Source organism: Nicotiana tabacum, chromosome 15 (genome assembly GCF_000715075.1).
Source record: "Nicotiana tabacum cultivar K326 chromosome 15, ASM71507v2, whole genome shotgun sequence".
Taxonomy (NCBI): Eukaryota; Viridiplantae; Streptophyta; class Magnoliopsida; order Solanales; family Solanaceae; genus Nicotiana; species Nicotiana tabacum.
Window position 1 is genome coordinate 15034830 of NC_134094.1, and position 144179 is coordinate 15179008.

Here is a 144179-nt window from a genome sequence, read left to right on the forward strand (position 1 = left end):
TTTCAATCAATCATCTCACTTCATTCTTCTTTCACATCTTTTCAATTCATTGGCATGGGTGGCCCCAATTAGAAAGTCATTCTTGGCACTTGGCCGTATTTCATAATTCCAGTTTCCCCTTTCCACATTCAAACATCATTATCATCATCAACAACAACAACAATAAGGCCTACCATTTAAGGCATTAGAACACATATGAGCAATTTGGGAATCCTAAGCACATAGAGGCTTTTCATACAATTTGGTATAACAACCTTTATTCGATCTTGACATGAAGTCTTAACATTTCTAACACATATTCCACATTTTCAACACATCCTCCAATGGAATGATGACATGATGAAGAATTTAGAATAAACATTGAACATACATCCTTCAACACTAACACATTAGGAATAGCCAATTCTATAATGATCAATTTGGGACTTACACCAATTACATGAACACTGTGGGGTTCGATTCTAAGAAGAAGGGGTTTAGCCAACATACCTCAATTGAGCTTCCTTAAACTTTTAAAACGTTCCGGAATTCTTAGCACTTCGATGTATTTTAGAAATATAACAAGTTGGACCAAAATTAGGTAGATAATCACGATTCTAGCTCATTTGAGCACATTATCAAACACTAGATATAAATAAGTCTTTTAAGGCCCTTTTTGGAAATATTCTATCATTCCTTAATCCATTGTCTATCATTTTTAGCTCACAACCTTCCTACATTATTTGATAACACGTGCATGCAATGTAACAACTCCCACACCCAAAATTTGCCTTTCTAAATATCTCCTTTTTAGTAGATTATTGAAATTAAGATCTAGGGCATAGATTCTTACCTTTAAGATGAGGACTTTCTTGATAATCTTCAAGGATTGAGCAAGAATTGTTGGATATTAGGTTGAAGGTTTCTTCCCCACTCTAAGAACTCTTTCTCACTCTAAAAATATCAAAAATATGCTCAAAAATGTACGATAGCATATGTTTTAACGAAATACGGTTGGTTTTAAAAACCCCAAAAATGAAGCTCCGGAACAAGGTATGCGGTTGCATATGCGATCGCAAAATGAATATGCGGTCCGCATATTGGCCGCATAATTTGGTGCCAAAAACTGGAAAACATCTGTCGGGTCTACGATTATTATGCGGCCTGCAGACCTGTTTTGCGGTCGCATAATGTGCCGCAGAACCTCCCTCCGCATAAATTCTAAGGTTGATTGTGCGACAAAAGTACGGCCCGCGATATGGTTGTGCGGTCGCATAACTGGCCGCAAAATTGACATTAAAATGGCCCAAGTAGCTGCTCCAATTTGCGGCCCTCAGAGTGATTATGCGGCTACAGAAGTGCCTATTTCTGCCAAATATTTTCTGTCAACTTCCCATCGCACTGTTCAACTACCTCGGCATCACAGAAACCCGGTTTTTAGGAAATATTTCACGGGGCCTTACAACATGAATAGGGAAACTCTTCAGATTACAAGTTTTGTAATTACAACTTCAGGGTAAGCCCATAAAAGAATATGAATTTTCATCAATGATTAAACACTCCACCAAATCTCTAAGTATGAAGCTTGATTTAACATACTCTTTAACAAAATTTTACTTATTAATTAAAGCAATTAAATTAGCAAATTATAGTTCAAATAGTGCAAGTAATAGCATAATAAAGGCCTAAGTCTACCCAGACATAACATGAAGTTTAGCTACACACGACTGTCGACACTTTGTGCGTACGTAGCACCCACAGATAGTAGCAAATAACAAATTTAAATACCTATGGGGTTAATTCCCTCATACAAGGCTAGAAACGAGACTTACCTCGTCCCAAATCCACTTTTGCAGTCTACAAATCACTCTAAGAGTCTCAAGTCGGTGCTAGCCAAAGGTTGTATATACTAATCAATAATTTCTCAAAAGTTCATAATTTAACTATTAGAGTAATTACCCAACCCAAATTGGAAGATTCCTAAAATTCACCCCCGGGCCCACATGCCCGGATTTTAAAACTTTTTGTAAATAATTATTACCCATAACCTCACGAACACAAACATATAATTTATACTCAATTTCATAATCATTTTCATGGGCAAATCACATTATAAAAAAATCTATGTTTTACAACAAACTCCTAAAATTTCCACATTTTTCATGTTAAAATCTACCTATAATCTATGTATTTAGCTTACATCGTATACAAATCACTTACCTCCAATAGTTAGGTGAAACCCCCTCTCCAAAGGCTCTAAAATCGACCAAGAAATGAATAAAATGAGAAAAATAGACCAAAGTCCCGTTTTTAATGAAGTCCACTACCCAGGCCCCAGAAAAATGTACATCACGAATGTGTAGAAAGCCCCGCGATCGCGAAGGCGTGCCTGACCAAAGCTTCGCGAACGCGGCCCTACCTTCGCGAATGCGAAGGGAAACTGGTCAGTGAACCCCAGACCCAACTTCTTCTACGCGAACGCGACTAGGCCATCACGAATGTGAAGGCCACAGGTCATTCGCGAACACGGCCTCCTCTTCGCGAACGCGAAGTGCAAAAGCACCTAATCCCCAAATGCTTCATCGCGAATGCGGGGGTCCTTCCGCGTTCGTGAAGAAGGAGATCAGAACCAATACACCAGTAGTTTTGGACTTAGCTCTGGGCAGTTCGAAACGCACTCGAGCCCCCCGGGACCCCGTCCAAATGCACCAAAAAGTCCATAACCATAATACGGACTTGTTTGATCTCTCAAAACACGTAAAACAACAACGAAACTAAGAATCACACCTCAAAACCAAATTGAATCAACATATGAACTTCAAACTTCTCAACTAGCTCCGAACGCACTGAATCATACTTAGACTACTCGGAATGACACCAAATTTTGCGTACAAGTCATAAATCACCATACGGAATTATTACCTAACTCGAAATTCCAAATGGACCTTGATAGCACCAAAGTTTACTCCAAACCAAATTTAAAGAACTAGAAAACCTTCAATGAACCAAATTTTAACATTAAGTGCGGAAACGCTCCCGGATCACCCGAAACCTGATTTGAACACACGCCCAAGTTCAAAATCACCATACAAACCTATTGGAACCATCAAATATCAGTTCCGAGGTCATTTACTAAAAATGTTGACTCAAGTAAAACTTGGCCATCATATGCTACTATTAAGGAACTAAGTGTTTCGATTTTAACATGAACCCTTCCAAACCTAAACCAACCATCCCCGCAAGTCATAAAATAGTAAAAACACAGGCGATAAGTATTAATTAGGGGAACATATATCTATAAAGAAAAATGGCCGATCGGGTCATTACATTCTCCACCTCTTAAACAAACGTTCGTCCTCAAATGGGTCTAGAATCATACCTGGAGTGCCGAATAAATGCAGACATTTCACATGTCCTCCTCGGTCTCCCAAGTCGCTTCCTTGACTGGTTGACCCCTCAACTGGACCTTTACCGCAAAAATCTTCTTGGACCTCAACTAGCAAACCTGCCTGTCAACAATAGTAACTGGCTATTATTCATAACCCAAACTCTCATCTAGCTGAACCGTGCTGTAATCTAATACATGCGACCTATCGGCTTGGTACTTCCAGAGCATAGACACATGAAAGACCGGATGAACTCCCGATAGACTGGGAGGCAAAGAAAGCTCATAAGCAACCTCCCAAACCTGCCTCAACACCTCAAATGGGCCAATAAACCTTGGGCTCAACTTGCGCTTCTTCCCGAACCTCATGATACCCTTCATCGGTGAGACTTTCAAGAGAACCTTCTCGCCCACCATAAATGATAAATCGTGCGCCTTCTGATTCGCGTATTTCTCATGTCTAGAATGTGTTGTGCGAAGTTGCTCATGAATCAACTTTACCTTTTCCAAGGCATCCTTCACCAAATCAGTGCCATATAGATTAGCCTCTCCGGGCTCAAACCATCCGATGGGAGAATGACATCGCCGACCATATAAAGCCTCAAATGGAGCCATCTCGATGCTGGACTGATAACTGTTGTTATACGCAAACTTGGCCAAAGTCAAGAATAGATCCCACTGCCTTCTAAAGTCAATCATACACGCTCTGAGCACATCCTTCAGAATCTAAACTGTCCGCTCCGACTGCCCGTCGATCTGCGGATGAAAGGTTATGCTGAGCTCTATCCAGGTGCCCAGCTCGCTTTGTACTGCTCTCCAGAAATGCAAAGTGAATTGGGGGACTCTATCTAAAATGATGAATACAGGCACACCATGCAACCAGACAATCTCCTGAATGTAAATTTGGGCCATTCTCTCTGAAGAGTACGTAGTCACAACTAGAATAAAGTGGCTGACTTGGTCAGCCTGTCGATAATGACCCATAGTAATCCGCTCCCATTTCCACTCTGGTATAACCATCTGCTGAAGTAGGCCGCATGGCCTCTGATGCTCATACTTAACCTGCTGGCAATTTAGATACCTCGCTACATACTCAACTATGTCCTTCTTCATTCACCGCCACCAATAATGCTGCCTCGGTTCGCGATACATCTTTGTAGCACCTGGAAAAATAGAATACCAAGAGGTGTGTTCCTCCTCTAGAATCATATCCCTCAAACCATCAATATTAGGAACACATAGGCAACCCTAGAGTCACATGACGCCATCCTTGCCGACAGTAACCTCCTTGGAACCACTCTATAGTACCCTCTCTCTACGAAGCAGAAGGTGCAGATCATCGTACTGATGAGCCTTAATCCGCTCAAATAATGAAGACTGAGCCATAACACATTCAAGAACTCGACTGGGCTCTGAAATACCCAGCCTCACAAGTATGTTAGCTAAGTACTTAATGTCCAAATCCAATGGCATCTCCTCTGCTGAAATAAATGCAAAACTATCCATACTCTGGGCCTTTCTGCTCAAGGCATCCACTACCATATTCGCGTTGCCCGGATGGTAAAATATGGTGAAATCACAGTCCTTCAGTAACTCAAGCCACCTGCGCTGCCTCAAATTAATATCCCTCCACTTGAACAAATGATGCAAGCTATGATGATAGGTGTAAATTTCACACGACAACGCATAAAGATAATGCTTCTAGATATTGAGAGCATGAACTATCGTGGCCACCTCAAAATCATGTACGGGGTAATTCTTCTCGTGGAGCATTAGCTGACGTGAAGCATATGTAATAACTCGACCCTCCAGCATCAATACACAACCCAGGCCAATGCGTGAAGCATTGCAATACACAATATACATCTCTATACTGGAAGGGAAAACTAACACTGGTATTGTAGTCAATGCTGTCTTGAGCTTCTGAAATCTTGCCTCGCAATCATCGGACAATCAGAACGGAGCACCCTTCTGAGTAAATCTAGTCAAAGGTGCTGCAATAGATGAGAAGCCCTCCACAAATCGACAATAATAACCTGCTAACCCCAAGAAACTCCTGATCTCGGTCGATCTGGTAGGACGAGGCCAACTTTGGACTGCCTCGAACTTCTTGGGGTCTACCTTAATACCCTCACCTGATAGAACATGCCCCAAGAATGCCACAGAATCTAACCGAAACTCACACTTGGAGAACATAGCATATAGCTTCTATTCCCACATGGTCTGAAGCACAACTCTCAAATGCTGGTCATGCTGCTCCATACTACGCGAGTAGATCAATATGTCATCAATGAAGACAATGACGGATAAGTCAAGATATGACCTGAACACCCGATTCATCAAATCCGTAAATACTGCTAGGGCATTGGTCAAGCCGAAATACATCACTAGAAACTCATAGTGGCCATACCTATTCCGGAAAGTCATCTTCAGAACATCCGAAGCACGAACCTTCAGCTGATGATACCCAGATCTCATGTCGATCTTAGAGAACACCCTGGCACCCTACAACTAGTCAAACAAATCATCAATACACGACATCGGGTACTTGTTCTTAATGGTAACTTTATTCAACTAAAGGTAATCAATGCACATCAGCATGCTCCTATACTTTATTTTCACAAATAACATCGGTGCACCCCAAGGCGACCTCAGTCTGAAGAACCCCTTCACTAGCAACTCCTCAAGATGTTCCTTCAACTCTTTCAAATCTTTTAGATCTATGTGGCATGGTGTAATAGAGATAGGATGGGTACTTGGTGACAAATCAATACCGAAATCGTTATCACAATCTAGTAGCATGCCTGGTAAATCAGAAAGAAACACATCGGAGGACTCCCTCACCATGGGCACTAAATCAATCGTAGGAGTCTCTGCAGCAGTATCCTGAACGTAAGACAAATATGCCAAGCAACCCTTCTCGGCCATGTGTCGATCCGTCAAGGAAGTGATAACCCGACTAGATAGATAGATAGATGAATCCCTCCACTCAAATTTAGGAAATTCTGGCATCTCCAAGGTAACAGTCTTAACAAGGAAATCATGAATGGCATGATACAGAGACAACCAGTCCATGCCTAGGATGACCTCAAAGTCACTCACGCCGAGCAATAGAAGATCTGCTATGGTCTCATAACTACAGAAGGTCACAATACATGACCGGTAAACCCGATCCACAACAACAGAATCGCCCACTGGCGTGGAGACATATATAGGAGCACCCAAGGACTCACGAGATACATCTTGATAATGAGCAAATAGAGAAGTAACATATGAATATGTAGACCCTGGATCAAGCAGTACTGAAGAATCCCTACCATAGACAAAACTAATACCTGTGATCATGACATCTGAGGCTACTACATCTGGTTTGGGTGGAAAGGCATAGGACCTAGCTGGAGTGCCACCTGACTAGCCTCCACCTCTAGGACGACCCCTACCTACCTGCCCTCCGCCTCTAGCAGACCGGACGACCGGGTGATGTTTGGCAAAAATTCTATGTTTTTGCATGTAATTTGCTTTGTATTATGCCTTGGTCTTGTTAACTTTGGTGTGAATATTTATAACTCGAGCTTAATAGTGTTATTTTTATGTGAAGCAGTCAATTGGAAGTGATTTGGAGAGTTGGCATGCAAATTGATGTCAAAAAGGGAAGAATTTGGAGGAAGTATACGTTGGTGCCCAGGAATGCTTGGACATGAATTGGAGAAACGTTGCACGGAATGGTACCTTAAAGCGACAAAATGGAACAATAAAAGAAGACGTGCAAGGCAATGAAAAGTCATGGCCATAGACAGTGCAAGGCATTGTTCAGGGCATTGTGATTTGCGCCCCAAACAGTGCCTCGCGTAGAAACAATGGCGCCATAGATAGTATTATCTCGGGGAACGATTTTGCATAGATTCCTATCTGAACCCGTGGCTCGAGGAACGATTTTGCGGTTAGGATAGGAATATACCTAACAGTCTTGCTTAGTTAAAAACCGTATTCTATTCGTTCATGATAGACTCAATACCGTAGGAACATAGGATTGATATATTGTGGATAGGTGAGTAGTATTGCGGGAATATACTACTCATATAAACGATTCAGTCAATTAGCAGTCATTGATAATCTGGATTAACAAGTGTGGTTATTGAACTCAATAGGATTGATAAACCGACCACAACCCTGGAATCTTCATCTCCTATGAGCAAAATCCAAAACACACGTTTGCATCCCTGATAAATTAGCTAATTATTTGTTCAATATTTGCAAAAGTAGTTTAGTAGATAAACAACATTTTGATTATCTTGGACAGTTAATTGGTTTTAGTTTGCTTAGTTAACGATTAATCTAAGTCTCTGTGGGTTCGACATCCGACTTTCGAGTCACTTTATTACTTGACGGCCACGCATACTTGCGTGTATATACTTGGGGAACCAATAAGTTTTTGGTGCCGTTGTGAGCGACTTAGTTATTGATTGTTTATATAAGTTAAGCTTTTAATTGATTTTTGTTCAAGTTTGTAATTTTTTTATTTAGTTAGTATTATAATTTCCTTTACATGGCATCTTGGAATGAAAATTATTTGAATAATGGTTATTCTTACTTTGATGATCCTTGTCCATATTGTGGAGGACCCCACTGGTGAAAAACTTGTCGACATATTCTCGGGCGCGAGTTCGGTACACAATCTCTATCCTTTGAGTGGAATATTTGTAATATGTGTGGTGGTCAAGGTGGCCATTGGGATGGCTATCCTAACTCTTTTTATCATTCTTCGAGCCCTTATTATGATATTTCTGATAATTTGTGAGTTTGATAGGAACAAATTGAAGAATGTGGAATATGATGCTCAGATTATGGACCTGTTGAGGTAATTAGTGGATCAAACTGTTGAACACTAAAAAGATTTTGAAAATCTCAAGGCAACAATCAAGAGAATGGAGGCTAAGGTGAGTGAAATGTATGGTCCTTGTACAGTCCAACAGTCAATTGTAGAGGATAGTGGTCACGAGTTTTGTGAAGTTGAAGAAGAATTTGAGAGACGATCTGTTGTGCAAGAAGTAGAATTCCAATAAGTATAGGACATCGAAAATGATGCATGTATTAAGGATATATTGAATCCAGTAGCAGGGAAACAGGATGAGCTCAAGGAAGCTATGAAAAAATTAGTACATTAATCACCAGAATAAAGGCCAATTCAAAAGACGTTGCTGAAGAGAATGAGTTTCATCAAGAGGAAAATTTTGAAGAAGTGGAGATTTTGAGCCAAACTTGGCCAATGGAACAAACTGAACGATTAGAAATATATGAGGCTCAATGTGAGAAAATTACTAATGGGATGAAACACTTCATAGAAGAAAGATCTGAACTAGGAAAAGAGATCGAACAATTTAGCACAGCTATGCACGACTTGGGAGCTCAATTGAGTGCAAAGGTTGATGCGTTCAACGCCCAACAATTTAATGATGAGTTGTGTGAAACTGAAAAAACCTCCATTCCAAATCCTTCCCGATACCTCCCAATGAAAATCCAGAATTTGGATCCCAAATTGACGGGTTAGTGTGAGCTTAGCCATGCGCTCTATCCCGATCATGATTTTTCTACCCCTAGAGGGAAAGGTACTTCCCTTTTGGGCCGGTTATGGGTGAGGAGGGATTCGAAACCCAGGTAACCATTCCCCTATGTGCCAATCGCTAGCGCATCCAGGGCCATGACGTCCAGCTCAGCTAGAGAGGCCTAGCCTGATCTAAGAAGTGCTAATTCAGTTGTCTCTCTTCCTGCCATTTTGTCATTCAAGTTGGAATACTTGAATGGTCGATTCTTATGACTTCTATGAAGTTTCTTTCTTTGCTACATCTGATAAAAATCGTTGTTTTAGACGATGCTTATGAGAAAGCCTATTTGGTTCTAGTAGTTACTTTACTAGATTTGTTTCTCTATAAGCGTGTCATCAAGTTAGGTTAGACCAACCTCGGAACTAGATGTGGTCACCTTTCTGATCTAACACCACAGGTGATGGCCAGGGATCATCCTCTCAATAGGACAAAAAGAAGGAATCTTCCTAGGAAGAACCTAGATGGTTTCTGGAAGCATCCATTACTTTGTTGTTCACAGTAGCAGCTTGCCTTCTAAACCAAATTGAGGAGCTAAAACAAGAATACCAAGCATTAGACCATATTTTTCTTGAGGATCCCAATGTTAAGAAGAGTGTTCTAGAGTCATGTGAGGAAGTAGATAATATTATATTTGAAGACTCTAGTATGGGTACATATGAGGATGTAAATAGTGACGCAGTTCTAGAGTCGGAATGCATTGGTCCTCATTGCATGAATTTTTTGACATTGTGTTTGGATGATGATATGAAAATTGAGTCATTCGAGCCTTTGGAGGAGCCAACAGACGAGGAACAAGGTTCTTATATTCTGGAATTTATCGTGCGAGAGAGACATAATTACATACCTCATATGAAGGCCAAGAAGTGTAGAATGCGAAATTGGTTACTTGGCCCACTTACATTTGTCCCACCATCCCGCAAGCATAGTAGTTGGACTTAGCTTATTCTTTTTGTTTTTGTAGTTGTGTAGTATTTTAGTAGCTCCTAATTTGTTTTTTAATGTGGAAAATAAGAAAAATAAAAAAAGAGGTAGAAAAATTGGACTTTTCCCGACGATGGATCTCCTAGACAGGTTTCTTGAGGGATTAAAGTCTAAACAAAAATCTAAAAAAATTCTTTTAGACTCGGTTCTTCTTCTTTGTGCCCGTGATTTTTCTTTGTGCCTCGGTTCTTTTCCATGGGATGTATTGAACCGGATAGTAGTTTTTTATTTTATTTTATTATTTTAGAGTAGGGCTTAGGAAAAAAATGGAGGAAGAAAGAATGATGAACCAGGCGCCCTTGACTTGTTTGATAGTAGCATATTTAGGCTTTAAAATGTGTAGTATCTTCCCTATATTTTGAAATCGATCACGATGCCTTTATAAATTGGATGGCATGTCTCGTGATGCCTATGTCTCGTATTCTTGACTTATGTTCATTTTGTGCTTAATGCTTAATATCTTGTGGCTCCGTGAATACTTGCATTAGTTTGAGAGTCAGAATGAGACCGTACTTAGTGAGTCATGTGCCATGTGTGAAGTGAGATTTTTATGTAGTCCATGTCATTGTACTTGTGTCTAGAACTTGCCCCATATGTGAGTCTAAGCGAATTTTTAGGTGAGGCTCGGTTTGAAAAATAATTTTAGGCTATCTTTGTTCTTTTTGCGCTTAATGCAGATCACAAATAAACTTTGTCCCTAGTTAATCCTTTTGAGCCTATAGACTTTTATTTGGCACCCGCATTACAAGCCTATTCCAATTTGTTCTTAATTGACATTATTTTGATACTTTTACCTCTTAAAGAACTTTAATTGTGAAATGAGCGCTAAAAGAAGTAAGGAGGGAATTTGGGTGGATTTCGAGTGGAACCAATAAAAGGAAGCAAGGTGCAGTTGTTTTGTAAAAGAATACACCACTACCGAAAATTGTAAAGAAAAACAAATATGAAAAAAAGAGAAGGAAAAATGTAGGTGAATAAATTGACATCTTGTTCTTCCTAGTGGGTATAAATTAATGTAGTACCTAAATAAAGAGGGAACGTTGTTGGGGATGATTTTAGTTGTGAAATTGAAGTTGGGATTGGAGAATATGCGCTTAAAGTTAATTATGTGATGTGTTTAACTGCTTAGGAGGACTAGCCATTATTCCTATATATACCCTACTCGTCCCTTAGCCCACATTACAACCATAAAAAAGTCCTAATTAATTTTAGATCGAGCGAGCCTATATTTGTAGAGATTTACATTAAGGGCAGGCATGTGGTACCAATTGCATGCATGTGACTTCTTTTGTGAGAGTGAGCGATTTTCTTTGATATATATGAGTCCTTATAATATATTTGAGAATTTGATTTGAATGTGTAGTTTCAACTTACTCTTTTGTTCTTATTGTGAGGGCACATGGTTTCATGAAGGATAGGTAACGTTATTAGACTTCTCTAGGATGTTGGGTGTTCAAGCCATGAGTGCATTGTGACACTGAGTCGGTTTTAGAGGCTAGGATTTTTATAAGCATGTCGTCTTTGTTGTGAATATTTTTGAAGAATGGCATAAGAAAAGGGAAGTGTAAGTGATTGCATATGCTACAGTTAAATTGTTGCTATCAACCGTGGTCATTCGTGTAGTGTGCTTCAAATGTGTAAATATAAAGTGCTCAAGAATAGAGTTAGTTGTTGGTTGCTCGAGGACGAGCAAGAGCTAAAGTGTGGGGTGGTGATGTTTGGCTAAAATTCTATGTTTTTGCATGTAATTTACCTTGCATTATGCTTTGATCATGTTAACTTTGGTGTGAATATTTGTGACTCGAGCTTAATAATGGTATTTTTATGTGCAGGAGTCAATTGGAAGTGATTTAGGGAGTTTGCATGCAAATTGACGTCAAAAAGGGAAGAATTTGGAGGTAGTATAAGTTGGTGCCCAGGAATGCTTAGACATGAATTGGAGAAAAGTTGCACGAAATGGTACCTTAGAGCTACAAAATGAAATAATAAAAGAAGATGTGCAAGGCAATGAAAATTCATGGCCATAGACAGTGCAAGGCATTGTCCAGGCCACTGTCATTGGCGCCCCAGACAGTGCCTCGTGCAGAAACAATGGCGCCATAGACAGTGCCTCGCGCAGAAATATTGGCACCAAATTTTAATTCCTCACTAGTTTTGGACATGTAGACATCGGACCCTACCCTATAATTACCTCTTAAAGTTAGTTTTTGAAGGGTTGGACATTTTTTGGAGGCAAGAATATCACGTAGAACAACTTTTAGAGGAGACAATCAGCGAGTTCTTCATTCCTTCATCTTTTCTTTGTAATTTGTTTATGCAAAATACTTGAAAAATTGTTACTACGAACATGAGTGGCTAAGCACTATAGTTATAGGGTTGTGGTTGACATGATTATTAACGTTAATTCATTACATCTTCGTTAATTCAGATTATCATCTTGTGATTGTTTATTTAATTCTAGTTTTAACTTGTGAATTGTTGTAGCTACTAATTTACCCTACTATCTTTGCTATGCTAGGGAAAGCCATGTTTAGATTAGAGTAGAATTAAAGAGAGCTTGTTTCTGAACCCGTGGCTCGGGGAACGATTTCACGATTAGGATAGGAATATTGTCCTGCCCCGACCTCGGGGAGCGCGACCGGTGCTCAACCAAGATAACCCGATCAAGCAAGCCTGGTAGATACTTTCTACCCGACCTCGCACATGAATAGAGTGGAGATGCACTCCATTAATTAAACACTAAAAGGATTTCATAAACAATACCCATTTCATTACCATTAACTTTTTTATTTAAAATTTCCAACATATTACAAGTTTATAGATATAATGAAAAACACATTTGCCTAATACCAACACTTCTAGTTCAATTCCCAACATCAAACACCACCCACAACCTGTCTATGGATCCTCTAAGTACAACAGAAGAATAGTATGGAAGTGCCGGCAAGAAGGCCCCGGCTATACCTCATAACACAACATACAACATCAAATGACATCAGACCCGGAATAGAGTAAGGCTCACCAAAACCTGCTAAATAGGGAGTAACTGTTAACGAGTTCCAAAGATACCCTCTGATGAACCACCTACATCCATTAAAGATGCAGAGCCCCCGACAAAAGGGATGTTAGTACATATGGGATAGTACTAGTATGTAAAGCTAAATATCCTCTTTCAAATTAGAATGCCAGTATAAGAAAGGAAAACCATGGAAATAGCAAGCAACGATGAATGATATCCAAATGCCAAGTTAAAACATAACCGTTTCAAAATACGGAGATAATACTGTGAAGATGATAATAAAAAATGAAGATAATGTTATTTTTGGTTGGGAGATATTTAGTACTGAAATACCACCATGAATTTAGCATGGATTCCGATCACAGCCAGATCGGCTAAGCCATCTCACAAGAGACATACAATCACAATACCATTGTATCTTTAGCACGGAGTCTGTTCTCATCCCGATCGGCTAAGTTGTCTCACCAGAGACATCTAATCACAACAACTTCTACAAAAGTGGCCCTGCCACCTCAACTCAATGTGTGCGGGTGGAGGTATAATCACAATCACAATCACCATCATGTGTGCGGTATGGCATCCGATCGCGACCCAATCGGCTAGGTCATCTCACCACAATGCCGTGTGGATTGACATTACCATTTTGCTAGCAGTCATCTCATCCCAATAAAGGGGAATATTCTTATCACATTAATCACATCCCAAATAAGGGGAATTATTACAATGCACTCCTACACCATCACGTGTAGTTTTGGGGTTAGGTTGTTCCCACCCACCCTTCCTCGGTGACTAACGGTACTCCCAAAAACTTTTTTGATTTTCATACAAGGGAAACATAAATACAATTTCATTTACCTCACAACCTTTCACACCGTATATAGATTCATTAGTACTTTCAACCACTTACAACATCATCATTTCATTGGCTCTATTGGCCATACATATGATTCTTCTTTCATGATACAATGGTTGTATTTCATATTCCACACTTCCATTTCTTTACATTCAAGGATCATCATCATAAACATCAACATATAGAATATTCCGAAAATCACAACTTTAAGTTCATTTGTAATGAAGACTTTAAACACAGTGGATCTCTGTCACGACCCAAACCGATGGGCCGCGACGGGCACCCGGTGCCTTACCTAACCGAGCACCAATGTAACATATCTTTCTTATCATACCATCATGGGTAAATGGGCCAGAAGGGTCGTCATGATATAACTAGAATAAAATATAAGGAAATACTCGACATAGGATGACCCAACATGGAATACAAACTTATACATGTGACATACGGGGCTATAAGGCCGACATGATCATTTGTACACTCAAAACATAGACCTACAAGGCCATACAATAATCTATATATATGACATATGTCTACAAGCCTCTAAAAGTGCATAAACGTCATAAAGGTCGGGACAGGGCCCCACCATACCAATCAATAAATGTCCAAATCATACTGACCAAATAGGCAACTCTGGAGCAAGTGGATTGCACCAACACATTCCGTTGAGCTGATAGCCTACTAGGAAGACTCTCAACCTGTCTATTGGGACCTGCGGGCATGAAGCGCAGCATCCCCAAGAAAAAGGAACGTTAGTACAAATAAAGTACCGAGTATGTAAGGCATAAAATCAATATATAAAAGACATGAAAGAAACATGGAGTAAAGAACTCAACCTGTAAGTCTGAATAGCTTTGTGAATCATGAAACATTTATAATGTCTTGCATATGTGTATAAATGTCACATCATGCAGAGGTATGTGCGTACATAACATCATTAAGCCTCTGAAGGCATCCCATCATCTCATCTCGGCCTCTGTGGGCGAAATCATCATCGTATACTAGCTGACCAGGTGGCGGTGCGTATATAACGCCATAACCTTTCCCCATACCCCATATACATATACTATATGTGTATATAACGCCATCTGGTCATGGGTCAATATACATATATAAATAAATGCAATGCATAATGAAGTAAGTCAATAAGATCTCTCAAAATGTCATGAGACCCATGAATAGACGATATGATAGTAGGACACATAGGGAATCAAGAACATAAGCAACCCTAGTACTTCTAAGAATAGAATCATTTATGAAAGTTGCGTGCTTGCTCGTTTCGTTATATCATATGGATCATGCCAAAAGGAAAGAAGGGATAGACTTAACATACCTCAAGTCATCAATGCAATTCAACAACAAGCTTATGACAACTAGCGCGCCAACCCTATAACATAGAAATACATGTACAACTTAGATGGCGCTAGTATATAACGTATCTCAAATGATAACTCGATTTTAAAATAAAATGGGCAGCATTTTCCCTGATTTTACTGCTCCCTCAAGCCTACTATAAGCGAGATAGAAACACAATACAATCAGCAACTCAAAAATAATCCAACTACAATTCGGGACCTTCAATACAACAAAAATCCCAAATATAGCATAACACACCCAATCAACAAGTTATCAATTAGCCTGAAATTAAAACGACAAGCGACCAGCCTACTATCCTACCACATATGACATTTCTCCACGCCCTTCATCCTTCCAAACTCCATAAATCAGCAGCACAATAGGCCAACACGAGTGGACTACAAAACAGTCCATTAAAAGTGAATAACTCGAACTCACAGCTTTCGATCGACGTCTCGTGAGTTCTAGCTATTAGAAAATGAATTTATCAACATTAATTGATATTTAAAGCTTAAATACAGAAAGTATACATTTTATTAACTATGAATTACCTTCCAAAACTCAAACTATAAAGAAAAATAGAGGCGATATAGCGATACTTACGTCGTAGGGATCGTTCTAATGTTATCGCTTATTGATTTCGTACCCGGGATATTAATCTTCTTTGAAACCCTATAAGAGAGCTTAAGGATATGTTTAAGAGTGTTCTCTGGTCGTGTTCTATGGAAAATTGAAGATAAAGACAACCTAAGACCTATATGTATATATATCAACTTTTAAAAAGTCAAAGAGGTGCTAGCTTGGCACCCTAGCATTGGCCCATCTTCCGACGCTTATACATTTTTATCCGGATGTCGTATGAATAAACGATTAAGAGCATTGGAAACTATATTCTAAGAACTTAAATTTGGTATATAATATGTCCCAAAAAGACCTCATATAACACACGAAATGTATCGCTCAAAAAGCTTCAGTGACACACCTACTTGTAACCTATGCAGTCTCCGCAGTCTCGCGAAACTACAAATATCTCTCTACTTCGATGTCGTATCGACGAACGGTTTAATGCATTAAAAAATAGACTCGTAGACCTTCAATTTTATATGTGGATAATCCCGTAATTCCAAGTTTGTTGGGAGAAATGCTCTGCTACATTTGACCTAAATTTCAGCACATTTATGAATGTAACTTGTGATGACCTTTGCCAAATTTTGTTCCACAACTTGCTTGACTTAAAAACGTAACACACGACTATCATAAGCCTAAAATAAATCATAACATAACATCCTTATCACGTTAAGAACCCTAGTCTCACCCCAAAGTGTATGTTATAACATTCCAAACTTATCAACTTTCGCCGAAACGTATTTTTCGTTTAGCTTCTAAGCTTTTCAACCCTCTTGGTACTTGTTATCCATGATCTTAAAGATTTGTAACCTCCACGGTAACATGATTAACTTAGTTTATAGACTTTTCAAAGATTATTTCATTTCTGAGCTAACATCAATTGACTTACGACGTACTTTTCCATACGAAAACATGGGGTGTAACAATCTATGTCCAAGAAATTGAGTGAAATGATTGGCAATCAAAGTGCAAGTTAAAATCATAAACGAGTAATACACCATTTATTCTTGAAATACTTTTCCCCCAAAAGGTCAATCCACAATTTCAACTCATGAATATGTAAAAGCTTAAAACACATTGGAAATACTTATAAAGTATAGCAGTAGTTAAAACAACCACATTTGGGCATGACTCGAGTACATAAGCTTTTAGGAAAATCTATTTTTTTGTCATTTTGATATATATATATATATATATATATATATATATATATATATATATATATATATATATATATATATATATAAGCTATATTCGATAAGCTATATATACATCTTATATAAGCTATATAAGATGTATATATAGTATAGTATAGTATAGTATTGTGTGTGTGTATATATATATATATATATATATATATATATATATATATATATATATATATAAAAGCTATATTCGATAAGCTATATATACATCTTATATACTATATATAAGATGTATATATAGTATAGTATAGTATATATACTAAATGTATAATATATAAGCTATATATATATATATATATATCGAATATAGCTTATATATTATACACTTAGTAACAATAAAGTAAGCAATATTAGCAATTATAGAAGAAAATGTATATATAGTATAGCATAGTGTGTGTGTGTGTGTATATATATATATATATATTAAATATTGAATATTAAAATTTAGGATGTTAAATAAAATTTAGATCACAATTCTATAATAAAATTTACAAAGTATTGCCTTAGATATTTTTTTAACATCCTTTTGTCTCTAATATCTATTTAATTTTTTTTTTTTTAAAATCTGTTTGGCCCACTTAGCCCATTTAGCCCGCGGGTCGGGATCGTTTAGCCCAGGACCAAACGGTCCCGGTCCCGGACCGGTCCTTACATAAAGACCGTTTGATCCGGGACCGTTTGGCCCGTTTAATTTGGGATCGCGACTGTTTGGACCGACCCACTTAGCCCGTTAGGCCCGGGACCGGCCCACTTGCCAGGTGCACTAACCTGAGTCATATGCAAATAAGTGCCCTAATGCACCTTAAACTGTTAGGTGATGACTCTTCTCTTTCACTACCCATTTAAAAGAGTTGTCACAATGTTGAAGTCCGCTTTCGCGAGAAAACGGGGCGCGACAATCGGCATAACTTCAAAAAGGTAAGTATCTTGCCTAACCTTGAGTGGGAGAATTACCCCTTAGGCATTGAGTTGTATGTGCCATTTATGTAATGTGAAAGCCGTGTACGCGAGATGGAGAGTATGTACTTGGTTTATATGTGCATATATTATTGGCTGAAATTCGTATATGCCTTTATGTATTAAATTGGAAAATTCTTGGAACTTAGTAAATCTTTGAATTGTCATGCCCCATTCCTTGTTTGTCGAATTTGTATTTTATATGATAATTTGGTGTTATTGTCACTTATATTTTTATGTGAATTCCGTGTGTTGTTGATTTGATAACTTTCTTGGAATTAAATTCGTTATAGAAATTTTTATCTGCAAATAATTACAGGCCACTGAGCTGAGAGATTACAGGCCAATCCGTTTGATTGGTAGTGTTTACAAAATTGCCTCCAAACTCTTGGCAGAAAGGTTAAAAAGGTGATAGGAAAATTGATGTCTAGTCATCAAAATGCTTTCATAAAAAATAGGCAGATCACAGATGCAACTCTTATAGCTAATGAGATATTGGATTGGAAGATGAAGTTTGGGCAACCTGGTCTACTTTTCAAACTTGTCATAGAAAAGGCATTTAATTAGCTTAATTGGACCTATTTGATAAATACACTAAGAAGGATGAGATTTGGTAAATGTTGGATTAGATGAATCATATTTTGTATCACTACAGTGAAGTACTCAATCCTGATAAATGGTGAACCAGTTGGATTCTTTTCTCTCCAAAAAGGCGTCAGACAGGGAGATCCTCTATCTCCTTTCTTATTCATCCTTGATATGGAAGGACTTAGCAAAATGTTAGATAAAGCAAATCAGCTTCACTGGCTAGAGGGTTTCCAAGGTGGGAAGTGCAGATGGTAACTCTGTTACAGTCTCCCATCTGCTCTATGCAGATGATACTTTCTTATACCTTAATCTCACACTTATGATCTTTGAAGCTATCTCAGGCCTACACATGAACATGTTGAAGAGAATTATCTATTCAGTCAAATTCAATTCCAAACTTGGAAGAGCTTGCAGAAGTAACGTGTTGTAAGGTGGGTTCTTTCCCTACAACATATTTGGGTCTTCTTTGGGAGCTAGATACAAAGCTCTAGGTATCTGGAATGGAATAATTGAAAATTTTGAAAAAAGGTTGGCTTCCTGGAAAATGCAATATCTTTCTCTGGGTGGTAGAATTACACTCATCAATAGTGTGTTGGATAGCATTACGACCTACTTCTTGTCCCTGTTTCCAATCCCAGCTAAGGTCCAGAGGATACTAGTTTAATTAAGGAGAGATTTTCTATGGGAAGGAAATAGTCAAACTCACAAATTCCATTTGGTTAAATAGCCTAGAGTTATTCTCCTCAAAATGCATGAAGGGCTAGGAATAAAAGATCTCACTTTACACAACAAGAGCTTGTTAATAAAATGGCACTGGCGGTACAACATAGAGAACCCTGGGGTGTGGAAAGTTATAATACAAGCAAATTATGGGGTGGCAAACAACTGGTGTATTAGACAGAGTAGACTGCTACATGGTTCTGGGCCATGAAAATACATTTCAAAGTTATAGGATGACTTTCAACTCAAGTCATCACTCAAGCTTGGGAATGAAACTCATAGTTCTTTTTGGAAAGATAGATAGTTAGGGTCAGAGATCCTGAAAGATGAACACCCAAGTCTATTTCTATTGGCCAGCAACAAGGATTCCACAATTGGGCACTATTGACAAGATAACTCATGGTCACTGTAGTTCAGAAAAGATATCCAAGACTTGGAACTAAATGACCTGCTGAGATTGCTTTCAAAATTATCAGATTTTAAGGTCAACCCTCAGGTGAAGGACAAGCTAGAATGGGGAGATTTCAAAGATAGAATCTATACTGTCAAAAGAGGATATGACAATCTATGCTCTAATAAAGAGTTGATTGACAAATGGCCATGGAAGCTTATATGAAAAATTAAACTCCCTATAAAAGTAATTGGTTTTTTTTGGACAAGCCTGTATAAAGCCTGCCTTACTCAAGACAACCTCAGTAGAAGAAGCATTCCGACAGTGAACACATGTTTTATGTGCCAGGAGGAATCTACATCTATTTCTTCATTGCACAGTAGCAGCTGACATATGGAACATATTTTTATCAATTTTTGAACTTGCCTGGGTCATGCCTTACAATATCAAGGATGCTTATGAGGGCTGGTGCTCATGGAGAGTTGAAAAATCCATCAAAAAACTTGACAAATGATTCTTGCTTCTATTTTTTGGTGTATATAGAATGAGAGAAATTGCAGATGTTTAGATGGGATTTCAACTCCTAATCACTCTCTTAAAGAAACTTGTCTAATCAATTTATTTAGTTGGTTCAACCAGGCCCCTACAACTAGCTTTGAATCTTTTTTGGATTGTGTCTGCTCCTTAGTTATTCAATAAGCTTTTGTATATGAGCAGCCACACTTTTATAGTATATTTTTGCTATGCCTCTTCTTGATGCCATTTAATGAAATTATCTTACTTCATAAAAAATAAATTAACATAAGTTGCTCTCAGGATGTTGACATGCCAATCCTACAAGGTATGGAGATGATTGCAAGCAATAGCAAGCTCTAGTAGTAAAGAGCTATGATGTAGTTTGTGCAAGGGCATAATTTAGTGGTCCAAGGGAATTTTGAGGGATTGGTGAGGCTGCTGGTTGGGAACAGAGTTGGGGCAGGGTATGGAAGAAGGTAGCAAGAGAAATAGATAAGATTGTTAGGGAATTGTTATGGACCTTATGGCGATGTTTCTTCATCCTTGGGGAAGCACTATTAAGCAAAAAGAATATGTAAAATTTTCTATCTTTTATTTTTACTAACTACTAAATTTTTTAAGTCTTAAAAAGTAACTGGACAATCTGAAGTAAATATAGTATCAAGATCTGTCCATGGAGATAATCTTTAAGGATATTCATTGACGTATGAAAAAACTTCACACGATGGAGCTTCAGCTTAGTCTCATCATGTACTTATGATTTTAAAAGGAGGGAGAGGAAGTGCGTAAGGTGGCTATATTGAGTTAAAACACAAACATCTGTCAGGGTTTGGCATGGCCAAGAAAGGATGGTCAATTTGTGCTGTTATCAATTGTTTAAGGGGATCTTCACAAAGTTTTACAAGTAAAGTTTAGTCTTTTGCATCACAAGTCTAAGATTGTGTAACTATCGCACTTTGTAACACTTGCTTTGTGAGTGGCTTTATCCCTTTTACATGTAAAGCAATGTTCTAAATATAATTTATTAAAAAATCAATGTTCTAAATATATTTTATGGCTAATGTTATATCTTTTCTAGCTGATAACATTCTCTCTCCACATTATCATACTGTTGTCAGAAAGATCCAGTTTTGAGTTATCAAGAATATTCATCACAGAAAATTTCTATTTCTTATTGCTGGCTGTGAACAGATTGTTTCCGTAGGCATAAAGTTGTGCACTTAAAGTTGGTACTGTTTTATAACCTTACAAAGACGTCTGAATTAAAAAAATAATTAAAAAGAAAAAGTATATATTGGGAAGTCAAACAAATGACTCGTTAGTGAAGCCTGAATAATACATGTGATGGTGGGAGGATGTAGGTAGTCGGTGGAACAATAGAGGTGTTTGCAAGTTGGCATGAACTTTACCATTATCATTAAAAAGGAGAAAGAAAGTGAATATTGAATAGTATCTTGAATAAGTTTGGTAAATTCAATTGTCTCTACATGAGAAGAAAGGATGGATGATGCTTAATGATATTGTCTTATCTCCAGAAGTCTCCTTTGTAGTTGATTTTGTTCTCACCACGGTTATCAACACTTCATTACCTAACATTTGTTTACTATCTCATTTGTCTTGTCCTTTTTTTCTCTAAAGATTTCATTCAAGTACTTAATCATATCAAAATTAAAAGATATTGAAATTGATATCGACAGTCTCGCCTTGTGTTTCAGTTTTCAATCCTTTTCCTTGTGAGCTTCTGCCTCTGGATGACTTAAATACTACCAACATATGGCCAGTTTTGGATGCCCCTTTGTGTTTTTTTTTCCTAATATCTGGATTTTTTTTTAAACTGTCAAGTGAGTCAAGTCGCTTTGATGCAGTAATTTATTATCTTTTTACCTTACTGTTGACTTGAAATGAACTTCAGGCTCCATCTAGCAGCATGGTCTGGGCATGCCCAGATAGTGGATTATCTCTGCAAGAACAAAGCCGATGTGGGTGCTTCTGCTATGGATGACATGGGTGCAATTCACTTTGCCGCTCAAAAAGGTCATTTGGAGGTTGTTAGGCTTCTGATTAGTTCTGGAGTGTCTGTCAAATCATGCAATCGTAAGGGTATGACTCCCCTTCATTATGCTGCCCAAGGATCTCACCTGGAACTCGTCAAGTATTTGCTGAAGAAAGGTACAAATGTTAATACCAAAAACAAGTCAAGGCTCATTCCATAACATTTGTCACATCATTTCATTTTATTGGCATCATTGGCCACAAGTATAACTTTCATTATTGGCATGGTGGCCACACTTTATATCTTCAACCCACTTCTTTCACTTTCAAGCATCTTTATAGATTATCAACAATAATTCATTTCAAATCAAGACTTTAGGTACACATATGAGCAATTAAGAGTCTTAACCACATCGAGTTTTTCTCACATAATTTGGCATCAAAACTTTCATTTGAAACACTTCTCAAAGCCATAATATTTTAATACACATATCATTCGTGAACACATTCCCGAAGGATATTATAATGTGATAGGAACATTCGGAATATGTTTTGAACACATAACTTTCAACACTTTGTTTACTCGGGATAATTGAATTTATTAAGAACAACTCGGAATATGGGAATTAGGAACTTGAACCAACCATACTTGAAGCTTATGGGGACATTATGGAATTCGATTCTAAGAGAGAAGTTTAGCCAACATACCTTCCTTTGAGCATTCCTTAAATTACAATAATGTTCCGAAAATCCTAGCAATCCCAATCTATTATGAGACATAACAAAATTGAACATAAATTAGGAAGATATTCATGGTTTCAGCTCATTTGAGCATTTTATCAAACATTAGGTGTGCAAATTCAACTACAAGGTTCTTCTACAAAATTTTCTTCACTCCAAAACCATTCAATACCAAGAGTTTACTCATATTAGCTCAATTACCTTTCCACCATCCTTATAGCTACATGCATGCATAGATAACAACTCTCATACCCAAGAATCACATTTCTCATTACCTACTTTCTGTCCAAATTATGAAATTTAGGGCTAGAGAGTAGAACCTTACCTATTAGATAATGATCTTGTGGATTTCTCCCATGAATCTCCAAAGCTTGAGCAAGAATTTGAAGCATGAAGATGTTGGTGCCCTCCCTTATCTCTCTAGAATATCTCTCTCCTCTCTCTAAAATATAAGATATTTCCTTCTAAAATGACCCCCTAAGGCCTTATATCAAAATAGGGTCGGATAAGAAAATTTTTCAAAAATGACCCCCGAAGTCAATTATGTGGTAGCAGAATCGTTATGAGAGTAGCGGAATCATTATATGGGCAACATAATTTTTATACAGCCAGCAGAATTTGTTTTCAAAATTCGCCCATTTTCTATTCCAGTCTGCGATGCTTATGCGGTCCGCTAAAGAGTTCTGCGGTCGCGAAATTGACCGCATAATTGCCTTCTTCTGCCAAAAATTCCCATCAAAACTTCAGTGCATTCTTCAACCCAAAATGTCCATACCGTGGCTCATTTTCTACAATCCTCAAACACATTAGCCTACCTCGGCACTACGAAACCTTAAATTCCTTGGAGAAATTCTACGTGGGCTTACATTCTCCCCTATTTAGGATAATTCATCCTCGAATGAAACGTAGAGTCCACCCAGCACACCCAACATAACTCGTTTCTTCTTTCACACATCTCAAGCTCCCAAATTTTGATTAACTCCAAAAACTTTCAGAAATCTTGGCAGAGTTTTCCCTGTAATTGCACATATCCACTGCCAGAGAATCGTCAAAACCACCCTAACAACACATCTACAACTCGTCAAAGATTTACAAATATATCAATAACACTAATCTCAGTATTACGTGTGTTATATTATCAAAAGTTGTATACAGACATGAACTGCACATATTTGAATCATAAGACATAGAAAGTACCTTTCGAACCACAACCATCTGGCTATATAAACAACTGAGAATACATTCTTTTCACAACACTCTCAGCCTTCGAGGTGACTCCCTTGACTCACAGACTTCGTCATAACACATTAACGGAGGCAATATCAACTCCTGAACCTATCTAACAAGGATGACAATTAGGTACCTCTCATAAGTAAATTACCAATTAACCTTACCTTCAATAGGTTCCACCGGAGTGACTGACAAAGGATTTCCAACTAACTTTTAGAACCTAGATACATGATGCATCGGGTGCATGGAGGACAGAGATGGGGAAATATCATACTCATAGTTTGACCTATTTACTTCAGGGTTCCATAAGGCCTAATGTGACTACACAGACTTTACCTTTATTAGCAATTCACATAATATCTTTATGGAGAAGTTGACCATAAAGTTTCATACCCAAATTAATCCTTTGGCGACCTTCATCAATTATTCTAAGATGTGCTAGCATGAAGATGACCATAAAGTTTCCTACCCAACATGTTTGATCATGGGATGATGCTCCTTCTGTGACATGTTTGAACCTTCAGCCCCCATAGATCTAATACAAGGAGGAACAATGGGGTTCGAGATGGAGCTGGAATTTTTTAAGAATTCATCAATGTGTTGATCACATGCACTTTAGGAAGTTATATCCTAAGAGATGTGAAGGTTACTACCAATAGCGCAGACATCATAATTCATTGTGGTGACATCATTGGTTCAACAAATGAGGCATAGAGTTGCCTAGTAGGCATTGATAATGTATGAGCCATGTACATGACCCTGAGATGTAAAACCAAGTGAGGCATTCTATACATGTGATATATAGGAGGCATGATCAAGAGGATAAGGACATTAGCATCAGTTATTCTTGGAAGACTATGAGTTATGAAAATGGCAATAACAAATGTTTCACTCCGTATGTGCCTTGTATAGCCATAGTAAATAGCCAAGTACGTGACACCAGCCTCCTCCTGGAGCGTAGAGAAAATCATCTTAACTCGAAATGAGAATATTCTAGCACCCTGAATATGATATTGGTTTCAAAATACATGAAGTTTCATTACACTCTTAACACTAACTGACACAAGGAATCTATGCCACAAGCCCATGAGTTTGAAAAAAGAGTTCGATCACATGTTAGATTATTATCATTCTGATAGCTTAACCCTTCTTGATGGTTGATCTTATATGAGAGGACTAGAGATACGTCAAACTTGTCTTTAAAATCAATATTCTTATGAAATGTGTCAAAATCTGGAACATCCACCTAAAGTGGGGAGGGAAAGGTCGCGATAAGTCTACTTAACTTTCAACCACACACGAGTGAAACCATATACCTATGACATTTTAATATTGGGATGAAATCATGCATTCGGTCTTGACGGAGAGCCTATTAAGGATACTTATGTGAAATGAAGTGTTACAACAGCATATGGAAGGATCTAATCTCTCATGGTTATCCAACAAGTGTCGGGAAACTAGCACAATGAATTTAATAACTAAGGAATACAGTTAGAAAACGTTGTAGAGATGTAAACAAAAAATGAACATTTGTAATGAGCTGGACACGTTTCTACTATAATAACTCTCAAGTGGCAATACCAGGCTATAACATGGGCAAATACAATACTAGGAATAAAGTGAGTTACTCACTGGGGCATGATCTAGGTGGGCATGAAAGTTATACTGAGATGGGCGAACAATAGATATTCCTCTTACGAATTTGTGAGGATCCCAAGTTTCAGAGGAACTTTATTCGGAAATGTGACCCCTTTCAATTGACAAGTACACATATGATGGGTGCTATGATATGCTCTCATGCTGCTAGACAGTGAAAATGTTTCATGATAATATCCACAAAGGAGTAAAGCGATTGTTCAAACCATAGGAGCCACATACACCGGAGAGAGAAAGAGTGGCTCAAGAAGGATCTCAGCACTAGGCTGCTTTACATTGGATTCGATGCCATGTAGAAAATATTATGATGGTGTGTGCACAGGTACAAGTGAGCATATGTTATCCATTCTAATCAGAAGGTTCTATAAGAAATTCATTAGATATAGTCCCTTGTTGAGAATATTATGGAAGCAAGTAGGAAGTATTAGCCTAGGGTTATAACTCAATTCAAGGAAATCATTATAGAACTCAATTCCTCAAGATATTGTAAGTAAGAGAATTGTGATAAAGAGACTTCTCGAATAATTCGTCTCATTCAGAAAGTAAGTACATGCAATGTTTTGTGATTCAGCGTCTTGTTAAGACCATGTTTATGAAGGCTCTTCAATATGGGTGTACATATACAATACAACAAGGAAAGGTTATGCGGTGTTCATAATGATATAGCAAGGAGTGACTTACTTGGTGATTTTAGTTTGAAAGGGCAGTACCTTAACTGATGCCCCTCGACTCCACATCCATTACATACATTGGTACCATAGTGACATACCCCCGAATGATATCCCCTACAGTTCATGCAACGGGGATGAGGTTCGTTAAACTGACTCGCCCTACTGACTTGACTTTTACCCTTTTTGCATACTCCATAAGCATCCCCCTATCCTTCCTCCAGGCCTTTACGGCGAGAGTAAAAATCTCTATACCAAGTTGTTGTGTGGGCCTTTGGAATTTCCCAAGCTTTCAACTACTAACACATTCCTGAGCATACTTACAACACGACACCAAATATGCCTTCCCGCATATCGGGCAGACCGAGATGGGTGTACCCAACGTAGGGCATTTGTTCTTCTTATGCCCCCTCTTTCCAAAGCCATAACATATTTCAAGAGTTATCCAACATGTCCCTAATTGGCGCTTCTTACAAATCAAACATTCTGGTTTATTGGTACAAACAACCCTCTTTCGTTTCTTAGGTGCTCTCACCACATGATCTGGTGGCGTCGTGACATTTATAGGAACATGTATACTTCCCCTAGCAATGGGTTCTTTAAATCCCTCCTCGCTGCCTCGACCTCGTGGGCTACTCATCTGGACAATGAGACATGACGAGGAGATTAGCTTCCTATCTTGAGCTCTATCGCATGATCTGGAAAACTGAAAAAGGGTGACATTCCTAAATGCCAATGTAGCCTCCTAATTATATATGTGGTCAACAACACACCAATAAGGACTCTACTAGAAAAGGCTTCGAGACATCCTAGGACACTTTAAAACCTTAGGCTCTGATACCAAGTTTGTCACGCCCCGACATCGGGGAGCGCGACTGGTGCTCAACCAAGGTAACCCGGTCAAGCAAGCCTGCTAGATACTTTCTACCCGACCTTGCCCATGAATAGAGTAGATATGTACTCCATTAACTAAACATTGAAAGGATTTCATAAACAACACCCATTTCATTACCATTCGCAGCTTCATTTAAAATTTCCAAAATATTACAAGTTTGTAGGTATAATGAAAAACATATTTTCCAAATACCAACATTTCTAGTTCAATTTTCAACATCAAACACCACCCACAACCTGTCTACTGAGCCTCTAAGTACAACATAAGAGTAGTATGGAAGTTACGGCAACAAGGCCCCGACTATACCTCATAACACAACGTACAACATCAAATTACATTAGGCTTGGAATAGAGTAGGACTCACCAAAACCTACTAAATATGGAGTAACTGCTAACGAGAACCAAAGATGCCCTCTGATAAACCCCCTGCATCCATTGTAAGATGCAACGCCCCCGGCAAAAAGGACGTTAGTACATATGGAATAGTACTAGTATGTAAAGCTAAATGTCCTCTTTCAAAATAAAATGCCAATATAAGAAAGGAAAACCATGGAAACAATAAGCAACGATCAATGATATCCAAATGCCAAGTTAAAACATAACAGTTTTCAAAATACAAAGATAATACTATGAAGATGATAATCAAAAATGAAGATAATGCTATTTTTGGTTGGGAGATCTTTAGTACTGATATACCATCATGAATTTAGCGCGGAGTCCGATCACGGACCGATCAGCTAAGCCATCTCACAAGAGACATCCAATAAAAATACCACCGTACTTTTAGCGCGGAGTCCGATCTCAATCCGATCGGCTAAGCCGTCTCACCAAAGACATCCAATCACAATAACTTCTACCGAAAGAGGCCCTGCCGCCTCACCCCAATATGTGCGGGTGGAGGTGTAATCACAATTATAATTAGCACCATGTGTGCAACATGGCGATCTCGACTGATGAACGCAAAACACACACTAAAATATGCTCGCTAGTCGAATATAGTAAATTAAAATATCGTATCCACAGGGATTGGAGTTAGACAGTATTATCATAGTTTGTTTCTATATTGCTATCTAAGATGATCAACAATGGAGATTTATGTGATTTAAAATAAAATTAACTAAGAGTCTAAACTATCGAATAATTACAATCAACGCAAGTATTGAGCAAAGGAAGTTATCAATTGGGAGATAATAGGATTGATAGGATAGGTGCCAGACAAATGTTTGGGATTTAAATCTGGATAATTCACTTCTAATGTTCAAGTGAGTCTCTCGAATTCACTTGGTTATTAGTTCAATTTATTAGTAGAAACTCCTCTCTCGATTAAGCCTCAACGTCACAAGATGAACCAACTTTAAGCACGTGAAGATATGCAAGAATTCGTAGTGGATTGGTATTTAGAAGAACCTCTCTCGATTATCCTCCTAACTAAGTTTAATCAACAATTCAACTAGCCTCTTCCGATTACTAAGATGATTTAATGAATTCAACCAACGAAATATAATGCAACAATATCACAAGTTATGCCTCTCTCGATTACACGAACAAGTGAATATAGATATGATAATTAAAACATCCAAAATGATTCAATACATAAAACTAAAGTTAATTATCCACAAAAAAGTATCAATACACCAAATACATCAAACCCTAAATAGAACTACTCCACAAATATGGAGTAATTCATCATAACAATGTTTAAGTTAAAGAAAAACATAAAACAATCCAAACTGTTGTCTTGAATGAGGATTGAATGATGAAATCCTTGAGTGTTTGCTTCTCCACCTCTTCCTTTGCTTAATTAGGTCTAAGATGTGTCAAAAGTCCATAAAATAACATTTTTACATGTATTTATACTAAGTAGGGTCGGGCCCAGATGAAAACACCTTCTCCCAAGCAAAATAGGAAAATAACTCTGTAAAGACTGCATAGGCGAGTCGCATGGGGTGACACGCCATGCGGGGCATTAGTTGGGAAGTTGAGAGAGTTGATTTATGACAGACTTCAGGTAAATGGCCTACCTCGGCACCCCACGCGCCTCAACAGTTGGGGTTTCTCTGAGTATGGATTTTTCTGATATCCAGATGTTGTTCTCAACCCCCGAACGCAATCCCGGCTTAATCCCTTGGTATTGTACTCAGACATCAAAGCTCCAAAACACTCAAATTCATTCCATAACATCTACATAGCTCGGAAACACTCCTACAAAGCATAAAACACACAATCAGTGTAAAACACTAGCATTTAACGCTCAAACTCAATTAAAGTGCAGTAAATTAGAATATAATAATTGACTAAAACATGAGATTATAGCCTACCATCAACCCGATCAGCTAGGTCATCTCACCACAATGTCGTGTGGATTGACATCACCCTTTTGCTAGCAATCATCGCATCCCAATTAAGGGGAATATTCTTATCACATCAATTTCATCTCAAATACGGGGAATAATCACAATGCACTCCTACACCGTCACGTGTAGTTTTGGGGTTAGGTTGTTCCCACCTACCCTTCCTCGGTGACTAACGATACTCCCAAAACTATTTTTGATTTTCATACAAGGTAAACATAAATACAATTGCATCCTCATAACCTTTCACACCATATATAGATTCATTAGTACTTTCAACCACTTACAACATCATCATTTCATTGGCTCTATTGTCCATACATATGATTCTTCTTTCGTGGCACAATTGCCGTATTTCACATTCCACACTTCCATTTCTTTACTTTCAAGGATCATCATCATAAACATTAACATATAGAATATTCCGAAAAACAAACTTTAAGTTTATTTGTAATGAATACTGTCAACATAGTGGATCTCTGTCCAAGAAATTGAGTAAAATGTTTGGCAATCAAAGCGCAAGTTAAAATCATTAACGAGTAACACACCATTTATTCTTGAAATACTTTTCCCCCAAAAGTGCAATGCACAATTTCAACTCATGAATATGTAAGAGCTTAAAACACATTGAAAATACTTACAAAGCATAGCATTAGTAAAAACAACCACATTTGGGCATGACTCGAGTACATAAGCTTTTAGGCAAATCTATTTTCGAAGTCATCTTGAAACAATTGTATCAAGGCTCATTCCATAACGTTTGTCACATCATTTCATTTTATTGGCACCATTGGCCACAAGTAAAACTTTCATTATTGGCACGGTGGCCACACTTTATATCTTCAACCCACTTCTTTCACTTTGAAGCATCTTTATAGATTATCAACAATAATGCATTTCAAATCAAGACTTTAGGTACGTATATGAGCAATTAAGAGTCTTAAGCACATCGAGTTTTTCTCACACAATTTGCATCATAACATTCATTTGAAACACTTCTCAAAGACATAACATTTTAATACAAATATTATTTGTGAACACATTCTCGAAGGATAACATAATGTGATAGGAACATTCGGAACACATTTTGAACCCAACTTTCAACACTTTGTTTACTCGAGATAATTTAAATTATTAGGAACAACTCGGAACATGCGAATTAGGAACTTGAACCAACCATACTTGAAGCTTATGGGGACATTATGGAATTCGATTCTAAGAAAGAATTTTAGCCAGCATACCTTCCTTTGAGCATTCCTTAAATTACTATAATGTTCCAGAAATCCTATCAATCCCAATCTACTTTGAGACATAACAAAATTGAACATAAATTAGGAAGATATTCATGGTATCAACTCATTTGAGCATTTTATCAAACACTAGGTGTGCAAATTCGACTCCAAGGTTCTTCTACAAGATTTCCTTCACTCCACAATGCATTCAATTCCAAGAGTTTACTCATATTAGCTCAATTACCTTCCCACCATCCTTATAGCTACATGTTGTCACGTCCAACCTCAGGAAGTATGATCGATGCTCAACCGAGTGAACCCGGTCGAGCAAGCCTGTTAGATACTTTCTACCCAACTCACCCATGATCAAGAGAAGACATGATTTCATTAATTAGACAGTAGGAAGGTCATATATATAATACTAGATCGTCTCATTGGTTACATCACTTTTAAGTTTCAAGATACACATATTCTTATGATTCGAGTGGAACAAGAGATCAAAACACAACATAATCTGTTTGACTTTTCTAGCACCTATGTACAACCCACATAGTGTCTACGGAGCCTCAAAAGATACAAAAGTGAGTTATCATAGTGCTGGCAACAAGGCCCCGGCTATACCTCAAAACGTGATAATAATATGAACAAAAGATGCAATACATGACACCAGGATGAAGTGGGGCTCACCAAGTCTGTTGGGAAGAGGATGTACCACTATCGCTGATCAACACTGCCTACTATGGAACCACCTGTATCCATTTAAAGATGCAGCGCCCCCGGCAAAAGGGACGTTGATACTATTGAATAGTACTAGTATGTAATACTAAACACCATCTGAATAGAATGAATAATAATACTAGGGGAAACAGTCATGAGTTAAATAAGAGCTTGAAACAATACTAAAACATCAAGTAAGGATCACATAAGTTCTCAAGTCAATTTCCATGTTATTAGGTTGGGTGATCTTTAGAGCCTATATACCATAATTCACAATACCGTCGTATTCTTGCACGGAGTCCGATCATGACCCGATCGGCTAGGTCATCTCATTTGAGACATCGGCCATAACCATAATTTCAATTATCATTTCCAGCACAGTCACCACCATGTGTGCAGCATGGCTTCCGATCACGGCCCGATCATCTAGGCCGTCTCACCCCAGACATTACCTTTTTCAGTCAATCATCTCACATCATATTGTTTCCACATCCTTTCAATTCATTGGCACTAGTGGCCACAATTATAAAGTCATTCTTGGCATTTGGCCGTATTTAATATTTCCAGTTCCCCTTTCCACATTCAAACATCATTATCATTATCAATAACAATAAGGCTTCCCATTCAAGACATTAAATTTACATATGAGCAATTTGGGAATCTTAGGCACATAGATGCTTTTCATACAATTTGTCATAACAACCTTTACTCGATCTTGACATGAATTCTTAACATTTCTAACACATATTCCACATTTTGATTACATCCTCAAATGGCAAGATGACATGATGAAGTATTTAGAATAAATATTGAATATACATCCTTCAACACAAACACATTAGGAATATCCAATTCTATAATGATCAATTTAGGACTTACACCATTTACATGAACACCATGGGATTCGATTCTAATAAGAAGGGGGTTTACCAATATACCTCAATTGAGCTTCCTTAAACTTTAAAAGGTTCCGGAATTCTTAACACTTCGATCTATTTTAGAAATATAACAAGTTGGACCACAATTAGGAAGATGGCCATGACTTTAGCTCATTTGAGCACATTATCAAACACTAGGTGTGTATTAATGTGTTTAAGGCTCTTTTAAGAAAGATTCTATCATTCCTCAGCCCATTATATACCATTTTTAGCTCACAACCTTCCTACATTATTTGATAACACATGCATGCAAGGTAACAACTCCCACACCCAAAACTTGTCTTGCTAATTACTCCCCTTTTAGTAGATTTTTGAAATTAAGACCTAGGGCTTAGACTCTTACCTTTAGGATGAAGACTTTCTTGATAATCTTCAAGGATTGAGCAAGAATTGTTGGATATTAGGTTTAAAGTTACTTCCCCACTCTAAGAACTCTTTCTCACTCTAAAAATATCAGACATATGCTCAAAAATGGACTATGGCATATGTTTTAACGAAATAGGGTCGGGTTAAAAAACCCATAAAAATGAAGCTCCGGAATAGGGTATGCGGTCGCATATGTGATCGTAGAATGGATATGCGGTCCACATATCGGCCGCATAATTTGGTACCAAAAACTAGAAAAAAACCTACCTCAGTCTGCGGTAGTTATGCGGCCCGCAGACCTATTCTGCGATCGTATAATGCACTGCAGAACTTCCCTCTGCAAAAATTCTAAGGCTAATTGTGCGGCAAAAGTGCGGCTCGCAAAATGGTTGTGTGATCGCCTAACTGGCCGCGAAATTGACATAAAAATGGCCCAAGTAGTTGCTCCAATATGTGGCCATTCTGCGACCCGCAGAGTGATTATGCGGCCGCATAATGGGCCATAGAAATTCCTATTTCTGCCAAATATTTTCCTTCAACTCCCCAGCGCACTGTCCAATCCAAAAAGTCTGAACCGCGACATCACGGAACCCCGGTTTTTAGGAAAAAATTCATGGGACCTTAGATCCTCCCCCACTTAAGATCATTCGACCTCAAATGATGGTCGAGGTTCATTATTAGCATCTTCTACAACTTAGTTTTCATACCACACACCAGCAGCCCCAAATTTGACTAACTCCCTAAATTTCCAAAAATTTCGCCAGAGTTTCCCCTGTTACTAGGCCTATCCACCTCTCAGAGAGTCCCAGAAACACATCCTTAAAACATATACATAAACCAATGATGTAACATAACTCATAACAGCACCAATTGTAGCCTCCCATATAATATATTTAGAAAGAAGCACCTTTACATTAACTGAACAAGTGATACAAAAAATATTCATAGGCGACAGTTTTATAAAAAGGTTACATATATTATACAAACAAGTAAGGATACTTATTTTTCATCTCTTCCTCAGCCTCCCAAGTAGCCTTTTCAACCTGCTAGTTTCGCCATAACACCTTCACGGAGGCAATTTCTTTATTCCTTAACTTTCAAACTTTCCAATCAAGAATGGCAACTGGAATTTCTTCGTATGACAGTTCTTCATTAACCTCAATGGTCTCAACCGGCACAATAGCTGACTTATCTCCAACTACCTTCTTCAACATAGACACATGGAATACCGGATGCACTAACGACATATCGGGTGGTAGCTCGAGCTTGTACGCCACCTGACCAATCCTCTGAATGATTTTGTACTGCCCGACATACCTCTGACTCAATTTCCCTTTCCTTCCAAACCTCATTATACCCTTCATGGGGGAAACCTTCAAGAATACCCAATCATCTTCTTTGAACTCTAAGTCTCTGCGACGAACATCCGAATAGGATTTTTGATGACTCTTAGCAGTTTTCAACCGATCCTTAATAATTTTAACCTTTTCCATAGCCTGATGCATGAGGTCTGGTCCTATTAATTTAGCTTTCCCCAATCTCGAACCACCCAATGGGAGATATACATCTCCTACCATATAACGCCTCAAATGGTGCCATCTGAATACTAGCATGGAAGATGTTGTAAGCAAATTCTATGAGTGGCAAATGATCGTCCCAGCTACCCTTGAAGTCAAGAACACAAGCACACAACATATTCTCAAGCATCTGAATAGTCCGCTCTGCCTGCCCATCGGTCTGTGGATGGAAGGTTGTACTAAGATTCACCTGAGTACCCAAACCTTGTTGAAATTTCTACCACAAATTGGTCGTGAACTAAGCCCATCGGTCGAAAATGATAGAAACTGGAGTGCCATGCAGCCTGACTATTTCCTTGATATACAACTGAGTATACTGTTTCGCTATGTCAGTAGATTTAGCTGGCAAGAAATGTGCTGATTTCGTGAGCCGGTCAACAATCACCCAAATTGAATCAAACTTGTGCGGAGTGCATGGTAATCCTACCAAAAATCCATATTAATCATTTCCCACTTCCACATATGGAATTTCTATGTGCCAACCCACTAGGATGTTGGTGTTCGGCCTTCACTTACTGACAATTCGAACATCTTGCCACAAAGTCCGCCACATTCCTTTTCATGTCTTTCTACCAATAGACTTCCTTGAGATCATGATACATATTTGTAGAGCCCGGGTGCACGGAATACCTGGAAGTGTGAGCCTCGATCATGATTCTTTCCCGGAGATCATCTACATTTGAAACACATAGCCGTCGTTGGTACCTTAGTGTACCATCATTCATGCCAAGAGTAAAAGCCATAGTCTTATGTTTTTGAATCCCCTCCTTCAATTGCACCAAAAATTGATCGTTGTATCGTTTCTCTTTGATTTCCACGACCAGAAATGATTCAGCCTTATTTTGTACAATTACCCCTCCTTCAATGGAGTCAGCAAGACGAACTCCCAAGCTAGCTAACTGGTGAACCTCCCTAGCCAACAGCCTTTGACATGCCTCCAAGTGAGCCAAACTACCCATAGATTTACGGCTAAGAGCATCCGCCACCACATTGGCTTTCCCCGGTTGATATAGAATATCGATGTCATAATCCTTGAGTAACTCAAGCCATCTTCTCTGCCTCAGATTCAGCTCCTTCTATTTGAAAATATATTGAATGATCTTGTGGTCCATGAATACATCCACGTGGACCCCATACAAATAATGACGCTAAATCTTTAATGAAACAACCACTGCCGCAAGTTCTAAGTCATGTGTTGGATAGTTCTTTTCATGATACTTGAGTTGCCTAGAAGCATAAGTTATAACCTTGTCGTGTTGCATTAATACACATCCGAGCCTGATCCTTGAAGCATCGCAATATACCACAAACCCATTTGTACCCCCTGGCAGGGTCAACACCGGTGCCGTAGTCAATCTTGATTTCAACTCCTGGAAGCTCCTTTCACAAGCATCAGACCATTGGAACTTAACCGCTTTCTGAGTCAATTTAGTCTACGAAGAGGCAAGAGTAGAGAACCCCTCCACAAACTTCTTGTAATACCCTGCTAGGCCCAAGAAACTGCGAATCTCGGTTGGTGTTGTAGGTCTAGGCTAATTCTTCACCGCTGCAATCTTTTGAGGATCAACCTTAATTCCTTCTCTAGAGATAACATGATTAAAGAATGTGACAGATGCGAACCAAAATTCACATTTTGAAAATTTCGCGTACAATTGTTGTTGATGAAGAGTCTGCAAAACTGCCCTGAGGTGATTGACATGGTTCTCTCAACCTTGTGAATACACAAGAATATCGTCAATGAACAATATCACAAAGGAATCGAGAAAAGGCTTAAAAACCCGATTCATAAGATCCATGAAAGTTGTCGGGGCATTTGTTAGCCCAAAAGACATTATTAGAAATTCAAAGTGCCCATAACGGCTCCTGAAAGCTGTTTTCGGAATATCCTGCTCCCTGATCTTCAATTGGTGGTACCAGGACCATAAATCAATTTTGAAGAAGTACCTAGCACCCTGTAACTAATCAAACAAATCATTTATTCTTGGTAATGGGTACTTGTTTTTTATTGTGACTTTATTGAGCTGCCGGTAGTCAATACACATCCTCAGTGATCCATCTTTCTTCCTCACAAAGAGAACCGGTGCGCCCCATGGTGACACACTCGGTCGGATGAAACCATTCTATAATTCTGCTGGTGACATCCTGTAGGACGGAATAGATATAGGATGCGTTCCTGCCATCACATCAATCCCAAAATCAATCTTCCTGTATGGAGGAATCATAGGGAGCTCATCAAGAAAGACCTCTGGAAATTCATTCACCACTGGCACAGACTAGAGTGTAGGTGCCTTGGCATCGATGTCCGTAACCCAGACCAAATGATAGATACACCCCTTGTTAATCATCTTCGTGCCTTTAAGGTAAGAAATAAACCTACCTTTTGGCATCACATTATCCCCCTTCCATTCAACAACTGGCTCATTTGGAAATTCAAACCTCGCGGTTCTAGTTCAGCAATCGAGCTTGGAAAAACATGAATAAAGCCAATTCATTCCCATAATTACATCAAAATCGACCATCCCTAATTCAATGAGATCGGCCATGGTGTCCTGACTACGTACTAGGACAACACAACCCTTATAAACCTGTGCAGCCACAATAGACTCGCCAACCGGAGTAGATATAGAGAACAGCTCAGGAAGCTATTCTGGTTCTATCCCAAATTTTATAGCAACATAAGGGGTAACATAGGACAAAGTGGAACTAGGATCAATAAGAGCATATACATCATGAGACTGGACAGTCAATATACTTGTAACAACATCTAGAGAAACGGTTGGGTCCTCCTCAACTCTACACACCACCCCTAACTACACCATGCCCTGTCGGTGCTGGAGTGCCTCGAGCTGGAGGGGTGCTAAAGATGTAGCAGTTGCAGAACTTGATGGCTGTATTGTTCCCTTGCCCTCATCCTGGTGGGATGAATGACACTCCCTATGAATATGAACCCTCAATCTGTACCCGTAACATATAGGTAGGTCTATGTAGCATATCCCCAAGTGCATCATCCCACACCAGAGGCATGGGGGCTTCCGCTGCTGCTGGATCTCCCTCCTGATCGGCCCTGCTAGTGGGGTCCCCTGTTGCCCTGATTGGGCCTAAAATGACTCCCCTACTGCTGACTGGGCCCTACTGGCGGTGCGCTGGCTGAAGACTGAGCAAAAGACTGGGATGACGTTGATGACCCTCCCCTAAAAGCTGATCTTCCCCCACCAAATGAATCCCCAAAGTTGCTCGCGGACCGGGCCTTGCTGTTACCCTTTTGCTCCATTCTAATCTTCAACTTGCGGTTCCTTGTAGCTTAATAATATGCTACCATCTTCCCCATAGTTAATATCTAAATTCAAAGCAGCTATAGCGGCCTCATTGATAACCTAGGGGCTAAGGCCCTGCACAAACCAGCGCACTCTAGCCTCCATAGTAGGCAACGTGAGAACGGCATATTTAGACAGACGTGCGAACTCCATGTGATACTCCCACACTCTCTTACTTCCTTGCTTAAGGTTCTCAAACTCTGCGGCACGGGCTGCCCTAGTCTCGTCCGACAAGAAATTGTCCATGAAAGCGTCGGCAAACTCACTCCACCTCCCTGGAGGGATCCCCTCCTCCCGAGAGTCCTCCCACAGCTCAAACCAAGAATAGGCCACCCTTTACAGGCGGTAGGTGACCAACTCCACTCCCTCCATCTCAGTAGCGCGCATAACCCAGAGAGTCTTATGAATCTCGTCAATGAAGTCCTATGGGACCTCCTCGGGATTAGCATCCGTAAACACCGGAGGATCCAACTGAAGAAACATTTTCACCCTGGAACCACTATATTCCCCTTGTTGGCTAGAAGAAGTGGGTCCAACATTTGATCTCTGGGATTGAGAAGCCACTTTCTGTGTCAACATCTGGATAGCTCCCCTAAGATCCCCATCGAAAATACTAGAATCGGAAGTTGGGGATGGAGGTGGGACTGGAATATCAGTTGGAGGAATCGCTACACCCTCAGTAGGTGCAGGAACTAGTGTGGCCTAGTCAGGTGAAGTGGAATCGGGCAGTGTACCAGTCGGCGGAATATCCTCGCCCCTCGGGTATTCACCCGCATCATCAAATAAAGGATCAACTACCACTCTTGAGGCGGCATTGGCTCTTTGGCCAGTCCTTGCTCTCTTCTTAGGTTCCATGTACCGAAAATTAAAGGAATGCACATATTAGAGGAGGAACAGTTTCACAATCAGTTTCATCGCACGATCCAGAATATCAAAGAAGGGTATTATTCCTAAATGTCCAAGTAGCCTCCAACTTATAGATGTGGTCGACAACTCACTGATAAGGAGGACTCTACTAGACACGGCTCCGAGACATCCTAGGACACTTTAAAACCTTAGGCCCTCATACCAAGTTTGTCACGCCCCAACCTCGGGAAGCGCGACCAGCGCTCAATCGAGTGAACCCGGTCGAGCAAGCCTGTTAGATACTTTCTACCCAACTCACCCATGATCAAGAGAAGACATGATTTCATTAATTAGACAGTAGGAAGTTCATATATACAATACTAGATCGTCTCATTGGTTACATCACTTTTAAGTTCAAGATACACACATTCTTATGATTCGAGTGGAACAAGAGATCAAAACACAACATAATCTGTTTGACTTTTCTAGCACACATGTACAACCCACAGAGTGTCTATGGAGCCTCTAAAAGATACAAAAGATAGTTCTGATAGTGTCGGTAACAAGGCCACGGCTATACCTCAAAATGTGATAATAATATGAACAAAAGATACAATACATGATCCCGGGATGAAGTGGGGCTCACCAAGTCTGTTGGGAAGAAGATGTACCACTATCGCTGATCAACACTGCCTACTATGGAACCACCTGTATCCATTTAAAGATGCAGCGCCCCCGGCAAAAGGGACGTTGATACTATCGAATAGTACTAGTATGTAATACTAAACACCATCTGAATAGAATGAATAATAATACTAGGGAAAATAGTCATTGAGTTAAATAAGAGCTTGAAACAATACTAAAACATCAAGTAAGGATCATATAAGTTCTCAAGTCAATTTCCATGTTATTAGGTTGGTTGATCTTTAGAGCCGATATACCATAATTCACAATACCACCGTATTCTTACACAGAGTCCGATCACGACCCGATCGGCTAGGTCGTCTCATTTGAGACATCAACCATAACTACAATATCAATTGTCATTTCCAGCACAGTCACCATCATGTGTGTGGCATGGCGTCCGATCACGGCCCGATCGGCTAGGACGTCTCACCCGAAACATTACCTTTTTCAGTCAATCAACTCACATCATACTTCTTCCAAATCCTTTCATTTCATTGGCACTAGTGGCCACAATTATAAAGTCATTCTTGGCACTTGGCCGTATTTCATATTTCCAATTTCCCTTTCTACATTCAAACATCATTATCATTATCAACAACAATAAGGCTTCCCATTCAAGACATTAAATTCATATATGAGCAATTTCGGAATCTTAGGCACATAGAGGCTTTTTATACAATTTGGCATAACAACCTTTATTCGATCTTGACACGAAGTCTTAACATTTCTAACATATATTCAACATTTTGAACACATCCTCAAATGGAAAGATGTCATGATGAAGAATTTAGAATAAATATTGAACATACATCCTTCAACACAAACACATTAGGAATATCCAATTCTATAATGATCAATTTAGGACTTACACCAATTACATGAACACCATGGGATTCGATTCTAAGAAGAAGGGGGTTTAGCCAACATACCTCAATTGATCTTACTTAAACTTTAAAACGTTCCGTAATTCTTAGCACTTCGATCTATTTTAGAAATATAACAAGTTGGACCAAAATTAGGAAGATGGTCATGATTCTAGTTCATTTGAGCACATTATCAAACATTAGGTGTGCATTAATGTTTTTAAGGCCATTTTAGGAATGATTCTATCATTCCTCAACCCATTCTCTACCATTTTAGCTCACAACCTTCCTACATTATTTGATAACACATGCATGCAAGGTAACGACTCCCACACCGAAAAATTGTCTTACTAATTACTCCATTTTTAGTAGATTTTCGAAATTAAGAGTTAGGGCATAGACTCTTACCTTTAGGATGAAGACTTTCTTGATAATCTTCAAGGATTGAGCAAGAATTGTTGGATATTAGTTTGAAGGTTACTTCCCCACTCTAAGAACTCTTTCTCACTCTAAAAATATCAGAAATATGCTAAAAATGGACTATGGCATATGTTTTAACCAAATAGGGTCGGGTTTAAAAACCCCAAAAATGAAGATTCGGAACAGGGTATGCAATCGCATAATGGATATATGGTCCGCATATCGGCCGCATAATTTGGTGCCAAAAACTGGAAAACAATCTGCTTGGGTCGGCGGTAGTTATGCAGCCCGCAGACCTATTCTACGGTCGCATAATGCGCCGCAGAAACTCCCTCCGCAAAATTTCTAAGGTTGATTGTGTGACAAAAGTGCGACCCTCGTCATCCAACCACTCATCGAGCCACAATTTCTATTAGTAGGGACACTACCGGACTTATAAGCCCAAAAGCTCATGCGCACACATCTGAAATCCATATGCACAAGCTACGGTCAAAACCCGGCCTCAAGCCCTCTAGACTGGCCTATCATCAGCATGCCAAAATTACATCTCGCACCTCATCCATCGAATCACATGTCGTCGATGTACAGCTAATACCGAGCACTCACATTCGTATGAAAATGCGTGAAAGGAATTCAAAGAGTTACGCTTCTAGCTGAATCCGTGTCACACGATAAGGAAACAAAGATGGGAATTTTATTCTAAATGCCATGTAGCCTCTAGAAGATAGGTATGGACGTTATCATACCGATCTGCAAGACTCTACTAGAAACTTGCTCATGACTTGTAGAACTTATGAACCTAGAGCTTTGATACTAACTTGTCACGACCCAAAATCCAACTAGTCGTGATGGCACCTAACCCAACCTATCACGTAAGCTAATTAACAACTATCCAATTTAATGAGATTTATTAAGAAAAGAAATGATAATACAACTTCTTTTATATATGAATTTTCCAAGGACCGGGAGTACAAATCATGAGCTTCTACGATATAGAGTTTACAAAGTTGGTTTAAAATAAAATACACAATCTGTTTGAAATATACATGAACATATCTGAAATACTAAAGCTACCAAGATCAAGGGGTAGCTATGACTAGAATGCAGGTACATATTTAAATCTAGCTCCCTCCGTATGCAGCTACATCAGCATCCAACATCTGCACGCAAGGTGCAGAAGTGTAGTATGAGTACAACCGACCTCATGTACTCAATAAGTAACAAACCTAACCTTAGGTTGAAAGTAGTGACGAGTTGGGACAAGGGTCAGAGTCCAACTTCAATAATCAGCAACAATTCATAACAATATAATAAAAGGGTACATGAAAATAACTCAGAGGTAAGATGCCCAACTCGTTCACAATTACGGAAAAATAGACATGTTTTTCAAGTATAACAGTAAATCCCAAATCTTTCACTGGAAACCCCAAAAGCAGATGAGTAAGTTTGAAAACTGTGATTTCTCCAAAAACCATTCAACAATAAATAAGATGTTTTATTTTCAGATAGCATGAGGAGAATACATCTCTATACCTACATGTCAATATACAAGTGAAATCATGAACGTCACTAAAACCGGGTAGCAGAAGGGAATGCATGTATCTCAAGTACGCATGTCAAACATAATGTATCTCAGTGATGACACACACACACACACACACACACACACACACACACACACACACACACACACACACACACACACACACACACACACACACACACACACACACACACACACACACACACACACACACACACACACACACACACACACACACACACACACACACACACACACACACACACACACACACACACACACACACACACACACACACACACACACACACACACACACACACACACACACACACACACACACACACACACACACACACACACACACACACACACACACACACACACACACACACACACACACACACACACACACACACACACACACACACACACACACACACACACACACACACACACACACACACACACACACACACACACACACACACACACACACACACACACACACACACACACACACACACACACACACACACACACACACACACACACACACAGATATGATATGAAATGATAAATGCGACTGAGTACATAACTGTAATTAAGCAAATAACGCAACAGTGAAGAACGACTATTGTGGGTCCCAATAGTGCCAGCATATAGCCTAAACATGATTTCTAGCATAAATTACTGCTCAATTGCTCTAACACATAGTGTATTGTAAACATATTCCGATAAGATGGCTACACAATTCCATGGAATCAACTAAATCACAACTCACACGGTGCACGCCCACACATCCATCACCTAGCATGCGCGTCACCTCAAAATCAATCACATAACACGTAATTCAGGGTTTCATACCCTCAGCACCAAGTTTAGAAGTGTTACTTACCTCGAGCAAGCCAAATCCAATACCGAGCAAGCCAAGCGATGCTCCAAAAATGTCATCCCATCAATAAAGATCAAACCATTAATCAAAAGCCCAAAATCAACCACAAAGTCCAGCTCGGGCTCGTGCCTCGGAACTCAACGAAACTTATAAAATCTGATAACTCATTCAATTACGAGTCCAACAATACTAGTTTCACTCAATTCTGACTCTGAATTGATGTTCACAAGGACCATGATCGCACCTGCGGAACACCTTCCGCGCTTACGACTCCGCAGAAGCGAACTCCCAGATCACGTCCACTCTCGCAGAAGCGTTCCAGACCCTACAGAAGCACTTGTGCATCTGCACTTATTCTTCCGCAGAAGCGAAACTTAGAAAGACACCTACAATTCGCAGAATCGAGAATTTCATCGCATAAGCGCATCCGCACCTGCGGCCAATTTTGCGCAGGTGCGATGAACCAGCACTAGAACTGCCAATATAACCAAAATAAGCCGAAACTTGTCCGAAACACGCCCGAGCCCCCTCGAGACACCGTCCAAACATGCCAACAAGTCACATAACCTAACACATACCAACTCGAGGCCTCAAATTCCACCTAACAACATCGAAACGACGAATCGCAAACCAAACTTAAATGAACTTTCAACTTCCAAAACTCGCGCTGAAACATATCAAATCAACTCGGAATGAACTCAAATTTTACACACAAGCCCCAAATGAAATAACGAAGCTATTCAAATTCCCGGAACCACAATCCGAGTCTGATACCATCAAAGTCAACTCTCGGTCAAACTTGTGAACTTTCCAAACATTCAAATTTCCCACCGATGCCAATTAGTGTTGAATCCTTCTAGAAATATCCAAATACAAATCCGGGCATACGCTGGAGTCCAAAATCACCATCCGGACCTAATGGAACCATCAAAACTCTATTCCGGGGTTAAATTCATAAAAGTCAAACTTGGTCAGCTCTTCCAACTTAAAGCTTCAACAATGAAATTCATTCTTCCAAATCGATTCCGAATAACCTGAAAACTAAAACCGATGATTCACACAAGTCATAATACATCATACGAGGCTACTCATGCCCTCAAACTGCCAAACGAAGTGCAAATGCTCAAAATGACCGGTCGGGTAGTTACAATAACAATTTAAATAAAGTAAAGTATCAAATGAGATAATAAGTTTATTTTAAGAATCAAATAAAGTAAAGTATTATAACAATTTATTTATTTAAATACGTTATATTACCAACTCAACAGAATATGAGATAATAACTCCACGTAAGTAAATCCTTCTTGGCAACCAATTCATCACGTAACAACGAAGGCACAGATTAGTACAGCAAAACAACGCAGCAAATCACGTAAAATGCATGACACACACAAGAAGTCACAAACCGTTCCAACAAAGTAATACAACAAGAGTCACTTCGATGTACCACAAATCATAATCACATATCATCCTCATAATGAAGTAGTTTTCCTTACTTGCACCATGCGCATAGGTATCTCCTTTATCTCACCGCATGCACATCAATATATACACCACCTTTATGCCGCCGCATGCATATCTCAATCACAACACACTATAAACCGCACACCACGTGCTCATATGCCACAATATTTATCAAACAACAATACTAATTGTTGACGGCAAATTTTGACCCTCCCTTTTAAAATTAAATTATTTATACTTAAGAATTTGTAATAAATGTGTTGAAAATATTTTCTAATCAATAATACTTATTTTTATATAAATATAATATAAATAAGTAATTAATAGTGTTTAATTAATAATTAAATATTTATAAAATATATTACCCTTAGTATTTTGAAATAATTAAAATAACCTTTATAGTTTGTTACACAAGTTTTACAATTAATTTAACGAATTAACCTTTGATTTTTTATTAAGTCACTTATTGCTTAAACTAATCCGAAATTAGTTTCATAATTTAGAAAATAAAGTGTTTAATAAATAATTAGTTAATTACAGTAATCTATAGTGTATTTGATGATTATATTTTCTATCATATTTAATTAAGTTTATTTTAAAGGGATTAAAGATCAAAGGGCTACAATTGCAAATGCACAAATTAAATACAATGTGGCTATTTATCAAATTAATTTTAGCCCAAAACATTGTGCTAAATCCATTTGACCCGGTCCAGGTCCACCCCTCTCCAGTCCATGTTGGAAATCCATCCCACCTTTGCGAACCAACCAAATAATGCCACATCCCCTTCAGATCCAACTCACAAAACAAACACAAACGAGCTAGGCCATCGATCCAAACCATCGACGGTCTACATTTATTCTTATTTGTTTTATTTATACCATCCCATCGGATATTATCACAGCCATTGGATCACACAGATCGAACGGTTAACGTATTTCCTCATAGAAACATTTTTAATATTCTTAATTCCTAATTTATGAGGGTCGTTGATCGAATAATCCAATGGCCCACATCTCCTCCCCCGTTTTTAACTTTAGAGACCAACCTAGTATCCCCTGAACCCTAAATCATCTCCCCCCCCCCCCCCCACCAGCCACCCTCTTTCCTCTTTGCCTCTCTTTTCTCTCAATATATCAAACTTGACCAAGCCAAATTCTTGCACAAATTCATGCAAGATCACTTGACTCGAACTTGAATCATCCATTTTTCCTCCTGAGCCGTGAATCTGTCACGACCCAAAATACTACCACAGGCATCATGATGACACTTAATCTCTAAGACTATGTAAGCCAAGTACAATTACATTTCAAGTCTTTTTTTAATATGAATTAAATAGGTAATCAAAACCAACAGCAGAAACAAAAATGAAAACCTCCCAAGACTAGTAATACTGAGTCACGAACCCTAACTGAATACATGAAATGATATCAAGGATCGAATACTCAATATTGTTTGAATAATAATTAACAGTACAATAAAATGGAAAGACTCCAAGGAACTGCGACGACCAAGCAGCTCTATTTTGAATCCTTGCAATCCCACTTTGACTCTATCCGAGACCGGTATCTCCAATACCTGAATCTGCACAAAAATGTGTAGAAGTGTAGTATGAGTACACCACAGTCGGTACCCAGTAAGTATCAAGACTAACCTCAGTAGAGTAGAGACGAGGTACAGTCAAGACACTCACTAGTCTAATAACATGTGCAATATGATATACAAAATAATAGGAAACAAATAACAATAAGGGCAACACAAATCAACCAGTGATATGCACAGCAGGGCAACAAGAACACCATTAATATCGCTCAACAGATGATAAATACAAGTACACCCAATTAAATCAAGTCCTTCAAATAAATACCTTTCACATATAATTCTTCCAAATAAATCTCTTTCAAATATAATTCCCTCGAATAAATATCTTACAAATATAAGTCATTCAAATAACTCTCTTTCAAATATAATTTCCTCAAGTAAATATCTTTCAAATATAATTCTTTCAATAAATCTCTTTCAAATATAATTTTCTCAAATAAATATCTTTCAAATATAATTCTTTCAATAAATCTCTTTCAAATATAATTTTCTCAAATAAATATCTTTCGAATAAAAGTCACCATGTGACACCTCATTTTAAAAAAATCATAAAATACGGGTCTCAGCCCACTTTCATATTCCCATGGCACTTCATGCCCATAATTAGATCATCATATTTCTCCGGCACCTCGTGCCCACTTTTCATATCATATATGCACGGACAGTTTATGTGCCAATAATAAAACCATCATAATTTCCCCGGCACTTCGTTCCCACGTTTCATATCTCAACTGCACGGACAATTCACGTGCCAATATCATCATTATTTACTCACGGCACCTCGTGCCCACATTTCTTTTCATAATCTGCCTGACAATAGCCACAGGCTCCCAATTTCAACATAAATCAGACTATTATCAATTTACCAACAACAAGACAAATTGCACAAGGTATAAAAATAAACACAAGAAAAATCACAACATCACATAAAAATTACCAACGCAATAACTCCACATCATCACATATCATTCCTGACAATAGTCCCCCTTATCTCTCCTATAGCCGCCCTTATCACTCTTATAATAGCCTCCCTTATCCCTCCGCCCTGACAATATCAATAGCCACCCTTATCGCTCTTATAGCCACCCTTATCGCTCATATAGCCACCATTATCACTTCGCCCAGACAATATCCCAACACACATAACAACAGTGAAATGCCATCCTTATACGCACACAATATCAACAGTGGAATGCCACCCTTATATCCTCAAAATAAAAATTCAAATAACACAACAATTTACATGGAATATTATCACGGCAACATAACAAAATCAATTCATATCACAATTTTTCCAATGGCCACAACCAATTCCAAAGATATAACAACTCAATTAATTTTACAACAAATACCCGAAGGCTCCTCACAATGTGTATAAAACCTCAAAACAATCAAGAGAGATAGAAATTACTTAGCATATGGCAACACCTTCATTAACCCAAATTCTTAATAATTATATAAACACCGCTTCTTAAACTAATTTAATTAATTATTTGCAGATGAAAAATCCATAATGAAATTTAATTCCAAGAAATGCCAAATCATCAAATTCACAGAATCCACATGAATATACAAGTAATAATCACATCAAATTATCATATAAAAACAAATTCAACAAACACGAATTGAGGCATGGCAAATAGATGATTAAATAAATGCCAACAATTCTAATTTACTACACAATATGCCTAAGACTTTAACCCAATATATTTTGCATATAAGCTCGAGTACATACTCATCACCTCGCGTACACGACTTTTCACATTTCACAAATGGCACATAAGACTCAATGCCTAAGGGGTAATTCCCCCACTCAAGGTTTAGGCAAGATATTTACCTATTTGAAGTTATGTCGATATTCCAAAATCGCCTTCTTGCTTGAATTGAGCTCCGGAAAGCTCAAATCTATCCAAATTAATTGTACAACTTCATTACAATTCATCGGAAATAATTCTGGATAATAATACGTCGACTTAAAATTTATTCCAAAAAGTCAACAAAAGTCAACGAGGGGCTCGCCTCTCGGAACCCGACATAATTTTCATAAAATCCGAACACCCATTCCGATACGAGTTCAACCATACTAATTTTATCCAATTCCGATAACAACTCGACCACCAAATCTTAAATTTTCGTGTTTGGAAGATTTTGCAAAAATCTTGATTTCTTCCATTAAATCCGAATTAAACGATGAATATAATCATATATTCATGAAATATAAACACTTTAGGATATAGAACACTTACCCAACCAAGTTAGTGAAAACTCCTTCCAGAATCGCCCAAATTCGAGCTCCAAAAATTTCAATACGAAATGGCAAAAATAACCAAGTTCAATCCTTAAGTTTCTGCCCAGTTTCGCACCTGCGGAGTGCTTCCACGCTTCTGCGTGCTCGCTTTTGCAAGGAAAATCACGCTTCTGTGAAAGTCTACTGCCCATTTGACACTCGCATCTGCGAAAAACTTTCTGCTTCTGCGAGAATCGCATGTGCGAGGCAGTGTTCGCTTCTGCGCGAATGGCCGCTTCTGCAGTTGCCCTTGCGCTTCTGCGCACCATTTTCCGCTTATGCGTCCTTTCTTAGCTCCCCCTTCAGTCGCTTCTGCGAAGGTCGCACTTGCGCCCATAATTCCGCAGGTGCGATTCCAACAGCTGCTACCCTTTTTGAGCAGCTTCCTTCAAGTACAAATTGCTCTGTTAACCTTCCGAAATCCACCCGAGGCCCTCGATACTTTAACCAAATATACCAACATGTCCAAAAATACAATACGGACTTAGTCGAGGCTTCAAACCACGTCAAATAATGCCGAAATTACGAATCGCGCATGGAATCGAATTATGAGTTTTCAAATCTTCCAACTTCTATATTTTTGCGTCAAAACGTATCAAATCAATCTGGAATGACTTCAAATTTTGTACCCAAGTCATAAATGACGTAATGGAGCTATTCAAATTTCCGGAATCGAAATCCGATCTCGTTATCAAAAATTCAACCTTCAGTCGGACTTTCCAAAAATCTTCAATTTTCCAACTTTCACCAAAATGTGTTGAATTGTCCTACGGACTTCCAAATCCGGACATACGCCTAAGTCCAAAATCACCATACGAAGCTATTGACATCATCAAAGTTCCATTCCAGGATCGTTTGCTCAAAAGTCAATTTTCTGGTCAACTTTTTTCATTTATGCTTCTAAATAGGAATTGTTCTTTTAATTTAATTCAGAATCTTCTAAAAATCAAACTCGACCACACGTGCGGGTTATAATACATATTACGAAGCTGTCCGAGACCTTAAGTCACTCAATGGTGCGTTAATTCTTAAAATGACAAGTCGGGTCGTTACATTCTCCCCTTCTTAAACATATGTTCGCCCTCGAACGTGCCAAGAATCTTTCTGATGACATTAAATTACTGAGTGCGTTATTTCACACATAGTCACGGGCGATTCTACATCACCGTAAATTTAACATGGGTCCGACAATATCATCTCAGTGGAGATTATTTCTTTTATTCATACTTATAAGACTTTAAGCCAATTCCTTACACTCCAAATAAATTTCGACTTCCTGACATCAACACACGGTATTAGTCTCAACCGGCTATAGCAGTTCGTGTTTACGCACGCATCATATGTATTCCCATAACCACATCTCTGGTCATAATAGTTGTTCATAATTAATTCTAGCATCCTCAATTAATTTCATATTAACCAAAATCTTATTTCAAACTTTTACAACACCGACAGCAACACGCGAGGCATGAAGACTTCATAATTACTTACTCGGATTAAGGAGTCACATTTAACGCCACCTAGGAACTCACCTCGTAGGCTAAAACTTAATGTTTATAGCACGAATATGGCTAAATATGCACAGAAAAATATATAAGAATTATCAAATAAGCCTAACAGGCATGACTCCCTATTAATACTATAGTACAAATTTAATTTCACAAAGGTATAATTTAAACTCATAAAAATTTTACCACAAGGACCTCGTCCTTATATAACTTCCACTACGGCTTGTAGCCTAGTTTAAATATACACATCATATAAAAATGCGAGGATCTAGTCCTCAACTCCGAATCACAAGTATTTTGCACATTGTGCCAACTGAAATTTTCAATTTCCTTTATTTCTTCTTTTCCATAAATTTCGTAAAACGATTTTCACAACACATAAGGAGCACCCATTCCAATAGGGCATAAAATTCATAAAATTTGAAATCAATTATTCTGAAATCCACCCGAGGCCCTCGAGACTTTAACCAAATATACCAACATGTCCAAAAATACAATACGGACTTAGTCGAGGCTTTAAACCACGTCAAACAACGCCGATATTATGAATCGCGCATCGAATCAAATTATGAGTTTTCAAATCTTCCAACTTCTATATTTTTGCGCCAAAATATATCAAATCAATCCGGAATGACTTCAAATTTTGCACACCATTAATAAATGACGTAATAGAGATATTCAAATTTCTGGAATCGAAATTCGATCTCGTTATCAAAAATTCAACCTTCGGCCGGACTTTCCAAAAATCTTCAATTTTCCAACTTTTGCCAAAATGTGTCGAATTGTCATACGGACTTCCAAATGCAAATCCGGACACACACCTAAGTCCAAAATCACCATACGAAGCTATTGACATCATCAAAGTTCCATTCCGGGTTTGCTCAAAAGTCAACTCTCCGGTCAACTCTTTTCATTTACGCTTCTAAATAGGAATTGTTCTTTTAATTTAATTCCGAATCTTCCGAAAATCAAACTCGACCACACCTGCGGGTCATAATACATATTACGAAGCTGCCCGAGACCTTAAGTCACTAAACGGGGAGTTAATTCTTAAAACGATAAGTCGGGTCATTGCAGAATCCCACCGGTACATTTCTATTATTAGCGATTTAAAGTGAAATTTCAAATCATATGCATCTCCATTGTGATCTTTCAAATCCATGGCATGCATGACCATTTTTTCAGCATCATCATCATTATTCTTTGTCTATAGGTCAAACGTAGTGACCTCTGGACATTGGGATTTTATTCGATGGTTTTCCATCTTCAAAGGTTGTCCTCGTGCCCAGGTAAATCTCTTTGATACTTTTCCCTTTGTTCCTCACTAATATTTACTCCCTCCCCATCGTCATCAACCCTATCGTAATACAAATTCCAATTCGACTAGAACCCTAGGCATTGAATGACACTATAAATAGTGGTTTAATTACTCTCACCTAAAAAGACAACATTTAAGAATCACTTCACACACAGTTGCATAAGAAAAAACTTAAGATTTTTCATTGATTTTGGCTTTCTTTTCTCTTCTCCGGTTCTGAGTTCATCCTCTGATCAAAACTTGAGTCTTTGTTTGGTTTGCTGCTCTGTAGAAGGTCAGTGTATACTGACCCCCTCCTTCTTTGATTGTTTAAATTATAACCATGCTTACTATGATATCTTTGTTTCTTGCCTTTGCTTAATGATGTCTGCTATTAGCTTATGACTGTTATCTTGCCTTAACATTGAGTATTATCCTCATTGTATGAACCAACTGTTTTCCCTGATTCCTGAAACTATTTTGATGTTGGTCGATTCTCTTGTGTGTTTGATAAGTTTTATCGGATAAGTTTTCCTTTAAACTGAACAATCTAAGCGTTGATGAACCTTTATAGTTAATTAAAGGATATAAGGGATTCTCTACCTATGTTTTTGTCAAATTTGTATTGTTATGCTTAAGCTATGATCATAGACTTTTTCAGGATATTCTATTGAGAGTTCATGACTACTGCACCAGTCTTACATTGATTAGAAATACTACATGCTGATCTATACCATACACTTGACTTGTTTGCTTTAATGATATTGGGATCATGTTTGTTGTGTGCACTTAAGGGTCCAATACAAGCTTGTTATAGTTTAAACTCACCAGCTTAGTTTCTTTTGTGTTCAAGTATGTCCCGCAATCTTATAACTCCTTAAAAACCATCATAGTGTATAGGTTTGAAGGTCTTCTATTAATACTCGTATTTATATGACTGCGTAGTTACACATTTGAATTCCACTGTAGAAATGTTCCCTAAAGTGATTGACCTAATGTAAGGCCCCATAAAATTTTGCCAAGGAATTTAAGGTTTCGTGGTACCGAGGTAGGCTTATGTGTTTGAGGATTGTAGAAATTCTTCACGGTGACCAAGCTCGCCACGGTACTGAATTTTTGGTTTGAAGAATGCATTGAGGTGTTGGTGAGAAATTTTTCTTGAAGGGCCAATTATGCGGTCAGCTTCGCGATCGTAGATCCATTCTGTAGGCCGCATACCCGTCGCAGAGTTGAGTAGAAAAATGGTTAAATTTTGAGGGTTGTTTCGTGGTCCATTATGTGATCGCATACCTATTTCGCAGTCCACACTTCTGTCACAGAGTTATCATGAGGAAATTTCATTGGGCGATTCTGCGGTCCACTCTGCGGCCGTATAAGTGGTCTGCGGGCCGTAAACCTATCGCAGACCGGTCCAAACAAGCCCAGTTGTTGGCATCATTTTTTTGGCCCATTTTGCGGGCCGCATATATGTTATGCGGTCCATTCTGCAACAGCAGACTTGAGTTCTGAGGGTCCATTTCTCTATTTTTATAACCCGACCCCATTTTGATAAATAGCCTTAGGGGCTCATTTTGATGCAAATGTCTGATGATTTTAGAGAGAGGTAAGAGTATTTTAGAGAGCGAGAAGGAGGAAACCTAGCATTCTAATCACCCATTCTTGTACCAATCTTCAAGAATCAAGGAAGCCAATCACTATATTAGCATCTATTCGGGTAAGCCCTACTCCTAAGCTTTCATGCAAGAGGTTATGTGTTCAAGTATATTGTGAGGGTTGGAAATAGGCCATGCATGTGATAATAGGTTGTAGTATGTGGGATTAATGAACCATTTTGGTTAGTTTCTTGTTGAAATTGGTTGAGGGAGGAAAGGATTACAATTGTAGAGCTTTATAGTCTATTTTGCAAACTAGGTGTTTGACAAAATTTCCGAGAGAGTTACACAATGAGAATCCTTCTAATTATTATCCGATTTTTGCTATCTTCCTATAGATTATTATTGCTAGAAGTGTTGGGACGTTGTAGTAACTTAAGGAAAGCTCAAACAAGGTATGTTAGCTAAACTACTCTTAGAATTTAATCCTATAATGTTCCCGTAAGTTTCAAGTATGGTTGGCTCAAGTTCCTTATTCACATGTTCCGAGTAAGAAGAGTGTCGAGAATTATGTATTCAAAATATGTTCCAAATGTTCCTATAACCTTATGTTATCCTTCGGGAATGTGTTCAAGAGTGATATGTGTATTAAAATATTATGGCTTTGATTTGTGTTTCAAATGAAAGTCCATTATGCTTAACTTGGAAAGAATACTCCATGCGTCTAAAACTCCAATTGTGTATATGTGTACCTAAAGTCTTGATTTGAAATGCCTTGTTGCTGATAATATATAAGGATGCTTGAAAGTGAAAGAAGTAGGATGGAGATATAAAGTGTGGCCAACGTGCCAAGAGTGAAAGTTACACTTGTGGTCAATGGTGCTGAGGAAATGCAATGATGTGAGAAAGGTTATGAAATAAGCCTTGATTCAACCGTTCCAAACTGACTTCAAAAATAGATTTTCCTAAAAGCTTATGTACCCAAGTCATGCCCAAATGTGGTTGTTTTAACTAATGCTATGCTTTGTTAGTATTTCCAATGTGTTTTGAGTTCTTATATCTTCATGAGTTGAAATTGTGTATTACCCTTTTTGGGGAAAAGTATTTCAAGAACAAATGATGTGTTACACGTTTATGATTTTAACTTGTGCTTCGATTGCCAATCATTTTACTTTATTTCTTGGAAAGAAATCCATTGTGTTTAAAGTAGTCAGTAATAATAAACCTAAAGTTGTGATTTTCAGAATATTCTATTTGTTGATATTTATGATGATGATCCATGAAAGTAAAGAAATGAAAATGTGGAATATGAAATATGGCCAACGTGCCAAGGATGAAGAATCATAAGTATGGCCAAGAGAGCCAAGGAAATAATGATGTTGTGAATGGTTGAAAGTACTAACGAAGCTATATATATAAGGTTTAGAGGTCAATATAAAATATATTTGTACTTTTTTGTTCCTTGTGTGCAAAAACAAAAAGGGTTTTGGGAGTATCATTAGCAAACCGAGGAAGGGTGGCTCGTAAGGCCCACACCTGAAACTAGATGTTTCAGTGTAGGAGTGGATTGTGATTATTCCCCTTATTTGGGATGCGATTGAAATATTAATGTGATTGTGATTATTCCCCTTAATTGGGATGAGATAGTTGATAGCCCTGGATTTAAAGTCAACCCACACGGCATATATGGGAAGGTGGCCTAGCTGATCGGGTGGAGATCGGACGCATGTTGCGCACATGGTGGTACTACTCTTGGTAACACCTGTTTTTGCATCACATGTCAAACCACATTGTTCGTGGGGAGATGACCTAGCCGATCGGGCGTGATCGGACTCTGTGCTAAAAACACGGTGGTATATCGATGCTAATGATCTCCCAACCAAAAATATATATTATTTTCGTATTTTGAAAAGTGTTATGTTTTAACTGGCCATTTGGATATTGTTGATTGTGACTTGCTGTTTTTATGGTTTTCCTCTCTTATATTGGCATTCTATTTTGAAAGAGGACATTTAGCTTTACATACTAGTACTATTTCATATGTACTAACATCCCTTTTTTCGGGGGCACTGCATCTTCAATGGATGCATGCGGTTTTGATCCTCGTTAGCAGTTACTCTCTATTCAGCAGATTTTGGTGAGCCCTACTATGTTCTGGGCTTCATGTTATTTGACATTGTACTTTATGTTTTGAGGTATAGTCGGGGCCTTGTCGCCGACACTTTCATACTACTCTTTAGTTGTACTTAGAGGCTCCGTAGACAGGTTGTGGGTGGTGTTTGATGTTGGGAATTAAACTAATAAGTGTTGGCCTTTGCCCAAACATGTTTTTCATCATATCTATAAGCTTGTAATATTTTGGAAATAATAAATGAACATCCTTTAGTAATGAAAAAATATGGTGGAACACTTGACTCTTCTCATGTCTATCACTTGTACTGATTCTTATATTGTTAATGGGCAAGGATGGGTAGAAGGCATCTAGCAAGCTTGCTTAGCCAGAGTATCTCGGTTGAGCGTCGGTCGCATTCCCCGAGGTCGGGGTGTGACACCTAAGTCTTAATGAGTTTTTGTAGTTAATTTTATATGTATTCTGCCAGCTATTACTAGCCTAGTTAAAGCTATGTTATTAACCCCTTTTAAAAAGTTTGGTTATGTAACGACCTGACCGGTCATTTTGAGCTCTAGCGCATCGATCAGAGGTTTGACGCCTTGAGTAGCTTAACTTTCGATATTATGACTTGTACGTGTGGTCGTGATTGAATTTCAGGAAGTTCGGAGTTGATTTGCAAAGAAAAATTCTGAATTCGGAAGCTTTAAGTTGGAAGGGTTGACTAAGGTTTGACTTTTGAGTAAACGACCTCGGATATCGAGATTTGAAGATTCCAATAGGTTTGTATGATGATTTAGGACTTGGGTGTATGTTCGAGTTGAGTATCGGGTGGTCCGAGGGAATTTCGACGCCTATTATAGAAAGTTGGAATTTTGGAAGTTCTAGAATTTCATAAGTTTGGTTTGAAGAGGATTTTGATGTTATCGATATCCGTTTGGATTTCCAAGCCTTGGAATAGGTTCGTATCGTGATTTGTGACTTGATCATAAAGTTTGGCATCATTCCAGAATGTGTAAGTGTAATCCGGACGCATTCAGCGAAGTTTGAATGTTTGAAAGATTAAAGAAAGGTTTCGATCATCAATCCATAGTTTTAATGTTGTTTAGCATAATTTGAGACTGCGACTAGGTTCGTGTCATTTTTGGGACGCATTGGTATATGTGGTTGAGGTCCTGGGGGCCTCAGGTGGATTCCGGGTGATCAATGGATCGGATTTTGGACTTAAGGAAAAGCTGGAAATTCTAATTGCTGGTGTTTTCGCACATGCGCATGAAGGACCGTAGGTGCGGTGTCGCAGGAGCGAGGCAGTGACTCGCAGAAGCGACCAGGGCAGGGCTGGACTGAGGTCATAGGTGCGAGGATGTTTTTCGCACCTGCGTGATCGCGGAAGCAAAAATGAAGGCGCAGAAGCAGAAATGGGTAGCCAGGACATTTCTGCAAAAGCGGAGGGACGGGCGCAGGTGCGCCTTCGCATGTGCGAATGATTGCCCATAGATGCAGATGGGGCCGTTCGCCTTGGCAGTATAATAGATGCATCTATTGTTCAGGCCGCTCGACCCTCGGCAGTGTACACATTATGATGGGATAGGGTCGATCGTCCCGACATTATCATATTCTTTCTGAGATCTAGTTGTACGACCTCAGCATAATCATGCGTTATATCGCCAATAGTCTGAATGTTCACGAGGTGCTTCCTTCCACTGATGGCTTGCATATTATATGGTACTTCCTTATCCGTTTGATATTAGCACTTGATATTTCTGAGCTGTTGAGATAGAATACGGGATTGAGAAATTGATATCGTTAAAAGAAATTTTGGAATATTGTGTTAGTTATAGTATTACCTCACTACTACTGTTGTGCTTCTTATCTGTTTATGATTTACTATGTTGATATATTGGACCACTAGTAAGTGTCGAAGTCGACCCCTTGTCACTACTTCTCCGGGGTTAGGCTAGATACTTACTGGGTACGCGTTGATTTACATACTAATGCTGTACTTCTGCACTAAATATGCAGGATCTGAAAGGTTCATTTGGTGATCATCTTCGCGCGTAGGCGCAGCTGTTGTGGAGACTTTATGTGAGCTGCATTCCAAGCTACGCATTGCATTCCATAGAGTCTCCATCGTACTATTTATTGCATCCTTTCTCATTTACATTCTAGACAGATGTTGTATTGTTATTGTACTCCTTAGTAAATGCTCATGCACTTGTGACACCGGGTTTTGGGACATACTAGTTGATACTTATGGTTCTGTATATTTTCATCGCCTTTCATTTCTCTTATAAACTATAAATTTTATATGTTCCCGTGGATTTAAAAGTATAAATTTCCTTCCTTATTAAAATTTATGATTTCGAAAGTAATAAAATGAGTAATCAAATTGATCAATCACCATTGGCTTATCTAACGGCGGCGTTAGGCGTCATCATGACCTATAGTGGATTTTGGGTCGTGACAGCTTGGTATTAGAGCTCTAGGTTCACTTGGGTCTCACGAGTCATGCACAAGTCTAGTAGAGTCTAGCGGATAGGTACGTAGACGTCTGTACTTATCTTTGAGAGGCTACAGGACTGTTAGGAGCACATCCCTTCTTGATTCCCCATCGTGCGATTTGATTCCTTTGAGGCGTATGCCTTTACTTCCTTCCTACTTAATATTATGAGACGTGAAGAGTTTGTTAACAATTGGGCATCGAGGAGTTGTAGTGGTACTGCAGACGTGGTGCACAATATTTTTTCATGTGTATTTGGACAGGCTATTATCGTCACCTTGCGGAAGGATGTTTTGTCGTTTCAGCTTAGTAGCTGTATTTCCTATGGTTTTGAGGCTATGCACAGATTGTTATGATGTTCGTGCATTGTTGTCGTGTTGTGTGGTTGTGAGTGGTAGGTTACTCATTTATAGATCGTAATAGTGAATGACTCAAAAGGAGGATTTCTCAATTCATAGTTTAGAGGTTCGACATTCAATTCCTGCGGAGGAGAGGCAATCGCACTATGGATGTTCAAGCTTTGGGTAATGAAGTAACAAGACTTGATATTTTCGAGCGAGGTGGTGTCTTCATCCTTGTTTGAACGCATTAAGGTCTGCCGGTGTTATGGTCTTCTTCGATTTGCCTCCGGGACAGGGTGTTGTAAAATGGTGCCTGAGTAGTAATTGTCAGACATAGCGGAGTGTAGCGGTTTCGGAACTGAATTGGTGTTTCTAATGTTGATGGCTCGATAAAGATGATCTTCTAGGAGGTTTAGAGTTGGTAGCAATTTATTAGTTCATGTGCTACAGGTATGGATTTGATTTGAGGCAACATTTGGGTAGCGAAGGATGAGGAAGGACATGGCGGGAGGTGTCTCGCGGTAGTAGAATTACTAAAAGCTCAAGTATGAAAAGCAAAGGTCGAGACGTTTCTTAAAGGAGATGGTTTAACCGAAGTGAGAGTGGCAGATTAGCATATGGATTTTGTGGTAAGATAGCCACATGCCTTAAGAAATGTTTAGAGCGATTTGGGAATCATGGTGGAAAGTGACTAGGTCTACGGATTTTATTTGGGATGGAGACTACGGCACTGATGAAGATTGAATATGGAAAAGAGGATTTTCTTGAAATGAAGAGGGGTGTGAAAACTTGATTATTATTTTTGGATGCAACGTGACTTCGAGTTTGGAACGTATTGTAGGACTTTCAGTCGATGTCAATGGGGAATGAACAGACTTGTACAGCAGGTGGACGAGCATGGGCTCAGGAGGGTTTACTAAATGCGTGGTAGTTGTACCCAGTGCAGCGTCGTTGGAATATGTCAGCATGGAATTCCACATGTGGGTTATCTCATGTGAGCAGGTTAGCGGTTGCATGATGTTGATGAAGTTTTTATGAAGAGTTCTACTTACTACCCGGCAGAAGGTCGAATATGCGATTGTGGCTGATAATTCGGAGTGTTCATGAAAAGTTTAACAAGGGATTTCGAGAATTTTGGCGGGTTAACAGTGTGAGATCATGGTGAATTTAGAAAGATGAATCTTTGTAAGTTCTAGATTTATGTGATGGTAGCTTAAAGCTAAGTGGGGATCCCACCGTCTACGATTTGATCGCGTGGTTGTCTGCTTGTGCGGTTTCTGGTTATCGGTGCATTGGTGGAGTATTTATGACTAAGAAAAGAAAATATCAGGGGTAAATCGAGCAAAGAACTTGATGAATGTGTGTCATATTTCGCCTTATCGACTCAGGTGTAGGTTTTGGGAAGACTCAAAGTCTATGCTTCCTTTTGTGGATGTGATGTACAAGGAAAAGAATTAAACTGGTTGCTTCTTTGAGAAAGTGTTCATGTCCTAGCAGCGCACTAGAGTTTGGCTTATATTTGGGACCAAGTCAGAGTGGGTGACTCTCAACAGAGGTTCTAATGGGTTTGTTATATGGCTGAAGATCAGGATTTTGCAGCGAGTGTAAAGAATACTTGGGGAATTTTTTATGTTATCACCGGGTCTGTGAGGCAGTATTAGAAAAATGGGAGAAACGGTTTCGGATTCGCGAAAGGACTTTCAGAATTGGTGTACCAGTTTGAGATGTTATTATGCGCATGAGGAGGGTGTGAGATGATTCACGGGTATTGAGACGATGTGGTCTCGTAAATTACGTAACTCGGGAGGATTGTTGTTGAGTTTCGTTATATTTTTGAATTGAGCTATTATTATTTCTAATGCAGGTCAAGAGTAAATCGGGGGAAGTTGGGTCGGTTGGTAATGGTTTGAATCAGCTTGATTGAGGCGATGATCAGTTCCTTCGGCGTGTTGATGTTATACAGGTGATTTATGGTGATACGTGAGGGCTTGACAGCTGCCGTAATTTGGTTGATTTGGAGGTATTTGATTATAATGGACTGTTATGTGTACATGGATCCCGAAAAAGTTATGATGGTTTAGACCACAACTTGAGGTTCGTACTTGCTGCGCTTATGGGAATTTGGTTGCGTGTTGCCATCGTTCCTCTGAAATGTATTGAGTGAAAGAGGTTTTAGACGATGAAGAGTTTATTCTATTGGTGGTCTAGGAGTTATGATGAAATTCTTGTACTCTTGCGTAGCGGCATGATAGGTACAGTGAGCAGCATGGGAATTGGAAGTTGAGGATCAAGGTTACAGTTCGGTGTCGACAAGAATGTTACGAGCTCGGATGAGCAGGAAAGAATTCAGATGTTCAGAGTAAGCTGCTATTTTCTTTAGTGTCACCTGAGAACGGTGTCCTTTCTAAGAGGCTTCGTGTACTGATTTGTGGATTCTCGATTTGCTTTATAGCATTAGCATTGTTGGTGGTATGGAGGTGTAGACCTTGCTACCTGATGTGGAAGGTCGTGGGAGCGTATCACACGGGGAAATCTATATAAGTGTGACATGTTAGTCACTTGATTGTTAAAGATTGAAACCAAGTATGGAGATTATGGTACTATCGCTAATGCGAGAGTTTATGCCTGGAAGGCACTCTATTCCTTGGGTAGTGGACTGGGGGGTTTGTTCCAGATTGGACGGTTGCTCATGTGAGTCATGAATAGGGCCATTGTAGAACATTGGAAGGTTGTTGGCCCAATATGATATGATCATAATCGACTTGAGGTCCGTTGGTGGATCTAATGTGAATGTGTGCTCTACATCAGGTCGGATATGTTCATTCGGCATAGCACTGCTCACGAAGGAGTCGTCGGGCATTGGATGTTATTCCCGTCGTCAGCTATTCCATGTAATACTCTATTGTGCCATGTGGGTTATGAGAACTTGATTATCCGCACATGTGTCGTGGTCCCGTGTAGCTTGTGTTATTATATGAGCAGGATGGCCCTCAAGATGCAGGTCATTTATTGCACCTTTGTCGTGCTTGGGTTTTGTGGCGTATGGCGCTATCTGTCTCCCTAGGGTTGCATTTTTGCACTTAGCGTGCTTGTGGTCGATATTCGGGTATCTCGTAAGTGTTAGCATTATGGCTTGATGGGTATTTCCTTATTTATTTTTATGTGTGGATCGAGTGGCACGCCGCCAAGGGTATGTTGTTTGGATCGGGTTGCACGCCGCAACGGTATCATGTGTGGATCGGGTTGCATGCAGCAACAGTGAGATGCTGAGTACGGTTCCCTATATCTATGCTTGTGTATTATGTTTCTCATTCTCTGAGAAGGACTCATAGAATCTGTTCGACCATTTCATTCGCTGCACGGGCCGGGTAGTTCTTTTCCAAAGTTCGTTTCTCCTTATGTGTCATATTCGAGTTGTAGCTTGTCAGCACATTTATGGTGTCATATGAGATCTTGGTCAGTGTTTGAGGTGGCTTGTTGCCTGAACAGCTTGTACTGGGTGAGACGAGGTTATTGGACCTGAAATCAGTGCAATCAAATTTATATAAGGTATATTAGAGAGCAAATATCGCTATTCAATTCATAATGAGGTAATGGTCCTTGTCAGGAGGAGAGACTCCATGATTTGTTGATTCAGTAGGTGGTTATGCGTTTCCACACATCTATTCCGTCGTGGCAGTATTGCGAGAGTGGGAATAGGGCTTATATGTGTTATGAGGTGCATTGCGGGCACCGGGTTCATGAAATTACAGCTATTGTGGTTAGAGGATGTTATTATGGTCAAGTGACTTATGTGGTGCATGGTGTGATTTCAACGGAGCAACATGGTCATGTGGGGTACAGTGTCGGGTAATTGATGCGGTGTTCGTATATTAGAATCAGGTCTGGTAGAGAAATTCGGAGGTTGGAATTTGGTTCTAAGGCTTACTGACTAAATAAAATCTGGCTCGAGCTAATGTGCCCACATGGGTTGTGGTGGCACGGGCAGGTGCGCGAGGCGTTAAAATGTGATTTTGAACAACTCCGGAATAGTTCTTGGCACGTTCGAGGAAGAACGTATGTTTAAGTGGGGGAGAATGTAATGACCCGACTGGATTTATTTTGAACGTATGTTTAACTGGATTGATTGATTTGTCACTAGAACCATGTCTGCCTAATACATGTAAAACCCGCATGTTCTTATGGTTTAGATCTCTATAATGAACATACTAATCTGATTCTAGATCATCTGCTCCTCTGCAATACTCTGTAATCTTGCAATTCTTTAGGAACATCACTTCTATGTGTTTTAGTATCCTTTGTTAAGCCTCTACACCTAGTTGTTTGTTAACAGACTTCTTGTCTGTCTTTCATTTAAGAGAATACTCAAGCTTGAGCCCTCATATTCTTCACTTCAAATGTATTATTCCATAAGGAAGAAGTTGAATCTAGATAGCTTAATCACATAGAATTTGGAATGTAAAGTTAATTGTTACCACTTATGAACTAAAGGGAAACTCATTAACATTTGCTTGCCCTGTTTGAGTGAATAATGCATTGTGTTTGGCTGAATACCTTAACTCTTAATAATCTAATGTGAGTCTGGATTATGAACCTGATAGGATAATGATCATGTTACTGGTTTGGATTAGATTAAGATTGACCTTCTTTCCTATAGAAGTACATTTGTTGGTGTTGTTACTCTTTAGGAAAATCTGGACAAGATTGTTAGTTTACATATCTTGACAAGATTGAGGATTTAACCAATGTGTGTGAACTATTTTGATTGTTCTGAATATAGTCTATTAACTGTTGAAGTATTGTGAACTCAATTAATAACTCCTGCAAATTTAAACCTATCAGTAAGACTAATGAGGTTGATATACATGTCTTCTCTACCTGACTTAGTATTTTAAACTTAAACTAGTCTACCGGTGGTTGCTTCTCCTGTTTCACTTCAGTTGTTGGTTTCTTTGAGCATTCTTATACATGTTGAATATCACTAAATATAAAAAGTACTAGCAGTAGGCTACACTCTTTTGTCTGGATTGTGGTCTCAAAATCAATAATGTAATCTTGTATTGTTCATAATTTGATAAGGGTGTTCCATACAACTTCTGTGAAAATTATTTATACCTAAATCTGTGTGTTTACTGTTGTTAATATACCGGTTACTACAGTGAATGCCTCATTTGCAACTAAACCTGTAGAGAGGAGTGAGTCTGAGTGGTTAAGGGTATTTGGGAGTCGGATCTAGTTTGTGGTTGAGATGTCCTCCCTGAAACAAGCACTGGCCGGGGTCCCTGAGACCCTTGTGAACTCTGAAGTGCCAGAGATCCAAAGGCTATCTTGTCCATGAATGATATTTTACCCTAAGCTCTTAATCATTGACACTTATTAATCTCTTTCGGATTAATGCAAATGAAGATGGCTTCACTGTGATCATTAATTTTGCTTACTCTTTGATTATTTTATTGGGCCTCATATTGGCTTTACTGTACTCTTCATCACGCTGTGCATGTTATAGTTCATTGGGCCTCATGTAGCACCACTAATGTCTTCTCTATTTTTGTATGCATGTTTGGGACCGCTGAGTTCTTTGAAACTCAAGCCCAAGTTCCAGCCTTGAGTCCATAATGCCGAAGCCTGCCACTGTTATGTTCGAAACCTGATGGGCCTACCTCTCTTTCGGCTCAAATCTCAAGTCCAGTTACCTTTCCATTCCTCACTCTTAGATAAATCGTACATGTTGTTTATTCTCTATATATGTTATGACACTAACATTGTTATTGAATGATTTACTTATGCTTTAATCATTTTAGGAATATTGGCAAGCCAAAGCCCATAGGTAATTAAAAAGGGAATCACAACTTATACTGTGTTAGACACAAAACTTCAACACTTTAGTCATTTATTTTTACTATGCAAGATTTTATTTTTTTATGCTAACCACTTTAACTAAGTTCTTTTGAAGTTTTAAAACATATTTGAAAAGGCAAATGACCCTTCTTAAAAGCCGGAATTGAAAGGAGGATTACGAAGTTGGTTTTCTATAAACAAGAGTCAAACACGGACAGGTTTAAGGGTTATCAAACCCCAATGAGTTTTCTCCAAAACATGGCTAAAAATCAAAATTAACTTTCAAAGGTATATCCAAGACTCATTTCCCAATAGTCTTTTACTCCACTAGATTTACACAAAACAACCACATTATTTCAAAAGACAAAAAAAATCATAACATAGCCACACTTTTATAAATCTTTTCAATCTTGTAGATGTAAATATTTTCAAAAGGCTTTTACAAATTAAACCTATGTTCTCTTTTCAAAATGCATATATCACTTCCTTTCAAAATAATAGACTTTAAAGACAATACGTAGAATGAGCTGCAAATTTTAAGCACTAAACTAAGTAGGATACAAACATCTAATTCCCTGACTATGTCCTACGGAGCTACCTCAGGTAGATTCTAGGGGGTGCCTAACACCTACCCTTAGAAGAACAAGAGCCTTACCCAAATCTCACCAGTTAGTAGACTAATAGGATAATAATCTAAATAGGTACCCTAGTATACCTTTAAATATTAGGTGGTGACTCTTTTTCATCAACACGGAAACCACTAGTTGAATCTTGTCTTGACTCGTGCAAAATAGGGTACAACACCAATTCCACAACATTTCTCAAAGAACAATACTAATGTCACAATGATATATAACCCACGGCTCAACAACAAGGTGTACAATAGTTTCAACAACAAAAAGAAACGGTAAATAAATGAACAATGAAAGGTGTTCCATATAATAACAAATTCAATTAAAGGCATAAAAGTCTAAATCGGTCAAATATCACATATAAGCTCGTGTACACACTCGTCACCTCATGTACCCATCTTTCACATAATTCAAGTAGTGCAATTAAACCAAATTCTACTGGGAAGCTCCCTAACACAAAGTTAGGCAAGATACTTATCTCAATCCAAGTAGTGCAAATTCCCTCCAAAATCGCTCAAAACTGAACTCCAAAACCTTATGAGAACAAGTAACTAAATTTCGAAATAAGTAAAAATGCAGCAGTTGTCCCAGCCCGAATCAGATCCTAGATGATCTCGAAACTCACGTTTGATAAGCCCAACATGATCCTTGCGAGATTGCACCCAAGATAGCTTTTTGAATCACCGAATTTGGCCTTAGAACGAAGGAGATGTGATATTTTGAAGCTTTAAAGGAAGTCTGAAAATTTTAGTGAAATAAATGGCATTTTCGTAATTATTTACACCAGAAAAAAAACAGCAATGAGAAAATCATCATTTTAGCACCCAAAACACATTCAGAACCTCCAGAAAACAAACAATATATGCATTTCAATCATAAAACATGTTATGAACTTGCTCGTGCACTCAAAATATCGAAAAGAGGTCATCTTAACCCGATATTGATCATGGTCAAACTCCAAATCTTTAACTTAACTAGTTTCTCAACCAATGATCCAAAATACACCTGAGCCCCTCGAGATCTCATCCAATCATACCAACAAGTATAAATATATTATCCAAACTTATCCAAAGCCACAAAACACCCACGGAAACATCACAACAAAGAATCGAGGCTCAAACCGAATAAAATTTCTCTGAAGTTGTTAAATTTTCATTCTTTCAAAAGAGTGTCTGAATCATAAGTAAATACTTCGGATTACTTTCAAATTTTGCACACAAGTTCAATTCAACGATATAGATCTATCCAAAGTCTCGGAACACCAATTGGAGTCCAATAACATCAAACCCAACTCTTGGTCAAACTTATGAACTCTTAGGTTCTTCAAATTGCCAATTTTGGACAAATAATGTCGAATTCTTCTAGGAACCTCCGAAACCAAATTCGAACATATGTACAAGTCCAAATCATCATACGAACCTATTGAAATAATCAAAACCCGATTCCAAATCCGTTTAAAGTCAAAACTTGGTCAACTCTTCCAACTTAAAGTTTTCAAATCAAGAGTCATTCTTCAAAATAAATCCCGAACCACTCGAAAACCAAAACCGACCATACATTCAAGTTATACATCATATGAAGCTACTCAAAGTCTCAAACCACCAAATAAAATGCTAAAGCTCAAAAGGATCGGTCGGTCGTTACATCAATCTCATTAATACAAAGAAAGATATCATTGTAAAGACAAAGCTTGTGACATTTTAGCATTTTATTTTTAATCCCTGTCTCTAATGCATGAGTACAAGCCATTCTCATTTAAATACGACATTTAAACATAATGTTTTCATGTAATTTGTGAGAAACACACAAAATGGTGCAAAGAGGATATATACAGAATCATAGTTCTCAACACATTCTCTTCAAACGCGCCAGAATTGAAAATTCTGCCAGAGGTAGAAGAAACTACTATCACTAAACTATATAGATCGCGATAACTACGTCCAAGCTTAGATCATATTCTTTAGATATCTACAAACCATGTTTCTATTGATTTTTTTAAACATCAGGAGGAGGAAAAGGGTTTGGGGGGAGGGTAAGAGGGGATACAACGCTACTAATGAGTTCTGAACCCCCCACCTAAACTGCGGAAAAAAATGAGCCCACCAAGTCAGCTAGCTCTCAACCCCTTCTCTTATTTTTTTCAACATTGGCTTCAACACATTGATCTTTTGAATTTATTTTTCAGCTTTTAAGTAGTTTATTGTCCAGATTTCCTCTTTAATAAGGAAGAAGTAAGGAAGAAGTAGTACAGATGTTTTATAAAAGAGAAAGTAACAAAAAGTCTCTATGAGTTTAAACTGCTTTACAGAAGTAAGTCATCAAGAAATGGGGTGCTAAATGGTAGATTGACCATCCCAGAAGCCACAAGAAATGCAAGTATCCACAAGGGTAGAATCCATTTAAACACAACAACTAAAATCTTCTTTCCTGTGACAACAAACAAAAATTCAAGATTGTTAAGTATTTAATAAAAGAAGTAAATATAAAAGGAATTTACTACCAGCAGAGGCAGATGTGTCTTCAGTTTTATCAATAAGCCATTCACCAGTTTCCCTTAGCTTCTTTTCCACATCTCCTTCAGAATTTGACAAAATTGAATCAAACAAGGTCTTGCTCTCCTTTGCTTCCCTTAACAAATAAGAGCAATGAATCTTTTCTTAGATTAGCTTAGCTAGACAATAATTTTGAAAGATTCAGCAAAATAGCAACACCAAGATAGTAGTATGTTGAAAAAAGTAAAGGGTATTTGCCTGCTGGTATCTCTGTCTCGGAAAATGCCAGCACCAATGGCTCTTTCAATCTCTGCAACTGAAAGTTGCCTTTGATTCTGCTTCTTTTTCTTCTGCAGCTCCAGTCTTGGTTGGGATTTGAGGAGTGGAGGGTTTAAGTTATTAGAAGAAGGAGAAGGAGATAGAAGAGAGGGTGAAGGGTCAGTGGGTCGAGATGAAGATGCAAGTATTTTCCGAGGGTTTGCCACAGAGATGAACTTTAGCCCAATCATTTTGGATATGTTTGTTTACACTTTTTTTGTTATAGAATGAAATTGTCTTAGCAGTTGTATTTTGTGAGGAATTCCTCAAAAATATCCCATGGATCGTCTTCTTTGCAGGACAAAATTCAATATTCTTATTACGGCAAAGAACAAATACTTTCGAAAATGGTCTAAAAATATCTTTCATTATACTATTGTGATATATATACCCTTCCCGTCATACTTTGGAATAAATATACTCTTATTTTAGATGGAGTGCCACGTGTCAGCACTAGATGAAAACGACCCATTTCTTTTTTTACCCGATCCGTTTTAAAAATCCACCACCCTACCCGTTTTAAAATTCAGTTTTTTTAAAGCATATATTTCGTAAAAACTGGAATTTTTTTTGTAAAAACTAAAAAAAAAAAAAAAGGAATTTACAAAATATATATTTTTAAGACTTTTCAATTTTTTAAAGTATTTTTTTTTGTAAAAACTGAAAAAAAATATTTTTTAAAAATACTTTAAAAACTGAAAAATATATTCTGTAAAAGCTGGGAAAAAAAATTGTAAAATATATATTTTTAAGTCTTTTCGGTGTTTTTAAAGTATTTTGTTTTTGTAAAACCTGAAAAAAATAATTAAAAAGCTGGAAAAAAAAAGACTCCTAAAGCAGTGGACTACATATGAATTAGTTTTAAAAAAATAAAAATATTTTACAAAATATATTTTTTTTTCAGTTTTTACAAAAAAATACTTTAAAAAACTGAAAATTTGCAAATTCTTTTTTTTCCAATTTTTACAGAATATATATTTTTCAGTTTTTAAAGCATTTTTAAAAAAAAAATTTCAGTTTTTACAAAAACAATACTTTAAAAAAATTAAAAAGACTTAAAAATATATATTTTGCAAATTTCTTTTTTTTTTAATTTTTACCAAAAAAAAATTCCAGTTTTTACAAAATATATGCTTTAAAAAAACTGAATTTTAAAACGGGTCGGGTGGTGAATTTTTTAAAACGGATCGGGTAAAAAAAAGAAATGTGTCGTTTTCATCTGGTGCTGACATGTGGCACTCCATCCAAAATAAGGGTATATTTGTTTCAAAGTATGACAGGAAGGGTATATATAGCCCAATAGTATAACGAGGGGTATTCTTAGACCATTTTCAAAAGTACAGGGATATATTTGGCCTTTTGCGATTCTTATTATCGGTTTTGGACTATTTCTCAATTTGCATGTGTTATCCTTGTACAAGACGCCCAAATTTTTTCTCTATCATTCTAATTTCCTTTTATATAGTGAACTACCGTATTTTAGGGTATATCTTTTTTATACTTTTACCATATGTTAAGGTTGTTGAACATGTTATTCAACTAATAATTGTAATATTTTACGAAACCATAAGTAATTATGGAAATCTCCGTGGATGTCAATTAATGGATTTCACAAGATAATGATTTTGGAACATATTTCAGCTTGTAACCACTTATTAAATTATAGAAGTTTGAAAAATAAGTATGGGTCTCATTTAATTAATGATTATAAGAATAATAATATCTCTTTTTTTTGGTTCAGCTTTGGAAAAACAATTTAGTTTTCAAACAAAAAATAAAAAACTAAACCCAATTCTTTGAAGGCCACACAGTTGTCTCTGTATAAGATACATAGCATTAAATATCTGTTCCTGGCTCAATTCACAAAATTCTCTCATCGCAGAAGAGATCAGCTTGAAGACTAAATAGAGGGTTTTGTATAAAGAAGGGTTATATTACTAACAACATGAACTCATAATTTTTATATTACAACTGGTAAGAATTTAGCTGAATTCATCATGTAGGTAAGCATCCAATGTGACCTTTGCGTTAGTACAAGTCTTCTCAAAATTGGCACAGCTCCTGCAGCTATAATCGCAGCATGATTCTCACTGTCCATGCTCAAATTATACAGTATTGCTAGAGATGCTTCAACAGCTCGTTCACTCCCATTTTCGAGCAGCTTCACCAATGTAAATATCCCTCCCTCGGCAGCCACGGCTCTGGTGGAATTCACCACCTCTTCAGAGATTATTCTGTTGAGTTCTACAACAGCAGCCTCTTGTACTTCCAATGAATATGAAGTCTTGATCTGTTCTACCAGCATTGGGATCGTCTCATAAAGAGTTACCTCTAAGTTGATCGGATTATCATAGTCAAAATATGGACCAGAGAGATAGCGGAGCTTCACAAAACAGGCAGCAACCCAGTCTTTGTGGTAAAGAGGGATGTCTGATTTGAGAACCTTTCGCAGTAACTTTGTAAAATGAGATGCATTTGCTTTACGACAGAACTGCTCAAAGTCCAGCAGTCTTGTAAGTAGCCGGGATGCTCCAGCTATCGCATGACCAGCCTCTTCAACCTCAAGCGCATGAAACTCCGGGTTCTGCAGATCTATTTCAGACTGCGTCTGCAATATCATGATGAATCCAGCAAGTTATTTATTTCCAATAGAATTTAAGGCAAATATTCTCAAGTCTTGATAGAGGCTAGTATTTAGCATAGGATCCCCACACCACCAAAGTAAGAAAATTGACTAAATATCATCAGATCATCCACCATGCTTCTAAGTTTTCTTCGTTTAGCCAAGTAACATAAATTAGGAACGAGCTATTAAATGGCTAACATGTCAAACTGTGCAGAATCATCTTTTAGAAACTACTTGAAACAGCCTCCAGTATGCTGGCTACGCTACATAAATCAAAAGACTAAAGCAAGTCTCTGCAGCCCATGAATGTGAAAACCCTATGCCAAAAATTTCTTGTCTTAGATAAACAGATTAAGGCAGATCACTGACCACCAATTTATCTTCCAGTTTCTGCTTAAAGAATGATTTACTCAGTACCGGCCTGAGGAAAACAGTGAACTGGTCACAAATGTAAGAACTCCCAAATCATCTGTAGTCTACAGGTTTACTCAGTTACAAAAATCAACTTGTGGTGGTTAAGAATGAGCATTTCCACAGAACTAAAGAGAAATATATACAACATAACAGTAAAGCAATGAACACAAAAGGCACACCACTATTGTCAAGAACTTAGTATATGCTGAGCACTTCTGGAGTTGGGACATTTCCTCACCAAAGAAGCTCAGAGACACATGAACAATAATATTGGTGAATTTGCTAAGCATACTCAGGGTATTTGAAGCATAGACAAATAGGATGAATGAAAAAACTGAAAGGTGGAAAGTAGAATTGTACATGTACCCAAAGAGAGAGAGAGAGAGAGAGAGAGAGAGAGAGAGAGAGAGAGAGAGAGAGAGAGAGAGAGAGAGAGAGAGAGAGAGAGAGAGAGAGAGAGAGAGAGAGAGAGAGAGAGGGACGATTGGCAAGTGAGTGATAATAATTTGGTGTAAATGGAAGGTAAAATGTTGTGGATCACAACTGAATCCAAAATGTAACCAGTACAGGCCTGAGGTGAACTAGGAAAACTATTAATTGTAACTTGTAAGTTCTTGGGGCGTAATTTGTGGCTTAAATGCCAGAAAAGAACATCCTAATCTCCTACTTTGATAGTAGGAGGCACTACTTTTGAAATTTACAAGCACATTGACATTCCTTGAAATCAAACAGAAACCATGGTTTCCTTCTTCAAGGTAGTATTCTCCAGAAGATTTCCTAAGACTTCCATATTACCATGTTATGTTGAACAGCAGCAGTTACAGACTACTACGTACTTCAAAGAAGGATCAAGAAACCTACTAAAAAGGGAAAAGTGAAGCCACACTTTCTGACAGACTGGGCCTTAATGAGGATTGCAGGCAAGTAATCTCTCATACCATTTAAAGTTCTCTGCTGGAAAACAGCATCCAGCCCACTTTCTAGGTCAACGGACAGGATCTTTTCCGTGCATGACTCAATAACTGCGGCGAACTCAAGGATTGAAGCAGATTTCCTCTGCAAATCTGCGGATGACGTCCTCATGATATCAACTAGGCGAGATAGAACAGCAGAATCTAAGAGATCCACCACATTGGCAGTTTCCAAGCTGCAAAAATGAAACTCAGAGTTTGATTCACCATGAAATAGTGAATTGATTCATCTTTACATCTGCTGTAACACCAACTAGTATGAAGCACTTAATACAGTCCTACATTTTGAAAATCTCAAAACTGGTGAAGATGATCAACTGCTCGTCTGCAGCACAAACAATTGCCTTTTTGATGAAGTAAAGATAATTGCAACATGAACAATGTTGTTATTATGCAACTTTAATTACACAATGCATTTACCATGTCAACAAAATCAGATGGAAGAATACTTCCACCAAAATTGAGAAGGAACCGAAACTTCCCCAGATATACCCTTTACCCTTTGTCTAGTCAAAATAAAAGGATGATGAAGGAATGAGTCTTTGTACCTAAGAGCATAAAGTTTACACAATCATTTTTAATCGTAACCTCCGAAATCCCAATAATGCATGTAGACATGATGACCATCACCTTTATATATTGCGAGTTACAAATCAACATCAACTAAAACCACAATAACGCAAGTTCCAACTAGTGCCCCAACCAACTTAACAGTTTCGTCGTTGTAGACATATAAAATTTATTAAGTTTAATCCATATAAAATTTGGGGTTGAATCTTAGTTTTATTTGGGTTGAATAATCAATTTGGACTTTACATTAAATTAGTCCATTTTATTATTTCAAGCCCAGGGTCCATTTCATCTTAAGGCCCAGACTCATGCCATGTGTCAAGTGACATGGCATATCTAGTCAAACTCAAAGCCAACAAGATCACGCCACGTGTGAAATGATGTGGCAATCCCAGCCTAAATTAGTGACCAATCAAGAGTTGCCAAGTGTCTAAAACGACATGTCTTGGCCAATCACAAGCAAGCTTATCACATAACTTATGTGATAAGTTCGATGACTCACATGAGCCAATCATAATCAAACAAGAGAGTTCATATGTAGCTGGATTGTCCATCCTCTACCATTATAAATAGAGGGGTTACATAACTCTTTAAGGACATTCAGAGTTGGAGAAGAGAATTCCGCTATTGGTGAAGGCAACCGCAAACAGAGAGATCAATCATCAAGTGCAAAGTTCTTCGACAAAGGAGTGATTAACGGAGTTCTTCCGGAGATCAACCCGAAACAACGAAGCGCTGCTCGACGTTCTTGGCGATTAAATACATCACAAGGAGGTCTGCATCATCCTACATTCGAGAAAGATGTTTCTCAAGCCCTCGAATCACGGAGAATTTCAAAGAGGAGAACCAAGGGATACATAGAATTGTACTCACAAATATTCATCAATAAAATATCTTTTTCTTCATATTATTTTTGTTGCAGTTTATTTTCCGTACTACGAAAATTAGCTGCGAACAAATTTTGGCACGCCTAGTGGGACCAGTTCTACCCTTCATCTCTTCCTTTTATAAGTTGAAAACCACAAACTTCAGATCCACTGCTGCAGTGGCCTTCCGGAAGTGTGATGATGTTCCATGCAAAGATGTTACTGCCGCATCCGTTGAGCTCAGCCATGTTGGCCCGATCACTCGAAGCAAGTTCAAGTGATCTCAAAGAAGAGCAAATCTCACATGACGTCTGCAACTACAATCTTTGGGGGCAACACCTCATTCTTGCTATTTGACGAACTTTCTCAAACAGCCTCCAACCTTGGTGGATTTGAGGATTTTGTGGATTCTTCAGTTTTAACAAAAGTCAACGCCTTAATGACTGACGCAACTAACGTGGACGAAAAGTTTGCCATGATGGAACAGACTATAGGAGTCTTGAAGAAATCTGTTGAAGACAAAGACCTTCAAATCGCTCAACTCATGAACAAATTGGAGGCCTATGCACCTGGAGAGTCGAGCCACGTCCCTCCTCGTTCACCTGTCTTCACCTCGCAAAAAATGGTTATTGAGGAATCGCTTGCCAAGTTCAGCATTCAGAAGGAAAAGCAATCCACTTCGGTTGCTGCGTTATCTGTCCAACAATTGAAAGACATAATAACAAACACCATCACAGCTCAATATGGCGGACCATCACAAAGTTCGTTGTACTACTCTAAGCCTTATACTAAGAGGATTGATTGTCTAACTATGCCAACCAATTATCAACCACCAAAGCTGCATCAATTTGATGGCAAAGAAAACCCAAGGCAACATATTGCCCACTTGGTCGACACTTATAGCAATGCTGGAACGCATGGTGACATTTTGGTAAAACAATTTGTTTGTTCGCTGAAATGGAACGCATTTGACTGGTATATTGACTTGGAGCCCGAATCCGTTGATAGTTGGGAGCAACATGAGAAGGAATTCTTCAATCGGTTTTACAGTACCCGAAGAACTGTAAGCATGATAGAGTTGACAGGCACCAAGCAAAGGAAAGACAAGCCCGTGGTGGATTACATCAATCGTTGGAGAGCGCTAAGTTTGGACTGCAAGGATCGCCTTTCAGCAGTATCTAATGTGGAGACGTGCATTCAAGGAATGCACTGGGGCCTTTTGTACATCCTACAAGGGATCAAAACGCGAACTTTTGAAGAACTTGCAATGCGAGCGCACGACATGGATTCAAGCATCGCAAGTCATGGAAAGGCATCTCCATTTGCTGATTAGAAGGAGTTTAAGAAAAATGTTACATCAAAGAACCAAACCAAAGAATCTATGGCGGTGAAAGCAACTTCTGTGAAAGTCACGACCAAGCAAAAGGTGAAGGAGGATAAGACCACGAGTCAATATCCCAAAGAGGAAAAACGTCGTCCCACCTTGAAGGAATTAGAGGCTAAGGTTTATCCGTTTCCAGATTCAAACGTACCCACAATCATTGATGAATTGCTGGCCAAGAAATTCATCGATCTCCCTAAATCAAAAAGGCCTGAGGAAATTGGTAAAGTTGGCGATCCGAAATACTACAGTTTCATCGCGTCATTAGCCACCCTATAGAGAAATGCTTCGTCTTGAAGGAAAAAATCATGGCTCTTGTAAGTGAAGGAAAAATCATCATAGACATGGATGAAATAGCAAAAGCAAATCATGCAAGTACCGCCCTCGAGGAAAAGAAGTGTTCAAGGTTGCAGAACGTGTCAAGCACTGCCTTCTTACAATTTGGAAGTTTCGAGCCCGTTGAAGTTGATCTTCCAAGGAAAACTCTTGAAGGTTCACTAGAGCAAGACACTGAGTCCAAAGACAAAGACGATGAGGGTTGGACTCTAGTCACTCACAAGAAACGAAAACATCAAGCAATTATGAGGCTACGACTTCCTAAGCCAAGAGCAAAAATGAGCGATATGGATAAGCTACAAACACCAAAAATTATCAAATCTTCTATTAGCAAGAAGATTAACGGTACCTTATCGTCGAAGTTCTGAAAGACCATCACATTGCATGAATTCTTTCCTGGAAAATTCCTTTATGTAGGTCATGTTGGTGCAACTCATGTATTTTCTAGTACCGATGAAACAAAGGAAAGCAACGATGAGCTTGGTCCAATGAAAACACAAGAACATCATGATAACGGAAAATTTGTCACAGTGTTGTTGTAACGACCCGACCGGTCGTTTTGAGCATTTGAACTTCGCTCGGTAGTTTACAGGCGTGAGTAGCTCTGTATGAGGTATTTTGACTTGTGTGAATCGTCGGTTTGGTTTTCAGGTTATTCGGGACTGATTTGGAAGAATGATTCTCAACTAGGGAGCTTTAAATTCGAAAGAGTTGACCAAGTTTTACATTTTAGCATTGACCTCGGATTGGAATTTTGATGGTTCTGTTAGCTCCGTTGGGTGATTTTGGTCTTAAGAGCGCGTCTGGATTGTGATTTGGAGGTTCGTGGTTGAATTTGGCTCGAAATTGCGGAAGTTGAAATTTTGGAAAGTTTGACCGGGAGTGGACTTTTTTATATTGGGGACGGATTCCGATTCCGAAAGTTGGAGCACGCCCGTAATGTCGAATGTGACTTGTGTGCAAAATTTGAAGTCATTCCGGATTGATTTGCTATGTTTCGGCACGAGTTATTGAATTTGAAAGTTCGAACTTCATAGATTTCGATTTGAGGTGTGATTCGTCGTTTTTATGTTGTTATATGTGTTTTGAGGCCTCGAGTAGGTCCGTATTGCGTTATGGAACTTGTTGGTATATTCGGACGGGGTCCCGAGTGGTTCGGATGAGTTTTGGATGAGGTTCAGATCATTTTTACTTCATGTTGCATTGTTGAAGGCTGCTGGTTCTGGTATGATCGCACCTGCGGTTAGTTTGCGCAGGTGTGATGGCCGCAGAAGCAACAAAGGCATCGCAGATGCGAGATGAGAGCTGGATGAGGAGGCCCGCAAAAGCGGAGAAAAGGGCGCAGGTGCGGATGCGCAGGCGCGTCGAGTGGAAGGGCAGGTGCGAGGGTCTTCGCAGATGCGGAGTTTGATACCGCAGGTGCGAGGGTTGCTGGGCAAGGCCATTTATCGCAGATGCGATGTTTTTCCGCAAAAACGGTAGTCACAGATGCGACGAATTGTCCGCAAATGCGGAATCGCTAGGCAGAAGCTATATTAACGAGGGTTTTGATTCTTTCTTCATTTTGGGAGCTATGGAGCTCGGATTGAGGCAATTCTTGAAACATTTTCACCATATGAATTGGGTAAGTGTTCTCTACTCGGTTTTGGTTATATTTCCTTAATCTATCTTCGTTTTTGGTAATTGGATTGTGAAATTTAAAGAGGAAATTGGGTTTTTTGGCCTAAAGTTTCATAATATGAATTTTTGAGTTTTGAACATCGAATTGGAGTCAGATTTGAGTGAAACTAGTATGGTTGGACTCGTAATTGAATGGGTTGTTGGATTTTGTAAATTTTGTCGGGGTCCGAAGTGCGGGCCCCGGTTGGGCTTTTGGCTGGTTTTGGGCTTTTGATTCAAGATTTGATCTTTTTTGATCGGGATTGGTTCCGTTAGCATTGTTTGATGTACTTGAGTTGTTTTTGGTTAGTTTTGAGCCGTTCGTAGGTCGGAACGCGTTTGATGTATTTGAGTTATTTTTGGTTAGTTTCGAGTCTTTCAAAGCTCGGAACGCGCAGGATGGCATCTTTGGAGCATCGCTTGGTTTGCTCGACATTGGTATTGGCTTGTTTGAGGTGACGCACATGCTAGATGACGGGCGTGTGGGCGTGCACCATGTGAATTGGGACTCTGTTGTTTCCATGGCACTGAATAGTGGCCCTATTTTGTTGATATCCGTGTTTTCACCATGTGATAAAGTAATTGAGCTGTCAATCATGCTAGATATCATATTTAGGCTTTATGCCGATACTGTTGGGACCCATAGTGGTCGTTTCTTGCTGTCATCTCACTGATTTCATTGATATTTCGTACTCAGTCATATTCATGCATTCATATTATATCTCAGTTGTTATTTACTGATACATCATATCATTATTGTCGGGCTAGTTTCATGACATTGTGAGCCTGTGAGTGAGACTGGAGAGATTGATGACTGAGTGAGGCCGAGAGCCTGATTATGAGTGACACTTATGGGATCGGGCTGCACGCCGCAGCATGTTATATTGATTTATGCCTGGATCTGGCTTATGATAGCGCTTGGGCTGTAGGAGCCCCTCCGGAGTCTGCACACCCCCAGTGAGCGCGGTTGATTATATTTAGGGATGGATCTTCCCTGGACATGGATCTTATCCGAAGCATTTATATACCTGGAGATGAATCTTCTCCATGGGGCCGGATTGGCCTTCCTCGGTACTGAGTGACTGATGGTCAGTGATGTATATATTCCGGGATGGATCTTCCCTGGGCCGTATGGGCCATATACAGTACCGAGTGGTTGAGCATGATGAGTGGAAAGTGTAAGACAGTGAGATTAAGTACTCTGAGAGTGTGACTACATGATTCATCTCTGAGATACATGGCATTGGCATGCACACATGACATAACGGCATAGAGATGCATTTTTCCTCATGTTGTACGGTATCACGTCATTCATGACTTTGTTTTTCACACACATTGATATGTGGGCATAGAGAGGTATTTCACACTTGCTATCTGGAAAGAAAATGAAATATTTTATTTATTGTGGAAAGGATATTTGAAAAAATTATAGTTTTCAAACTTACTCGTATTTTTTACATCTTCGGTAAAAGATTTGGGTTTTCACTAAGATATTTGAAAAGCATGACTATTTTCTGGAACTGTGAACGAGCTGAGCATTTTACTTCTGAGATACATCTTTTATTACTTGTATTATGTTGTTATGAATTGTTGTGGGATATTGGTATTGGACCCGACCTTGTGTTAGCTCGTCACTACTTTCAACCTAAGGTTAGGTTTATTACTTATTGAGTACATGGGGTCGGTTGTACTCATACTATACTTCTGCACCTTGCGTGTAGATGTTGGTTGCTGATGTTGCTGTGTCCGATGGGAGCTGGATTGAAGATGTACCTGTGTCACGGTTGTAGCTGCCCCTTTTTCGTGGTAGCCTTAGATCTATAAAACTCTGTTTATGTACTTTTCAAACAGACGATGTATTTATTTCATTTCAACTTTGTAAATTCTATTCTTAGAAGCTCATGATTTGTACTACCAGTCCTTGGGGAATGTATAAGATTCAGATAATTTCTTTACTTAACTGTCTTATAAAATATCAATTGGAATTGGATAGTTGTTAATTGGCTTACCTAGCGGGTTGGGTTAGGTGTCATCACGACTAGTGGATTTAGGGTCGTGACAAGTTGGTATCAAAGCTCTAGGTTCATAGGTTCTACAAGTCATGAGCAAGTGTTTAGTAAAGTCTTGCGGATCGGTATAATGACGTCCATACCTATCTTCGAGAGGCTACAGGACATTTAGGATATACTTCCCATCTTTCTTTCCTTATCGTGCGACATTGATTCAGCTTGAAGCGTAACCCTTTGAATTCCTTCCACGCATTCGTATGCGCACATAAACGCTCGGTATCAGCTGTGCAACGACGGCTTGTGATTCCATGGTTGAGGTGCGAGATGTGATTTTGGCGTGCTGATGATGGGCCAGGCTGGAGGACTTGAGGCCGGGTTTTGACTGTAGCTTGAGCACGGAGATTTCGATTGTGTGAGCACGTGCTTTTAGGACTTATACATCCAGTAGTGTCTCTATGAGTGAAATTTGTGGCTCGATGAGCGATAGAATGGCTATGTGGTGAGTATGATGTGACTGCGAGATGTGCTCAGATTGTTCGAATGTGACGAGAAGAGTTTACTTAAGATGTAGAAAGGACTATGGGGTGTCTGATTTCTGTCTTGATTTGGCGTATGGTCTCGAGTTATGGGTGTATTGAGGGATCTCGCATGTTGTTTAGTTGTGGAGTGAAGTAGATTCTCATGTCTTGTTGATGAGTTCAGAATCGAGAAGATTAAGTGATTGCGTAGTAGTCGTGACTGTGGAAGGGTGTAGAGAGATGTCAGTTTGAGGCAAAGCAGGTGGGTTATCCCCTGCGAGGTGTCCTGAGGTTGTGTGATCCCTAAGATGTTTTGTAGAGAGTTCTCTTTTACCAGTGAATGATATATGTTGCAATTTGAGTTTGGATCGCCTGTGGAAGTTGGCTTAACCATCACGAGGATGAACGCGATATTTGCAGATGATTTGAGGTACTAGATGGTTTGTGTTGCATGAGCGGATGAAGGATTTAATGGAATCTCACTGTGGTATTATGGTCGTAATGGGGTATGGTTATTGTAAGTAGTCAGATGTTTTATTCCATGGCTTTGAGCCAAGTGGGGGAGTCTGCTATCGACGAGTTGATTGCACGGTTATGTGTTGTATTGGTTTCGGTTTGGGGTATACTGGTGAATCAGTTATGACTTGCAGAGGTCGAGATCGAGGATGACTCGGGTAAAGGAATTTCTGGATACAGGTTGTATTACACTCTATAGGTATATGAGAATCACAAAATAATTGAGTGGTTATTCGCGAAGGATGTAGTGTACATGGAGTAGGAATTTGCTCAGTTGCTTAGGAGTGTGGGTTATTCTTTACTCCCTTGGGTGTTGGTGTGCTAATGGGGCACAGGTCGTTCGGTCCGTTTGGTCAGTTTAATTAAGATTTGAGTATAGTGGATGACTCTCGAGAATGGTTCTAGTGGATTTAAAATTTATATGTAGTGATTTGGAATTTTCAAGATTTGTATATGGCTAGAAACTGGGAGTTGCATTGGATGGTGTCGAGACTTGTGGCATTTTATATCATTGTGGATTGTGCATTTCATTATCAAGAAGGTGAAGGAAACAGTTTGAGGTTCACATAAGGTCTCTTTAGAGTGGGTGTCTCGGTTGTGGTGCCTTGGGGTGCTTAAGAGGAAGTCAGCGGCTTATGGGCCTTAGGCGTTGTGGTTTTATACTAGGGTCTCTTGTGTGGTGAATTTTGGTTAAGGATCGTAGTGTTCCAGCAAGGAGAAGTATCAATTTGAAGGCAATTTGGAAGGGACTTTGAGAAATAGGACTGCGTGGTAGTAGGTTGGATCAGCACAGTAATGGATATAATCGGTTCTTTGGATCTTATGACGTGGCTAGTCTCTACAGGTGTTTCGTGGCAATGCTCTTGGGTTTTGGCAACCTGCGTGGCTGGGTTGAGTTAGAGAGATTCGGTTCAGATAGCTTGGTTACGTGCAAATGGGTTTCGAAGAGTTCTCAATGGTTTTTACCAAGGTTCGAGGGGTATATTTCCTGCTGGCGTGAGGAGCATGTGGTGTATAGTGAATTTCTCCCAGATGAAATCAAATGGAAGGTTTCTGACTTATCGGGTATGTATTCTGCTTGGAACTCAGAGTTGATTATGAGACTCCTGTACTCTTCACAGGATGGCATGGTAGATGCGGTGTTGTGTGGGATTGAGATTTGCATGTGCAAGGTCACAAGTCAGTTTGGAAGGGAAGGGCATAGATTTGTAGGCAGCATGGACGGTTTCAGATGACTAGGTAACTGATATTACTAATCGGTATGGCCTGATGATAGTATACATTTCAGAAAGGGCAATGTGTTTGATTTATGGATACTTCATTGGTATTGCGGCACTCTCCTGGTTGATTGACTGCTGATGTTCAAATTTTGCTAGATGGCACGGAAGAATTTTAGAAGTATTCCTCGTGGGATGATCGTGTATGAGAGATGTGTTAGACATTTGGGCGGTGGAGATGGAATCAGAAATGGTGATTCGTGTGTTTTATGGATTTGGAAACCGGGAGCTTTCAGGAGCAGATTGTTTCATAGTTGTGGATTGTGAAGTCATGGCCGAAGCTAGCGGATTGGAATTTTGATGGTTTTGTTAGCTCCGTTGGGTGATTTTAAACTTAGGAACACGTCCGGATTGTGATTTGGAGGTTCGTGGTTGAATTTGGCTCGAAATGGCGGAAGTTGAAATTTTGCAAAGTTTGACCGGGAGTGGACTTTTTGATATCGGGGTCGGATTCCGATTTAGGAAGTTGGAGCAGGTCCGTAATGTCGAATGTGACTTGTGTGCAAAATTTGAAGTCATTCCGGATTGATTTGCTATGTTTCGGCACGAGTTATTGAATTTGAAAGTTCGAAATTCATAGATTTCGATTTGAGGTGTGATTCGCCGTTTTTATGTTGTTATGTGTGTTTTGAGGCCTTGAGTAGGTCCGTATTGCGTTATGGAACTTGTTGGTATATTCGGACGGGGTCCCGAGTGGCTCGGATGAGTTTTGGACGAGGTTCGGATCATTTTCACTTCATGTTGCATTGCTGAAGGCTGCTGGTTCTGGTATGATCGCACCTGCGGTTAGTTTGCGCAGGTGCGATGGCCGCAGAAGCGACAAAGGCGTCGCAGATGCGAGATGAGAGCTGGATGAGGAGGCCCGCAGAAGGGGAGAAAAGGGCGCAAGTGCGTCGAGTGGAAACGCAGGTGCGAGTGTCTTCGCAGATGCGGAGTTTGATACAGCAGGTGCGGGGGTTGCTGGGCAAGGCCATTTTTCGCAGATGCGATGTTTTTCCGCAAAAGCAGTAGTCGCAGATGCGACGAATTGTCCGCAAATGCGGAATCGCGGGCAGAGGCTATATTATCAAGGTTTTGGTTCTTTCTTCATTTTGGGAGCTATGAAGCTCGGATTGAGGCAATTCTTGAAGCAATTTTCACCATATGAATTGGGATAAGTGTTCTCTACTCGATTTTGGTTATATTTCCTTAATCTATCTTCGTTTTTGGTAATTGGATTGTGAATTTTAAAGAGGAAATTAGGGGTTTTGGCCTAAAGTTTCATAATATGAATTTTTGAGTTTTGAACATTGAATTGGAGTCGGATCTGAGTGAAACTAGTATGGTTGGACTCGCAATTGAATGGGTTGTTGGATTTTGTAAATTTTGTCGAGTTCCGAGGTGCGGGCCCAGGTTGGGCTTTTGGCCAGTTTTGGGCTTTTGATTCAAGATTTGATCTTTTTCGATCGGGATTGGTTCCTTTAGCATTGTTAGATGTACTTGAGTTGTTTTTTGTTAGTTTCGAGCCGCTCGGAGGTCGGAACGCGCGGGATGGCATTTTGGAGCATCGCTTGGCTTGCTCGGTGTTGGAATTGGCTTGTTCGAGGTATGTAACTCTTCTAAACTTAGAGTTGAGGGTATGAAACCCCGTAATATGTGTTATGTGATTGGTATTGAGGTGATGCATATGCTAGGTGACGGGCGTGTGGGCGTGCATGTAAATTGGAACTCCGTTGTTTCCATGGCACTGAATAGTGGCCCTATTTTGTTGATATCCCGGTTTTCACCATGTGATAAAGTAATTGAGCTGTCAATCATGCTAGAGATCATATTTAGGCTTTATGTCGATACTGTTGGGACCCATAGTGGCCGTTTCTTATTGTCATCTCACTGATTTCATTGATATTTCGTACTCAGTCATATTCATGCATTCATATTATATCTCAGTTGTTATTTACTGATACATCATATCATTATTGTCGGGCTAGTTTCATGACATTGTGAGCCCGTGAGTGAGACTGGAGAGATTGATGACTGAGTGAGGCCGAGAGCCTGATTATGAGTGACACTTATGGGATCGGGCTGCACGCCGCAGCATGTTATATTGATTTATGCCTGAATCTGGCTTATGATAGCGCTTGGGCTGTAGGAGCCCCTCCGGAGTCTGCACACCCCCAGTGAGCGCGATTGATTATATTGAGGGATGGATCTTCTAGGGACATGGATCTTGTCTGAAGCATTTATATACCTGGAGATAGATCTTCTCCATGGGGCCGGATTGGCCTTCCTCGGTACTGAGTGGCTGATGGTCAGTGATGTATATATTCCCTGGGCCGTACGGGCCATATACAGTACCGAGTGGTTGAGCATGATGAATGGAAAGTGTGAGACAATGAGATTAAGTACTCTGAGAGTGCGAATACATGATTCATCTCTAAGATACATGGCATTGGCATGCACACATGACATACCGGCATAGAGATGCATTTTTCCTCATGTTGTATGGTATCACGTCATTCATGACTTTGTTTTCTACACACATTGAATGTGGACATAGAGAGGTATTTCACACTTGCTATCTGGAAAGAAAATGAAACATCTTATTTATTGTGGAAAGGATATTTGGAAAAATTACAGTTTTCAAACTTACTCGTATTTTTGGCATCTTCGGTAAAAGATTTGGGTTTTCACTAAGATATTTGAAAAGCATGACTATTTTCTGGAACTGTGAACAAGCTGAGCATTTTACTTCTGAGATACATCTTTTATTACTTGTATTATGCTGTTATGAACTGTTGTGGGATATTGGTATTGGACCCGACCTTGTGTTAGCTCGTCACTACTTTCAACCTAAGGTTAGGTTTGTTACTTATTGAGTACATGGAGTCGGTTGTACTCATACTATACTTCTGCACCTTGCGTGTAGATGTTGGTTGCTGATGTTGCTGTGTTCGATGGGAGCTGGATTGAAGATGTACCTGCGTCCCGGTTGTAGCTGCCCCTTGTTCGTGGTAGCCTTAGATCTATAAAATTCTGTTTATGTACTTTTCAAACAGACGATGTATTTATTTCATTTCAGCTTTGTAGATTCTATTCTTAGAAGCTCATGATTTGTACTACCAGTCATTGGGGAATGTATAAGATTCAGATAATTTCTTTACTTAACTGTCTTATTAAATATCAATTGGAATTGGATAGTTGTTAATTGGCTTACCTAGCGGGTTGGGTTAGGTGTCATCACGACTAGTGGATTTAGGTTCGTTGTAGGGGCCATTCGGGAACAACATCTCAATCGCATACTTGTTGATGATGGTTCGGCTGTCAAAATCATGCCGAAGATGGTGCTAAAAAGGCTTGGGATCTCTATGGATGAGCTATCCAAAAGTAACCTAACAATCCAAGGTTTCAACCAAGGAGGACAACGAGCCATAGGTAAGATCCGCGTACGATTATCCATTGGCAAGATAAAGTCAAACACCCTGATTCACATCATAGATGCTAAAACATCATACAACTTGCTGCTTGGACCTCCTTGGATTATAAGAATGGAGTGGTATGGTCTACTTTGCATCAATGTCTGAAGTACAGAAGGGAAAAGACTCAATTCTCAAGTATTGGACTAGTAGAGAAAGTGATCCACATCGCTTAAGGTGAACACTCCACTTTACATAATGGGCTACGGAAACAGAGTGTACAAGGGCTATTAGACAACCTGTTACCCTCTTCCAACCCCACCCCTCACCAAACCTAACTGGCTGTCTTGTGAGCTTCTTAATGTTTAGTCTCCCTTCCTGCCCAGCTCAATCATACACACCATTCCCTCCCTCCCACTCTTCGGCATCAGATATCCAAAATCAAGAGCCTGTTAATGTAGCAAGTGATTGTTCTTATAATTAAGAATCAGATCTCCCAAATAAATAATTGTAGGCTCATTAAAAATCTCTGCAAGACTGATATCATGGGAAGCAGGTATTCATGAACTAAACAATTCAAGATCGGCATGGAACACAGATATAAGAGGGAGGGGAGGAGTACAAAACATGGAAACAAACATGAAACCTGGTTGTTGATGCAACTTTCTCATTTTCATTTCCAGTCAACCCTGCATTTCTTGCTGCACTCCATTCATTTGTCGACCCATTAACTGGTCCATAATAAAACTGAAGATAACCCAGAAAGAAAAGAGTCACTCAGAGAGGTTGTCGAACGAATATGAGCTCCCTCGAAGAACTAAAGAGTGATAGCTCTGGATTTCATTTCTTTGCTAGGATCTAGGATCCGAGTAAGAATATCCAATATCTGTGTAGGAAACAATATCATTTTACTTCTGTGGAACAAGAATATGACTAATCAACATTTTAGTAGAATATAAAATAAATTGCATTACCATATTTGTCAAGCTCTTAGAGATCTCCGAGTTACTGAGCAAGTAAATCAAAGAATGCACGACATTTTCTGCTTCCATTCTTTGGCATACGTCATTACTTCATCCAGAAAGACATGAAACAATATAATTAGCCATAGGTGCACGTTGAACTGGATAGATTAACTTAATCTTAAGCCAAGCAGGAACACAAAGTGCATAATGAATTCTGTTCCAAACTCTTTCAAGTTATAGTGTGAACTTTAAACCAAATCTAATACAATATGGAAGAACTACACTTAACTGCAAGAATGAGGGAATGAAAGTTGTGACAAGCCGAAAAAGTACTATGACGAAATTAGTAAAAGTCTTGGGTGTCAGCAACATCAAAATTCTAAATAATCTTTCTAACATATGTTGCTCTGGCTTCAAAGAAACATTTTAAAAGAGTTTTGGTTAACATCAAAGCAACAGAGTCATATTCACTCAAAAAAAATCACATTATGGCAGAAGAATTTTTCTCTCCAAAATGCATAGACCCGATCACTAGGCCCTTACTTAACATTAAGATCCAAAGAAGGAAGTTAACTTTTTCTGCTAGGTGCTAAGCAGAAGATTTCTAGACATTAAAGAGAGTCATACAGATTGAAATATTTAGCTGCAACAAGTCACTTATGTCTCATAAACATGGAAACACAAGAAGTACAAGACAAATTTAGCAAATAACAGCAAATCTAATAGAATCACAAGGATTGTTAATTGAACAAGTTGCTTTATAGCCAGATCCCTTTAAGAGCTTAGTGCATTACCAGAGCCATGAATCATATTTGCTTCAAAGTAAGCACATAATGGAGGAAGAATTCACCTTTTCTAAGGTGCAATTATCAGATGATTACGCCCCTAACATCAATATTAAATAAAGGAGAGAACTTTCACGGCTCACTGCTGAAAGTAAATCAATGAACCTTTACCACAGAGCCATAATCACATAGGACATAATTAGATAAGTCATTAATGTGTCTTAACTACATGGAAGAGTATAACATGTTAAAGTTAATATGATAACTACCTGATAGATAGCCTCTCCAGAGCCCGAATAACAGCTAATTTAACAGTGTCACTAGGATGGTTAATTAGCCGAACAAGAGGGTTTGTAGCACCTGCTTCTTTAAATGAAACCCGCATTCGCTCATTAATAGATACATCTGCAATGGTCTCTGCAGCTCTAGCAATAGCTGACTCATCTTCAAGTCCAAGAATTAAAACCAAGCAAGCCACGCCATCCATCCACGGCAAAAGAGTAAACCTTGGATTTGATGAAAGTTCACCACTGGATATATTATCTTCTTCAATTTCTATTGCCCCAATACGTGCAAGAAATTGCTGTTGAGTGTGTCCTACCATTGCCTTCATTTTTGCTTCCTCAATGTTTGCATTCTTATCCTCAATATTTAATCCAAGAAGTAATTCAGAGGCGCCATATCTTGAAGTTTTTGTGTTCTGGTCAATTTTGGTACCATCGGGCAAAGAAGGCCATGAATACAGAGCTGGCCTGAAGAACTTGTAGGCAACTGCACCAACTAAAGGGACCAGAAGAAGATCTTCCTCCATGATAAGAATCTAGCTGTACTCATCTTTCGCAAGTTCCAGCAACGCATTCCTCGCTTCTTTTTTAATGACCTTAGATCCCTCCACCTCAGTTTTCAAGAGCATTGCCTGCACAGCTCCAAGGTAATGAAATTCTCTGAGATTCAGTTTTGCGGCATCAAAGACATTAACCACTGAAAAATGGATTAAAAAATCCAGCCCTAATTATGCCACAAACTATAATAAAAAATGATAAAAACTAACTTCTTTTCTGGAGCACATTGCAGTAGACATAGAACAGATTCAACAAATTAACAATGTTTTTATAGATAAAATCACCTACATGTTATAAGCAGAAGATGAGACTAAGAAGCGTTAGACATTCTTGCTTAATCCAACTGCGTATAACAATCTCTTCATGAATGCCTTACTAGTTAATTACATTGTCAACTTGTCTGATCTTTTACATGGTTTGTAGAAGTAAATGTATATCATGCACCATGGCCTCCATTTCTTTCGATTTTACTCTGTATCTATTTGGTTTCCCTCCCTATCCTTGTTCAAGAACCAACTAATTATATTTTAGATCTTTCCTGTATCTTTTTTTTAGAACCGTGGTGTCCGGGCCAACTTGCGCGCACCTCGACTAATTCCACGGGATACCTACTACCTCCCACCATCTTTTCTGTGTCTATTAACTTCTATTAGGTTCTTTCCTCCCTATCCTTGTTCAAGAACCAGCAAATTATATTCTAGATCTCTTTTTCTTAATAGTACATGGAAAATCCTGGAGTTCCAGAAGGTAATTGATATAAAAATTTTGCAATTCTTAAGCACTCATAAATATATTCAAGACCAATTGATATCTACCCAAAAAAAGTGTAAGAACATGAATCAACCGATCTTAGTGTCTTACCAGTTTTGGGATGACACCTGCTTCAACCATATTCTTGTGATTAGAAACAGTCAATGCTAAATTAGCCAAAACCCTTGTAGCTGCCTCCTTCACTTTCACTTCTTCATCCTCCAGGAACTTTAACAGTAAAGGCAGGAGATCAGAGTTGGCAATTTTGTTTCTGAGTTTCTCATCCACAGATAAATTCCATAATGAACATAAGCTTGGCTCCTTCACCTGCAGAAATAAATTCAAGCTTGTGCCTCAAATGCTTGTATCAAAAAGACATGAGGACAGAAAAAATGAGGTAGATTTTGCACATTTGGGAAGAGGGAAGAACGTCTCAAGAGGCCGTTTATCTCTTCTATTGCACCACTATCTGCCACAAGCTCTCTGTACATATTCACTGAGGATATCATCCTCAAAAGACCAGCAGCTGCTTCACAAGCAGCATCAGACTCAGACCTTAGAAGGTTCACAGCCAGATTAACAGAACCCCGGAACTGCATTAACATATCAACACACTGCTTCCCTCCAAGTGAATACTTCCAGAGAGCAATGACTGTCTGTTCTCTATCTAGAGGGTCATAGTCCAAACCAAGCATCCGAACAAACAAGGCAATGTAACCGTCACCTGTGTTAGATGAGCTATCCTTTAACATATCAACATCCTGTAAATGAAAGAGGAAGATTCATCATCATGTAAAAAACATGCTTTAACTTGATGCAGATAAGCTCTGAAAGAGTTGGTGAAAGAAAGATCACCATTAAAAAATGGAAGTACTCTCAAGGATTAAGTACACATTAAGCAAACAGGTTTATATTTGTTTATCTCTAGGATTAAGAACTGGAGGTTAACAGCTTGTTTGGATGGTCGTTACTCATTGTATCGTATTGTTGATCGTATTGTTTCATTAAAATTGATTGTATTGTATTGTTAAATTCATTGTTCCGGAACAATGAAAAGTCCCATTTTTTAAACAACCGATTTGGTGTGGTGGGATTGTTTCCTATTTTTCAGTCCAATTATGCCCTAACTTATTACTCCATAATTCTATTTTACCGTTTACCTTTTTTTTAAATATTTTAACTCCAAATCTCCCACCTATAACCTACTTTGTCTTCGTACCTTTTTTTTCAGAACTTCTGCCGCTTCCAACTTCAACCTAAAATTGCTAATTTTGTTAGAATTTGAATGAATTTAATTGTTTAATCTATTTTTTTTTCTGATAATCGTGGTGTCCGGGCCAGCTTGTGCACACCTCGACTAATTCTACGGGATACCTGCCACCTCCCGCCAGCAACAGGTACCAGGTAAACTCTATCCACCAAGGCTTGGATAAATGGGAAGAAATCACCCGGTATTTGCCTCCGCTGTGATTTGAACCTGAGGCCTCATGGTTCTCACTCACTTCATTGATTACTAGGCCACACCCTTGGGTGCATTGTTTAATCTATTTTTAAGACATATTTGGTGATAAATTAGTAGAAAGGGATTTTCTTAAATTATTTTTATGCGTAATTATTGATAAATTTAATATTTAAACAATTGAGGGTATTTTAGTAAACTTATCAGTTACAGTATAGTACCATACAGTCAAACCAAACAGCAAAATGTTATTTAACAACCGCAAACAATACAATCCATCCAAACATTGTATTTATAAAACGATACAATACAATACAATACATTATAAAACGATGGGTAACAACCATCCAAACAAGCTATAAACCGAAATTTCCTATAAGAGACAAATATGATCCACATAACATTCACAAATGAGTTTGAAAACTCATAGCATGATGATCAAAATGCTTAGTGCAAGTAAACCGAAATCCAGCATGACAGAGTAGAGACAAAAAGCAATAAGAAACTAAAATACAAGCAACCCAGTAGGAGAAATAAACTTCACCTGGTGAGGGTTAACATAAACTTCACCCCCTCCATCACTGCAGGCCGCCCTTGTCCTTGTGAGACCTGAATACAACCTAGGGTTGTCTCCATTATAAAAACACAAGTTGGAATTATTAGCTTTTCTTGTTCTAACTGTGACACTAATAACTCCTCCAGGGGTTTGCAAAACTCCATAATTGGGTGGCTCGAGCAAGAGCTGTGCTGGGATTGGTAAGGCCATGTTTGGTATATTTCAACAGAATTGGAAACTAAAGGGTTTTTAGTTTGGTTTATTGGTTTGTTGTCATCCTCAAGTTTGAGTTCACTATACTTTTTCTAGTGATAATGGAATGTACCAGTAATTTCGAAAACCAGAGTGAGGATGTTGTAAAAGAGATTTTTCTCTCTCCACCAAACTCCCTCAACTTCTCAGAATGTGCTATTTAGTTTTTATACGGGTGAGCAAAAATAGTCGCTACTCTCTTAAAAATTAATACGAAAAGACGATTTTATCCTTAATATTAAGGACATTAACACTCATGAAATTAAGGACACGAAATCCTAAAGTTTAACAGCAAATACTATTTTGTCTTTCTTAAATAATTAATAACCGAACCCAACCAAAAATTTATTGACCCGATTTGTTAGGACCCGACCCACCCTTATTTCAAAAATATTTTTTGATATATTATTTTTGTTTGATTGAGAAATTGTGGAATAATCATATTTATTTATTTGAGTAATTTGATAATCGATTTTTTTTTTGTTATACATCATTTCGGGAAGTAATCCTACTAAAAGTAGTAATTGATATTTATTTATTATTTTAATAATACAACAGAAGGTGCAAATACAGTATATTTTTGGTGTGTTTGGTATGACGGAAAATATTTTTTGAAAAATATTTTTTTATTTTTCACTGTTTGGTTGCACAAAATAGTTTGGAAAATATTTTTCTCGATATCACATTTTCCTGAAATTGGAGAAAAATGACTTCCCTAGAAAAAGGTAGGAAAATATTTTCCGAAAACTCTACCTACCCTTACATCTAACCCCAACCCCCTCCAACTTCAATTTTTTATTTTTTTTGTTTTTCTACGCCCCATTGTAAGGCCCCGTTAAAAATTTCCTAATGATTGAAGATTTTAAAGTGCACTAACGGTATTTGGGAATAACGTGTTCGAGTATTAAAGAAGACCCATGGGGTAGAACCACATTATTTTAAAATGAAAAATATATGTTTAAGGTGTGTTGAAACATACTAAGGAGTTTTGTGAATGGCAAGAATTTATGTGGAACAAGTTGGATATATTAAGTGGAAAGGATGTCTCAATTCGCACAAGATCCTACTTCAAACGAATGCTGCTACCAAACTATAACGACTTAGGAGGTGATCTACTCTAACGACCCGGGCGGTCGTTTCGAGAGTTGTAGCCCCGTTTCCCCATTTACTGCTCCATTTATGCCTTATAACTGTTATATGACTTATCGGGTTAGTTGGTTCGGGTACGGAGTAAATTCAGTGTGAAATGAGACACTTAGTCTCTTAAATAGAAAGCTTAAGTTAAAAAAGTCGACTGGATGTTGATCTATGTGTAAACGACCCCAGATTCAAATTTTGATGATTCCAGTAGCTCCGTATTGTGATTTTGGACTTAGGCGCGTGTCCGAAATTTTTTTTGGAGGTCTGTAGTGGGATTAGGCTTGAAATGGCAAAAGTTAAATTTTTGGGAAGTTAGACCGGGGGTTGACTTTTTGATATCGGGGTCGGATTTCGATTCTGGAAGTTGCAGTAGGTTCATGGGGTCATTTATGACTTGTGTACAAAATTTGAGGTCAATTGAACGAGATTTGATAGGTTTCGGCGTCGTTTGTAGAATTTTGAAATTTCGAAGTTTCTTAGGCTTGAATCCGTGTGTAATTCGTATTTTTGATGTTATTGGAGGTGATTTGAAGATTCGATTAAGTTCGTATGGTGTATATGTTCTGTGATGGATCTTCTGTGGGTCGTATGGGCCATATATAGTACCGAGTGGTTGATTATTTGAGAGTGTGAACCTGGAGATGGATCTTCTCCACAGGGTTAGATTGGCCTTCCTCGGTACTGGGTGACTTATAGTCAGTGATGTATATGTTCCGGGATGGATCTTCCGTGGGCCATATGGGCCATATACAGTAGCGAGTGGTTGAGTATTCGAGAGTGTGAGCACATGAGGCTACCGAACTTGAAAGCATGTCTAGATTTCTGCATTGTTATTTTCTGTATTGAACTGTGCCGGTTGAGTTCGTCACTAATTTCAGCCCACAGAAGAGCTATGCCGACAGGAATGTCCGTGATGTGTTTTACATGGTTGGGGAGAAGGTTCTACTAAAGGTTTCACCCATGAAGGGTGTTATGAGGTTCGGGAAGAAGGGCAAGTTGAGCCCTTGGTTTATTGGGCCTTTTGAGGTACTTCAGAGGATTGGGGAGGTGGCTTACAAGCTTGCCTTGCCACCTTGCTTGTCGAGTGTACATCCAGTATTTCATGTTTCTATGCTCCGAAAGTATATCGATGATCCGTCTTATGTTTTGGATTTCAGTACGGGTTAGTTGGATGGTGATTTGACTTATAATATGGAGCCGATGGCCATTTTGGATCGACAGGTTCGGAAGTTGAGGTCAAAGGATATAGCTTCAGCGAAAGTGCAGTTGAGAGGTCAGCCCATGGAGGAGGCTACTTGGGAGACCGAGCGGGAGATGCGGAGCAGTCATCCACACCTATTTGAGACTCCAGGTATGTTTTTAGACCCATTCGAGGATGAACGTTTGCTTACGAGGGGGATGATGTAACGACCTGGTCGGTCATTTTGAGAGTTGTAGCCACGTTCCCCTATTTACTGCTCCATTTACGCTTTATAGCTGTTATATGACTTATCAGGTTAGTTGGTTTGGGTCCATAGTGAATTCAATGTGAAATGAGACACTTAGTCTCTTAAATGGAAAGCTTAAGTTGAAAAAGTCGACCGGATGTTGATCTATATGTAAACGACCCCGAATTCGAATTATGATGATTCCAGTAGCTCCGTATGATGATTTTGGACTTAGGAGCGTGTCCGGAAAATTTTTTGGAGGTCCGTAGTGAGATTAGGCTTGAAATGGCGAAAGTCGAATTTTTGGGACGTTTGACCGGGGGGTTGACTTTTTGATATCAGGGTCGGATTCCGATTCCGGAAGTTGCAGTAGGTTTGTGGGATCATTTATGACTTGTGTGCAAAATTGGAGGTCAATCGGACGAGATTTGATAGATTTCGGCGTCGTTTGTAGAATTTGGAAATTTTGAAGTTTTTTAAGCTTGAATCCATGTGTAATTCGTATTTTTGATGTTGTTGGAGGTGATCTGAAAATTCGATTAAGTTCATATGATGTATATGTTATGGTATGGATCTCCCTTGGGCTGTATGGGCCATATACAGTACCGAGTGGTTGATTATTTGAGAGTGTGAACCTGGAGATGGATCTTCTCCACAAGGCTGGATTGGCCTTCCTCGGTACTGGGTGACTTATTGTCAGTGATGTATATGTTCCGGGATGGATCTTCCGTTGGCCGTATGGGTCATATACAGTACCGAGTGGTTGAGTATTCGAGAGTGTAAGCACATAAGGCTGTCAGGATGGTGCATCACATACAATATTGCATTGGCATGGTAGAGGTTGAGGAGTTATATTTTTTTTATATCATTCAGATTGATCCATTTTACTGTTTTAAGATATCTACCGAACTTGAAAGCATGTCTACATTTCTGCACTGTTATTTTCTGTATTGAATTGTGCCGGTTGAGTTCGTCACTACTTTCAGCCCATAGTTTGGGTTTGTTACTTATTGAGTTGGTTGTACTCACGCTACACCCTACACCTCGTGTGCAGATTTAGGTACTTCTGGTTACGGCGGCTGCTGATTGAGGAGATAGGATCTCGGAGACTATCGAGGTAGCTGCATGGCATTCGTAGGCCTTCACTCTCCTTTATTACCTTTATCTGTACTTCAGTTTTTACTCCTTAGACATTGTAGTAGACTGTATTCTGACATAGATGCTCATGTACTCGGTGACACCCCGATGATGGGATAGATTGTATTGTGTTGCGGGTTTATTTCAGTTTTAAAAAGGATTTTCTTAAATATTAAATTGCTTCCGCCTATATTTTAAAGCGTTTACTGTGTTGAGATAGTTGAGTAAAGGCTTACCTAGTTTCACGATAGGCTCAATCACGACAGTTGGTTTTTGGGTCGTGACATCTACCTATCAAATTCAAGCCCTTTGAGTCTAGTTTCTAACTCTTCAAACCGTTCGTCATTTGGACACTCCTACAAGAAGTTATGTTCAAATTCCCAAAGGTTGGAAGAATATGACCGTTCTATAACCCTCGCGAAGCCAGCTTTATAGCGCGCTAGACCATGCTATAACCCTCGCGAAGCTAGGCCTGTAACGCGCTAGACCATACTATATTTTTCGCGAAGCCTGGTCTGTAGCTCGGTACAGATATCGCGAAGCCTGATTTATACCTCGCTACAGAGCTCGCGACGCCTGGTTTGTAGCTCGCTACAGAGCTCGCGAAGCCTGGTTTGTAGCTCGCTATAGACCGTGCCTAACCTGGTTTGTAGCACGGGTCTGAATTTTTGAGGGTCTATTTTTCTAATTTCATAACCCGACCCTAGTTCTTATAAAATGATCTTAGGTTCATTTTGGAGGGATAATCTGATATTTTTAGAGAGGGGAAAGTGCCCTAGAGTGAGAGGAGTAATTCCTAAGCCCTTGTTCATCAAATCTTGCTCAAGCCTTGAAATCCAACAAGAAATCCCTCAAGTTCTTTATCTAAGAGGTAAGGTTCCATACCCTAATTTTCAATTTCGAATTTGGGTAGAAGATGGTTGATTAAGAGCATGATTCTTGGGTCTAAGAGTATTATTTATACATGTATGTACCAATAAGGTTTGTGGGAAGATTGTTGAGCTCAAATAAGTAAAGATTGGTTATGAAATAAAGGAAATCTTGTAGAAGAACCTTGTAGTCAAATTTGCACACCTAGTATTTGATAAAATGCTCTAATGAGCTGAAACCACGAATATCTTCCTAATTATAGTTCAATTTATGTTATGTCTTAAAATATATTGGGATTGCTAGGATTTTTGGAACGTCGTAGTAATTTAAGGAAATCTCAAAGCGAGGTATGTTGGCTAAACTACTCTCTTAGAATTGAATTCCATGATATTCCCGTAAGTTTCAAGTATGGTTGTCTCAAGTTCCTTATTCCCATATTCCGAGTTATTCCCAATAAATTTGATTTTCCCAAGTAAGCAAAGTGTCGAGAATTATGCATTCAAAATGTGTTCCGAATGTTCCTATAACATTATGTTATCCTTCGGGAATATGTTCAAGAATGATATGTGTATTAAAATATTATGGCTTTGAGTAGTGTTTCAAATAAAAGTTATCATGCCAAATTGTGGGAGAAAAACTAGATGTGCTTAAGACCCTTAATTTCTCATATGTGTACTTAAAATCTTGGTTGGAAATGCCTTGTTGTTGATAATGTATAAAGATGCTCGAAAGTGAAAGAAGTGAGTTGGTGATATAAATTGTGGCCACCGTGCCAAGAATGAAAATTATACTGGTGGCCAATGGTACCAATGAAATGAAGTGACGTGAGAAAGGTTAATAAATGAGCCTTGATTCAATTGTTCCAAATTAACTTCGAAAATAGATTTGCCTAAAAGCTTATGAACTCAAGTCGTGCCCAAATCGGGTTGTTTCAACAAATATTATGCCTTGTAAGTATTTCCAACGTATTTTGAGATCTTATGTATTTATGAGTTGAAAATGTGTATTACCCTTTGGGAAAAAGTGTTTCAAGAATAAATGATGTGTTACTCGTTTATGATTTTAACTTGTGCTTCAATTGCCAATTATTTTACTCCATTTCTTGGAAAGAAATCCGTTGTGTTTAATGTCTTCACTACCAATGAACCTAAAGTTGTGATTTTCGAAATATTCTATTTGTTGATATTTATGATGGTGATCCAGGAAAGGAAAGAAATGAAAGTGTGGAATATGAAATACGGCCATTGTGCCATGAATGAAGAATCATATGTATGGCCAACAGAGCCAATGAAATAATGATATTGTAGGTGGATGAAAATGCCAATAAGGCTATAAATGGTGTGGAGGGTTATGAGGTAAATGCATTTGTATTGTTGTTTCCTTTGTATGCAAATCAAAAATGTATTTGGGAGTATCGATAAGTCACCGAGGAAGGGTAGGTTGAAATAACCTAACCCCGAAACTACATGTGCTTGTGTAGGAGTGGATTGTGATTATTCCCCTTATTTGGGATGAGATTGATGTGATAAAATTATTCCCCTTAATTGGGATGAGATGATTGATAGAAAGGATGATGTCGATCCACACGGCAATGTGGTGAGATGGCCTAGCCGACCGGGTCGTGATCGGACACCATGTCGCACACATGGTGGTGATTGTGCTGGAAATTATAATTGAAATTGTGATTGTGGTTGATGTCTCGGATGAGACGGCCCCACCCACCCTGCAAAAAAAATTAACTTTTTTTTTTTGTATTTTTGATTTTCTGTTTTTTGTTTTTTTGTTTTTCTGCACCACCCACCCACCCCAACCCCTTCACCCCCCGCAAAAAAAAATATTTTCAGGTCTGTTTTTTTATTTTCAATTTACAGGTTCGAAATTTTACGAGTTCCAAAGTTATGAGTTCGGAGGTTTATGTGTTTGAAAGTTTGCGGATTTAAAAATTATAGAGTTTACGGGTTCGAAAGTTTAGCGGTTTAGAAGTTTATAAAATTTGTGGGTTCGGAAGGTTGTTAGTTTGAAAGTTTATGGATTTATGTTTATTGTATCTAAATTAAAATTTAAGAATACTCTTGAGAAGCTATTTTTCTTAATTTGCGTACCAAACACCGTAAAATGAGTAAAATTACTACTTGTTTTTCAAGAAAATATTTTCTTGGAAAATATTTTTCACGAAAAATATTTTTTGTTATACCAAACACACCCTTTGTCCTTAATATTTACATGACACTCATGATGTTAAGGACATCATATCCTTAATATTTACACAACACTCATGAAGTTAAGGACATTATGTCCTTAATATTTACGCTACACTATGAAGTTAAGGACAGGATGTCCTAAAGTTTAAAACAAAAGGTGCTAATTCAGGATACTTTGTCCTTAATATTTATACAGCACTCATGAGTTAAGGCCATAATGTCTAGCACAGATGTATTTTTGTCCGGGCGGGCAAAAGTTTATTAAAGCACTGGCTAAAGAGTAAATATATTTTAAACAATTACTTAAGAGTAAATACATCTCTAAGTAGTAGCTATCTGTGCACTTCCCCCCTCTACTTCCTTTAATGGGCTTAGCCTAAATGGGCTATTAAGGGGAAGGTGGACTGGGGTTATTTACAGAAAATGACAAGAAATTACCTACAATTTTCATATGGCACTCAGTTTTGCGCCAAACGTTGATTTTATACCCACTTTGGTTGGTTCTTTGCATAGTTACGCTCCACTTAGTTAAAAATGTAGCGAAAAGATGATTTTTCCCTTTCCATTTAAAAGGCGTCTTTCGTCTGTATTTCTAGGTTTCTTTCTATCAATGTTTCTCTTTCTCTCGTCTGTGTTCGTTTTTCTTGTTAAATTTTCAGATTTCTCTAACGGAAGAACAACAGTCTTTTTTTTCGACAAGGTTTAGTATCCATTACAGGTATGATTTTAGTATTTCACATTTTTTCTATGCTTCAATTTGCCTATTATGCGGTAATATAATGATGGTTTTTCTATTTTTGTTGATGTTCTGTATGTTTAGTCTAATCATGTTTAATGTTTAAAGTAAAGGCAATTAGTTTAAACCCTAGTATTTCATTGATTAGTGGTAAAATTACTAGTTTTTATGGTTTAATTTGTGTTATTGGAGCTTTAAACTCTCATTTTTTGTTATAATTTATTTCTATATGTGTTTTTGGATTAATTGTGATGAATCTAATGATGATGAAATATTGCATTGTTCAAAACTTCATATTTTGAAGTATTCCGAAGTAAGCTCTTTTCAGAGGCTAACTTAAGAGACATGATTTTTAAAGTATTTTGAAGTTAGCTCATAGGCTAACTTCAGATATATAATTCATGAAGTTATATATGTTTATTCTGTGATTTCTTGTGAGGTTTTTTGGTTTATGTTTTGTACATATGTTTATTTTAATCATGTTTGGTGTTTAAAAAAAGACGAATAGTTTAGACCCTTGTCTTTCATTGATTGTTTTTAGGGTTTAACTTGTTTTAGGTTTTGATGCATGTTGTAGTTTCAAGCTATCATTTTGTGTGATACTTTATTTCTGTGGGTGTTTTTGGATTTTTGTAATAAAGCTAATGATGATGAAGTATGACATTGTTCAAAACTTCATATTCTGAAGTATTCTGAAGTAAGTTCTTTCCGGAGGCTATCTTCAGAGACATGATTCATGAAGTGTTTAGAAATTAGCTCTTTTCAGAGGTTAAATTCATATAAATGTTTTTATGAAGTTATATATGTTTATTCTGTGATTTCTTGTAAGGTATGGTTGTGTTGAACATTGTAGTATTTTCTTAAAATGATGGCACTTAGAAGCCAAGAAAGTAGCGTATATGAAGCTGGTAGAGAGCAAGGACGAGGAGGAGAAGAGGACGAATAAAGAGAGGTACAAGAAGGCCAAGAAGGAGGCGAAGCTAGCGGTTACATCGGCTACGACTGTAGCGTTTAGACATTTGTATGAATATCTTAGGGATAAAGGTGGGGACAAGAAGCTGTACAGACTAACCAAGGCGAGAAAAAGGAAGGCCCATGACCGAGACCAAGTGAAGTGCATCAAAGATGAGGAAGGCAGAGTATTAGTGGAAGAGGCACATATTAGACGTAGATGACAAACATACTTCCATAAATGCCTAGATAAGGAGGGGAAAGAGTCATTGAGTTGGGTGATTTGGAGTACTTCGAGAGTCGTCGAGATTTTAGTTATTGTAGGTGTATAAGAATTGAGGAGGTCGAGGGGGCTATGCATAAGATGAGTAGGGAAAGAGCGAGTGGGCCAGACGAGATCCCGGTGGAAGTTTTGGAAGAGTGTGGGTATGGAAAACTTGGAATGGCTCACTCGGTTATTTAACAACATTTTTAGGACGAAGAAGATGCCTGAAGAATGGAGGTAGAGTACGATAATTTCGCTGTATAAGAATAAGGGTGATATACAAAATTATAACAAACTATAGGGGTATCAAGGTGCTGAGCCATACTGTAAAAGTTTGGGAGAGTGTGATGGAAGCAAGGGTGAGAAGGAGTGTATCTATTTCTGAAAATCAGTTCGAATTCATGTCGGGGTGTTCGTCTACGGAAGCCATTCACCTTGTAAGGAGGTTGGTGGAGCAGTATAAGGAAGAGGAAGATGGACTTACATATGGTGTTCATTGACCTAGAGAAAGCATACGCCAAACTCCCAAGGGAGGTTCTATAGAGATTCTTGGACGTTAGAGGTGTTCATATTGCTTACACTACAGTGATTAAGGACATGTATGATGGATCTAAAAGCCAGGTAAGGATAGTGGGGGAGGGGGTCTCGGAACACTTTACAGTTATGATGGAGTTGCATCAGGGGTCAGCTCTTAGCCCGTTCTTATTTGCATTCGCGATGGACACACTGACGCAACACATTCAAGGGGAGGTGCCTTGGTGTATATTATATGCATATGATATTGGATTGATTGATTAGACACAAGGTAGTTTAAATGAGAAACTAGAGGTCTGGAGACAAACCCTGGAGTCTAAAGGTTTCAAGTTGAGTAGGACCAAGACAGAATACTTGGAGTGCAAGTTTAGTGACAGGCCCAATGAAGAGGATGTGGACGTGAGGCTTAATACACAAGTTATCCCTAGGAGAGATAGTTTTAAGTATCTTGTGTCTATTATCTAAGAAAATAGGGAGATTGATGGGGATTTTGCACATCGTATCGGAGCAAGGTGGGTGAAATAGAGACTCGCATCTGGTGTGTTATGTGATAAGAACGTACCACCTAAATTTAAAGGTAAGTTCTACAGAGTGGTTGTTAAACCAATTATGTTGTATGGGGCAGAGTGTTGGCCAGTCAAGAACTTTCATGTTCGGAAGATGAGAGTAGCATAAATGAAGATGTTGAGATAGATGTGCGGGCATACCAGGATGGATAAGATTAGGAATGAATATGTTCGGGCCACGGTAGGAGTGCTCCGGTGGAAGACAAGATGCGGGAAGCAAGGCTTAGATGGTTTGGGCATGTGAAAAGGAGGAGCGCAAATGCCTCGGGGAGGAGGTGTGAGAGGTTGTCCCTGGTGGGTTTGAGGAGAGGCAAAGGTAGTCCAAAGAAGTATTCGGGAGAGGTGATTAGGCAAGATATGACGTTGCTTCAGCTTACCGAGGACATGACACTTGACAGGAAGGTATGGAGGTCAAGAAATAAGGTAGAAGGCTAGTAGGTTGTCGAAAGTATCTCTTTTACATACCAGTAGCATTAGTGTTAGTCCGGTGCGATATTATTGTTAGATATCTAGTTTTATGTGTTGTCCTCTTTACTTCGTTATCTTGTTGTTGTTAATGCTTATGCTACTACTTTATTTTCATCTTGCCTTGAACGGAGGATCTATCAGAAACATCCTCTCTACCTACCAGGTATGATAAGATCTGCGTACACACTATCCTCCCCAAACCCTACTTATGAGATTATATTGTATTTGTTGTTGTTGTTGTAATATATCAGTGTAATCCTTATAGATCCCATCCGATGGGTCACAACTTGAACTAAGTTCTAAGAGGAGAAAGTTATCCCCCCATGTCACTGATATCCCTCAATTCGATATTTGTTCATTTTCACTTGGCACTACAAGAGAGCCCTGTAGAAGGCGAATCTTCTTTTGTTGCTACTCAAGTAACAAAATAATGTCATACGCAAGAGGTTGTTGCAGAGCAATTTGTTGCTATGTGTGTGGATGGTTCAGCTGCATCTGAAGCAACGATTTAAGTTGATACCGAACAACAGCAGGATGAAGCACATCCAATACCAGCTGAAGTAGGTGCTTTAGGGAAAAAGAATTGCAATCTCAGTCATTGGTTGAGAATCTATATGTCACTCATAAGACAAAGATAAAGGGTGCATATACGAAAAAAGATAAGCATGTAAGACGATGTTCATTCCATTATGTGAAGCAAGATAAACAAATATTGCAGAGATTTACAAAATGGTTGAAGGCGAGCAAGCGGGAACATGAGTGTACGTTCAATTTGGGTTCACTCACATTGGATAAGTCGTTCCTTTTAGAACTTACATACCCTAACTTTGATCTTGTGGACAAGGTATGTGACCGGATCCTAAATTAGTTGTACACTTCAGATGTCATACTTTATGTTTTCTTTTATGTATATGTTTCTAATATTTTCTATTTTTTTGCTCTGTTGAGCATATCGATATTGGGGTATACTATTAGCACAATAAAAATTGCTATCACCTTTTGGATTATCCATAATCAAAATGCACTACAACTGATTTGGTTTTCAATAAGTTTGTGGTCAAACTTGCTATAGAGTGTTCGTTAGAAGAGGATAAGAAGAAACTTGTGTCTAAGCAGTTAAAGAGTAAACCAAAGACGAAGAGGGGTAGGAAGAAAGAAGTTGAGGTAGGTGTACCCATACAACCAAATGAACTTAATGAATTCACTTGGTTTGAAGAAGAATTAACTAGGCATAAGACGGCTAATTATATAATAAGCATTGAACACTCATGTTTAATCTCGTGGGTTTATGTCGATAGAGTGTTTATTTCAATTGTCTTGATCAAATAGCTGAAGATCAATTATAAACTCATTACTTGTTGGGAGTGTTGGAATTTAAAACAAAAACAATATATGTGTATGACTCCTTACACAATAAACCGTACGAGAGGGCAATAAAGCTCATCAAACGTTTTGCTCGACTTATCCCACATATGCTCAAATGTATGAATTTTTGTGGTGAACATAAAGACTACAAAAACGATGTTACTGAATTTGAGATCAAGTGAATGGTTACACCCCAACAGGAGAACAAGTATGCACTGACATATATTTTTCTTTTTAATTTACATGCAACTTACATTTTTGTGTTGTTTTTGTTGAATCTTTCAATTTTCTTGCATGTGTTTGCAGTTTTGATTTCGGTGTATTCACCCTCAAGTTTATTGCATTGTTGATCAAGCAGGAAGATGTTCACAAATTCCAACAGAGTGATGCTTCTCTTCAGAAAATAATTGGTTGTCAACCTGCTCTTCAGAAGTAGATTCTGCGATCACGAAGGGTATCACTGGACAAACCCTTAAGTACTCTATTTTGAGGGTTTTGGTTATTTTATCACATTTTAAGATCTAGAGCTCAGATTTGGGTGATTTTAGAGGGAATTTTCACTATTTGGATTGGGGTAAGTGTTATTGACTCGGATTTGTTTATTATTCATCCTTGATTTTAGCGTTTGATCGGTCCAAGCTATAATACCCGGTATTTATGGACTAGTGCCATACAAGGTGCCCCATGACCACGATAGTAGGGTACATAAAGTGTGTTAAAAGTGAGTAGTATTTTGAGTAATTTGAGATAATTCTTAATTATGTGGTTAATTAGTTATTATTGGTTAATGGAAGATTAACTAGTTAATTAAAGAATTTAGGGGTAATTAATAAGGACTTTGGATAATTATTAGGGGAGGCAACTATCCACGTGGGATTATGAAAGTGTGGCAACAAATTGCTTGCCAACTAATCTTATACTTAAGGAGGTGGTGGCACCATTTAAATTCATGTGCACCTTATCTCATTTTTGGTTGAAAAATGCTATTAAGAAAGGCTCTCTAACATCACAAATTGGAAGAGACTTATGACTACAAAGTACGGATGAGGTTACAATGAAAATTCAAACGAGATTTCTTAGTATCTTAGCAACGTTATTGAATTGATCACATCTTAAGAAGAAGGCTTCAGCAAAGATGATTTTGCAATAGCAACGTTATTGCTTCAAGCATTTCATACAAAGATATACTGCGTAATAGCAACGGGATTTGCAATTCTAAGAGAGCACGGCACAATCTTTCTCATAAACATCATACATATTTTTTCCTACTTCTATCCGCCGTTAAGTGTCTTTTTCGCAATTGACGTGTGTTAGATTGATTGTCAAGAGAATCGGCTCAGGTATGTTAAGGTTATCCCTTCTTTCTTTTTGGCATGATCCATACGATACAAACGAAACGAGTAAACGCATAATTTTCATAAATGACTCTATTCATAGAAGTACTAGGGGTGTCTATATTCTTGATTCCCCATATGAATTATTATTATATATTCTGTTCATGGGTCTTAGAAAAATACGTATTTGATAAAGTTTATCCGAAAGACATATTGATTTTATGACATTCCGAGAAACCTTATTAACGCACTTCTTATGCATTTCATTCATTTATACATGTACATTGACCCATGACCAGATGGCGTTATATACGCGTATATTATATGTATGTGGGATATGGGAAAAGGTTATGGCGTTATATACGCACCACCACCTGATCAGCTGGTATACATTGACGATTTGCCCATAGTGGCCGAGATGATATTATGGGATGCTCTCAGAGGCTTGATGATGTTATGAACGCATATACCTATGCATTATATGACATTTATACGCATATACATGACATTATAAATATGAAATGATTCATAGAGATATTCAGACTTACATGTTTCTCTATGTCTTTTATTTACTAATTTTCATTCCTTACATACTCGGTACATTATTTGTATTGACATCCCTTTTGCCTGAGGATGCTGCGTTGCATGCTCGCAGGTCCCGATAGACAGGTTGAAAGTCCTCCAAGTAGGCTATCAGCTCAGCGGAAGATGTTTGTGCTCTCCATTTGCTCCGGTGTTGCTTATTTGGTCAGTATGATATGGACATGTATTGTTTAATATGGCGGGGCCCTGTCCCGACCTTTATGGTGTTTATCTACTCTTAGACACTTGTAGTAATATGTCATGTATGTGAAAGATTTTATGGCCTTGTCGGCCTATGTTTAGTGTACGAGTGATCATTTTGGTCTTGTAGGACCGTATGTCATATGTATAAGTTTGTATTACATGTTGGATCATCCAATATTGAGTGTTTCCTTATGTTTTATTCTACTTATCTGACGACAGCCTCTCTGGCTCATTTATCTATGATAATATGATATGGAAGATACGTTACATTGGTACTCGGTTGAGTAAGGTGTCGGGTGCCCGTCGCGGCCCATCGGTTTGGGTCGTGACAAAAGTGGTATCAGAGCAGTTATGTCCTAGGGAGTCTACAAGTCGTGTCTACTAGAGTCTTGTTTATGGGTGTGTTGTGCACCACACTTATAAGTAGGTTTTATCAGAGCTCACTTGTAAGAATTCGAACTCCTAAATTCTATTTTATTCTGAATACAACGATACCTACCTCCAGAAAGACAGTTGGTAATAGATTGAATGTGGCTATGGAAGAGTTGAGTCAGAGGAACTCGATTTTGCATCATGCTTATGATGAGTAAATGTGAGGTCTTCAGCAGAACATGTGTATACTAAGACGTGTAAGCTTCTTGATAAGAAGCCTTAATAAGGTAAGAATATCTATCCACCCATATGGTGAAAAGTAATGAGAGATTCAGAAGGTAGATACAAGTTTCAACAAGTAAAAGAAGCAAGGTGAAGAAGGGTACGAGGCGCCCAGTTAATCCAGTTATGAAGATTATCGTAGAAGAATATAAGCCTTTTGAGTTACCTTCAACAATAACAGATGTATGTACAACTGGCCACACCCATCTCATTTATGCCCTATGGGGCTAACAGAATTAGTATAAGAGAAGGCAGGATGTCAGGATCTAGCTGGGGTTAGAGTAACCCAAAATGATGGATGGATTGTTTGCGTTAGCTAACATTTCCGAAGGATATTGCAAATGTGCTAATAGATATCCTTGTGAGACACCCAGATGGTGCACTCTAAAATAGTACAACTAGATATGAGTGCTACAAATATAGGCACTAGAAGCTTGGAAGGGATAAATATTATCTTAAGGTGTCTCCCATCTCTAGTAGAGAGAGAATGTTAGGCAACCCGAAGAGTCAGTGGATGGATCAAGGGGAGCTAAAAGCAAAAGAATGTTTTGTTGAAGTTTTCAAAATAAAGTGATAGACAGAAAGGTCAGCAAGGAAATAATAAGAGAGTTAATGAAGTATTATGAGTAAGATGTGATACATGGATGACAACGGTAGATAAAAGAAAAATAGTATTACAGAGTCTATAGTCAAAAGAAGGAAAAGACGAGAGGTGACAGGCCTTGAGACAACAAAAGAGTATAGGCCATAAAGTCATATCCTCATTTCGAGAAATAAGTTCATGACTCTAACATGATTAACAAAAGGAAAAGTTAGACCCCAGAGTAATAGGGATTGAGTGATTTGATAATAGTCGGCATCATGAGAATTTCAGAGATTGCGTTCCGGCGATAATAGAATGGACGACAGAAGATTACCCTTTAAAGGTCATTCATGAAGGCGCTTCACTAAAGCAAGCAATGTGAGCAAAGTTAAGCTTAAGGGACTATATGTGCCAGTTATACTAGGTGACACCCTCGTGAGTAAGGAATTTTGTTATCCTTGGTACAGAAGGATTACCGCAAGGCGAGTAAGGGTTATCGATGATGTGAAAAGACGCCAAAGATGACGAGGTAAAACATCTATACGCAGATCATCGTAGTACTAAATCTTAGTACTCCCCTAAAGGGGGAATATGGGGGGGGGGGTGACATTAAGTCAAAATTAAGTGGTTCTAGTAACTATGGAATGATAAAGGAAGAATGCGATAAAAATGAAACAGGGATGAGATTGCACTTATTGAAATCATACAGATATGCTATGATTCCAGAACATTATGCAAACACGATGTCAAGGAGAGGAAGTAAGGTTCCTGCCCGAGATGTTATTGATAAATAAGGAGCCAGTGCGAGACGTAAGTTAAGATAAAGGAAATAACCCAAGAAAGATTACACGGAATGTTGATATGAGAATGGGCCAACGAATAGTTAGTAGTTGATTCAGGAAGAGCCTAGTTATGGCTAGATAAGAGGATACAGACAAATCAACAGATCGTGCAAGATAAATATAGTGAACCCCAACATGGGGAATTCCGTCTCGTGGGTATGACATCGTGATCCTTGAGAAATATTCAGATATGAGTTGGGATAGTTAAAGGTACTATATGAGTGTTACGAAAATAAAAGAGAATGCCACTGGAAATACAGTCAAAATATCAGTTCAGAAGCAACCATACAAGTACCAGGACATGAAGGTAAGTAACTACAGATAAATATAGGCGAGGAAGAACAACAAAAATTTTGTCAAGTATACGATGTGATAAGCTCGCAGCTTTACAAGAGTCAGAGGGTCCTCCCTAAGTGCGACAATGAAAAACTAGCTGAGGAAATAAGGAAGAAGGCTTCAACCTAAACATAGTAACTTGAAGAGGAAATGGTCTTGTAAAAACAGTCCCACTACAACATTGCATGCACTCCATAAGAAAGTGGCACCTACCGTGGTTAGTGAACGGGAAGTAAAAATCAAAAATAATATTCGAGATCATATGAGTTGTATAAAAATTCCGGCATGCGTGGGAACTAAGATAAGCTAAGTATGAATGCAACAAGGGGGCATAAAGCTGAGAAAGAACGAAAGGAATTATTCAATCAATGATCCAGAGTTAGTTACATTATGAACGCACTTAAGACGGAGTATTATCCATGCAACATATATGTTGACAATCATACAATCGTAGAAGACTCCAGTATAAGTTAAAAGAAAGAATTGAGTCCAGGTCAATAGACAAAGGGTTGAATTGTTAGAAGGTTGTATTAGGGATATTCCATAGCACGCATGAAAGGCTAAAGAAATAACTAATACCAGGAGCCGCAGATCGGAAGATAGCTTAAGCCTCCATAAAGGCTGATCAGAAGGAAGAGGAAACTAAAGAGTTACATCAACCAAGTAAATCAGGAGTCTGATTATTGGACCCAGAAAAATTATATAAATCGTGACTGACAACATAGCGGAATCACTCTTAATATCAGAGGTACAAGAGAGATAGTACAACAACCATATTCTATGACGGCTCTACGATAAAGCCAGTTAGAAGAGTATCAGCCTCATAAGAAGTCAGTATGAAGCTCCCACTGGATTGTGTATGCACCAGAGGTGCAAGTATTATAATAGAGCTTCAAGTTGTGGATGTGAATTATACCTATGTGGAAGGGAGATCATGAAAGAGATAGAAAATGTGATGCGATATTTTAAGGTAAGTAAGGTAAAGGTAAACAACGTACGGGATACTCAGGTGCAGAAGGTTGTGAATAATTTATACTTCAGATAGAGGGAGAGAAGCGTTGGGATTCGGTATCCAGGAAGGATAACAGTGTCATTAGTGGCATATCTTCCAGCCTATGGTTTCCAGGTATCGAGAGGTCTAGTTAAAAGAGTAGAGAAGGTTTTGAGATGATGTGATGTCTCGCTTGATGTTCCAGAATAACATAAGGAAATCTATGGTGTAAGCAAGTTGAAGGAAAGTTGCGAGTGGTATAAATGGATATGTGTAGGTCGCAAGCTAAAGTATGGTAGAGCGACAAAGTTTTAGGAAGACATGAGTAAGGATAAAAAAGGGCAAGTGAGAAAGTGACAAGAATGGATAAGTCATCGAGATTAAGCCCATGAAACCAAGAGAGTTAATGGTTTCTCTAAGTTATAGAAAGTTCAGTATAGCCTGAATGAACTCAAAGGAGTCTAAGACTAGTAGCATTTAGAAGAGATGGAATACTGCACTGGTAGTAGAATAAAGGTGTAATTGTGATAGATAAAGGATGACGTTTGGGCCTTCGATTGAGTAATAATTTGAAGAAAAAAGGGGTGATTTCATGAATTGTACAGGATTAAAATATCCACGTAAGGTGAATCACATTGGGATGCTATGAAATACGGTTGTGAAAGTATGGTATCGCCCCCAGGTGGATCAGGAAAATCACTTCAAATGTTTCTCAATGCAACGCGAGCCCTAGTGATTACGTAAGAGGTTTCAAGTTATCAGTGGTAAATTGTAGGTCAATATTGAGGTGAATCAACAATGGATGGGTAACAGTTACAAAGCCTAAGATGAGATTAGTCCGTCATTCTTAAGATGAATAGTAATGAGGAAGCATTAAAGGACTTAGATTTATACATATGGGATAAGCAACGAGAGTAACCTGGAGTTTGGTAGTAAATCAAAGTAAGAGTTATGGTATAGTATGACCTACTTAGATGTAGTAAAGCCATAGATACCTAGAGGGATAGCTTGTCAAAATTCTGTATGCCTAGATATTGTCTAAAAGCTGGAGGGAAGAGTCGCATAGGCGCACATACAAAGTCAGAGTCGTACAAGATGGATGATAGAAGGTAGCAACAGTTACAAGATTGAAAGAATTCTGACCACAAGTCATAGTGTGAGAAAGAGGCCTAAAGGGGGGAATGCCCTGGCCTTTGGATTTGTTTACAAAACAATTGCCTAGATGGCAAGGAGAGTACTAAAGTATTCGCAAGAGCTATAAGTTATGATAATGATAAGTACATCAGTCAACATTCGAGGACGAATGTTCCAAAGGGGGGAATGATGTTACACCCCATATTTTCGTACGTGAAAGTATGCCATAAGTAAATTGATGAAAGCTCGAAAATGAGATGTTACATCCCACATTTTCGTACGTTAAGGTTTCGTCGTAAGTTAATCGACGTAAGCTCGAGAATGAGATTATAAGTAATATGCTATTTCAAGCAAGTGATGAGTAAATTCATGAAGGTGAGAGGGTAAGCTAATCAAAGAAAATGAGTTTCGTCGAAGTTTGACATTTTGAGATAAAATATGGTCCAAGCTATAATACCCAGTATTTATGGACTAGTGCCATACAAGGTACCCCATGACCACGATAGGAGGGTACATAGAGTATGTTAAAAGTGAGTAGTATTTTAAGTAATTTGGGATAATTCTTAATTATGTAGGTAATTAGTTATTATTGGTTAATGGGAGATTAACTAGTTAATTAAGGAATTTAGGGGTAATTAATAAGGACTTTGGATAATTATTAGGGGAGGCAACTATCCACGTGGGATTATGAAAGTGTGGCAACAAATTGCTTGCCAACTAATCTTATACTTAAGGAGGTGGTGGCACCATTTAAATCCATGTGCACCTTATCTCATTTTTGGTCGAAATATGCTATTAATAAAGCCTCTCTAAATTCACAAATTGGAAAGGCTTATGACTACAAAGTACGAATGAGGTTACAACGAAAATTCAAACGAGATTTCTTTGTATCTTAGTAACGTTATTGAATTGCTCACATCTTAAGAAGAAGGCTACAACAAAGATGATTTTGCAATAGCAACATTATTGCTTCAAGCATTTCATACGAAGTTATACTGCATAGTAGCAACGAGATTTGCAATTCTAAGAGAGCACAATACAATCTTTCTCAAGAACATCATACAGATTTTTCCCTATTTCGATCCGCCCATACGTGTCTTTTTTGCAATTGATGTGTGTTAGATGGATTGTCAAGAGAATCGACTCAGGTATGTTAAGGCTATCCCTTATTTCTCTTTGGCATGATCCATACAATACAAACGAAATGAGTAAACACACAATTTTCATAAATGTCTCTATTCATAAAAGTACTAGGGGTGTCTATTCTTGATTCCCCATGTGAATTATTATTATATATTCTGTTCATGGGTCTCTGAAAAATACGTATTTGATAAAGTTTATCCGAAAGGCATATTGGTTTTATGACATTCCGAGAAATCTTATTAACGCACTTCTTATGCATTTCATTCATTTATACATATACATTGACCCATGACCAGATGACGTTATATACGCGTATATTATATGCATATGGGATATGAAAAAAGGTTATGGCGTTATATACGCACTACCACCTGATCAGCTGGTATACATTGACGATTTGCCCACAGTGGCCGAGATGATATGATGGGATGCCCTCAGAGGCTTGATGATGTTATGAATGCATATACCTATGCATGGTATGACATTTATACGCATACACATGACATTATAAATATGAAATGATTCACAGAGCTATTCAGACTTACATGTCGAGTCTTTTACTCCATGTTTCTCTATGTGTTTTATTTATTGATTTTCATTCCTTACATACTCGGTACATTATTTGTACTGACGTCCCTTTTTTTGGGGACACTGCGTTTCATGCCCGCAGATCCCGATAGACAGGTTGAGAGTCCTCAAAATAGGTTATCAGCTCAGCGGAAAGTGTTAGTGCGCTCCATTTGCTCTGGAGTTGCTTATTTGGTCAGTATGATACGGACATGTATTCTTTAGTATGGCAGGGCCCTGTGTCACGCCCCGAACCTAGGAGCGAGACAAGCACCGGGTGCCTCACCTAACCTGGCGTACCAAATTGCGACTAAGGGACTCTGAACATATAATGTCATACTTTGGCCATGGGGCCACCTTGCAAGATAATTTGCGAAGCAAAATATAAAACTGAATGGAAACTAGCGCTAACTAAACATCAATATAAAGCTAGGCCGAAAAGTCCGTCATAGCTACTACAGCTGACAAACCACCAAATTATACATACCAGGCCTACAAACCCAACATACTGCACTAACCAACAGGATATGTCTACAAGCCTCTACTGATAGATATATTGTGATCGGAACAGGGCCCCGACCTACCCATATTATATATATAAATACATACATAAGATGCACACAAAAACCTAGACCCGATAACTCCGAAGGATGTGGAGCTTACCGATCAGGCTAAACTCTGGAAACACCTACTGAGGAGGTCTACTCGTCTGTCTATCTGAACCTGCATGCATGAAATGCAGCATCCCCGAAAAAGGGACGTCAGTACGAAATAATGTACCGAGTATGTAAGGCAATAACATAACTGAAAATCGAAACTGAACTGATAATATAATAACTGGAAGTAACTGGGAGTCAAATATGATTTGGAGATATACTTACCTGCTGATAGTGACTAAACTCCTTCAATATAGTAAGTAAAATAAATGTCCGGCCCTATAAGGCTCGGTACGTGTAAATGCTCGACCGTAGTAGGCTCGCTCATAGGCGCTCGGCCATACTGGGCTCTGTATCTCGGCCATCCTGGGCTCGCTCATAGGCGCTCGGCCACAGTAGGCTCGGTATATATAACTTACCATCTGATCAGAGGTTGCCCAATAGGGGCCTGCCCACCGATTATAGCTCGATGGTGGTGAAAATAGTGTAATACTGTATATATATATATATAGACCCTCTGCTCTCTTGACTGAATAAAGACAAAACTAAACTGAATATGAAGTCCCGATAAGGAATAATATTGTAACTTATGAGACTAGAATAATGTGAATAAATTCATGAATACGAATTTCTCTTTATGTCTCATTATTAACACATGTAGCTACGAGATCATGCCAAAATGAAGGAAGGGCTTAGCCTTAACATACCTTATCACAATCTTTCCAATCACCAAGTTGAACTCACCTCTACGCACCTTAATCTACAAGAATGATAATAATACTATCATTAAGTTACGAAAGGTAAAACTATCGCACAACGAACGACAAACTTATTTTGTATTAAAACGGGCAGCATCTCCCCTATATTCCTTACTTCCTCCAAATTCAAGATAACACCAACAATACAAGAACAGAACAATAACAACATATATACATCATTTTCCAGCCCTATATACGCCATCAAATATTACAAAACAGCCCAACACACCCCAATCTCTTCGTACACAAAACGGCCACCGTAGTAGTGTCAAACGACCCGAAAATGTTATGACGAATGACCAGCCAACCACCCTACATTTATATGGTGTTTATAAACTCCCTTCCTCCTCCAAAACTCCACAAAATAGTAGTAAAACACGCAGCCCAACAGCAACACAAAACAAACCACAAAACAGTCCGCTACAAGTGAATAACTCGAACTCACGGCTTCCGATCACCGTCCCGTGAGTTCTTACAAGTATAGAACGACTTACCATGAATTTACATAAGAAAAATTCGATGAAAGAGATCAGTAAACTCACCTTATTTGTTGGATAACTCAGCTCCTATCTTGGTTCTTCAAACTCTAGGTTTTACCTCCAATTAGAACTTGAAAGGGAGAGAAAATCAATTAGGGTTTGTGGGAAATTTTTGGGAGGATCTTTTTTGCAGAGCTTATGTCTGGTTATTATGATCTATTTTAAGTCTAATACATAAAGAAAATAGGCCTTTAAAAGGCCTCTTTGGACGACCCGAAATGGCCCATTTTTTGGGCTCTCATTTAAGCAAGTAGGTGACACACCTACTTGTCACCTAGCAGCTTGCACAGTATCGCACAAATGCCCATATCTTTCTACTCCAATGTCGTATTGACAAACGGTTTAATGCGTTGGAAAATAGACTCATAGATCTTTAATTTGATGGTGGAACACCCCATAACTCTAAGTATATTGGGAGAAAATCGCAGTTACATTTGACCCAAAGTTTCAGTAAAACTTATGAATGTAACTTGTGATGACTTTCATCGACTTTTGTTCCACAACTCGCTTGACTTCAAAACATAACACACGGATATCATACGACTAATATAAATCATAACATAATCTCCTTATCATGTTAAGCACCCTAGTCTCACCCCAAAGGTACATGTTATAACATTCCCAACTTGTCGACTTTCGACGAAACATTATTTTCTTCAATTGCTTTAGCTTCTGAACCGTTCAACCCTATTTGTAGTTGTTGTTCATGATCTTCAATATTTGTAACCTCAGAGGTAACATGATTAAATTACTTTATATACTTTTAAATATTATCTCATTTTTGGTCCTACATTAGATTGCTTACGATGCATTTTTACGTACGAAAATATAGGGTGTAACATCATTCCCCCCTTGGGAACATTCATCCTCGAATGTTTACTCTTAGAGACTTTGGAAAATTTTGCCAGAGTATCCTTCGTACACTAGGTTAAAACCAACCTGCACGTAGTCAGAAAACATACTATGCATGCCACACATGGCCAATGTTTATAAATAGCAACACTTTGCCTCACCGACCGTAAATCATAAATACTAAAAGTGAAAAATAAAAGCTTACCTAATGACCTGCTAGCCTGAATAGAGCTATGTTGTAGCATCCCATCTCGAGCCATATCTTCAGTTTGAAATAGGTGAGGGTATTTAGACTTCATTTCTTTCTCCGATTCCCACGCCATCTCTTCTACATTCTTGCTCCTCCATAAAACCTTTACGGAAGCTACCTCCTTATTTCGTAGATTGCAGATTTGTCGGTCTAGGATGGCAACTGGAATTTCCTCGTATGACATGTCCTCTGTAATCTGTACATCATCTGTGGGCACCACTCAGGTAGGATCGCCAATGCACTTCCGTAGCATAGATACGTGAAAAACCGGATGGACAGACTCCAATTCTGAGGGCAACTCTAACTCATAAGCTACTTGGCCCACTTTCCGAATGATACTATAAGGCCCAATATATCGTGGGCTAAGCTTGCCTTTATTGCCAAACCTCATCACGCCCTTCATAGGTGATACCTTTAAGAATACCCAGTCATTAATCCTGAACTCTAAGTCTCGTCGCCGCATGTCAGAATATGACTTCTGACGACTCTGAGCTGTCAACAGTCGCTCCCGGATAAGCTTTACTTTCTCTATGGCCTGTTGAACCAGGTCTGGCCCATATAACCCAGATTCCCCAACATCAAACCACCCTATAGGAGATCTGCACTTACGCCCATACAAAGCCTCGTACGGAGCCATCTGGATACTGGAGTGGTAACTGTTATTATATGCAAACTCGATAAGAGATAGATGTTCATCCCAACTTCTTTTAAAATCCAACACACATACTCGTAACATATCCTCGAGTGTCTGAATTGTGCGCTCGGCTTGTCCATAAGTCTGTGGATGAAAAGCTGTGCTGAGATTCACTTGAGTCCCTAGACCTCTCTGAAATGACCTCCAAAAATGTGCTGTAAACTGAGCCCCACGGTCAGATATAATAGAAACCGGTACTCCATGTAGCCGCACTATCTCCTTAATATATAACTCTGCATAATCTTCTGTTGTATATGTAGATCTGACCGGTAGGAAGTGAGCTGATTTCGTGAGCCTATCGACTATCACCCATATGGAATCAAACATATGATTAGAACGAGGTAAACCCGTGATAAAGTCCATGTTTATCGCCTCCCATTTCTATGTCGGGATCTCTATAGTCTGCATTAGCCCTCCGGGCTTCTGGTGCTCTACCTTCACTTGCTGGCAACTAGTACATTGGGCAACAAACTCAGCAATGTTCTTTTTCATATCGTTCCACCAGTACATATCCTTAATGTCATGATACATCTTTGTCGATCCAGGATGGATGGAATACCATGAATAATGTGCCTCTGACATAATCCTGTCTCGTAGCCCTGCTACATCTGGAACACACAAACGACCCCTATATCTGAGAACCCCATCTCCCTTTAGCTCTAACAGTGGCTTCTTCTGCTGTGAAACTCTCTCTCTCAACTCGACCAACTCTGGGTCCTCGCACTGCCTTTCCTTGACTTCAGCTATGAGGGATGATTTTGTAGTGTTTCGGAGTACAACTCCACCATCCTCAGAATCTACTAACCAGACCCCCAACGAAGCCAATTAATGAATCTCTCTAGCTAATTGTCTTTTCTCGGGCTCTACATGTGCTAAGCTACCCATAGATCGGCGACTTAAGGCATCTATTACAACATTAGCTTTCCCTGGATGGTAGAGAATGTTAACATCGTAATCTTTCAATAACTCAAGCCATCGCCTCTATCGCAAATTCAACTCTTTCTGCTTGAAGATATATTGTAGGCTTTTATGATCAGTAAATACATCAACATGAACACCATATAAATAATGCCGCCATATCTTAAGTGCATGGACAACCGCAGCTAATTCGAGGTCGTGGGTCGGATAATTCATCTCGTGCTTCCTCAACTGCCTTGAAGCATACGCAATTACCTTCCCATGTTGCATCAGGACACATCCTAACTCGACACCTGATACATCACAATACACGGCATAACCCTCTAGACCCTCTGGAAGTGTTAGAACTGGAGCTGAGGCCAACCTGTTCTTAAGCTCTTGGAAACTCCGCTCGCAAGCCTCTGTCCATTGAAACTTAGTTTCTTTCTGTGTCGACTTCGTCAATGGTGCCGAAAGGGAAGAGAAACCCTCTACGAACCTCCGATAGTATCCTGCTAAGCCTAGAAAGCTACGAACCTCTATCGGAGTGGTAGGTCTAGGCCAAGATTTCACGGCCTCAATCATCTGAGTGTCTACCTTTATACCTTCATCTGATACAATATGCCCCAAGAATGCTACAGACTTCAACCAGAACTCACATTTAGAAAACTTAGCATACAACTTACGATCACGGAGGGTTTGGAGTACCGCTCGCAGGTGGTCCGCATGCTCATCCTCTGAATGGGAATAAACCAGAATATCATCAATAAATACTATCACGAACAGATCTAAAAATGGCCGGAATAGGCTATTCATCAAGTCCATAAATACAGCGGGTGCATTAGTCAACCCGAAGGACATGACAAGGAACTCGAAGTGGCCATATCGGGTCCTGAAGGCTGTCTTCGGAATATCTTTTTCCCGAACTCTGACCTGGTGGTACCCCGACCTCAAATCTATCTTTGAAAAGCATCTAGCCCCCTGCAACTGATCAAATAAGTCATCGATCCTTGGAAGTGGATACTTATTCTTAATAGTTACCTTGTTCAGCTGCCTATAATCGATACACATCCTCAGCGAGCCGTCTTTCTTCCGCACAAATAGTACTGGTGCACCCCAAGGTGAGGTACTGGGCCTGATGTAACCTTTCTCTAGCAAATATTTTAACTGCTCCTTCAACTCCTTCAATTCGGCAGGTGCCATTCTATACGGAGGAACGGATATTGGTTGAGTTCCTGGAAGCAAATCAATGCTAAAATCAATCTCTCGCTCTGGAGGAATACCTGGAAGCTCATCTGGAAACACATCTGCTCTTTGACTATGGGAATAGACTGAAGTGTAGGTATCTCAGCATCTGCATCTCTAACTCGCACAATACGATAAATGCGCCCTTTTGCGATCATTTTCCTCGCCTTCAGATAGGAAATAAACCTACCTCTGGGTGTTGCTGTATTACCTACCCATTCAAGGACTGGCTCACCCGGAAAATGAAATCTGGCTGCCTTTGCTCGGCAATCAACTGTGGCATAGCAAGTTGCCAACCAGTCCATGCCCATGATAGCATCAAAATCCATCATCTCTAGCTCAACTAGGTCAGCTGAGGTCTGACGACTACAAATTGTCACCGTACAACCTCGGTAAACCCGTCTAGCAATAATCGATTCTCCGACCGGTGTAGATACCGCAAAAGGATCACTTAGTATTTCAGGCACTATACCAAACTTCCTCGCGACAAATGGGGTAATATACGATAAAGTAGATCCTGGGTCTATCAAAGCATAAGCATCATGAGAGCAAATGGTTAATATACCTGTCACAACGTCTGGTGAAGACTCCTGGTCCTGTCGACCCGCTAAAGCATAGATACGGTTCTGATTACCACTTGAACTGGAACCTCTACCTATTCCTCGACCTCTACCAGCCGAAGACTGAGACTCGCACCCTGAAGGATGCACGGACATAGATGATCCTGTTGCTGAACTCGCTGGTTGTGCCATTCCCCCAGAATCTCTATTTGGGCAATCTCGCATCATATGCCCCGGACGCCCACATGTATAACAAGCATCAGAACCTGCTCGGCATTGGCCCAAGTGTCCTCTACCACATATGTCACACCGCGGAGGAAATGACCATGTCTGTGCAAAACCTCGCTATCGCTGCGAACCCGACGCCCGTGAGCTCTCACATGGTCCTGACTGAGTATAGCGGTCATACCTGTAACCCTGTAACTGAGGTGGCGGAGGCCTAGGTGGCTGTCCGAAGTACTGGGTCCTATAACTACCCTGAGATTGCTCCTGAGACCTGGGAAATCTCATCCTCTTACGTTGCCCTTGCTCAGCCCTCTCTGTACCCTGCTGCCGACGCCTACCCCTTTCTATATTCTGGGCGAATGCCTGAATCCGGGAGATATCCATACTATCCTGCAATGCAGCGGTGGCACATGCCTCGGTTAACTCTGGGGCTAACCCTGCTATAAACCCTTGAATCCTATCCCGCATAGTAGCAATTATGGATGGTGCATATCTGGCCAATGAGTCAAAACGGAGACTATACTCTCGAACACTCATATTACCCTGTTTGAGGGCTAGAAACTGATCGACTCGAGCCTGTCGGATCTCCCGTGGTAAGTACTGGTCAAGGAAGGCATTTGAAAAATTCTCCCAAATAGCTGGAGGTGCATCATGTCCCCTGGACCTCTCCCATCCCTCGTACCAAAGGATGGCTATATCTAGGAGTCGAAAAGCTGCTAGCTCAACTGCCTCTTTCTCCGTGGCATGCATAACATGAAAGATCCTGTGAAGCTGATCTATGAAATCCTGCGGGTCCTCCCTCTGATCTATCCCCGTGAACTCTGAGGGACTCAAAGCAATAAACTCTCGGACCCTTGAACTCCCAGACCCCTCGAAAGTTCCTGCACTAGCTGATGCCCTAGCCTGTTGTTGGGTAGCTACCAACTGTGTCAACAAATGCACCGCACTTCTCAAGTCCTGATCTGATGGAAGTGGAGGGGGAACTGGATGTGCGATTTCCCTAGGAATCTTCGTAGTTGGTGGAGGAGCCGGTAATGGCTGAGTAGGGGTCTCGCCTAGAGCCTCAGACTGAGCCCCATCTACTGGGGGTACCCTGCTGGTCCCCTCACCTGCTGCTGTATCTCTCCTCTGGCTAGCCGTAGTCTTCATAGTCACCGTCATCTGTGCATGCAAATACCAACGCATAAGTTTAATTCAAATTTCCTATAACTCAGTTCTATGGCACGATTTAGATTTCAAAGAAGAGTAACCAACTCCTAAATGCCCTATAGTTCCCTGCTTATATAATGTGGTGCACAACACATCTATAAACAAGACCCTACTAGACACGGCTTGTAGTCTCCCTAGGACAGAACTGCTCTGATACCAAGTTTGTCACGCCCCGAACCTAGGAGCGAGACAAGCACCCAGTGCCTCACCTAACCTGGCGTACCAAATTGCGACTAAGGGACTCTGAATATATAATGTCATACTTTGGCCATGGGGCCACCTTGCAAGACAATTTGCGAAGCAAAATATAAAACTGAATGGAAACTAGCGCTAACTAAACATCAATATAAAGCTAGGCCGAAAAGGCCGTCATAGCTACTACATGTGACAAACCACCAAATTATACATACCAGGCCTACAAACCCAACATACTGCACTAACCAACAGGATATGTCTACAAGCCTCTACTGATAGATATATTGTGATCGGAACAGGGCCCCGACCTACCCATATTATATATATAAATACATACATAAGATGCACACAAAAACCTAGACCCGATAACTCCGAAGGATGTGGAGCTTACCGATCAGGCTAAACTCTGGAAACACCTACTGAGGAGGTCTACTCGTCTGTCTATCTGAACCTGCATGCATGAAATGCAGCGTCCCCGGAAAAAGGACGTCAGTACGAAATAATGTACCGAGTATGTAAGGCAATAACATAACTGAAAATCAAAACTGAACTGATAATATAATAACTGGAAGTAACTGGGAGTCAAATATGATCTGGAGATAACTTACCTGTTGATAGTGACTAAACTCCTTCAATATAGTAAGTAAAATAAATGTCCGGCCCTATAAGGCTCGGTACGTGTAAATTCTCGGCCGTAGTAGGCTCGCTCATAGGCGCTCGGCCATACTGGGCTCTGTATCTCGGCCATCCTGGGCTTGCTCATAGGTGCTCGGCCACAATAGGCTCGGTATATATAACTTACCATCTGATCAGAGGTTGCCCAATAGGGGCCTGCCCACCGATTATAGCTCGATGGTGGTGAAAATAGTGTAATACTGTATATATATATATAGACCCTATGCTCTCTTGACTGAATAAAGACAAAACTAAACTGAATATGAAGTCCCGATAAGGAATAATATTGTAACTTATGAGACTAGAATAATGTGAATAAATTCATGAATACGAACTTCTCTTTATGTCTCATTATTAACACATGTAGCTACGAGATCATGCCAAAATGAAGGAAGGGCTTAGCCTTAACATACTTTATCACAATCTTTCCAATCACCAAGTTGAACTCACCTCTTCGCACCTTAATCTACAAGAATTATAATAATACTATCGTTAAGTTACGAAAGGTACAACTATCGCACAACGAACGACAAACTTATTTTGTATTAAAACGGGCATCATCTCCCCTATAAACCTTACTTCCTCCAAATTCAAGATAACACCAACAATACAAGAACAGAACAATAACAACATATATACATCATTTTCCAGCCCAATATACACCATCAAATACTACAAAATAGCCCAACACACCCCAATCTCTTCGTACATAAAACGACCACCGTAGTAGTGTCAAACGACCCGAAAATGTTATGACGAACGACCATCCAACCACCCTGCATTTATATGGTGTTTATAAACTCTCTTCCTCCTCCAAAACTCCACAAAATAGTAGTAAAACACGCAGCCCAACAGCAACACAAAATAGTCCACAAAACAGTCCGCTACAAGTGAATAACTAGAACTCACGGCTTCCGATCACCGTCCCGTGAGTTCTTACAAGTATAGAACGACTTACCATGAATTTACATAAGAAAAATTGGATGAAAGAGAGCATTAAACTCACCTTATTTGTTGGATAACTCAGCTCCTATCTTGGTTCTTCAAACTCTAGGTTTTACCTCCAATTAGAACTTGAAAGGGAGAGAAAATCAATTAGGGTTTGTGGGAAATTTTTGGGAGGATTTTTTTTTGCAGAGCTTATGTCTGGTTATTATGATCTATTTTAAGTCTAATACATGAAGAAAATAGGCCTTTAAAAGGCCTCTTTGGACGACCCGAAATGGCCCATTTTTTGGGCTCTCATTTAAGCAAGTAGGTGACACACCTACTTGTCACCTAGCAGCTTGCGCAGTATCGCACAAATGCCCATATCTTTCTACTCCAATGTCATATTGACAAACGGTTTAATGAATTGGAAAATAGACTCATATATCTTTTATTTGATGGGTGGAACACCCCATAACTCTAAGTATATTGGGAGAAAATCGTAGTTACATTTGACCCAAAGTTTTAGTAAAACTTATGAATGTAACTTGTGATGACTTTCATCGACTTTTGTTCCACAACTCGCTTGACTTCAAAACATAACACACGGATGTCATACGACTAATATAAATCATGACATAATCTCCTTATCATGTTAAGCACCCTAGTCTCACCCCAAAGGTACATGTTATAACATTCCCAACTTGTCGACTTTCGACGAAACATTATTTTCTTCAATTGCTTTAGCTTCTAAACCGTCCAACCCTCTTTGTACTTGTTGTTCATGATCTTCAATATTTGTAACCTCAGAGGTAACATGATTAAATTACTTTATATACTTTTAAATATTATCTCATTTTTGGTCCTACATTAGTTTGCGTACGATGCATTTTTACGTACGAAAATATAGGGTGTAACACACTGTCATGACCTTTATGGTGTTTATCTACTCTTATATGCTTGTAGAAATATGTCATGTACGTGAAAGATTGTATGGTCTTGTCGGCCTATGTTTAGTGTACGAGTGATCATTTTGGTCTTATTGGACCGTATGTCATATGTATAATTTTATATTACATGTTGGATTATCCAATGTTGAGTGTTTTCTCATGTTTTATTCTACTTATCTCACGACAGCCTCTCCGGCTCATTTATCTATGATAGTATGATACGAAAGATACATTATGTTGGTACTCGGTTGAGTAAGGTATCGGATGCCTGTCATGGCCAATCGGTTTGGGTCATGACATCAAGCCTCTAAGAGTACATAAACATCATAAAGGTTGGTACATGGCCCCACCATACCAATCAATTCATGTTCAAATTATACTGACAAAATAGGCAACTCCGAAACAAGTGGAGTGCACCAACACCTTATGCTGAGCTGATAGCTTGCTAGGAGGACTGGCAACCTATCTATCGGGACCTGCGAGCATAAAATGCAGCGTCCCCAAGCAAAAGGGACGTCAGTAAAAATAAAGTACCGAGTATGTAATGCATGAAAGCATTATATAAAAGACATGAAAGAAACATGGAGTAAAGAACTCAACCTGTAAGTCTGAATAGCTCTATGAATCATGAAACATTTATAATGTCATGTATATGCGTATAAATGTCACATCATGCATATGTATATGTGTACATAACATCATCAAGCCTCTGAGGGAATCCCATCATATCATCTTGGCCTCTGTGGGCGAAATCATCAACGTATACCAGCTAATCAGGTGGTGGTGCGTATATAACGCCATAACCTTTTCCTATACCCCATATACATATAATATACACATATATAATGCCATCTGGTCATGAGTTAATGTACATGTATAAATGAATGCAATGCATAAGAAGCAAGTCAATAAGATCTCTCAGAATGTCATAAGATCAATATGCCTTCAGTTAATATCACGAAATAATCTTTATCAACTTAAATATTTTTCGAGACCCATGAACAGACAATGTGATAGTAGGACATATGGAGAATCAAGAACATAGGCAACCCTAGTACTTCTAAGAATAGAATTATTTGTGAAAGTTATGTGCTTGCTCGTTTCGTTGTAGCATATGGATCATGCCAAAAGGAAAGAAGGGATAGCCTTAACATACCCCAAGTCGTAAATTCAACTCAACAACAAGCTTATGACAACTAGTGCGCCAACTATATAACAAAGAAATACATAAATTAGGCATTTTATTAACTCTGAAGTACCTTCCAAAACTCAAACTACAAAGAAAAAGAGAAGCAGTATAATGATACTTACGTCGTAGGGATCGTTCTAATGTTATTGCTTCTTGATTTTGTACCCGGGATGTTAATCTTCTTTAAAAACCTTGTAGAGAGCTTAAGGATAGGTCTTTGGGGGTTCTCTTTTCGTGTTCTATGAAAAATGAAGAGAAAGACGATTTAAAACCTATATATAGATCAACTTTTGAAAAGTCAAAGAGGTGTTAGCTTGGCACCCTAGCATTGACCCTTATTCATACACTCATATCTTTTTATTCGGACGTCGTATGGATAAAAGGTTTAGAGTGTTGGAAACTACATTCCAAGAACTTCAATTTTGTAGGTAGATCACCTCGTAATTCTAAGTATATTTGGAGAAAAGGTCAGCAACATTTGACCTAATTTTCATCACATTTATGAATGTAACTTGTGATGGACTTTGCCTACTTTTGTTCCACAGCTTTCTAGACTTCAAAATATAATACACGACTATCATACAAATAAAATAACTCATAACATAATGTCCTTATAATGTTATGAACCCTAGTCTCACCCCCAAAGTGCATGTTATAACATTCCAAACTTATCGACTTTCGATGAAACTTATTTTTCGTTTAGATTCTAAGATTTCCAACCCTCTTGGTACTTGTTATTCATGATCTTAAAGATTTGTATCCTCCAATGTAACATGATTAACTTACTTTATGTACTTTCAACAATGATCTAATTTCCGAGCTTACATCAATTGTCTTACGACGTACTCTTACGTACGAAAACATGGGGTGTAACATCATTCTAAGTTGGTTTGGTAGGAATCAAACGCTTGGTTGTGAATATTGATGTTCTTGAAATTGCCTCCATGAAAGTATATTGGCAAAACCACCAGGTTGAAGAGGCTACTTGGGAGGCCAAGGAAGAAATGAAGAAAAAGTATCCTTATTTGTTTGAATAACCATGTATTTAAAACATTGTGTTCTATGAAAATGCTAAGAGTTACCTTCTATGAATTATGTATCATTTGTACAGTTGATGTTAAGGGTATTTCCTTTCTGGAAATATATTGCTTATGAGGCCACAATTGGTATTGTTTTATGTTATATTGCGTTATCGGATTAAGTACATGTTGTTAGGATTGGTTTCTGGGATTCTTTGACAGGTGGATAGGCCCAGTTACAGGGGAGGCTCTGGCAAATTTTTTGGAATTTTAGGAAGTTAGCCAAATTTTGAAATTGTTGGTGTGTGTGAATTAACAGTTAAGTCATATTGAATGCTAATGACGAATTTTGACCCTCATTCGAGGACGAATGATCCTAAGCGGAGGAGAATGTAAGGCCTCGTAAAAATTTTGCAAAGGAAGTTAAGGTTTCGTAGTGTCAAACTAGGCTTAGACTTTTTGGGTTGAACAATGCACTAGGGAGTAAAAGGAAAACTATCAACAGAAAAAGACATTTATGTAGCCCACTATGCGGCCGCAGAATCACTCTGCGGACCACATAATGGTCGCAAAGTAAATCATATGGGGGGCAAGATTGGAGGAAGGTCTGCGGTACACTATACGACCGCATACCAATAGTGCATTATGCGACCGATGAACATGTCTGCGGGCCGCATAATCACCGCAAACCCAACCAGACAACCCCAGTTTTGGAGTGTCAACTATGCAACCAATATTCGGGCCGCATAATGGTTTTGCGGTACGGTTTGCGATCGCAGACCCGATTTCGCCAAGCTTAAGTTTTGGAAATTTTACCTAATCCCATTTTGATAAATAACCTTTGGGGCTTATTTTGGGGTATCCATCTGATGATTTTAGAGTGAGGTAAGAGCATTTTAGAGAGAGAAAGAGGAAACCTAACATTCTAATCATCCATTCTTGTCCCAATCTTCAAGAATCAAGGAAGCCAACCACAAGATCTTCATCTAAAAGGTAAGATTCAAACCCTAGTCTTCAATTTCGAGTTTGGGGTATGATATAGGTAATTTGGGAGTATGATTTTTGTATATGGGAATTGTTATTTATCACATGCGTGGGCTAGTAGGGATTGTGGGGAAGTTGTTGAACAATCCTGGGTGGTTTTGGTGTTGAATTAGTTGTGGAGTGAAGGAAATCATTTGGATGAACATTGTAGTGTAATTTGCACACCTAATATTTGATAAAATGCTCAAGTGAGCTGGAACTATGAATTTCTTCCTAATTTGTGTTCAATTTTTGCTACATCTCTAAATAGATCGAAGTGGCTAAGATTTTCGGAACGTTGTAGTAAATTGAAAGGCTCGAAGCAAGGTATGTTGGCTAAACTCCTCTCTTGGAATTGAATCCTACAGTATTCATGTAAGTCCCAAGTGGTTCATTATACTATTTCAAATAAGCCTGTGTTGAAAGTTATATGTTCAATATGTATCCCAAATGCTTTTATCATGTTATGTTATCATTTGAGTATGTGTTCAAAGTATGGGCTGTACATTAAAAATGTTTCGACTTCAAGCCAAGTTCAAACGAAGGCTATTATGCCAAAATTTGTGAAAAACCTCTATGTGCCTAAAACTCTTAATTGCTCACATGTGTACTAAAAACCTTGAATTGAAATTCCTTATTGTTGATGATATTTGAAAGTGGAAAAGGTGAACATGAAATACTAAATACGGCCGACGTGTCAAGAATAATTTTATAATTGTGGCCACTAGTGCCAATGAAATGAAAAGAATATGAAAGAAGTATGAAACAATATGATTGGTTTAAAAGGATGATGTCTCGAATGATACGGCCTAGCCGATCGGGTCGTGATCGGACACCATGCCGCACACATGGTGGTGATTATGTTGGAAATTTTGCTGGAAATTATGATTGTGGTTGATGTCTCGAATGAGACGGCCTAGCCGATCGAGTCAAGATCGGACTCTATGCTAAAAGTACGGTGGTAGTGGTATTGTGAACGGTGGCATATTGGTACTAAAAATCTCCCTACTTAAGATATGGAAATTAATTTGAACACTCTCTTAATCCTAATTTGAGGTTTGATGTTGTTTGTGGCTTCCACTAGTATTATGATTTTTCTTGCTTGTATTATCTATCATTCTATTGAGAGGGTGTTTTGTCATTCATACTAGTACTATTCCATATGTACTAATGTCCCTTTTTCCGGGGGCGCTGCATCTTCAATGGATACAGGTGGTTCCACAGCAGGAGACATTGATCAGTGATAGCAGTACATCCTCTTCCCAGCTGACTTGGTGAGCCCCACTTCATTTTGAGGTCATGTATCTTTTGTTCCTTGTGTATTGTGTTTGAGGTATAGCCTGGGCCTTGTTACCGGCACTATCATAGTACTCTTCTGTATCTATTAGTGGCTCCGTAGACATAGTGTGGGTTGTATATTGGTGCTGGGGAAGTCAAACAATGTTATGTTGTGTTTGAATTACTTGTTCCACTTCAGACCATGAAAAATGTGTGTAATTTGAGACTTTAAAATGAAGTAACTAATGGTAATGAATTGGTATTGTATACATGGTCTCCTTATTGTATAATTAACGAAAACATGTATTTTCTGTATTCATAAGTAAGTTTGGGTAGAATGTATCTAACAGGCTTGCTTGATCGGGTTCACTTGGTTGAGGGCTACATGCTTTGAGTGGCGCATATGTGTGCGGTTGAGCCCATATGCGTGCACCAGGGTACTATTCATGCTCGGGGTAGTGCTTAGGCTATGATATGCCTTGATTTGATAGTTAAGCTTCATGCTCTGATGTTTCTCCTATTTGTGCCCCTTTTGTGAGCTATTTGTACCACATTTGAGGTTACGTAGGTTATTCTCCTGATTCAACCTAATAAACTGTTATTTCGTGATGAAATTATCTTATTGAGTTGTGATAGCACACATTGCACATGCCTAAACCATAGCATGTCATTTATACCAGTCCAGATATATGAAACTTGATAATTCATTGATCATGTACATGCATTCTTGTATATATGCTTTCTGTGTGATATGATCTAGACTGGTAGCCCTTGACCACGTCGGGCGGGTTGTTATGGATCCAGATATTGATATTATTTCCTCGAACCGAACTCTGGGTCATGGCCTCGATACTCCCGAGGCCAGGTGCTTTGCCTGAACCCCGGCTCGAGGGGCTCCTGGTCTCGATTCTGGTTCCTTACCATTACGTCTCTTGCCTTATTTCCTTCATCGAAAGCCGAGACATCTCATGCGATCGGTTTTACCTCTATACAGTTAGTTCCCTCGTTTCTCGGAGAGTATGTTTTCGGGAACGACGAGAAACGAAATGAGCACCTCAATTCCTTCCCCAACACACCGTAACAGAAATGACAAAAGATTCAAAACGTCCCTTCATATGTGTCACTATGACTTCAAATGCGTGTCAGCCATTGGAAGACCATCCTTGGATACGAAATGACGAGAAGACTCTATAAATACTCCCCTCATTCGTTCATTTTTTACTTTTTGACCAAGCTTTTACCCTCCTATCTTCAGGATATGACTTCAAGTTTTCGTTTATCTTTTACCCAAACCAGCACGTTTGATTTTCTCTACAAGCTTTTACCCTTCATCTCCTAATCTTTCTTCTAACTTATTCTAACTTCTTTCTAGATAGCAATGGCGAAGACTTCTAAGACTGTTCCCCAAAACATTGTTACTTTCTCTTCACGACCGACCGCCGAAGCTGAGGAGAGCGCTCCCGATGTGGTTGACCTTGAGAGGTCCGCTCCGGGTGCGACTACTGATGAACCGATAGCCGAACCTCCCTTGAAAATGTTCATCCCCGGGGGGTGTGCGCTCGCGGACGACCTTAAGGTAGAAAAACCATCATCGATGCAAGGCCGATGCGAGGCGGTATCTAGGTACATTTGCTCCATCAGCATGGCCGTCCTTCCTATTTTTCACAAGGAATGCGGCTGGGCGGATAAGGACATATTAATCCCTAGGTCCGATGATGACATAACTACCAATGTGGAAGGGTATATGAGTGTTTACACTTACCCCTTCACACTGGTCCCGGTGGACCCAGTTATTCTGGACTTCTGTAGGAGGTATGAAGTGTGCCTCGGTCGGATCCACCCATCACTGTGGAGGATCATAATCCTCCTCCTATTCTTTGTGAACAAAATCGACTCATGCTTGTTCACTATTGATCATCTACTCTGCCTGTACAGTCCCTGAATCTTCGGGGGGAGGGGGGGCTGATAAAGCTCGTACGACGGGCCATCAAAGCCCCATTTTCAAGCATCGACGAGGACCTAGGGGAGCACGACCGACGCTCAACCGAGACACCCCGGTCAAGCAAGCCTTTACAATAACTTCTACCCCACTCGCCCATAAATAAAGAGAAGATACATTTATATCATTAATTAAACATGGAGTGGATTCCATAAACAATGCCAATTCCATTACCATTAGTCACTTCATATTATAGTCTCAAAATACATACACAATCACAATTAAAATGCAACAAGTGATTCAAATACAACAAGGCTAGTTTGACTTTCCCAACACCCATATACAACCCACACTGTGTCTACAGAGCCTCTACGGATACAAAATACTATGATAACGCCGGCAACAAGGCCCCGACTATACCTAAAAATATAATACATGTGGGATAAAATATACACGACCCCGAATGAAGTGGGGCTCACCAAATCTGCTGAGAAAAGGATGTACTGCTATCAATGATCAATGCCACCTGCTACAGAACTACCTGCATCCATTAAAGATGCAGTGCCCCCCACAAAATGGACGTTAGTACATATGGAATAGTACTAGTATGTAAAAGTAAACACCCTCTCCTTAGAATGAATGATAACACAAGGAAGGACAGTCATAAATCAATGGAAGCCTCAGAAAATACTAAAACAGCAAATTAGGAGCAAGATAAGTGTCAAGTAAATTTCCATTATTTTAGGTTGGGAGATCTTAGCACCGATATACCACCAGGATTTTAGCACGTAGTTCGATCACGGCCCGATCGGCTAGGCTGTCTCATCCAAAGACATCAACCACAATCACAATCATTATCACGATTTCATTCAATACCTCAATAACAATTTCAAGCACAATTACCACCATGTGTGCGACATGGCATCCGATCACGACTCAACCGGCTAGGCCATCTCACCACAATGTCGTGTGGATCGACATCACCCTTTTCTAGTAATCATCTCATCCCAATAGAAGGGTAATATTCTCTTCACATCAATCTCATCCCAATAAAGGGGTAAAATCATAATTCACTCCTACATCGGCATGTGTAGTTTCGGGGTTAGGTTATTTCAACCTACCCTTCCTTAGTGACCAACGATACCTCCAGTGTGTTTATTTATTTAAAGGGTTGATAACTAATTTCATTATCTTTTTTATATCATTCAGTTTATTGGCACTGATGGCCATAACACAATGTCACTCTTGGCATGTTGGCCGTATTTCATACTTCCCATTCATCTCTTTCACTTTCAAACCTTATCACGGATCATCACCAACAGAGCATTTCTATTCAAGACTTTAAATCCACATATTGAGCGGATAAGAATATTAAACATATTGAGATTTAGTACACAATTTGACATAATAGTCTTCATTTGAATCACGACTTAAAGATATAACATTTGGATATGCAACCCATGCTTTAACACACACCAACAGTTCCAAACTTTTGACTAACTCCCCAAATTTCCAAAATTTTCGCTAGAGTTTCCCCTGTAACTGGCCTTATCCACCTATCAGAGAATCCCAGAAACCAACCCTAACAACATATACATGGACCAACAATGTAACATAATATAAAAACAACGCCAATCGTGGCCTCACGAGTAGTATATCACCAAAAAGGAACACCCTTAATATCAACTATATAAATGATACATAATTCATAGAAGGTAAACGCTTAACATTTTCATAGAACACAACTTTATAAATACATGGCTATTCAAACAAATGAGGATATTTCTTCTTCATTTCTTCCTCGGCCTCCCAGGTGGCCTCTTCAACCTGCTGGTTCTGCCATAGTACTTTCACGGAGGAAGTCATTTTGTTCCTCAACTTTCGAACTTGCCTATCTAGAATGGTAACTGAAAATTCTTCGTAAGTCAATTCTTTATTAACCTCAATAGTCTCAATCGGAACAATAAGTGATGGATCTCCAACCACCTTCTTCAACATGGATACATGAAATACCGGGTGCACTAAAGCCATCTCTGGAGGTAGTTCGAGCCTGTAAGCCACCTGACCAATCCTCTGAATGATTCTGTATGGCCCGACATACCTCAGACTCAATTTCCCTTTCTTACCGAACCGCATTATACCCTTCATAGGGGAAACCTTCAAGAATACCCAAGCATCTTTTTTGAACTCCAAATCCGTACAACGAACGTCTGAATAGGACTTCTGATGACTCTGAGCAGTTTTCAACTGCTCCTTAATGATCTTAAACTTTTCCATAGCCTGATGCACTAGGTTTGGCCCTATCAACTCCGCTTCCCCAATATCAAACCACCCTATGGGAGATCTAAATCTCATACCATATAAAGCCTCGAACGGTGCCATCCGAATGATAGCATGATAATTGTTGTTGTAGGCAAACTCCGTGAGCGACAATTGATCATCCCAGCTACCTTTGAAGTCAAGAACACAAGCACGCAACATATCCTCGAGCATTTGAATAGTCCGCTTTGCCTTCCCGTCAGTCTACAGGTGAAAGGTTGTACTAAGATTCACCTGAGTACACAAACCTTGCTGAAATCTCTTCCAAAATTTAGCCATGACTGTGCTTTTCGAGTAGAGATAATAGAAACTGGAGTGCCATACAACTTGACTATTTCCTTGATTTAAAACTGAGCATACTGTTCTGCTATATCGGTAGCCTTAACAGGAAATAAGTGTGATGATTTCGTGAGTCGATCAAAAATTACCCAAATCGAGTCAAACTTGTGAGGCGTGCGAGGTAGTCCTACCACAAAGTCCATATTGATCATCTCCCACTTTCACATGGGAATTTCTATGTTTTGTGCCAACCCACCGGGCCTTTGGTGCTCGGCCTTCATATCATTCCACCAGTAGACTTCCCTAAGATCATGATACATCTTTGTAGAGCCAGGGTGCACGGAATACCTAGAAGTGTGAGCCTCGGTCATGATTCTTTCTCGGAGACCATCTACATTTGGAACACATAGCCACCATTTGTATCTTAGTGTACCATCATCCATGCCAAGAGAAAAGGCCATGGTCTTATATTTATGAATCCCCTCCTTCAATTGTACCAACAATGTGACATTGTATTGCTTTTCCTTGACTTCCACAACAAGCGATGATTCAGCCCTATTTTGCATAATCACTCCTCCTTCACTAGAATCCACAAGACAAACTCCCAAACTAGCCAACCTATGAACCTACTTGGCCAACGGCCTTTGACATGCCTCCAAGTGAGCCAAACGACCCATAGATTTTCGGCTAAGAGCATCCGCCACAACATTAGCCTTCCCTGGATAATATAGGATATCAATGTCATAATTCTTGAGTAACTCAAGCCATCTTCTCTACCTCAGATTCAATTCATTCTATTTGAAAATATATTGAAGACTCTTATGGTCCGTGAATATATCCACATGGACCCCACATAGATAATGACCCCAAATCTTCAATGCAAATACCACCACCGCAATCTCTAAGTCATGTGTTGGATAGTTCTTTTCATGATTCTTGAGTTGCCTAGAAGCATAAGCTATCACCTATACATGGTGCATTAATACACACCCAAGTCCGATCCTTGAATCATCGCAATATACCACAAACCCATATGTACCCTCTGGTAGGGTCAACATCGGTGTCGTAGTCAATCTTGACTTCAACTCTTGGAAGCTTGTTTCACAAGCATCTGACCATTGGAACTTAACTGCCTTCTGTGTCAATTTATTCAATGGATAGGTAAGAGTAGATAACCTCTCCACAAACATCCTGTAATATCCTACTAAGACCAAGAAACTGCGAATCTCTGTTGGGGTAGTAGGTCTAGGCCAATTCTTCAGAGCTGCAATTTTCTGAGGATCAACCTCAATTCCTACTCTGGAGATGACATGATGGGTTGAACGACCCACAAAAGTTTTGTGTTGGATATGCGATGGGTTGTGCAGCCTGCAAAATGATTATGCGGCCACATAATGGACCGCATAATGGTCCAAATATTTTCCCAGATTTTTGCTTCAGATATGCGGTCCGTAGATCAGTTATGCAATCATAGAATTGACCGCAGAAATGCCATGCACTTCCAAAATTTTTCTTTAACTCCCCAACGCACTGTTCAACCAAAAACCCCGGCACCACAAAACCCCAGGTTTTAGGTAAAATTTTATGGGGCCTTACATTCAGGCTTCATCCAATAGGTTAGTGAGATTGGATATTTTAGAGTCAAGCATGGTTCTTGCATGTGCTGTATATTAGCCGTGTTTGTTGGAGCTCATTAAGGCGTGTCAGTATGATGATCCCCACTTGCTTGTATTTAAGGATAGAGTGCAACATGGTGATGCTAAGGAGGTGACTATTGGTGATGATGGGGTATTGAGGCTTTACGACCGGATTTGTGTTTCTAATGTAGATGGGTTGCGGGAGCTGATTCTTAAAGAGGCCCATAGTTCACGGTATTCCATTCATCCGGGTGCCACGAAGAGGTATCAGGACATGAAGCAACATTATTGGTGGCGGAGGATGAAGAAAGACATTGTTGAGTATATTGCACAGTGTTTGAACTATAAATAGGATAAGTATGAGTATCAGTAACCTGGTGGGTTGCGTTAGAGGCTAGATATCCCAGAGTGGATGTGAGAGTGTATCACTATGGATTTTGTGGTTGGGTTGCCACAGATCTTGAGGAGATTTGATGTTGTGTAGGTCATTCTGGACAAAGTGTCCAAGTCTACACACTTCATTCCAATCATGACTACCTACACCTTAGAGCAACTGGCTCAGATTTATCTTAGAGAGATTTTTCACATGCATGGTGTGCTTGTGTGTGTTATCTCGGATTGAGGTACTCAGCTTACTTCACATTTTTAGAGAGGCACGCAGCGTGAGTTGAGCACACAGGTTGAGTTGAGCACGACTTCATCCCTAGACGGACATGCAGTTTGAGCGAACTATCAGATCATCGAAGACATGTTACGAGCCAGTGGGATCCGTTTCTATTGTTAGTAGAGTTTTCCTACAACAACAGCTACAAGTCGAGCATACAAATGTCTATGTATTAGGTCTTATATGGGAGGCAATGTCATTCTCTAGTTAGATGATTCGATCCTGGGGAGGCTAGGTTGTTAGGCACTGGTTTGGTTCGTGATGCTTTGGAGAAGGTGAAAGTGACTCAAGAGTAGCTTCGTGCAACACAGTCCAGGTAAAAGAGTTGTGCTGGGAGGAAGGCTCGTGATGTGGAAATCATGGTGAGTGAGAGGGTTCTACTCAGAGTATTGCCCATGAAGGGTGTGATAGGTTCGGGAAGAAGGGCAAGTCTAGCACTCGGTATATTGGTCCTTTTGAGGTTCTAGAGAGAGTTGGAGAGGTGGCCAACATACTTGATTTTCCACCTAGCTTATCGGGAGTTCATACAATGTTTCATGTTTCCATGCTTCGGAATTACTATGAGGATCAGTCACATGTGTTGGATTTCAACTTAGTGCTTTTGGACAAGGATTTGACTTTTAATGAGGATCTAGTGCCCATTTTGTGTAGGAAGTTTCAAAAGCAGAGGTCGAAGGATTTTGCATCGGTGAAGGTTTAGTGGAAAGGTCAACTGGTTTAGGAGGCAACTTGGATGACTGAACATGATATGCACAGCATATACCCTCTTCTTTTTCATAACCCGGGTATGATTCTAAACCTGTTTGAGGATGAACGTTTGTTTAAGAGGGGGAGAATGTAACGATCTAGTAAGTCATTTTGTGTATTTGAGACTCTTTTACCCATTTGATGCTCCCCGTATGTGTATTTATTGTTATGTGACTACAAGGATAGTTGGTTTGATTTCAGGAAGCTTTTTGATTGAATTGGAACACTTAGTTCTAAGGTTGCAAGCTTAAGATATAAGAGTTGGATGTGGTTTGACTTTTATTTAAACGACTCCAAAATGGTGTTTTAATGGTTCCAATAGGTTCGTATGATGATTTTGGACTTAGGCATATGTCCGTATTTGGATTTGGAGGTCCCTAGGTTGATTAGGCTCTAAATGGCGAAAGTTGAAAATTTAAATGTTTAGAGGTTCATAGGTATGATAGGGAGTTGACTTTTAGGCTATCGAGTTCAGATTGTTGTTCAAGGACTTGGAATAGGTTCATTTTGTCATTTGGGATTTGTGTGCTAAGTTTGATTGTGATCCGAGTTGGTTAGGCATGAATCAGACACTTGATTGAAAGTTTAGAAGTTTATGGACTTCAGAGATTTCAACATGTGGTTTGGTCTTTGATCCTTTGATGTGATGTTTCCATATGTGTTTTGAGACCTTATATAGGTGTGTATAGTGTTTATGGACTTGTTAGGACGATAGGATTGGGTACCGAGAGGTTCTGGTGAGTTTTGAACAAGTTTGGGAATTTCGGCACTTTGATGATGTTCTAGAGCTCTAGAACTTCGGAAGGCACTTTTTGGAGTGCTTAAGGCACTTTTCAAGTGTTGAGGCGAAGCCTCAAGTGCAGCCACAAACCCCAGAGTGCGGAGGCAATGGCCAAAGTACGTACCGCACTGAGGGTCGCAACAGGAAATCTGCAGGTTTGTATCTCCCAATCTATGTGGAATTTGGGGATTATCCAAAATCAAAAGTTGAAGCCCTTTGAGTCTAGTTTCTAGAAAATCAAATGGTTTGTTATTTGTATATTGTTATGGTCATTTTAGTGAAGGCTAGAAGTGCAGTAACTACTGGATTACGACTGCAAAACTTGGATTGCGGCCGCAAAGGTTTGAGTGCGGTTGGAAGTGCGAACCATACTAGGAAAAGTGCTATCAGCACTGTGGGAGATCTGATTTTGTATATAAATGAGATTTTTGGATTTTTATTTCATTCTTCACCACTTCAGAGACTTGGGAGCTCGGTTTTGAAGGGTTTCAGCTTAGACCTAAGTGATTCTAACATAAATATATATGAGATTCACATGAATCCATCACAAGATTTAACATCAAAACATGGGATTTAACAAGAGAAATTTGGGAATTTTGGCAAAACTTTTCTAAAGTGAAAAATAGGGATTTGAACCTCGATTCATAGTCGAAATGGAATTAAACTTGTATATATGAACTCGTATTGGAACGAGTGTTCGGGATTTGTGTGTTTTATTAGGTTCCATGGTGTGGGCTAGGGGTTGACTTTATGTACTTGTATGAAGATCAAATCATTATTGTTTGGGGTTGTTTCGTATGGTATTTTGATGTTATTGAGTTATTTTTTGCTGGATTTGACCCGTTCAGAGGCAAGGGATTTTTAGAGTATTGATTTGTCTTTCTTTAGGTATGTATCTCGCCTAACCTTGTGTGGAGGAATACCCCTTAGCTTTGGACATAATTGCCTATTTGTGTTATGTGAAAAACGACGTGTACATGAGGTGACAGGCATATACACGGGTGCTATGTGTGGCTTAAGACTGAACTACACCTCAGGCTATTAATATGCATTTATTTGAGGATATATTGTATATAAAACATGCTTAATCACTTGGTGGCTATGTGAAAATGATCACTACACTTGTTTTAGCCGTAAATATGCTTTGTTTGTTAAATACGCATCCACAATTTGCTTTTTTCATGTCCTTGTGCACCTAGTTGATAAATTATGAACTCATATCCGTGATAAAACTTTGGAATTATTTTTCTGTGATTATTGGGGAACATGTGGACATGTGGAGCAGATTGATTGGGTGTTGGCACATGGTTTTTGCTGTACGATTGCATTTGTGATTTTGTCTGGGAAAAGCGATATCGGTGGCTATTGTGATTTTGTTAGGGCGGAACGGTACATGTGGCAATTGTGATTTTGTTAGGGCAGAGAGATACGTGTGGCTATTGTGATTGGGTCAGGGCGGAGTGATAAGGGTGATTATTGTTATCGTGATAAAAATGTGGGCACGAGGTGCCGTATGTGTGCATTTCAATTCGATGACTTGTTGTTGAAGCTGAGCCATTACTTGCATTGAATTTTTATCACTTGTTCCTATGAACTTATTGCTATTATTTCTCTTATAGTTCCTGTTGCCAGTCTATGATATATTTTACATGTTATTTGACTAGTAAATATCACATTACTTGAACCTCCCCACTACTTTACCGTGATTAGTCCCGATTCTTATAGGGAACCTACCGCGTTGTACGCACACTACTCTTTTGGACATTTTTATGCAGATTTAGGTATTGGAGGTAGCGGACTTATGTACTAAGAGCTTACATTTACCGTGAGGATTCAAGATAGAGCAGCATTGATTGTCGTAGTCCCTTAGAGTCATATCCTACATTGATACTGTCAATTTTTATACCCTAACAATATTTTTTAGATTTTCTTTTGTATTCGATTAGAGGCCATGACTCTGTACTATCTAGATTTGGGGAGATTTTTTTGATTATCGCCACTTATGCTTGCATTAACTCTATTTTCGCTTTTATATAAATTTCTATCTTGTTATATCATGTTTTGTTGAATTAATGTTGTTAGGTGGTCAGCTTACCTAGTTTTAGAGACTAGGTGCCATTACGACTCCTTTGGTGGGACTTGGGTCGTGACAGCGTGCCACCAAATCCACCCATAATATCGTTGCGGCATGCAACCCGATCCACACAACATTATAAGTAACCAATAACTGCTCATAATATATGTGGTGCAAGAATTCTCATTGTTTTCAGAATATTCAAGTCTCAAACTCATAAATATATATGAGACAATATAATTAGAGGAACTAAATCATAATAATAGAAATGCGGATAAAAACACATAAGGCTAAAAGATAGTTATGGCTAATCATGCAATTCAATTCGTCTCAACAAATTAATAAGCAATTTCATTGTTCAGATGTCTTATCATAATATTTATCATGAATGAAATAAGCCATTTAATCCCTAAATCATGAATCAATAAGACAAGTATACGACTACGGCTCGACAAAAAAGCTCAATACGGCAAAACAATCATTGTGTCACAACCCAAAATTTTAACTTGTCGTGATGCCACCTAACACACTTTCTAAGCAAGACAACAATCATATAATAGTTAAATATTTGAATAAAATATGTTTTTATAAGCTTAACATTGGAAAATGTCATAAACATCTGATAAAAATAGCTGAAATGCTACTACAACCACCCCAAAATCTGGTGTCAACGAGTACATGAGCACTACTAAGTATCATATTAAACCAAAATTCCAGTACAACAGTCTGAATAATAGAACAGTACTGAAGAAAATAAAAGGAAAGAGAGTTAAGATTTGTGGATGCCATAGCAGCTTCCTTGAAGTCTCCAAACAAGTACTAACAACGATCTAGCAATCACCGCGTCCAGATGCACCAGGATCTGCACACGAAGTGCAGAGTGTAGTATGAGTACAACCGACCAAATATACTCAGTAATTAACAAGACTAACCTTGGGCTAAAAGCAGTGACGATTTCAGAAGGATACAATCAGAACCAATATAATGACAATACATGTAAGATAGTAACAATAACAGTAAATAACTCAGAGATACTTCCATATTCAGCTCGTTCATGGTACAGAAATTTAGACATACTTTCAAGTTCACAATTAAAGACCAACCCTAATAATAACATGTCAAGTATAATTAGCATGAGGAATGACATATCTATATGCCTACATGTCAAATTTAAGGCATCACATCGATATTCCCAGGTACTCACACTCTCAGAGTACTCAATCTGTCTATCTCAAATATTCACTCATTACACACACAATCACTCTGCATTGTACGGGTGCCTGGCATCAATGCCCCTCACCAAAGCACGTGTGTAAATCACTATGCCTGCGCTTACTGCTTGTATGACAAACTCTCGTACTACTCAGCCCAAATCATAATAACATGTGATGTAACAGTAAAGGACAAAAGAGGTTGAGATATGATATAAAAATGAAGGAACATGACTGAGTACATAATTGCAGTTAAAGCAGATAACTCAAAACAACAGAAATACCTCACTAGGTCTCAACAGAATAAGCACATAGCCTAAACATTATTTCTAACATGAATCACAGTTCAATTACTCTAACAAGTAAGGTTTTCACGGATAAGACAAGACTTGATAACAACACAGTACAAAAGAATCAACCGGATCATGATTACTACGGTGCATGCCCACACGCCTGTCACCTAGCATATGTGTTACCCCAACACAAATCATATAATATGTTTTCCAGGGTTTTATACCCTCAGTTACAAGTTTAAAAGTTTTACTTACATCAAAGTGTGCAACTCAATGCTCCAACAAACCCTTGCCTCATGAATCGACCCCTGAATGACTCAAATATAGTCACAAACAACTTAATATAATCAATACAAGCTATAGGAATCGATTGCATACGATAAAGTTAAGATCCTTAACCAAATTCAAAAAGTCATCCCAAAAAGTCAACCTCGGCCTCGGACCTCAGAACCAATTCACAAAATCCGAACGCACATTCAATTACAAGTCCAACCATACCAAAATCATCCATTCAAACCACAAATCGACCCTGAAATCCCCAAATCTTACTCTCCAATACACAGTCCAAAAATCCCCCAAATTTCACCTCAACCACATATAGTCTAGGAGTAAAAATAAATAGCTATTCAATATATATGGACAAAAGTGATCAAATGTCGTTTACCTCTTGAATTATAGTGAAATCCCTCTAAAACATCACCCCTAACCTAGATCCACAAGTCCAAAAATGAGAAAAATGCCAAACCCTTCAACATTTATGTTCTGACTAGCAAAACCGCACCTTAAATCCAATTCCTCGCTTCTGCGGTCACATGTCCGCATCTGCGTAAATCACTTAACTCCCAAACAAGTGCACCTACGGCCCCTCCTATGCACATGCGGGACCACTTCTGCTGTCCTTCCCTCACTCCTATGCTTTCGCACCTGCGGAGAAGCTCAATTTCGGTGACTCCAGCCTCACCTGACCAATTTCCATTTCTGCGACTAGCTGCCCATACCTGCGAGCTCCAGGTACACACAATTCCTCGCACATGTGCAATTTGTAAGGCCTCGTAAAAGTTTTCCTAAAAACTCGGATTCCGTGATGCCGAAGTAGGCGTAAAGGTTAATGTTGGGCAGAAGTAGGCAATTTTGTGGCTCGTTCTGCGGCCGCAGCACCACTCTGCCGACCGCAGAATGGTCGCTGAGTGAGGCCATTTTTTGGGGAGTTTTTGATGTCAATTTCGCGGCCTATTATGCAACCGCATAATCGTTTCGCGGGCCGCACTTTGGTCGCATAGTCATCCTTATACTTTTGCAGAGGGAGATTCTGCGACGCATTATGCGATCGCAGAATAGGTCTGCGGGCCGCATAACGGAAGTAGGCCAGCCCAATTCCTAGAGCCACCTTTCTCAGTCATTTCGCGGACCGCATAATCATCATGCGGTTGCAGAACCTGTTCCGGAGCTTCATTTTTGGGTTTTTAAACCCGACACTATTCCGTTAAAACACATCTCATAGGCCATTTTGAGCACATTTCTGATATTTTTAGAGTGAGAGAGAGAGTTCTTAGAGTGGGGGAGTAACCTTCAACCTATTATCCACCAATTCTTGCTCAATCCTTGTAGAATATTAAGAAAGTCCTCATCTTAAAGGTAAGAATCTATGCCCTAGCTCTTAATTTCGAAAATCTACTAAAAGGGGTGTAATTGGCAAGACAATATTTGGGTGTGGGAGTTGTTATCTTGCATTCATGTGTTATCAAATAATGTAGGAAGGCTGTGAGCTAAAAATGGTAGATAATGGGTTGAGAAATGATGGAATCTTTCGTAGAAGGGCCTTAAAAACCTTGATGCACACCTAGTGCTTGTTAATACACTCAAATAACCTAGAATCATGACCATCTTCCTAATTTTGGTCCAACTTGTTATATTTCTAAAATAGATGGAAGTGCTAAGAATTCCGGAACATTTTAAAGTTTAAAGGAAGCTCAATTGAGGTATGTTGCCTAAACCCCCTTCTTCTTAGAATCGAATCCTATGGTGTTCATGTAATTTGAATAAGTCCTTGATCATTATTGAATCAGCTATTCCTAATATGGTTGTGTTGAAGGATGTATGTACAATATTTATTCTAAATGCTTCATCATGTCATCTTGCTATTTGAGGATGTGTTCAAAATGTGGAATATGTGTTAGAAATGTTAAGACTTCATGTCAAGATCGAAATAAAGATTGTTATGCCAAATTGTATGAAAAGCCTCTATGCGCCTAAGATTTCCCAAATTGTGCATATGTGAATTTAATGTCTTGAATGGGAAGCCCTATTGTTGTTGATAATGATAATGATATTTGAATGTGGAAAAGGGATCTGGAACTATGAAATATGGCCAAGTGCCAAGAATGACTTTGTAATCGTGATCACTAGTGCCAATGAATCGAAAGAGTATGAAAGAAGTATGATGTGAGATGATTGACTAAAAAAGGTAACGTCTTGGGTTAGACGGCCTAGCTGATCGGGCCTTGATTGGATGCCATGCCGCACACATGGTGGTGACTGTGCTGAAAATGATAATTGAATTTGTGGTTATGGTTGATGTCTCAAATGAGATAACCTAGCCGATCGGGTCGTGATCGGACTCCGTGTAAGAATACAGTGGTATTGTGAATTATGGTATATCGACACTTAAAGATCACCCAACCTAATAATGCAGGAATTGACTTAAAAATCTATGTGATGCTTAACTTGGTGTTTTAGTGTTATTTAAATCTTATATTGCATTCTTGACTGTTTCCCCTGTATTATTGTTCATTCTATTGAGACAGTGTTTTAGTTTTACATACTAGTACTATTTGACAGTACTAACGTCCCTTTTGCCGGGGGCGCTGCATCTTTAAATAGATGCAGGTGATTCTATAGCAGACAATGTTGATCACAGATAGTGCTGCATCCTCTTGTCAACGGACTCGGTGAGCCCCATTTCATTCCGGGGTCATGTATTGTACCTTTTGTTTATATTGTGGTCACTTTTTGAGGTATAGTCGGGGCCTTGTTGGCGGCACCATTTTTACTGTCTTTTGTATCTTTAGAGGCTTCGTAGACACTATGTGGGTTGTATATGGGTGTTAGAATGGTCAACGGATCATGTTGTATTTTGGGCTCTTGTTCTACTCAGTCATAAGGATGTATGTATTTTGAAATTTAACAATGATGTAACAAAATGAAACGATTGAGTAATGTATATATGTATGAACTTTCTGCTGCCTAACTAATGAGAGCATGCCTTCTAGGGTTCATAGGTGAGTCGAGTAGATAGTGTCTAGCAGGCTTGCTCGACCGGATTCACTCGGTTGAGCGCCAGTCTCGCTTCCCGAGGTTGGGGCGTGACAAACTTGGTATCAGAGCCTAAGGTTTTAAAGTGTCCTAGGATGTCTCGGAGCCGTGTCTGGTAGAGTCCTTCTTATCGGTTTGTTGTCGACCATTTTTATAAGTTGGAGGCTACTTGGACATTTAGGAATAATACCCTTCTTTGATATTCTGTATCGTGCGATGAAACCGATTGTGAAACTGTTCCTCCCCTAACTCGTGCATCCCTTTAACTTTCAGTACTTGGCACCTAAGAAAAGAGCAAGAACTAGCCAAGGAGCCAATGCTGCCTCAGGTGTGGCAGTTGACCCTTTATTTGATGATGCGGGTGAGTACTCGAGTGGTGGGAATAATCCCCCGATGGCTACACTGCCTGATTCTACTACACCTGACCAGGCCACACCAGTTCCTGCACATACTGAGGGTGCAACAGTTTCTCCAACTGATATTCCAGTTCCACCTCCAGCCCCATCTTCCGCTTCTGGTATTTCTGATGGGGATCTTAGGGGAGCTATTCAGATGCTGACTCATATAGTGGCTTCTCAGGCCCAAAGGTCGAATGTTGCACCCACACCTTCTAGCCCACAAGGGGATTCTACTAGTTCTAGGGTGAATAGGTTTCTGCAGTTGGATCCTCCGGTGTTCAAGGGTGCTAATCCCGAGGAGGACCCATATGACTTCATTGATGAGATGCATAAGACTCTATGGGTTATGAACGCTACTGAGACGGAAGGAGTGGAGTTGGCCACCTACCGCCTCAAAGGGGTGGCCTATTCTTGGTTCGAGCTGTGGGAGGACTCTCGGGAGGAGGGGAGCCCTCCAGCGAGGTGGAGTGAGTTTGATGACGCTTTCATGGACCATTTCTTGCCGGCCGAGACTAGGGCAGCTCATGCCGTAGAGTTTGAGAACCTTAAGCAAGGAATTAAGAGTGTGTGAGAGTATCACATGGAGTTTGCGCGTCTGTTTAAATATGCCATTCTCATGTTGCCTACTATGGAGGCTAGAGTGCGCCGGTTTGTGCAGGGCCTTATCCCCTTGGTTATCAATGAGGTCGCTACAACTGCTTTGAATTCAGATATGAACTATGGGAAGATGGTAACATTTTCTCAAGCTACAGATAACCGTAAGTTGAAGAAGAGAATGGAGCGAGAGGGTTCCAGCAAGGCCCGGTCTGCGGGCAACTTTGGGGAGTCATTTGGTTGTGGAAGATCAGTTTTTAGGGGAGGGTCATCAGGGCCATCCCGGTCTTTTACTCAGTCTTCAGCGAGTGCATCGCCAATAGGGCCTAGTCAGCAGTAAGGGAGTTGTTTTATGCCCAATCAAGGCAGCAGGGGACCCCACCAGCAGTGCCGATCAAGAGGGATATTCCAGTACCAGCGGAGGCCCCCATGCCCTAGGTGTGGGAATATGAACTTGGGGATCTACAACATGGACCTACCTATATGTTACGGGTGCGGATTGAGGGGTCATATTCAGAGGGAGTGTCGTTAATCTCGCCAGGGTGCCGGCAGGGGCACAACACAACCATCTAGTTCTGCAGATGCTACATCTTCAGCACCCCCTCCAGCTCGAGGCACTCCAGTACCAACAAGGCGTGGTGCAGCTAGGGGTGGTGCATAGAGTTCAGGAGGACCCAACCGTTTCTATGCTATGAGTGGTCACCAGAGTGCAGAAGCTTCTCCAGATGTTGTCATAGGTATATTGACTGTCCAATATCATGATGTATATGCTCTTATTGATCCCGATTCCACGTTGTCCTATGTCCCCCTTATGTTGCTATGGAATTTGGGATAGAACCAAAATTTCCTAAGTCGTTCTCTGTATCTACTCCGGTTGTTGAGTCTATTGTGGCGACACGAGTTTATAGGGGTTGTGTTGTCACGGTACATGGTCGGGACATCATGGCCGATCTCATTGAATTGGTGATGGTCGATTTTGATGTAATTTTGGGAGTGGATTGGCTTTATTTATGTTTTTCCAAACTCGACTGTCTAACTAAAACTGTGAGGTTTGAATTTCCAAATGAGCCAGTTGTTGAGTGGAAGGGGGATAATGTGATGCCAAAATGTAGGTTTATTTCTTACCTTAAGGCCACGAAGATGATTAATAAGGGGTGTATCTATCATTTGGTCCGGGTTACAGACACCGATGCTGAGGCACCTACACTCGAGTCTGTGCTAGTGGTGAATGAATTTCCGGAGGTCTTTCCTGATGATATCCCTGGGATTTCGCCAGACAAGGAGATTGATTTTGGGATTGATGTGATGCCAGGCACGCAGTCTATATCTATTCCGCCCTACAGGATGGCACCAACAAAATTAAAGGAGCTAAAGGAACAATTGAAGGATTTGTTAGAGAAGGGTTTCATCCGACCAAGTGTTTCACCATGAGGCGCACTGGTTCTCTTTGTGAGGAAGACAGATGGATCACTAAGGATGTATATTGACTACCGACAGCTCAACAAAGTCACAATAAAAAACAAGTACCCGTTACCAAGAATAGATGATTTGTTTGATCAGTTACAAGGTGCTAGGTACATCTCCAAAATTGATTTACGATCCGGGTACCACCAATTGAAGATCAGGGAGTAGGATATTCCGAAAACAGCTTTCTGGACCCGGTATGGGCACTTTGAATTTCTGGTAATATCTTTTGGGCTAACAAATGCCCCGACGGCTTTCATGGATCTTATGAATCGGGTTTTCAAGTCTTGTAGACTTTTCATCAGCACCAATTATACACAAAATTTTCAAAATGTGAATTTTGGCTCGAGTTTGTCACATTCTTGGGTCATGTTGTCTCCAGAAAAGGAATTCAGGTCGATCCTCAAAAGATTGCAGCGGTGAAGAATTAGCCTAGACCTACAACACCAACCATGATTCCCAGTTTCTTAGGTTTAGCAGGGTATTACAGGAAGTTTGTGGATGGATTCTCTACTCTTGCCTCTTCGCTGACTAAATTGACTCAGAAAGCGGTTAAGTTCCAATGGTCCAATGCTTGTGAAAGGAGCTTCCAGGAGTTAAAATCGAGATTGACTACGACACCAGTGTTGACCCTACCAGAAGGTACATAAAGGTTTGTGGTATATTGCGATGCTTCAAGGATCAGGCTTGGGTGTGTATTAATGCAACACGAAAAGGTTATAGCTTATTCTTCTAGGCAATGCAAGAATCATGAAAAGAACTATCCAACTCATGACTTAGAACTTGCGGCAGTGGTTTTTGCATTGAAGATTTGGCGTCAATATTTGTATGGGGTCCATGTGGATGTATTCATAGACCACAAGAGTCTCCAATATATTTTCAAGCAAAAGGAGCTGAATCTGAGGTAGAGAAGATGCCTTGAGTTACTTAAGGATTACGACATCGATATTCTGTATCACCCGGGAAAGCCAATGTTGTGGCGAATGCTCTTAACCGGAAATCTATGGGTAGTTTGGATCACTTGGACACATGTCAAAGGCTGTTGGCCAGGGAGGTTCATCAACTAGCCAGTTTGGGAGTTCGTCTTGCGGGCTCTAGTGAAGGAAGGGTAATTGTGCAAAATAGGGCTGAATCATCGCTTGTTGTGGAAGTCAAAGAGAATCAATACAACGATCCATTGTTGGTACAACTGAAGGAGGGGATTCATAAACATAAGACTATGGCTTTTGCGCTTGGCATGGATGATGGTACACTGAGGTACCAATGGCGACTATGTGTTTCGAATGTAGATTGTCTCCGGGAAAGAATCACGACTGAGGCTCACACTTCTAGGCATTCTGTGCACCCAGGTTCTACGAAGATGTATCATGATCTCAAGGAAGTCTATTGGTGGAATGACATGAAAAGGAATGTGGCAGACTTTGTGGCAAGGTGTCCGAATTGTCAGCAATTGAAGGTGAACATCAACGGCCTGGTGGGTTGGCACAAAACATAGAAATTCCAATGTGGAAGTGGGAAATGATTAATATGGATTTTATGGTAGGATTATGTCACGCCCCAAACTTGGGGAGCACGACCGGCGCTCAACCGGGAGAACCCGGCCGAGCAATCCTGTTAGATTTCCTTCTACCCAACTCATCTATGAATAAAGAGAAGATGTACTCCATTAATCAAACACTGAAAAGATTTTTTTAACAACTTCCTTTTCATTCCCATTAGCAGCGTCATTCATAACTTCCAAAATATTACGAGTTTAGAGAATTAATGAAAAACATGATTTCCATATACAAACATTTCTAGTTCAATTCCCAACATCAACCACAACCCACAACCTGTCTACGGAACCTCTAAGTACAATAGAAGAGTAATATGGAAATGCCGGCAACAAGGCCCCGACTATACCTCAAAACACAGTACATGAGAAACAAAATATACCTGACCCCGAAATGAAGTGGGGCTCACCAAATCAATTGAAAAGAGTGTACTACTATCACTGATCAATGCCGCCTGCTGTAGAACCACCTGCATCCATTAAAGATGCAGCGCCCCCGACAAAAGGGA

General features: G+C 39.2%; 3 protein-coding genes across 3 annotated transcripts; all 3 read right to left on the reverse strand.

Moving 5' to 3' along the window:
* Window positions 1-5938: 5938 nt before the first annotated feature.
* On the reverse strand, window positions 5939-6439 carry LOC142169534 (uncharacterized). The gene has a single exon (XM_075231404.1). It carries the CDS (start codon window positions 6437-6439, stop codon window positions 5939-5941), a length of 501 nt encoding a protein of 166 aa, XP_075087505.1.
* Window positions 6440-66454: 60015 nt separating this feature from the next.
* LOC107772660 (putative NAD(P)H dehydrogenase subunit CRR3, chloroplastic) lies at window positions 66455-67366 on the reverse strand. Its single transcript, XM_016592146.2, has 3 exons — window positions 67032-67366; window positions 66782-66909; window positions 66455-66708 (listed from the first exon to the last, which is right to left on the reverse strand). Exons 1-3 carry the CDS (start codon window positions 67280-67282, stop codon window positions 66584-66586), a joined length of 504 nt encoding a protein of 167 aa, XP_016447632.1. The 5' UTR covers window positions 67283-67366; the 3' UTR covers window positions 66455-66583.
* A 1492-nt stretch (window positions 67367-68858) lies between these two features.
* LOC107772658 (uncharacterized) lies at window positions 68859-89071 on the reverse strand. The gene is made up of 8 exons (XM_075230613.1): window positions 88972-89071; window positions 87693-87729; window positions 87080-87295; window positions 85646-86292; window positions 84601-84697; window positions 84273-84373; window positions 70993-71278; window positions 68859-69699 (listed from the first exon to the last, which is right to left on the reverse strand). The coding sequence occupies exons 4-8, from the start codon at window positions 86185-86187 to the stop codon at window positions 69052-69054; spliced, it is 1674 nt and encodes a 557-aa protein (XP_075086714.1). The 5' UTR covers window positions 86188-86292; window positions 87080-87295; window positions 87693-87729; window positions 88972-89071; the 3' UTR covers window positions 68859-69051.
* Between the last annotated feature and the right edge of the window lie 55108 nt (window positions 89072-144179).

What these genes read in the sequence shown, in the direction of transcription:
- LOC142169534 (XM_075231404.1), bottom strand. Translation starts at nt 6,439, where the DNA reads ATGGACTGGTTGTCTCTGTATCATGCCATTCATGATTTCCTTGTTAAG.
- LOC107772660 (XM_016592146.2), bottom strand. Translation starts at nt 67,282, where the DNA reads ATGATTGGGCTAAAGTTCATCTCTGTGGCAAACCCTCGGAAAATACTT. An exon ending in CGAGACAGAGATACCAGCAG is followed by an intron (nt 66,910 to 67,031) that starts GCAAATACCCTT and finishes TTATTTGTTAAG; the next exon opens with GGAAGCAAAGGAGAGCAAGA. An exon ending in AGACACATCTGCCTCTGCTG is followed by an intron (nt 66,709 to 66,781) that starts GTAGTAAATTCC and finishes TTGTTGTCACAG; the next exon opens with GAAAGAAGATTTTAGTTGTT.
- LOC107772658 (XM_075230613.1), bottom strand. Translation starts at nt 86,187, where the DNA reads ATGGAGGAAGATCTTCTTCTGGTCCCTTTAGTTGGTGCAGTTGCCTAC. An exon ending in AAAGTTGCATCAACAACCAG is followed by an intron (nt 71,279 to 84,272) that starts GTTTCATGTTTG and finishes TCATTTTTGCAG; the next exon opens with CTTGGAAACTGCCAATGTGG. An exon ending in GCTTCACTTTTCCCTTTTTA is followed by an intron (nt 69,700 to 70,992) that starts GTAGGTTTCTTG and finishes ATGATATTGCAG; the next exon opens with ACGCAGTCTGAAATAGATCT.